General features: G+C 49.2%; 3 protein-coding genes and 1 non-coding gene across 12 annotated transcripts; 2 read left to right on the forward strand and 2 right to left on the reverse strand.

The window, feature by feature from the left end:
- Positions 1–1,430: 1,430 nt before the first annotated feature.
- On the reverse strand, positions 1,431–2,393 carry LOC108585433. The gene is made up of 2 exons (XR_004184270.1): positions 2,261–2,393; positions 1,431–2,141 (listed from the first exon to the last, which is right to left on the reverse strand). It is a non-coding gene; the product is annotated as an uncharacterized LOC108585433 (transcript).
- CMTR1 (cap methyltransferase 1) lies at positions 2,348–54,653 on the forward strand. Of its 7 annotated transcripts, none has more exons than XR_002521536.2 (25): positions 2,429–2,590; positions 4,826–4,964; positions 12,902–13,053; positions 15,171–15,329; positions 19,141–19,233; positions 20,697–20,768; positions 21,962–22,056; positions 22,155–22,227; positions 27,833–28,031; positions 28,784–28,902; positions 30,783–30,879; positions 31,193–31,325; positions 32,049–32,228; positions 39,902–39,958; positions 40,731–40,788; positions 41,296–41,364; positions 42,348–42,479; positions 43,426–43,548; positions 44,229–44,320; positions 45,027–45,095; positions 46,495–46,542; positions 47,307–47,419; positions 48,041–48,149; positions 53,738–53,817; positions 54,407–54,653. XR_002521536.2 is itself a non-coding variant. In XM_017957840.3 (24 exons), the coding sequence occupies exons 2-24, from the start codon at positions 4,832–4,834 to the stop codon at positions 49,041–49,043; spliced, it is 2,508 nt and encodes an 835-aa protein (XP_017813329.3). In that variant the 5' UTR covers positions 2,348–2,590; positions 4,826–4,831; the 3' UTR covers positions 49,044–50,408. The 7 variants fall into 7 exon arrangements, 3 of the variants coding, with proteins under 3 accessions (XP_017813329.3, XP_021792900.2, XP_021792899.2); XR_002521535.2 differs by having other exon boundaries at positions 54,477–54,653; XM_017957840.3 differs by lacking the exons at positions 53,738–53,817; positions 54,407–54,653 and adding an exon at positions 48,911–50,408 and having other exon boundaries at positions 2,348–2,590.
- On the reverse strand, positions 51,825–69,567 carry CCDC167 (coiled-coil domain containing 167). Of its 3 annotated transcripts, none has more exons than XM_021937209.2 (4): positions 69,426–69,549; positions 53,977–54,071; positions 53,692–53,834; positions 51,825–52,182 (listed from the first exon to the last, which is right to left on the reverse strand). In XM_021937209.2, the coding sequence occupies exons 1-4, from the start codon at positions 69,465–69,467 to the stop codon at positions 52,079–52,081; spliced, it is 384 nt and encodes a 127-aa protein (XP_021792901.1). In that variant the 5' UTR covers positions 69,468–69,549; the 3' UTR covers positions 51,825–52,078. The 3 variants fall into 3 exon arrangements, with proteins under 3 accessions (XP_021792901.1, XP_009203311.1, XP_021792902.1); XM_009205047.3 differs by having other exon boundaries at positions 53,692–53,744; positions 69,426–69,547; XM_021937210.2 differs by lacking the exon at positions 53,692–53,834 and adding an exon at positions 54,466–54,559 and having other exon boundaries at positions 52,073–52,182; positions 69,426–69,567.
- Positions 69,568–102,525: 32,958 nt separating this feature from the next.
- Positions 102,526–106,801, forward strand: LOC110743007 (putative uncharacterized protein FLJ45825). The gene is given in 4 exon segments (XM_021936917.2): positions 102,526–104,162; positions 104,749–104,773; positions 105,348–105,514; positions 105,517–106,801. Coding segments are annotated over 4 exon segments (675 nt in total). The 5' UTR covers positions 102,526–103,861; the 3' UTR covers positions 105,699–106,801.
- Positions 106,802–140,901: the final 34,100 nt, after the last annotated feature.

Below are 140,901 nucleotides of genomic sequence, written 5' to 3' on the forward strand. Positions count from 1 at the left end.
CTGAGGCGGGCAGATCATGAGGCCAGGAGATCGAGACCATCTTGGCTAACACGGTGAAACCCCGTCTCTACTAAAAATACAAAAAATTAGCCGGGCGTGGTGGCGGGCGCCTGTAGTCCCAGCTACTCCAGAGGCTGAGGCAGGAGAATGGCGTGAACCCGGGAGGCAGAGATTGCAGTAAGCCGAGATTGCGCCACTGCACTCCAGCCTGGGCGACAGAGCAAGACTGTGTCTCAAAAAAAAAAAAAAATCAAAGTTCATGTTTCTCTATATATTTATCTGGTTTTTCCAGCACTATTTATTTGGTATACTTATATATATTAAAAAATAAAATTTAAGTTTAACTTGACTATATTTTGAATGCATTCTCTCATTATTTAATGCTTTACATAAAAATTAAATCATTAAATTTGCTAAATATGTTAACTTTTTCAATATAACTCATTTCCTATACCTTATTTTATACCCTTCAAATTATTCTGAGAACAGGTCCATAAGCTCCACAAGATTACCAAAAGTGTTCATGTCATAGAGCATGTTAAGAAGCCTTGGTGAGGTGGAAAGAAGGACACTAAGCTTTAGAACATAGAGAACTAGGGAAATACCTGTTTGCTGCTTCCTAGCTCTGTAACCTTGAACATATCACTTAACCTTCATTCATATTCCACACTTCCACAGATTCAGTAAACATCTATTGAGCACTGACCACCAGCCTCTGTTAAGTCTTGTGAATTTAATACAGACAATCTTTCCTGCACAGAGTTTACAGCTGAGTTGGGGAGGCAGATGAGTCCGCAGGCCATTACACAACACTGTGGTAAGTGCTTTGATAGCGGAGGGACAGAATGCTTCAGGAGCTCACAGGTGGGGCTCCCAACCTAGACTTGTGACATCAGGAAATATTTCGAGATAAGGACACTAAAGTGAGTCCTGAGGGATAAATGGACATTAGCCCAGCAAAGAGGAGAAGCATGATCCAGGCAGCGGGCTGAACTCTTAAGAGACATGGCATGTTTTGTTTTGTTCTGTTCTGTTTTTGAGATGGAGTCTCGCCCTGCCGCCCAGGCTGGAGTGCAGTGGTGCAATCTCTGCTCACTGCAACCTCCGCTTCCCAGGTTCAAGCGAGTCTACCGACTCAGCCTACTGAGTAACTGAGACTATAGGCGCGCACCACCACACCCAGCTACTTTTTTTGTATCTTCAGTAGAGACAGGGTTTCATCATGTTGGCCAGGCTGGTCTCGAACTCCTGACCTCAGGTGATTCGTCCGCCTCAGCCTCCCAACGTGCTGGGATTACAGGCGTGAGCCACCGCGCCTGGCCGAGACATGGCATGTTTGATAAACTCAGGAGTCAGCATGGGGAGAACTAAGGGATAGCAGTACAAGGCATACCTGAAGAAGGCATCATGCTGGAGGGTCTCGGAGGCCATTTTAAAGACATTAGCTTTATTCTAAGAGAAATAGGACATCATTGATGGATTTTAATCATTGATGGGTTGTGACTGGATCAGGTTTAATTAATTAATTTTAAATTCCCTTCTTTTCCTAGGTGTTGAAAATTTAAAAAATCACTTTGGTTTTGTGAAGAACGCATTAGAGGGATCACAACTGGAGAGTCACGGGGGTTTGGAGATTACTGGAGAAATTCTGCTGAGTCGGGGTGAGTGCATGAATTGTGGCAATGGGGATGGGAGTGAATGGATGGATTTGAAAGACAATTAGGAGATAAACTCAATTAAGTGTATGAGAAGCTTTGGTGTATGAAGAAGAGGGAGACTCCTCAGATTTCTAGCTGGATCAACAGGATGGATGGCAGCGCCCTTCACCAGGAAAAAAGTGAGCTGATGGGAGAACGTAAGGTGAAATTTGAATTCATGGGGTTTGAGGTGACTGAGGGAGGATGTCCAACAGACGTTTGGCCATAATGGCCTGAAAATCAGAAGAGAGGTTTGGGATGGAGAGCCATCTGTGTCCATATGGTAAGATGCTATGGGCGGCATTCCTTCTTTCCTCCCGTCCTTCGTTCAAAATCTGTTGAGATGTCCCATAGGCTGGATGTTGGGGATACAGCAGGGAATAAGAACCCTGGGTTCTTGCCCTCAACCAGGTTACCATCTGCCTCTCGGAACTTGTTCTTAGTCTGTAAAATGAAGGTAATGATAAGATTAAGTAAGACGAGGTCGTGTGAGGGCACCTAGCACTTACAATTTTTGTATTGGTTTCTCTTCCTCAGAGCCGGAGGAGGAGCTACTCACTTACCTTTGCTTTCGCAGCCTTTTCCCGGCGACTTTTCCGCGCAGGCGCCCCTGGACCTCCCAGGTTAAGGGGTGGAGCGGGCCAGAACCCCAGCGGCCTTTCCCGGGGCCAGGACCCGGCCGGGGGAGGAGCGGGGCGCGGCGCTGTCCGTGACGTCATCAGGCTGCGCTGCCCGCAGTACTGGACCCGAGCGCGACGGCGCGGCTGGCGGACCTGGGCTGGCTTGTGGGGAAACGAAACTGAGGGAGGAGGCGGCGGCTCTGGCAGCGGCGGCGACAGTGTCGGCCTGACCACCCCCCTCCGCTCCCCGGCAGCTCGCTCTTTCCCCTCAGCGTGAGTGCCGACGCGCGGCCCGGGGGGAGCGAGCGGGCGGGCGCGCGGGCTCAGCATCCTTCTCCCCTCCACCGCCGCCTGGGCCCCCCACCCGCGGTCGTGACTCTCCTCGCCTTCTGGCCCCTTATGTCTTCCCTCCTCCTCCCACCCCCAACGCCGGCTCCCTGGAGCCCGAGCTGCCGCTGACACACGTCTTTGCGCACACATTCACACGCTCACGTTATCTTCAAATGAAGGGACTGGCCGGGGGACATGGGAGCTTATCTCTCTCTGGGTGATTAGGGGTGGCAGTGCCAAACCGAGGCCCAGGGAGAGAAGACTGCAGAGGGGATTTGAACCCCTTCTGTGCGGAAGCAGCAGGTAGAACCAGGCCACTTGCCTTCCGCTTAGAAGTTCCCTGCCAGAGCATTCTTCTGGCTTGTGTGGGTCACTTGAGCTTGGCACTGGTTAGCTGTGTGGCCTTCCCCTCTGCGGCTGCAGTCTTTTCCAGTGGAAGATGATAGGGTTTGATGAGATGATTTGGAAGGCCCAAATCTAAGGTGATGTGGTTTGGGGAGGAGCATCCGCCTCTTCTGCCTTTCACACAACTATGCAACACAATCCGCTTTGAGTTTGCTGTACTTCCAGTCTCCCCCCCGAGTTACTTAAGAATTAAAAGCTTTTGGTGCTTGCAATGGCTAGAAGCAAGTTCTGTGATGAGCCTTCCTTTAGCTCACCCTGGGGGCCTTTTGGGCGTATTTAAGACTACCGGCTTAAAGTGAAATGTGGCTTAGCTTGGTCTCGCTTTCTGTTTGCTCAGTGTCTCCGGTTCTTCCCTGGGACAGCCCCTGCCTGTGTCTAGTAAGAGGCTGCTTTCTCAGGAAGGTGGCGATTGTGCATTGGATTGATTGGCTCTTCCTTGAGTTGGAGAGAACTGAAACGTAATCCAGGGTTTTATGAGGTTGGGGGGATCAGTGACATTTTTGGGTTTCAATAGTTTCTTGCTGCACCTCGCCTTCCCTATGGATTGTTTCCCAGCTGGTTGCGCACCCTGTATTGAGTCCTCTTTTCTGAGTTCTCTACAGCCAATCAGTGGTGTGTAAGCCACACTGTATTCACTACTCTTGCTTGCTCTTTAACTTGATCATTCCTTAAGATTTCAGGGTTTCATAATCACTTCATTCCATCTCTTTTTTCTTGTGCTTATCTCTCATGTACCTAACCATGAGGATGGATGATTTATGGTGGCATGGTGCCTGTTTCTTTTCTTTTTTTTTTTTGAGACAGAGTCTTGCTCTGTTGCCCAGGCTGGAGTGCAGTGGTGTGATCTCGGCTTGCTGCAACCTCCGCCTCAGCAATTCAAGCCATTCTCCTGAGTAGCTGGGACTACAGGCATGTGCCACCACCTGGCTAATTTTTGTGTTTTTTTGGTAGAGATGGGATTTCACCATGTTGGCCAGGCTGGTCTTGAACTCCTTACCTCAGGTGATCAGCCCACTTCTTTCTCCCAAAGTGCTGGGATTATAGGCGTGAGCCACCACTCCCAACCGGTTTCCATCCTTTTTTGTGGAGGCAGATTTCTGTCCTTAAAATTGTTGTTTTTGTAACTCAGTTCTATGAGATAACTACCTCCAGTCCCAATAACTTTCCCACTCTTGTGTTTCCTCAGTCTTAAGCCATTCACTGCTTCCATTCCTTACTCTGCTTAAAAACTTTCCCAATTCTTTCATGTTTTCAAACGTTATGAAGTAAACCAAAACGAGTATTTTTATGATATGTAATTTCTTAATTGTTCTGGTAAAATAATGCTGATGAAACAGTCATTCTGGGATGGTCCCTTCACCTTGGAAATATTGGTTAATATTTATTAGGTTTTATAGTTCATTTTCAGTGTACATTGTCATGCATGGCCAATATTGCATCAAAAGTATAGAATAACTACAAGTACCAAGCCTTTTCCCCCAGTGGCTTGTGGAGTTGATCCATGACTTTCTGTTATGTGACACCAGTGGCCCAGGGCTGTCTCAGTCTGTGAGCACCACATTTTCCAGTAAAACAGCTATTATTGAAAACCAGCACCTGGCCAGCATCCTTCCTAGACCTCATTCTGAGGAAGAGGCTATTCAAGTGCTGGCACTGGAAGATGTGTAGAGTTGCCAAATCTCATCCCATTGATGATTTACACTTTGGAATCCCTGCTCTGATCCCAGTGGCTTTGACCCAAGGGCAGCTGACTTTCTGGATTTATGGTTACAGTTAACGATGAAGAGGAGAACTGACCCAGAATGCACTGCCCCCATCAAGAAACAGAAAAAAAGAGTTGCAGAGCTTGCCCTGAGCCTCAGCTCCACTTCTGACGATGAACCTCCCTCCTCTGTCAGTCATGGAGCAAAAGGTACGTGTGCTTGTGTGGTCTGAGGCCACTGGCCATCTTGTTGTTTGAACACAACAACAAGATGTGTCTGGTTGGAGCAGACTATAGTCCTCTGCCCCTTGGTCCCTTGAGGAAAATTAGGAATACTCTACAGAGAGATGTTGGCTATGGACTCTTTTCCCTTCTGCCATTCTCCTACTAAGAGTGAGGAAACTTGTTTTAAATAAGAAATGGTAATTTTTCCAGAAGTTGCTTTCTGTTGGTTGTCCTTCAGTAGGTGGCACTCTTGGTGCCTTAAACCAGTGAGAAGTAGTGGTGAGCATTGAGTGCTCTGTCCCTGAAGAGCTGTTAATGATCCTGGGGCTCTTTTGTAAGGGAGGGCCACTTGCTGCAGCCATCAAGCTAATTTTCACTTTTTTACATGCATGCTGTTTTCTCAATTCCTTCAGCAGTCGTGGTCAGAAACATCCAGCTGTACTGGAGCATTGCTGTGTTCACTGTTTGCATTAAGCGTGGAAGGATTTCACTAATCTGGTTGAAACTAACATTTTGCTTTGCCTGTCTTTTAGGGTTATTTACAGTTTCCATAGATGCTTTCTGAAAAATGGTAACATTTCTGGGAGCTTGCCTCAAATACCTCAAGATAAATTTGCGTGTACCTTGACTTGCCCCCTGTATTAGTTTCCTAGGGTTGCTGTAACAAATTACTACAAACTGGGTGACCTAAAACAACAGACATTTATTCTCTCTAGTCCAAAATCAAAGTGTTGGTGGGGCCACGTTCCCTCAGAGGCTCTTGGGAAGACCCTCCTTACCACTTATAGCTTCTGCTGGCTGCTGGCATTCCTTGGTGTTCCTTGGCTTGTGGTAGCATAACTCCAATCTCTGCCTCTACCTTTCCTCTGTGTGTGTCTATATCCAAATTTCCCTCTTCTTATAAGGACATCAGTCATTGGATAGGGCCCACTGTAATCTAGTATTACATTTGATGTAATCTGGAAAGATCCTATTTCCAAATTAGATCACATTTACAGGCTTTGGGGAGGATACCATATTCAACCCAGCACACCAGCAGGCTTGCATATTGGATCCTCTGTTGGATCACTGGAAAACTGGAATGAAATTCCATAACAGATTGGTGACTGAAAGGGTGTGAAGCACCCTTCGAAGGTAGTAGGAAATACAGTTTATTCACAAGTGATAAGCTTATTGAAGGGCAGTTACTCATCAGCTGCTACTGAGAAGCTGGTCCAGAGAGAAGAAGCTTGACAGGTGGTACAGTGAATGGAGCATTGGTGTGGCTGTAGTCCAGGCTGGATAAGAGACTTACTTACAACTTTGTGTGTGGAGGTATTCACACCTTTAAAGCAAGCTTGTCCAACCTGCGGCCCATGGGCTGATGTGGCCCCAGATGGCTTTGAATGGGACCCAACACAAATTTGTAAACTTTCTTAAAACATTATGATATTTTGGGGGGATTTTATTTATTTATTTATTTATTTATTTATTTATTTATTTTTAAGCTCATCAGCTGCTGTTAGTGTGTTTTATGTGTGGCCCAAGACAATTCTTCTTCCAGTGTGGCCCAGGGAAGCCAAAAGATTGGACACCTCTGCTTTAAAGTCACAGTAGATTCCAGGGTAGGTAGGAATTGAAGTTTCTGAGTAGGAAGAAAAGGACTTATTGGACGCGATAGTTCTGGAGATTCTTGAGGAAAGGGAATTTTACCTCTCACCTGGAATTTGAGCAACTTGGTGAAGATAGAATCTCCTTGGATAGGGGTATTGGGAGAAATGACCTGTAAGGGAAAAAGAGAGAGCATGTCTGGGGAACAAATGATATCTGGTTCTAAGTGGATCTTGGGAGACATTTGCTCTCAAATAACATCTCTTTGAAGTAAGGAAAGGACAACTCCCAGGTAAAAGAAGGTAAGTGTGTAAGGGTAAGGATCCTTCAAGGAAACCATTCTGATTTAAATTTCAAACTTTTGTGACTGAATTGAGATTACTCTTCCTCCTTCTCTGGAAGTGGTACTATATGACTTAGTCAGGATTGACTATTGCTGTTGTGTGTGTAGAATGGAAATCCAGGCTGGGCATGATGGCTCACGCCTGTAATTCTGATACTTTCGGGGATTGAGGTGGGTGGATTGCTTGAGCCCAGGAGTTTGAGACCAGCCTGGGGAACATGGTGAAAACCCATCTCTACAAAAAATGCAGATATTAGCTGGGCATGGTGGCATGTGCCTGTAGAGCCAGCTACTCGGGAGGCTGAGGTGGAAGGGATCACTTGAACCCAAGAGGCAGAGGTTGCACTGAGCCAAGATTGTACCACTACACTCCAGCCTGGGCATCAGAGCAAGATCCTGTTTCAAAAAGAAAAAAAAAATGGAAATCCAGGGGTGTCCAGTTCCTTGTATGTGCCACTTGGTCCTTTCATTTGCAGAAAATAAGACGGGAGGCAGAGGCAAACCAACATTTATAGATTTCCCTAGGTTAATTTATTTTAGGAAGGGGCAGCTCTGCATTGACACAGAAACTGAGGGCAGTATCTTTATCAGCAGGACTGCTCCCTGTGCCTTTTTTCCCACCATGCCTAGCCTGGAGCAAAAGCTCAGTAAATAGTTACTGAATAGAACTGATAAAAGGCAACAATAGTATCTTTTCCAAGAAGCTTAACTTGCATCACAGTTTTCATTTTGCCAGTCTCCTCCAGTCTGCAGAAGATCATTTCATTAAGTACTTAGCATTTATATCATCTATATTCTGTATCAAATTCTCTTAGGTGTCCCCTGGACAGTATACCCTGGTGATTTGCTGTCTACATATCCCCTGAAATGTATATGCAGCTTTCATATTCAAATCATTTTATTAAAGCAGGGGTGTTTCCATTTACTGCAGCCACTTCTACCTGAACATAATGTTCAAGTAGATGATTGAAAAATGCTCTTTAGGGAGGACAATTGGAAAAACAAAATAGTAGTTACTATTTCTGTCTATGTCTGCTAAATCAATGTGATGACTCATTATTAGATCTATTTAGTTTAATCAGTGTGTTTATTTTACATTATTCACATGGCAGCTACATTGCCAGGTCAAAGACTGACATCTGGCCAGAGTAAAGAGGAAAAGGGATGTTGTCAGGGCCACTGTTGCGTCATGTGATCTTTTTGAGTATTTTCAAAGGAGTTTGAAGGCATTTTCAAGTGTAAATACATTCTTGCAAATTTGCTGTCAAATAACTTTTTGAAGTAAGGAGAGGCAGATGAGGTCATTTTGTTCTTTTTGGTGGTTTTTCACAGGGAAACTATGGTCTAGACCCTAAGAAAATTCCTTCTCTCCTTAGCTGTGCATGTGGTGTGGGCTCCTGGCCCTGCTGCAGTGAGTTGCTTTGGAAGTTGCTGGGCTCCTTCACCAGTATCACATTAAAGGCGCTTTCCTCTCCACAAGGTTTAATTCTTTCCTAAATAGGCTATTTGCCCTGAAACACCATCGCTTTCCTGTCAGCCCAGATTCATGACCTTAATCAAAAGCTTCCTTTATCGGCATCTGTTTAAATTGCTTTAACAAGTTACCATTTGTCTGGCATGAAGGAGAAATTGAGTCTTTAAGCAGGAATGAGTTTATTTCACAACAGTTGTTAAGCAGCATGTGATGTTTATTAAAATTCATAATTTATTTTTCTATATCTGTGTGCTACTCACCTCGGCCGTTAGTGGTTGGAGCTGCCCCTCTTTGTTGTCACTGTCATTTTTTAAACATAGTATATGTATTCTTTTTCTGTTTTTAGAGACAGGGTTTCACTATGTTGCCCACACTGGCCATGAACTCTTGAGCTCAGGTGGTCTTCCTACCTCAGCCTCCCAAGTAGCTGGGACTACAGGCACACACCACTGTGCCCAGCTTGTCACTGCCATTTTAAATTTTGACATGTTTGTCCCATTGCTGTATTGCCATGTGAAAAATTTTGCCAACAGCCAGGAGACCTCTGTTCCCTCTGTAAAGTTGAATCTTTCTTCCTTGTAATGACTTAATAGTGATTTCTATCAGGTGGAGAAGAAATCTTAAAACCCTAAATACTGTTTTGGGCTCTCTGGTAGGTTTTAGGGGGGGAGTTCCCTGGGAGGTAAATGGGAATGCCGTCCAGCTTTGGCAAATTCTTAATGAAACTAATGAGTTTAATAGACTGACCTTATTACTCCTATTAATTTATGACCTCATTGCAAAATTATCTGCTCGTTGTTTGCTAAATTCTTTATCAGTCTTGAGAAGCTAAGTCTCCTCTTTAGTTCCTGCTGCAGCCGTGACAGTTGTCTCCCTTTCATGTGAAAAGAGTAGCCTCAAAGGCCCCTGAGTAAGAATGAGTAGTGGCTGTGGCAGTCTGTGGACATCAGGAATAATCTAGGGATCTTTGGCCTAAAACATGTCAAGATAAGAAGTGGCCTCCTATACCACGTGAATAAAATAAAAAAATAAGACTTATTTGTTTATCTAGCACACTTCTTGATCTTACAAGGAATTGCCTAGTAGGGTGATATTTTACTCACATTAACCTCACTCTTAGAACCTGGAAAGGACAGTGTACATTAGGTAACACCTTGGGAGGAAGAGTAGGAGGGAAAAATCTTTGTGCCAAAGTCTGGTACTGGAATTTTACACCAGAGTCACCACTGATTTGCTTCGTGAGCCTTCCACTCAAATTTGGTTCTCGCTGTCATTTTTGCCCAGAGATATGCTGAAGACAGAAGGAAACAAAGATCTCCCTTTGAGATCTTAGGGTGGCAGGAACCCTGCGTGCCCAGGAATGTTATTTGCACTATTTCTGTGCTCATAGTTGGGGCATCAGGCAAATCTAACAGCCTGGCAACTCTCTAGAGCTGGAGCAAGGCCACACTCTCCTTTGAGGAGGATACCAGGTTTTCAGACTTTTTCATAGGTAGACCTATGAATGTCCAGATTGCTGGTGAAAGGAATAGCAACTGATTTAGCATTGTAGCTTGTGATTAGTCAGGGCCCTGGATCCCTGGGTTGCCCAAGAGGAACTTTAGGGCCGTGCTTAGGGAGCTGCCCACATTCCTGGTACCACCTGTTTCTGTATTAAGCAGTACAGGTTGAAGGCATGAAAGCAATTGGTGAAGAGAATCTACACCTTTGGAAGTGCAGTTCTTTAGCATGTGGGCACTCTGTTGCAGAGTGCATCTCTCTCCTCTGCGTGGGAGAATAGACGAGAGGCCCTAGAACAGTCTTGAGCCATTTAGAAGGCCTTTCGCCTCAGATTTGCTGCTCTTGGAAGATTTCTCTGGAAAGGAACCAACCTCTTCCCAAGGCTTGGAATGGTAATGTATTTATTTATAGCTTTCTTTTACCCTAAATTTTTTTCTTTTTTTTTTTTGAGACAGAGTTTAGCCCTTGTTGCTCAGACTGGAGTGCAATGGCTCGGTCTCTGCTTACCACAATCTCCACCTCCTGTGTTCAAGTGAATCTCCTACCTCAGCCTCCCAAGTAGCTGGGATTACAGGCATGTGCCACCACGCCTGGCTAATTTTATATTTTAAGTAGAGATGGGGTTTCTCCGTTTTGGTCAGGCTGGTCTTGAACTCCTGACCTCAGATTACCCGCCCTCCTCGACCTCCCAAAGTGTTGGGATTACAGGCGTGAGCCGCCGTGCCTGGCCCCTAATTTTCAAACTAATACATTCTTGTGTCTCACAAATGCAGCAAATGCAGGAAAATGCAAAACAAAAGAAATATGAGTTCACCTCTCGGTTTCCATGGTTACTCATTCTTAATGGTCTGGGTTTTCTGAGTGGCACACTCTGGCACTCTGTGGCGTTTGCCAGATTGGCTCATGTAAGCAAGTCAACTCGATTAAGAGAATTAGACAGCCACCTTAAAGGGAAGGGCAGAATTTTGTGCCTCTCTTACAGGGACATTCTCAACCAAAATTTCTCCTTGCTAACTTATTAGGAGCCAGAATTTTGGTTTTAAGTTTATTATTTCACACATGTTCACCTATCTTTTCTTTCTTTTGTAAAATGTTATATCCTTGAAAATACATGTTTATCTTACCTATTAGATTTTTAAGCTCTCTGAGGATTGTTACTTTTGCACAGTACCCCATTATATGTAGCACGATCTTTTATAGAATAGGTGCTGAACCAGTATAGTAGTCTGATCTTTTAAACAGTATCAGTGTTCTGAACTATGACAGATGTCCTAATTCCCTACTGGTGGAGAAGCTAAATCATAACCCCAGGAGGGCTCCATTCTCTGTTAAGATATAGAGATCCCATTCTCATCCTTAAACTTTTGAGACCTGAACAGCTTGCACTATTTGTAAGAGAAAATGTCTTAAGGAGTCATATACTCTGTAGGTCCTTAGGAAAGTGACACTTGGCTGACGCATCTTTACATTTACTATGGTAATAATTTAATTAATTTCTATTAAATGGAAAACCTCAGTCCAGGTGTTGGGTACAGACTGTGACACAGTTCCTGCCCTCCAGGAGTGACCCTGTCCAGTGGGGACAGCAGGTGGCAAACAATAACTGGCTCTAACGCAATGTGATGAGTGCTGTGCCAATGGCACTGGTACTACTGGATGGAGCACAGTGGAGGGGATAATCATTAGGCCTAGAGTGCTGGGAAAAGCTTTGTTCTTCTTGAATGTCAACCCTTAACAGGTTTTGGTTCTGGTAGGGAAATGGATGGATCAGTGAAGATTGGCTTCAGAATTATAATGTATTCTTCAAGTTAGAAATACCTGAATAGTGACCATCTTGGGTCCATTAAAAAATGTTTTACACACTGCCTTCTGTGACTTTCCCTCACTACTTCTCACAAGTAGCCAAGTTTTGAATCAACACCCTTTCTGAGTGGTGTCCCTTTTTCAAAGGAATTATGCCACATTGCTAAGTTGGTATTTTCATGTTTATTTTAAATTTTAATAGATAATATGTTCACATGGTTGGTAAGTCAAAAAATATAAAAAGACAGCCAGTGTAAACTTTCGTGGTATAAAAATGTAAGTCAAGTTTCACTTTCGCTTTCACTAGTTCCAAGTAATTGTTTGGGTATTCTGTCTCCAAGTACTGAACCCTGAATGTGTGAATAATCACTTTTATTGGTCTTCTTGTATATCGTTCCTTCCAAAAGTTCTTTTTGCAATTATAAGAAATAAAAATGTTAGCCTTATAATGGAATTGTTGAAAATGGAATCAGGCATCAATGTTTGGATACTGATGTTCAAATAATAACCACCAGCAGCGGAAATAACAATCATATCTTCAGTAAATACACTTTATATTTGACAATGTACTTCTTTTTTTTTTTTTTTGAGATGGAGTCTCACTGTTTTTGCCCAGACTGGAGTACAGTGGCACAATTTCGGCTCACTGCAACCTCTGCCTCTTGGGTTCAAGCAATTCTCCTGCCTCAGCCTCCCAAGTAGCTTGGATTATAGGCACGCACTACCACACCCGGCTAATTTTTGTATTTTCAGTAGAGATAGTGTTTCACCATGTTAACCAGGCTGATCTTGAACTCTTGACCTCATGTGATCCACCCACCTCAGCCTCCTGGAGTGCTGGGATTATGCGTGAGCCACCATGCCTAGCCAACAACGTATTTTCAAATACATTATTTCATTTAATCTTTAAACAATCCTGTGAAGCAGGTATTACCATCCCAGTTTTGTAGTGGAGGAAATTGAAAGGGTAGGGAAGGAAAACTGTTATTTTTGAGCCCCCATTTTGTCAAGTCCATTAGGAACTTTCAGTAGTGACTTGCCCAAGATTACCTGGCTAGTAAGAGGTAGAGAATAGATTTGACCTTAGGTCATTTAATGAACTTTATATGTGCGTTGTGTATACTGAACAGTAGTTGAATAAATGAAACTTGGACTTCTGGAGGCTATTTTGTGCCATAAACCTACCTAAACATTTTCCTTTTTCTTTTTCAGCATCTACTACAAGCCTTAGTGGGTCTGATAGTGAGACCGAGGGGAAACAACACAGCTCTGACTCTTTCGATGATGCATTCAAAGCAGACTCCCTTGTGGAGGGAACTTCTTCTCGCTATTCCATGTATAATAGCGTCTCCCAGAAGCTTATGGTATGTCAGCACTTGGGTTGGGTTTCTCAAGCCCCACCAGCAGAGTGAAAGAAGGGCAGTTTGTATTGGTATGAAAAGAAGAAAAATTTGGCCATAGGTTTTTCCTTTGCTTATCAGCTACTGAAATTTGGCAGAAAGTGACCCACTTCTTGATAGAAGTATCTATCATGTTTGTATCATCTATGGGCAGTGACTGCTTAGGCCTGTTTCTGCTGTCCTGTCTGGACTGGATCACCTTTTCATATCCATAGTAATGAATTCTTATTATTAGCATGTGAATATACTTCCCTAAACATGGATATTTGTCAGTGGATAAAGAAGCTTCATGCTGTGAATTTTTGCTCTAGTGAGTGGTGTCAAAAGAAATGACTAAAATCCTGTTCACTCCCAGATGCCTAAAATAAATGGGAGTATTCCATTTATTCTTTTTCTGAAAGAAGGCCCAATTATTTTTCCCAACTTTCATACCTAATTGATATATCACAAGGAGAATGTGACTAGGAAGACCTGCTCATATTCCTTAGTGTATGTGCAAATGTTAGAGAAATCCAAGTTTACCTTCTGTCTAGCTTTAGAAATATTATAATTGGGCCAGGCGCAGTGGCTCACATCTATAATCCCAGCACTTTGGGAGGCTGAGGCAGACGGATCAACTTGAGGTCAGGAGTTCGAGACCAGCCTGGCCAACAGGTGAAACCCCGTCTCTACTAAAAATACAGAAAATTTAGCCGGGCATGGTGGCAGGTGCCTGTAATCCCAGCTCCTCAGGAGGCTGAGTCAGGAGAATCGCTTGAACCCGAGAGGTGGAGGTTGCAGTGAGCTGAGATCGCGCCACTGCAGTCCAGCCTGATTAACAAAGTGAGACTCCGTCTCAAAAAAAAAAAAAAAAAGAAAGAAATATTATAGTTGACCCCTCCATTTTCTCTTGGATTCATTTAAGAATGAGAATTGTCACTGCTAAAGCCATAGGTCAGGATTCTAGTTTGCAGGGCACAAGATTTGGGGAGGTTAAAGATGGAAAGGCTTGTGACTCAGTTAGCTTGTTTGACCTGAGAGAAATATTTGTGGCTACCATAGGAATTCCATTCAGCTCTTTAGCTGGTAATGCCGCTTTCAGAGGGAATACAGACCCTCCAGGGAAATTGAGATCTTCTTAGGATTGGAGTTTTTTTTATTAGGCAGGAGTCTGTGGGGTTTGGGATTCAAGTCTCTAATCTTTGGGTATATACCTGGGCCCAGTAACTCAAAAGTTTAGTAAGAACTTACAGATAGTTGTGGCATTTAAAAAACTGTTTCTGTCCCAGGGTATTTTAGCACTTCCCATACCTCACTTTTATATGAGGCAAGTTTTTAATCTCTTAAGTGGTCTCTTGCAAAGCCAGTTATCCTTGCCTAGTACGGCGGTTTGACTGGATAAGGGTAAGGTACAAGTTACTTGAAGCGGTTCCATTTTAAATTATGTTCTCTTTATCACCTCTACTCTAGATCTATTTCTCACTTAATCAGACAAATTAACAGATGTCCAATAAGATTCATTAACTACTCTGGGTGCTTTTAATTACGGCTATGAGGTCCCATCTCATTTATCCAGTTTCTGGTTGCCATAGACTTTAACCTCCAGAACAGCCAGCCACTGGGCCCACAGTTATACTGTAGTTATTTATTTATGCTTCTTTTCTTCATTAGGCTAAGACAAACTTTAGACCTTACTCGTCTTTATTTCTTAGGATTTAGCACACTGTCTGGCATGTGATGGGGTTAAATAAATGTCTGTTGGGGCTGGGCACGGTGGCTCACTCTGGTAATCCCAGCACTGTGGGAGGCTGAGGGGGGAGGTTCACGAGGTCAGGAGATCGAGACCATCCTGGCTAACACAGTGAAACCCCGTCTCTACTGAAAATACAAAAAAACTAGTCGGGCGTGGTTGCAGGCGCCTGTAGTCCCAACTACTCAGGAGGTTGAGGCAGGAGGATGGCATGAACCCAGGAGGTGGAGCTTGCAGTGAGCCGAGATCGCGCCACTGCATTCTAGCCTGGGGGACAGAGTGAGACTCCGTCTCAAAAAAAAAAAAAAAATGTCTGTTGGACTTAATTAATTGTGCTCCATTACTTTTTCAGGCCAAGATGGGCTTCAGGGAAGGTGAAGGATTGGGTAAATACAGCCAGGGTCGGAAGGACATCGTTGAGGCTTCCAGTCAGAAAGGTCGAAGAGGCTTGGGTCTGACACTCCGGGGCTTTGACCAGGAGCTGAACGTGGACTGGCGAGATGAGCCAGAGGTAAGTGTTAAAGGGAGGAGGAGATGGAAAAGCCACTTGTGTTTTTGGATGCATGACTTTAAGAAGCCATATAAACAAGCTAGAAATCTCCAGAGGCAGTACGAGCAAAGTGGAATTAGTTTTTTACGTGGAAAGTACTGGGGATATCCAGAATGGAAAACAGAAGGCTGGGGGAGATATGGTGGGATGTGGATTTCCTGTTGCATTATAGGACTGTCTAAGACCAATGGGTAGAAGATGCTTGAAAAGCAGAGTTTGGCTCCATAAAAACTTTAATAAATAGTTACAGCTCTCCACTAGTGGACTAGGATACCTTGTGAGGCAGTGTGTTCTCTCTGCTGAAAGTGTTCAAGCAGGCCGAGACAGCACCCACTCTCTCACTGTGTGAGTGACTGGAGTAGGTGCCTTCTAAGAAGATCCTTGTACCTCCACAGGTTTATGCCATCCAGGTTCCAAATGGGTGCTTTTTTTTATGCCACATTGCTTTTCTACTGTGGGTGTAGTCTGCTTACTTGGGTACCAGTTTGTTTTCACCCTGAAGATCCAAAGAAACTCTCATTATCCCTTTTCATGGCACAGATAATGTGAGATTTTATTTTATTCATTTATTTATGTCCTGTCTTACTCCACAAAGGATCTGTAGTGGGTACAGTAAAAACACCTAAAAATAACATTGAGATATTACCATTACAGAGTTGAAACTAGAGAAAATGGAACTCAAACATCTAGCTTTCTGCATAGTTGCTGTAGTTCAGCTTCAAATGTGGCTCTGAACTCTGGAAAATTGATATTTTATTTATCTCCCTAATGTTCCAGTTCAGGAAAGAAGTCACGTGAATCTGCACGTGATAAAAGCCTAATAAGTCCTCTGAGTAAGATTCTGACGAGTGAGGAGCTCTTGGGTTCTGGGGCCAGTCTCGCTGTTGCCTTGTAGTTGTGGGCATTGAGACCAGTAGACTGGCAATGCGGAATAGGGTAGATACCTGCTGCTGGTTGCTGATTGTGGGCTTTCATCTCAGAAGTACCTGGTGGTTTCTATGTCTTCATTCGTGTTAAAACAAGAATCCACATCCTTTCAGTGGGGCAGATGTTGAACTAACATTGCTAAACTCAAAATCTGAAATCACCTTATAGGCTGGGCGTGGTGGCTTATGCCTGTAATCCCAGCACTTTGGGAGGCCGAGGCGGGTGGATCACCTGAGGTCAGGAGTTCAAGACCAGCCTGACCAACATGACGAAACCCTGTCTCTGCTAAAAATACAAAAACTAGCTGGGTGTGGTGACTCACACCTGTAATCCCACCTACTCGGGAGGCTAAAGCAGGAGAACCATTTGAACCTGGGAAGCAGAGGTTGCAGTGAGCAGAGATTGCACCACTGCACTCTAGCCTTCCAGCCTGGGCAACAGAGCGAGACTTTGTCTCCAAAAAAAAAAAAGCCCCAAAGTAAGTAAAAGTTTGTAAGTAAAAGTAAAAGTTAGGTCAAGTGGGGCTGAGTACGGTGGCTCACGCCTGTAATCCCAGCACTTTGGGAGGCCGAGGCGGGCGGATCTCAAGGTCAGGAGATCGAGACCATCCTGGGTAACACGGTGAAACCCCGTCTCTACTAAAAATACAAAAAATTAGCTGGGCATGGTGGCGGGCACCTGTAGTCCCAGCTACTCTGGAGGCTGAGGCAGGAGAATGGCGTGAACCCAGGAGGTGGAGCTTGCAGTGAGCCAAGATTGCGCCACTGCACTCCAGCCTGGGCGACAGAGCGAGATTCCGTCTGAAAAAAAAGAAAAAGAGAGATAAGTGTCAGTTGGCAGCCACTTCTTTACAGCAGGTGAGTCTGGGTGTCCAGGGGTGGATATCCAATCCTGGAGTTACCACAGGATACGTGCTTAGTGGCTACTGCAGCCTAGGAATGTAGAGGACAGGGTATGACCCTCTGGACAAAGTCCACTCTGTAGGTAGTTATAATAGTCAGACTTCCATTGGGACATTGATTGAGTCTGCTTTTTCTTTCCAAGTTTATATGAGCTTCTTGTTCTCTAGAGTTTATAATTTATAACCAACTCTGTCACCTTTATGCTTAAATGTGATAGATTTGACCAGGAGAAGAAGCCATGATTCACTGCCAGATTCATGGACAAAAGGCTTCAGTAATTTTTCTTTTCAACTTTTTCTCTGTTGATGCTGGTTGGCTTGCCCTCAAGACCTTGCTTTGTGATACCATTTTATGCCTTTCAGAGCATGTAATATTACTTTTAATCACATTGCTTCAATTTGCAGTGGTGAATCTCTTCTCCACACTTGCTTGGGAGCCAATATGTGAAGCTGCCATGCAGGTTAGCCATCCGTTTAGGTTTTATATTTCATGTTTCTCTATCCTGGTGGCACTTAGCGCTGCCTGCGCAGTAGAATCATCTGGGGACTTCTGAAAACTTATCCCCAGGCCTCACCTCAGACCAGCAGAATCTTATACTCTGGAGGTGGGTCTCAGGCATCAGTACTTTTTTTTAGTTTTTATTTTATTTGAGACAAGGTCTTGGACTGTTGCCCAGGCTGGAATGTAGTGGCATAAACACAGTTAACTGCAACTTCGAAATCCTGGGCCCAGGATATCCTCCCACCTCAGCCTTCTGAGTATCTGCAACTACAGGCCTGTGCCACCATGCCTGGCTAATTTTTTGGACTTTTTTTGGTAGAGACAGGGTCTTGCTGTGTTGCCCAGACTGGTCTTAAACTCCTGGCCTCAAGCAGTCCTTCTACCTTGGCCTCCCAAAGCATTGGAATTACAGGCATGAGCTACTGTGCCCAGCCCCAGGCATCAGTACTATTTATTTTATTTATTTTATTTTATTATTTTATTTTGTTTTATTATGTTATGTTATGTTATGTTATTTTCAAGATGGAGTCTCGTTCTGTCATCCAGGCTGGAGTGCAGTGGTGCGATCTCGGCTCACTGCAACCTCCACCTTCTGGATTCAAGGGATTCTCCCACCTCAGCCTCCCAAGTAGCTGGGATTACAGATGTGCACCAGCATGCCCGGCTGATTTTTGTATTTTTAGTAGAGACGGGGTTTCACTGTGTTGGCCAGGCTCGTCTTGAACTCCTGACCTCAAGTGATCTGCCCACCTCAGCCTCCCAAAGTGCTGGGATTACAGGCATGAGCCACCACACCCAGCTGCATCAGCACTCTTTAGAAGCACTGCAGATGATCCTAATGCACAGTTTTGGCCTGATAGGAAAGTAATTGAAAAATTAAGAGGAAGCAGCCATTAGAGATGTCAGTTTTTGTTCTGTCTTAGAATGAATGGGCTAGGAATCCTATCTACCAGTTTCTGGATTGTTTTGTGAATAACACTTTGAAAGGAATCAGGAGATGAGACTCATTGTCATTAAGTCTGATATACTTATCTTGTCATAGACCTACATCATACGTGATAACTGCCTGTTTACTTCTCTGTGTCTTCACTGCTCTGATTGCAAACCCCTTTTGCCAAGTACCATGTCCTATTTAACTCTGCATTCTGAGTGCTTAACACATAGTAGGTATTCATTAAATAATGATGGAACAAATGAAAGAAACCTTAGGTTTGAGAAGTTTCTAAGGATTCTAAGCAGAATTGGAGCTGGCCTTTAGAAGTTAAACTTTAGAATTGTGGCTCTCACTTCTCATGTCTGACCACTGCATTTGGCTTCAGCAACCTGCACCCTTTTCGGTCTGTCTCAGTCCCTTTTGATTGTTTTGGGTAAGTCTTGATGAGTTGGGGTTTAGCTTTGAGGGTCTGTCATACTTGTCTTACTAGCCTCTCTTTTGTTTGTAGCCCAGTGCCTGTGAGCAGGTGTCATGGTTTCCAGAATGTACCACTGAAATTCCTGACACTCAGGAGATGAGCGATTGGATGGTCGTGGGAAAGGTAGGCTTTCAGGAAAATGTACCCTGACTTCTTGGCACCCTCTTGACTTCAATTGCTCGAGTCTGGTATGTACATACACTTGCAGTTTAAGAAAAATGTGAATCTGACCATTCACGTTGGTAGGAATAAAGCTGTGTCAGGAGGGAGTGTCATGAGCTTTACAAGTATGCCCCTTGGAGATATGGCAGGGCTTTTTCTTTTCTCCGAGTCATTTAAATTATAAGGCAGACAAAATGTATAACCTCTGTCTTCTTCATGGATGCCTTTTGAAGTGGCTTATCATACATATCTGTGTATATTCTGATCACTGCTAGATGAAAGGACATTGTCCTCAGAAAGTAATGATGGAATTGTTACAGAGAGAATTTGTTTAATCTTCTTCTGGAAAATTGTGAGAATAAAGTAGATGGCCACCAAATCAATAGGTCTAGAGGGCAGTTCTCAAAGTATATGTGCTCCCAGGGATCTCTAAGACCCTTTCGGGGAGTTCACAAGGGCAAAACTGTTTTCATAATGATATTGAAAAGTTATTTGCACTTTTCATCCTCATTCTCTTGCAAGTGTCCAGTGGAATTTTCCAGAGGCTATGATGTGATATTATAACAGATTGAATGAAAAAGCAGAGAGGAAGCTCTGTCCTTCTATGAAGCCAGATGCTGAAGAAATTTGCAAAAATGGAAAACAGTACCATTGTCCTCACTAATTTTTTTCTTTTTTGAAATATGATTATTTTTCTGAAAATATATTTCTGTAAAGTATTTATGTTAACATTAGTCTTTTAAACTGAATTTAAAAATATTTTTAAAATCTCAGTTTTAATTTCAAATATAATTATTTGAATTCTAGATAATAGATTATCTATCTATCATCTATCCCGCATAAACAAAAATTCTTTAGGATCCTCAATAATTTTTAAGAGTGTAAAACCTGAGACCAAAGAGATTGAGTTTCACTGGTTTAGAAGTGGCTTCACTCATGTGGGGGTTGCACTTGATATCCCCGTGAGACCCCTTAACGTCCCTGTTTTCTGAAATGCTACCAGGTCAGTGCCTAGTATCATGCATTTGTACTCATCACAGAGTGAGAGGCTTCCTGGTGGAAGGGCAAGCTTTTGTCATTTGAGGCATTCCCCATCCTTCTGCTCGGTGCTCCTGGGTTAGACAGCTTGAATATCTCCTTCCTGTTTGATGTTCCCAGCCTCAGCATTCATGAGTCTTGTGTCCATATAGTGCTCTACTCAGAGCTCCCGGGGTGGGGGTGAGGGGGTGCTTCATCTCACAGCCATCTGGAGAATAGCCAGAGGGGTTTAGGATTTTCTCTTTCCCACCCTTCAGGGATTGATGTTTCTTCGCAGAGAACCAAGTCCCTTCTTGCTTTACTTACTTAGAACCCTAATTTCTTCCTTCATCCCTGACAATTGCAGTCATATGTGGTCATTACTTACTGCTTTTTTCTCCCTGTAGAGAAAGATGATTATTGAAGATGAAACAGAGTTTTGTGGGGAAGAGCTGCTTCATAGTGTGTTGCAGTGTAAGGTAAGGTCTTGTGGCTAGAACCAGATATGAAAACCTTGTGGGAGGTGATTTGCTGGACTTTCCCATTTATCCTTTGAGTTGGTTGTGGGAAGGCTAAAGTTAAGATTTTTACTGGAGATCAGATGCATAGCTTGGTTCATATCTGCAAATTGTCCTTTTCTCAGGTGACCGTTCTGCCCTGTGGGTGTTGTGCTGTCCCTGTGGTCAGCAGCCAAGAATGGATCCACCTAACCTCAGTGGGTCTGTTCATTGTAATCCTGAGAGGGCCTGGTATAGCAAAAGGTTTGGAGTCATTCTTCAGCATCAGATAGACCGGGATTCAAATCCAAGATCTGCAACTTTCTGCTATGTGAACTTGGCCCAGTTGCTTTACCTTCTCTGAGTTTGAGTTTCCTCATCTATAAAATGAGGAGAAAATACTCATTTCTTGGGGTTGTTGTGAGAACTAAATGAAATAGTGGGTGTGAAGTACCTGGGTAAATGTTAGCCTCCCCTTGATACTTTTTGGCCTAATTGAGAATCACATTGTCTGTGGGCAGAATGAGTCAGGGAAACTGAGGAGGAAATGGGTTGGTGAAGAAGGCAGGCCTCAGACTAGCCTCACAGATTTTACTTTTTGGCAGGCATAGGGTTGGGAATATCCATAAGGTGACTGGAACTCAGGTAATGTGAGGATTTTTTTATCTAGAGAGGAAATTGGTCAGGGGAGTTTGAGAGAAGGGATCGCTACTGTGTGGTAGATGCCATCAGAAAACGCTGGTCTTGTTTGTTTGTTTCTCCTCTCTCTAAGTGAGCTCTAGTCAGGTAAGCCTTCATACCAGAACTTTGATCCCTTGGAGAGTAGCTGCTGGTATGGGATGGAGAAACAGATTTACTATGAAGATTAGCAATTCCCAGAGGTGGCTCTGTGTGTAGCAGCGGGTGCTGTTTTTTAACCATTTGCCATGTGCCAGGCACCTGCTTACATTGTTTTTGTTTTTGTTTTTGTTTGTTGTTGTTTTTTTTACCAATTTACCGGCAAGGTAGTTGAGCAAGTGATTAAGCAACCTGTCTAGGGTCACACAGTGAGACATTTCAGAGCTGAGATGCCACAGGAACCTTGTTCCTTGGAGGGCTGTGAGTTGGGCGCTGCAGGCTCTTAAGATCCCTTTCCTGTCCTGGAGCTCACCTTGAGGTTCTGATTCTCTGGGCAGAGTGTGTTTGATGTCCTGGATGGGGAAGAGATGCGGCGAGCTCGGACTCGGGCCAATCCCTACGAGATGATCCGAGGAGTCTTCTTTCTAAACAGGTTTGCTGACATTTCCCTCCCCTCCCCTGATGCTCCCTGCTCTACCTTTTCAGTTGAGCCTAGTACATCTAGTACTTTTCTGTCTTGCTTTATTGCAGGGCAGCAATGAAGATGGCTAACATGGATTTTGTGTTTGATCGCATGTTCACAAATCCGCGGGACTCTTATGGGGTGAGAACAAGATTCTGCTTTTGAATTCATGGTGCTAAGTGGGTTTAAGCTTCAGTGGCTCAGCCATTGCCATTTGTTCAATGCTAGGAGAGTATTCTGACTGTGTGATGGAGATATTTTGCTTTGAGCTCCTCAGATAGGGTCCCACAGTGCTTCTGTGGTCCCAGGAGTGAAGCAGTTGTCTCCAGGGCTTCAGTCCTGGAATCCAAGCCCCTAACCCTACAGAAGGTAGAGTGAAAGGGTGAATATCGTTTTTATATAGCAAGCTATTTTCCAGATTGAAACTTGGTGACATCACCTGATTAGGGTGCTGTTTCTGGTATGAGAGGGGGGTACTGGGAAATATGGTTTGAGTGTTGGATGAAATGTGGGCATTTCAGTGGGCCTTTTCACTGATCTATTTAAAATCAGTGTTGTATCTGAAAATCTAGCCTGTGTTGTTGGAATGTGGTGAGGAGGGACATAGCATTTATGAAGCAGGAGGGATTACTTAAGTTTACACCTTCTTTGGGCCTCAGCTGCCTCATTCTGAAATGAGCTGTACTAACCTGCCAGAGGGCTGGGGTAGAACCAAAAGGCTCTTAAGAGTTGTCCCAGCACTGAGACTGTAATTTTAGACTGAGCCACTTTCCTTCTCTGCCTCTCTGAACAAGCTTTGCGTGGGATCATAATTATAAGGCTTTGGCCCTTTTCAAGAAGTGGTAAAGCAAAATGATTTTCTACTCTGCTGCATCTCATTTCTCTGAACGTAGACTCTCCATAGTGATAGAGAAAGAAAAAAAAGGAAATTTCATTCTAGAATACTCTTCAGGGTTTCAAAGCATTTTTACCTGGTCCTAGAAAGTTACTTTTCTTTGACCGTGACAGGGCCAGGAGCCAGCTATCCCCAAACCTGTTTCTCCTTCACTCACCTTCATTCCACTAGACCCCCTGATTATCCACTGGCTAAAGAAACTTATTTTCCAAGTTCTTTAATGTTTCAGCTCCACCTACCTAACTGCTTCCTCCTTGCTGGCAAAACTGGCATGTAGCCCCTCCAGCCATTACTCATTTTTCGCTCCCAGGTCTCCCTCCTCTTTCCCCAGTACCAGCAGGCAGCACAAAAGGGCTCTTGGAATTAGCATCTTGAGAAAATTAGGTTGATATAATGTTGATTTAATTTTCTGAGCTCCAAATGATTTCCTTTAAACCCCTGCCTGGCAGAGGAGCTCTGTCAAGCTGATGGGAAGTCACAGTGTCTTTTTTGGCTTTTGAATGTAAATGCCTCCAGCAGCTGGTATCTGGTTATTGCCTTTTGTTGTCATGAAAATGAAGTAGGCATCAGGATCGTACCATTCAGGTCGAGGGTAGAGACGTTAGTTACATAGGAAAAGGCAGCCGTGTTTGTAATGCTTCAGGCAGCTTCTTGACCTGAATTGATTGTTAGTGGCCACGGAGAATTGCCCTTTCAGAAATGTTTCTCTACGTTCCACTATAAAAAAAGTGATTTCTCATGAGCCCCTAGTGTTTTATTCTCTCTTTTCATTTCCGTTTTCCCCTGAAGACCAGAGATACAGCCAAGCCCAACAGGCTTGGTGTGGTTTTCAGGCAAGCAGAGACACTAGAACAGTCCCCAGCAGAAGAGGGAGTGGCTGAAGGCCCAGGCACACACCCACATTTGGTAGGGTCGTAGTGGCTCTTGGATCAGGCAAATTATAGACTAAGAGCAGGAGAATTTGAAGCTTGGAATGTGGAGAGGTTAGGAGGTGATAACAAGTGATAGAGCAGACTCTGAAATTGTTTTTTTTTTTTTTTTTTGAGACGGAGTTTTGCTGTTGTTACCCAGGCTGGAGTGCAATGGCGCGATCTCGGCTCACTGCAACCTCTGCCTCCTGGGTTCAAGGGATTCTCCTGCCTCAGCCTCCCAAGTAGCTGGGATTACAGGCATGCGCCAGCACATCTGGCTAATTTTGTATTTTTAGTGGAGACGGGGTTTCTCCATGTTGGTCAGGCTGGCCTTAAACTCCCGACCTCAGGTGATCCACCTGTCTTGGCCTCCCAAAGTGTTGGGATTACAGGCGTGAACTCCCACGCCCAGCCAACTGTGAAGTTTTTAAGTAGGTCTGTGGTGCTGCAGGTTATGGTAAAGGAGAAAGGGGGTGAGGGGCAGAAAATAAAGAAGCTGTAAGCAAGAACTGGAAGAGACAAAGGAAGGAGGGAAATTTAGATCCTTGGAGTATATGGAAGCATATTATAAACTGTTACATTATATCAGGGGTTCATGTGCCTGGGGATGTTGTTGAGACAAGAATACATTATGTGTGAAACACTGCAGAAGACAACTGAATGTAGACATCATTTGTCTAATTTCCATTGAGTGCAGTGCTGCTGTACTCACCACTGGAAAGAGAAAAACATGGAAAGGGACAAGAGTTTTGACTCTGAGGAAGTTGATCTAATTGAGTACAATATCATCTTGCATTGATTTGTTTAATACTTCACAGTTTGTAAAGCTTTTCTTTTTTTTCTTTTTGAGACGGAGAGTCTCGGCTTCTGTTCCCTGGCTGAGTGCAGTGGCGCGTGATCTCGCTCTCACTGCAGCCCGGGCCTCCGGTTTCCCTTTCTGCCATTTCTCCTGCCTCATCCTCCTGGCGCATGGACTACAGTAGCCTCGCCCACTGGGCGCCTCTCGCTATTTTTTTTTTGTATTTTTAGTAGAGACGGGATTTCACCGTGGTCTCGAACTCCTGACCTTGTGATCCGCCCGCCTCGGCCTCCCAAAGTGCTGGGATTACAGGCGTGAGCCACCGCGCCCGGCCAAGCTTTTCAATATAGGATACTTTATTTAGTCCTACGACAGCCTGGAGAAATACCTGCATCAGTCCCAATTTATAACTGAGCAAGCTCAAGCTTAATGACTTATATTGTGTGCTTGTCCTTGACTGCACAGGCAGTAAGTAGCAGGGCTGAGAACCCCAGCTGTCCTTCCTGTGAAAAGACTTCCTGGCCATGACCTATAACGACCATACGTCTTGAAATCACAGAACGAGGTCATATTCATGCCCCCTTTTCAGGGGTGAGGTGCTCGCATCGATCATTCTGCATCCATCTCCCAGTCTTCCTTTGGACCAGTGGTTCACTCAGAGGGCACGGCCGGTGGCAAAGAACCTTGTTTTCCCTCTTTGCAGTATGTGTAGGGCTTAAACTTGTGACCCCTGCCTCATTACCACCAGGCTGACTCGAAGATGCTACATAATGTTCTTGGTAAATACCATTAGGTCTTTTTTGTGTGCAAATGAATATAATCCAAAAAGATGAATAATTGATGGCTCAGGAACCAAGAATGCTGGGGTGGCTTAGTAGGGAAGTGGGGAAAGAATGATTAAGACCCAGCATGCCTGGAGTGGGCTTATAACAGGATGATGACATTTATTTTTAGCTAAAGTCACTTTCTCCAGAGACTTTTTCACTGTTTTGATAAAGCTAGATAGCTATCATCAGAAGAAAGGCCCCTCTCACCAAGAAGTGATTGGGTTGTAAACGTTAGTATGTCTGTTTCTTTCTTGGGACTGTTTCCCCTAAAGCTTTCTGATCGTTATCTAGCAGCTGCAGAACTTCAGACCAGTACTCAGCCATGCCGAACCTGTAGAGAGGGAAGACTAAGGTCCCTGAGCCTCTTCTGGCTGAGTGTTCATCATGGTCTGAGGCCAACTCTAGTCTTTTGCAGTTACCCACTTGTATAACTCAACCTTTTGTTGTCAGCAGTGCAAATGGTTCATCCTCTCTGCTGTGGAGGGTGGGTAGAATTTCACTGTCTAGGGCTCAGGTGTGGGTAAGAGCATACCTAGCATTTGCGTAAAAGAGAAGTATAAACATACAATATGGGCCAGTACTGGGTTCAGCATAAATGTGAGGTTAAGAGATAAAGCTAGGCTGGGCATGGTGACTTACACTTGTAATTCCAACACTGTGGGAGGCTGAAGTGGGAGGATTGCTTGAGTCCAGGAGTTTGAGGCCAGCCTGGGCAATATACCAAGATCCTGTCTCTAAAAAAAAAAAAAAAATGTGCTGAATGTGTGATGTGTGCCTGCGGTTCCAGCTACTCAGGAGGCTGAAGAAAGAGGATTGCCTGAGCTCAGGAGTTCAAGGTTTCAGTGAGCTATTATTGCACCACTGCACTCCAGCATGGGCTGAGACCGCATTGCCACAAAAATAAAAAACAAAAAAAACAAAAAAAAGTGCTGGGGAGAGAGAGCGAAAGCTACTCAAGGGGCCACAAATGTAATTATGCCAAAATTCAAGTGATGATTAGTCAGTCTTGAGTTTGCTGGGTGCTCTGACGGTTGCCTGGAAGCTGCTGTTGCTGCACACCAGTATTTCCTTCCCTCTCTGTCTTGTCAGCTTCTGACTGTGCCCTGCCCCAACCCCACACCCAGCACTGGGCAGGAGAAGAAGAAAGGGAGTGCAAAAAAGGAGAAAGACCAAATGCAATGTGGTGTCTTGGATTGGATCCCAAACAGAAAAAGAACATTAGTGAAATCTAAATGAAGTCTGGAGTTTAGTTAATAGTAAGGTACCAATGTTCTTAGTTTTGCCGAACATACCATGGTGTAAGGTGTTAACAAAACTGGAGACTGGCTGAGGGGTACAGGAACTCTGTACTATCTTGGCACCTTTTCTGTAAATCTAAAATAATTCCAAAATAAAAAGTTATTTGGGATTTTTTAAAAGGTGGTTGGGAGAGCCAAGGAGGAAGGGGAGAAGGGAAGACAGAGGCTATGATGGGAAAAGGGAGGTTCCTGTGGCTGGGAGAGGGTGATGTTAGAGCCCCCAGGCTTTGGTTGGACAGGAAGACGTGAGTCTAGTGGTTAGGCCAACTGGACCCTAATTTAGTTTTGTTGCAGACTGGCTGTGAACAGATTACTTTGTGACTTTGTATCTTGATGCCTCTTTTTCCTTATCTGTAATGTGGGGCATATTCTGTTCAGTAGGACTCTTGAAAGGCAGTCTATGGTGAGGAAAACACTGTGAGAAATAAAAAATGTACAGTCAGATACCCATAAAGATGTTTTTTTGTTGTTGTTGTTGAGACAGGGTCTCGCTCTGTTGCCCAGGCTCAAGTGCAGTGGCACGATCTCAGCTCACTGCAACCTTTGCCTCCCGGGTTCAAGCAATTCTCGTGCCTCAACCTCCTGAGTAGCTGGGTTTACAGGTGTGCGCCACCACGCCTGGCTAATGTTTTGTATTTTTAGTAGAGACAGGGTTTTACCACGTTGGCCAGGCTGGTCTCAAACCCCTGACCTCAGACTGTCCGCCTCTCTGGCCTCCCAAAGTGCTGGGATTACAGGCGTGAGCCACCATGCCCGGCTCCATGAAGATGTTTTTATGAGGAGTCTGAGCTAGGCCTGGTAATGTGATAGGTGTTGTGGGTATTTTGAGAGTGGGTGAGGCAACACTAAAGGGTGTTGATCACCAGAAGATACATTTCCTGGGTGCTGTGGCCCTGGTGGGAGCTCTGGATTGTACTTGTTGAAAGGCTTATTTTACTCTCCCTGCATTCTCCGTCCTGTTCCCCATTGAGCTGTCTTGTTTTCCTTCCTCTCCCATCCTCCATTTCCCTTTGCAGAAGCCACTGGTGAAGGACCGGGAAGCTGAACTTCTGTACTTTGCCGACGTCTGTGCAGGCCCAGGTGGCTTCTCAGAGTATGTGCTGTGGAGGAAGAAGTGGCATGCAAAGGGCTTTGGAATGACTTTGAAGGGCCCTAATGACTTCAAGCTGGAGGACTTCTACTCTGCTTCCAGTGAACTCTTCGAGCCCTACTATGGTAGGGACACTGAGGAGGGTACTAGGAGATATGAGGGACAGCCCCTGTAGGGGGACTTCAGGTCAGAAGCAGTTGTTATCCACATAACATGTTTTCTTTCCTGTCTCTTACCCTGGGCTTCACAGATCTTGTCAGAATCTTGGTTTCCTCTGGACTATACCTTTTTACCCTGGGCCTGTAGAATACAGGTCAAACACTCCCTCAGCAGATTCTCATCAAGGCTCTATTAATTCCTCCTTTCAGGAGCGCTCTGCTTTTGTGGTGGCAGGAGATAATGAAGCTGCCTGATCTCTGGCTGAGAACTGGCAGGGTTATTAACAACTACAAACCCATGCCCATCTCTAGTCCTCTGTGCCAGGTGTGGAATGCACTGGGTTGCAGACAGCTCGGCAACCCACAGCAGTCCCTCTGCTCTATGTTGATTGTAATTTGGCAGCAAATCCTAAGTCCTTTCTAAACAGTCCTTATTAAAAAATTGATGCCTAGATGTTGGTGCCCTAACCACAATTTGGGTCTTGAAGAGAAAGTTCCAAGAGTTGATGACTTTTGGTTGGTCAACCCGTTTGGGACTGTGTTTCATTATAGCAGGGTACTATTCTTCCTCCTGGTCCATCACTGTAAGGGGGCCTTGCAGGATGGGCCCTAGTTCTCGAGACACCTGATGCCTGTGTTATCTGTCCCAGAGCACTCGTGTCCCAGCTCCTGACATGTATAGGGCAGATGAACTCACTACGACTCTTGTATTCTGACAGGTGAGGGTGGGATTGATGGAGATGGAGATATCACCCGCCCAGAGAACATCTCTGCTTTTCGGAATTTTGTCCTGGATAACACAGATCGCAAGGGTGTCCACTTTCTGATGGCTGATGGGGTAGGTTACCTTTTTTCCATAGACTGATGCATTAAGGATTTGTTATTTTAGAGGTTTGAGAATTGTTTGTTTTGTCTGGTTCTTTAGCTGCCCCCAAAGGTGATATTTCACAATTCAGATTGTAGGGGATGCAATTTTATTCTTTCTGTACATTTTTTAAATGATAATTTTGTAGAGACTGATGTTGTGGATACCTTTGCCTGGAGTAGGGTGATCTTGGTGTTGCTCCTGGTGGAGGCTGTCTGTACATGGTCACCTGTAAGCCTCTCACAGGCTGACAGATGGCCACCTCACCAAAGACGGCAGCACGGGAATCCATGGGAGGCTCTTATCAGGGCTGGGCTAAAGTGAAAGTTCAAGAGGCCTTGTCTACGGGCAGCTGCTTGAGGCACAGAGGGAAGCCCATTGCAGCTTTGTTCAGCAGAAGCTCTCACCCACTAATCTGACAATGTAGGCATTCCTTTCTGGAGTGAGCCACCACTTACTCTAGAGGAAGGACAGACAATGTGGCAGCTGCTCCAGGGTCATATAGCTGGAGTTGAGAAAAGCCTCTGGGGCTCTTTGGGTGGCCTCTCAAGCAGTAGCTGTGTGGCTACTGAAGGAAGGTGGGCAGGATGTCAGCATGATATCCAAAGATGCCCAGGCTCACTGAAGCACTGTGCACAGCAGGGAACAACAGATGACAGGCTTGGGGCTGGCTGTGAGGGGGGTGCTGCTCTGGCTGAGCAGATGTGGGAGTCTGATAGCACTTATGAGGCAGCTGTTGCAGTGCGGCAGCTATAGAGTTGCGAACTCAAGGGCTTTCTGCTTCAGCACTTCAGCAGTGTAGAGGGGTGACCCAGGCTTTTTTTTTTTTTTTAAATTGACTCCATAATCAGACATGTATTTTGAGAAGGATCTTTAAGTCTGGAAGACGCTGCTAAACATTTTTTATCCTGAGTCCTTTAGCTATCACTTTTGTAGAACTGAGTCAGAGAGACCTGGCCTGGTTGGGGCCTGTTTAATAGAGGTCAGTGTCCTTTTTATTTTTTTATTTTATTGTGAAAAACACAAATTTGGTCATCTTAATCATTTTTAAGTGTTAACAGCAGTGTTAAGTCTATTCACACTGTTGTAAAACAGATTTTCAGAAGTTTTCATTTTGCAAAACAGAAACTATACCCATTTAACAACACTCTGCCACCCAATGTCCTCTGGCCTCCTTTACTTTTATGTAAGCCTTACCCTCTGTCTCCTGCTGGGATCTCACAAGGAGGGAGACCACTCTAGAAATAGCATCACACATTCTTTCGGTAAATACCCTGGCCAGAGAGTCTGCCAGCTGGAGAGAAGAGGCACTGTGGTCTTAGGACAGAAAAGGGGGTATTGTAAGTAAAACCTGAGTCAACAGAGAAAGATTACTGTGACTAGGAAGGTTAACTTTTCTCCTGTCACCAGAGTGGGAAGCCGAAGCAGAGTTTTCTCACTGCACTCACTCCCTGGTCTTGTTAGGACTCACCAGAGCATTCTGTTTCTTATGTTGTGGTTGACCTCTGACTAGCCAATATTTTGCCTCTGTTCTGCCTTACTCTTCCCTGGATTCCCATGAGTTAAAACACTTTCTAGACCATCTCCTTGGAAAAGTAGGCTTGGTTCCATCCCCTGGGAATGATAGAACAGGAAAGTGGAGCTGGTCCAGTGGTAGGTCTGAGTCCTGTGCTTACTCCATCTAACAAGCCCAGTGACCTTCTAAAATAACTCAACACTGAGCTGCTGCTTCATCAGTCAGATGGTGATCAATGAAAACACTTCAAGAACTCTTGATGAAGATGAGGTAGTGATGTTATTCTCAGTCCTTCTCCTTTCTCTTTCCAACCCCATTCCTTGTGCTCTCATTTCAGGGTTTCTCGGTGGAGGGGCAGGAGAACCTGCAGGAGATCCTCAGCAAGCAGCTGCTTCTGTGTCAGTTCCTCATGGCGCTGTCCATTGTCCGGACAGGTGACACTTCCTCAGCTGTCTCCTCACCCCAGGACCCACTAGAGGCCCTGTTGGACAAGAGCATGTATAAGGGGTTGGAGGGGAAGTTAAAAAAATCTGCTTGTGTTAGCTGACAGGTAGCTAAATGAGTAATTTAGGGAGAAAGAACCCTCAAAGTCCCCTTCAAAACTGGTTCTCCCCCTTAAATTGTCTCTGACTTTTAACAGACCCAGGTGCTGGTTCCTTGACTTTGTCATATTTACTCCCAAGACTACTTCACCCATCTCTTGGAATAGACCCATTGGCTGCTTTTGGTGTTTTCTCTCTAATCTAGGAGGCCACTTCATCTGTAAAACCTTTGACCTGTTCACACCGTTTAGTGTGGGGCTTGTCTACCTGCTGTACTGCTGCTTTGAACGAGTTTGTCTCTTCAAGCCTATTACCAGCCGTCCTGCCAACTCAGAGAGGTGAAGCCTTTCTCTCTATATTAGCCAGATTAGTTGGCTAAATGTCAGAACAGCAAATCATGGTGCATCTCTCTGGCATGACCTCTTAAGCTACATTTAAAACCTTGACTTTAAAGAAGTGATGAGAGCCAACAGGATTCAGGATTCCTGGATCTTTTGGTCTTGTGATGTGCCAGTTCAGCTTCTGCCTCCTTCTCCCAAGCCTTATTCTCCATGCTTATGTGAGGGACTCTCAGCTTGGTCCAGGAGAAGGTGACCAATAGTAGGGACACTTCGGGGGGCATGGGCTGGGAAGGGGCAAGGAGCTGCTATCCAAAGGCACTACTGGGGTCCCAGTGTGACACTGCCCACACACAAGGTGAGAGAAAACGCAACTAATCAGAATTGCCGGGTGGCTTGTTACAAACACATATTTCTGGGCCTTCTCCTGGGAGAGTTTGATTCATTAGGTCTGTAATTTGACAGACTCCCCAGGTGATTGTGACACAGCCCGTCTGTCACAGGGAAGTTAGGAACTACTGCCATAGAGAGTAGAAATAGAGCTTAACAGGGAAGGATTTGAGGGGAACTTTAGTGTGCAAAGGGTCTGTGTTGTTCTTTGTGCATAGGCCTAAGGTTGAATAGGGAAGTTGTTAAGCTTTGTGATTCCACAAGGGGTTGGGGGAAAGGAATGTATGGGGAGGAAGCCCTTGCTCGGTGGAGTGACAGAGTATCTCCTGCCAGGTATGTGGTGTGCAAGGGCCTGAAGGTGGGCATAGATGACGTTCGGGATTACCTCTTCGCAGTGAATATTAAACTCAATCAGCTGCGGAACACTGATTCCGACGTCAACTTGGTGGTCCCCCTGGAGGTGATCAAGGGAGACCATGAATTTACTGACTACATGATACGGTCCAATGAGAGGTAAGCCAACGGGCTGGTTTTTGCTGGCACCACTGAGGTACTAAGGAAGACCAGAGAGTGAAAGACTGAATGGTTGGCTCTTGGTATCACTTTGTCAACCCCGACAAATTGGCAACTGAGTATGGTCTGCTGGTTCCAGGGCTGCCTGGGACTTTGGTTAGTTACCCTCAGGGACCCCCATCCTGCTGCCAGGCCCTATCCCAAGGGTGGCAGGTAGGTGCCTGGCTAGTATAGGCCTGCCCACAGGAGCCTGTGTATAGCTGACAGAGAGCAGCCTGTGTCCCTGGAGGCAGGAATAATTTCCCTTTAATTGCTGCTGTTTGTAGAAGGCCATCATGCTTGTTGCCTGGAGAAGTCCCTGTTTGGAGGCAGGAGATGGATGGAAAGCATGTGTATAACATGCTTTGGAAGTGCCCAAACTTTTGCCAGCTCATGAGTTTCCCAACTGGTGATCCAAATGCTGTTTTCTGTATCTTCTTTGTTTTCCCCACTCCGTTAGTGGTAATAATTTCAAGTTGTGACATTTGGCTTAGTTTTCTCAGTGGGCAGGCCTTAGAAAAAAGTGCTTGGAGATAGGTTGGGGGGTTGTATAGTAGCAGTGAATCAACAGAAAGTGCTCTCTTAGGGGGACAAACAGGTGTTGGAAAGGCCTTAGTTAAGGGTCCAACCTTAAGTCCCCCAGAGAAGTTTGAAGATATAGGTGGCCCTGGAGAATCACAGAAGGGGAAGAAGTCTTTGTCCTATTCTCTCCTATTTTTCCAGTATTGCCTTGTGTTTTAACTTTCCACAGTACTACCATATAAGCTCCCTCATTTTGATAGCAATGGTAGGCACCAAAGTGGAGCAGACAGTAAACTTCAGCATGTTATAGATGAGGAAACAAACAGGCCTAGGGATCCGCCTGGCTAGGGCTTTATAACACTTCTGGGTTATGAAACATGTCTTTTGGCTGAACAAGTGTGCATAGAAGCATGGCAGAACTGGACTTCTTTTCAGTGGTTCCAATAGCACAGAGTATTTAAGCAACTCTATAACCAACCACTTTTCTTTTTCTAAAAAAGTGGAGGTATAATTCTGTAAGTGAAATGCAAATCTTAAGTGTATACTTTAATCAGTTTTGACAAATGCATATAGCCTTGTAGCCTACCATCCCTATTACGATAAAAAACGTGACTGGGCGTAGTGACTCACGCCTGTAATCCCAGCACTTTGGGAGGCCGAGGCAGGCAGATCACGAGGTCAGGAGATTGAGACCATCCTGGCTAACACAGTGAAATCCTGTCTCTACTACAAATACAAAAAATTAGCCGGGCGTGGTGGCAGGTGCCTGTAGTCCCAGCTACTTGGGAGGCTGAGGCAGGAGAATGGCGTGAACCCAGGAGGCGGAGCTTGCAGTGAGCTGAGATTGCGCCACTGCACTCCAGCCTGGGCAACAGAGCAAGACTCATCTCAAAAAAAAAAAAAAAGATAAAAACCGTTTCCATCACCTGAGGAAATTTCCTTGTGCCCCTCCTCAGGCAACCCCAAGGTAACCCCTCTTCTGATTTTTATCACCACAGGTTAGTTTTGCTTGTTCTAGAACTTTGTATTTTGTGTCTGGGATTTTTTCCTCATCATGTTTTTGAGATTCATTCATATTGTGTTAGTTGGTTTGGTTTTCTTGCTGACTAGTATTCCATTCCATTGTATGGGGATTCTTTTGTCAATGGCCACTTGACAGTTTGGGGCTGTTACGAATAAAGCTGATAAAAACATTCTTATACAAAGCTTGGGTGGACAAATGTTGTAATTTCCCTTGGGTAAATACCTGAGTGGGAAATTCTGGATCATAGAGGAGATGTATGTTTATTTTAAAATACCACATAGTTTTCTAAAACACTGTGCGTGTGTATCATATATATATATATACACACACACAATAAAACAATGTATATGTATATAGTATACATATAATATGTATATTATGGCTGGGCGCCGTGGCTCATGCCTGTAATCCCAGCACTTTGGGAGGCCGAGGCGGGTGGATCACCTGAGGTCGGGAGTTCGAGACTAGCCTGGCCAACATGGTGAAACCCTATCTCTACTAAAAATATAAAATTAGCTGGGCGTGGTGGCACATGCCTGTAATCCCAGCTACTGGGGAGGCTGAGGCAGGAGAATCGCTTGAACCTGGGAGGTGGAGGTTGCAGTGAACTGAGATCACGCCATTGTACTCCAGCCTGGGCAATGAGCGAGACTCCGTCACAAAAAAAAAAATGTATATTATATATAAAAACAATAAAACAATTTATATACATTGTTTTATTCTCCTTCCGACAAAGTATGAAGTTCTGATTACATCTTTGTCAGCACTTGGTATTATCAGTCTTTTATTTTAACCATTTGGTGGGGTATAGTGTTATATCATTGTGGTTTCAATATGTATTTCTGTGACAACTGATTATATTGAACCCCTTTGTGTGTGCTTATTGGCTACTTGTATATCTTCTTTTATGAAGTGTTTCTTCAAGTCTTTTGAACATTTAAAAAAATTGATTTGCCTTTTTATTAAGTTGCAGGAATTATTTTACATTCTGGATACAAGTCCTGTGAGTAGCTGGGATTACAGGCACCTGCCACCATGCCCAGCTAATTTTTGTGTTTTTAGTAGAGACAGGTTACAACATGTTGGCCAGGCTGGTCTTGAACTGACCTCAGGTGATCCGCCCACCTAGGCCTCCCAGAGTGCTGGGATTTCAGGCATGAGCCACCATGTCTGGCTGACCTTTGGCTGTTTTTAATTGTTTTTGTTTGTTTGTTGTTGTTGTTGAATTGTAGGAGTTCTTTATATATTCTGGATATTAATCACTTGTCAGATATGTGATTTGAAAATATCTGGGATTCTGTAGGGTTTTTTTTTCCCACTGCATTGATTGTGTCCTCTGATGCACTTAAGTTTAAAATTTTGATGTAATCCAATTTACCTATTTTTTTCTTTTATTCCTTGTGCTTTTAGTGTTATATGCAGGAAATCATTGTTAAATTCAATGTCATTAATCTTTCCTCTATGTTTTTAAAGAGTTTTACAGTTTCTTTTTTTTTTTTGAGATGGAGTCTTGCTCAGTTGCCAGGCTGGAATACAGTGGTGCAATCTCAGCTCACTGCAACCTCTGCCTCCCAGGTTCAAGCAATTCTCTGGTCTCAACCTCCTAAGTAGCTGGGATTACAGGTGCATGCCACCACGCTCAGCTAATTTTTGTATTTTTAGTAGAGACAGAGTTTCACCATGTTGGCCAGGATGATCTCCATCTCTTGACCTCGTGATCCTCCCGCCTCGGCCTCCCAAAGTGCTGGAATTACAGGCATGAGCCACTGCGCCCGGCCAGGTTTTACAGTTTTATCTGTTACATTTAGATCTTTGATTCATTTTAAGTTAATTTTTGTATATAGTATTAGGTGAGGGTCGTTTTGCATGTGAATATCTAGTTTTCCCAGTACCATTAGTTGAAAACACTGCCCTTTCCCCATTGATTGGTCTTGGCATCTATCATTTGATCATATATATAAGAGTTTATTTCTGGGCTATCTCTTCCATTGGTTTATGTGTCTGTCTTTATGCCAATAGTAGACAGTTTTTATTACTGTAGCTTTGTAGGAAGTTTTAATATCAGGAAGTGTGAGTTCTCTAACTTTGCTCATCATTTTCAAGATTATTTTGGCTATTTGGTGTCCCTTGAGATTCCTTATAAATTTTAGGATGGGCTTTTCTATTTCTGCACATATATATGTGTATATATATAGTTTTTTTAATGTTATGAATTTCCCTTTAAGGATCCTTTAGGGCCAGGCACGGTGACTCACACCTGTAATCCCAGCACTTTGGGAGGCCAAGGCAGTTAATTACTTATGCTCAGGAGTTTGAAACTAGCCTGGGCAACATGGTGAAGCCCTATCTCTACAAAACGTATAAAAATTAGCTGGGCATGGTGGCTTATACCTGTGGTACCAGCTACTCAGGAGGCTGAGGCAAGAGGATTGCTTGAGCCCAGAAGGTGGAAGTTGCAGTGAGCCAAGATTGCACCACTGCCCTCCAGCCCGGATGACAGAATGAGACCCTGTCTCAAAAAAAAAAAAAAAGGATGCTTTAGCGGAATCTCTTACATTTTGATATGTGTCTTTTAATTATCCTATGGCTCATATATTTTAAATTTTTTCCTTATGATTGGTTCTTTGATTCATAGATTATGTGTATGTCGTATTTAATATTCAGATAATTCAGGATTTTTAAGATATCTATTAGATTTAGTCACACCATTCTCAGAGAATGTATTCTGTATGATTTTGATCCTTTGAAACTTAATGAGGCTTATTTTATGGCCCATCATATGCTCTATCTTGGTGTTGCTTGGTATAATGTTCTATAAATGTTAATTTGGTCAAGTTAGTTCATAGTGTTTTTCAGATCTTCTAAATCTTCACTGATATTTTGAGTACTTATTCTGTCAGTTGCTAAGAGGGTTGTTAAAGTCTTTAACTATGATTATTGAGCTGTCTGTGTCTCCTGTTAGTTTTGTCAATTCTTCAGTTATTTGGGATCTTTGTTATTAGGCACATGCACGTTTAAGACAGTTTTGTTTTCTTGATGAATTGACCTTTTATCGTTATGAAATACCCTATTTATTTCCAGTAACACTCCTTGTCTTGAAAGTCTGCTTTATCTGACATTAATATAGCCACTTAAGCTTTCTTTAGCTTAGTGTTTGTATGGTCTTTTTTTGTCCTTCTACCTTTGTCTTTATGATTAAATGTGTTTCTTATAGACAACATGTGGGTAAGTCTTACCTTTTTGTCCAGTCTGACCTGGATAAAAGTCTCAGCATTTTAATTGGGGTGATTGGTACATTTACATTGAGTGTAATTATTGATGTTTGGCTCTAAATCCCCTGTCTTGGTTGATTTCTGTTTATCCTGTCTGTTCTTTGTTCTTCTCTTCCTTTCTTCTCTCCGTTTTTGGCGGGACTAATTCAGTATTTTTTAATAACTAATTCAGTATTTTTTAAATACTTCAGTATTTTTTAGTATTCCTTTTATCTCCTTGAGGTTTTTTAGATGACTTTATTTTGTTATGTTTTAGTTGTTGCTCTAGAGATTACAGTATGTACCTTTTATTAATCAGTCTGCCTTCCAAAACTATTTTGTTGCTTTATGAACAGTGTAAGAACCTTACAACACAATACATGCTATTCTTTTGTCTTTGTGTTTTTGTTTTTATATAAACTCTAGTTTATATAGTTACTATTTTTACTTTAAACTGCTTATAGTCTTTTAAAGATGCACACGCATGCACATATATATCTAATTTTTTTTACAAAAGGTCTTTAGTATTTACTGACATACTTACCCTTTCTGGTGTTCTTCATTCCTTCCTGTAGGACCAGATTTCCATTTGGAATCAGCCTAAAGAATTTTAGACTAAAGAATTTCTTTTAGCCTGTCTTTGTAGTACAAGTCTGCTGGAGACTAATTCCCTGCTTTTGTCTATTTAAAAATATATTTAGGCCAGGTGTGGTGGCTCATGCCTGTAATCCCAGGCCTTTGGGAGGCTTAGGCAGGTGGATCACCTGAGGTCAGGAGTTCGAGACCAGCCTGACCAACATGGTGAAACCTCGTCTCTACAAAAGTGCAAAAATTAGCCCGGCATAATGGCGGGTACCTGTAATCCCAACTACTCGGGAGGCTGAGGCAGAAGAAGCACTTGAACCTGGGAGGCAGAGGTTGCATTGAGCTGGGATTATGCCATTGCACTCTAGCCTTTAGAGAGAGCGAGACTTTATCATAAATAAATAAATAAATAAATAAATAAATAAATAAATAAAATGTATTTAGACCAGGCATGGTGGCTCACGCCTGTAATCCCAGCACTTTGGGAGGCCGAGGCAGGTGGATCACTTCAGGCCAGGAGCTTGAGACTGGCCTGGCCAACATGGTGAAACTGTCTGACAAGAGAATTGCTTGAACCCAGGAGGTGGAGGTTGCAGTGAGCCAAGATCGTGCCACTGCACTCCAGCCTGGGTGATAGAGTGAGACTCTGTCTCAAAAAAATAAATAAATAAAAATTAAAAAAAATATATATATATATATGTATGTATGTATATTTCCCTTTCATTTTTGAAGGATATTTTCTTGGGTATGGAATTTGAGGTTGATGTTTTTTCTCTTAGCACTTTAAAGATATGATTCCATGGTTCTCTGCCTCCCTTGTTTCTGATTAAAAGTCAGCCATTATTCCTGTTGTTTTCCTGTATGTCATGTGTCTTTTTCCCCTCCGGCTGCTTTTAATATTTTATCTGTTATTTTTAGTATATCAACCTTGATACAATTATATGTGGTTTTCTTTGTATTTATTCTGCTTGGGGTTCACTGACCTTGGATCCCTGGATTGATTTCATTCAACACTTCAGGAAATTTCTTGGCCATTAGTTTGTCAATATGTTGTTTTATTCTTTTTTTTTTTTTTTCGAGATGGAGTCTCGCTCTGTTGCCCAGGCTGGAGTGCAGTGGTGCAGTCTCGGCTCACTGCAGCCTCCTCCTCTGGGGTTCAAGTGATTCACTGTTTCAGCCTCCCGAGTAGTTGGGATTACAGGCGCCCACCACCATGCCTGGCTAGGTTTTGTGTTTTTAGTAGAGACAGAATTTCGCCATGTTGGTCAGGCTGGTCTGAAACTCCTGACTTCAGATGATCCGCCAGCCTTAGCCTCCCAGAGTGCTGGGATTACAGGCGTGAGCCACCACACCCGGCCTAATGTATTGTTTTATTCTTTCCTCTGCTTCTGGAACTCCAATTATGTTTATGTTAAGCAGTTTGCTATTGTCCCCAATACCTAGATGATCCTTTTTTTTTTTTTTTTTCACTTTTTTTCCTCTTTTATGTTTCAGTTTGGGTTTCTGTTGACATGTCTATCCTCAAGTTCACTGGTTCTTTCCTCTACTATGTTCAGTCTGCCAATCCCAGCAAAATAATTACTCATCTCGAACATATTTTCATTTCTAGAATTTCTATTTGCCTTTAAAAAATACAGTTCCTATATCTTTGCTGAAAATCTTCACCTTTTTATATATGTCATTCACCCTTTCCAATAGATCTTTTAACATGTTTATCACAGTTATCTTAAAGGCCCCATCTGAGAATTCCAACATTTGGGCCATCTCTGGGTCTTATTCTGTTGGCCTATTTTCCCTCTTGTCAATGGGTAGCATTTTCTTGCTTCATCATATGCCTCATAATTTTTTATTAAATGCCAGACATTGTATGTAAAGAACAGTGAAGACTAAAGTAGAAAGGGTGGCTGTTACTATACATGGGTCAAGTAAGCTTAGTCTATAGTTGAACCGAGCCTGGGCTTTGAGTGAGCTCACCTCTACTCTCAGATGATTTAAGGGTGGGATTAGAAGCTTCCTTTTAGTAGGACTTGGGATCTAAGAACTGAGTGACTCGGTTTTCCTGTTCTACCCTCATCCTTCAGTAAGCCCCACATAACTGCACTGTGGGGTAGGGGTGTGGGTTTCTTTCTCAACTCTCCAGCTCCTTCACCAAACGTAGATGGCCACTGCTCCAGTTTAACCCCTCTGTCCTGATGTCAGTTACCTGTCTTTTTTGGTAATCCTGAGATCAAACAATTTTTTTTTTCTTCTAGCCACTGTGGTCTGCAGATCAAAGCTCTGGCAAAAATCCATGCCTTTGTTCAAGACACGTGAGTGTTGCCCACTTTTCAGAAACCACCTGTTTCAAGGGAAGATCTTGCTTTGCTCCTCCCCCCAAGCTGGTTGTTTTTCTCATTTCAACAAACATTTTAAAACACCTACTGTTATCTCATACTCTGCTATGGTCTCTGAAGGATGCCAGAGAAGCATATGACATGAACCTTGTCCCCAAATACTTTACACTGTCTTTGGGCAGATAAGAGTAACCCAGGAAAAGGATACAGGAAAGTTTATTAACAGTGCATCAGAGGGTGTACAGTGGCATAGCACAAATAGAATACATAATGTTCAGGGGACACAGAGTAAAGAGTGATCAAGAGAGGAGAAGTAGGACTGATCAGAGAAACCTCTGGTAGGGGGTGAACATAAGCTAATTCAGCCTTGTAGGGCATGGTGACATCCGCTGGGACGGGTTTAGTATGGCCTGTGTCAGCAGAAGAGGAGCTAGAACATGTTGACGGGTGACTGAAAAGGGGTGTCAGAGAGGACCCTGGCATCCAGGTGGTCTGGAGGGCACTTTCTCCTTTCCCACTGTGATGAGAAGGGCAGGTAATCCCATTTCATGTATGTTTGAGCTCCTGTCTTCAAAAGGAGAGCCTTGTATGTGTTGTAATCACGCTGGGCCAGTGGCAGCATAGTGTCTGTGTGTACACTCACATGTTCATTCATTCAGGCCTCCTCTCTGTGGGATGTGAGGGGTGCACAGGGGGCACTTCTGTGCCTCTTAGAGATTTTAATCACTAACTGGCTTCATATTCCCAGGACACTGAGTGAGCCTCGACAGGCAGAGATCCGGAAGGAGTGCCTCCGACTCTGGGGGGTGAGTGTCTCCCCCAGCCCATTGCTGCTTCGGGGCAGGGAAGCCGTAGAGAAGAATGGGGTTAACTCCCAATCCTGTCACCTTAGGGTGTCTCCGCATCCAAAAATACATGCTACCCTCACAGTATCCCAGAGGTTGACATCTCAGCATTGCTGGTAGTTACCTCCTTGGCCCTTTCACTGCAGGTTTGACCCTGCAGCTGGGTCAGAAAGGACTAAGGGGTGGGGTGTGGGGAGGTGGACTGGCATCAGTTTTGCAACTGGTGGCCCCATGTAGCAGCACTGACCACAGAGAGCCCCAGAGAAAGGGCAGTAGCCTTTGGGGGTGCATTGCCACAGGGTCTGAAAGGGAGCAGTGAGTCCACCTCCATCCCTGTCAGCCTAGCCTCCTTTGTTGTGTGCCATTCCTCCTCCCCAGTCTGACCCTATCCTCCACCTGCGTACACTCATACACAGCCTCGGTCAAACAGGCATTTGAAAGTCAAGGCTCTTTGCTGTCTTATTTCAGATCCCAGACCAGGCTCGTGTGGCTCCTTCTTCCTCTGACCCCAAGTCAAAGTTCTTTGAGCTAATCCAGGTAAGACTGGTATCTGTGGTGGAAATAAAAAGTTAGAGATCTGTCTCTAGATGTGGATAGTATCACTGAGGCCCCAAATGCATGGCCTCCAGAGGGTTTGTGCAAATGCCCCTCATGGATTCTAAGGGGCAGAGCTAAGGCTGCCACAGTGGGGAACCTTTGGTATAGGGTGTTGAATTCCCCAAGAGCAGAGTCAGGCCAATGGAAGATTCTCATCTTCAGTGCCTGTGCTCAGCATTCCTGCTACCCAAAGGGTGGTTCTGGCTGTGTCACCCTGGCAAGTTCAGGGTCCTGTGGGATTTGCCTACAAAAGAGACATAGAGTGTAGGATGATCTTAGACAAGGGAGCTGGGCATAGGGTGAAGGGAGCTGCCAGGGAAGCCCACAGCAGGGTTGGCCTAACCCCAGCTTCTTAGTCTTATTTCTGGTGACCTGGTCCTCAGAGTTCTTTTGCCCTGTTTCTTCCTACCACTCAACCTCCAGCTTTTACCTGGGCCTCATTTAAATCTGGCCCAGATCATGGGCAATTGTGCTGGTTTTGTGGGGGTCAGGGAGTAGAGACCGAGGTTCAAGATGCCCTCAAAAGAATAGTATGTGTACAATTTTCTAAATGGGGTAAAGAGATCACTAAACTGTTCTCAAACCAACTGCTGGAGAATCCTTGCTTTTAGTTTTATTGAAGGGGCAGCTTTTATATTCTGGTGACATTTTCTTATAGGTCTGGTAAATTGATCTGTACCTGGGGACTCAGTGTTCTTTACTTTTCCAGCCTCTCCTAATAGGTCCTACAGGAACATTCCAAGCAGATGGAAATAGATCCCATTTAGTGCATAGTTAGGTAGAGAAGGGGGTACAGGGGAGCATATTTCAGAGAGCCAATGCTTCCTGTCCCTTGCCTTGTCGAGCCTGCCCCCAGCCCATATAGGCACCCATACTGTCCCTTCCCCCAACCTGACAGTGTTTTCTCTGACTCGTGGCTGCAGGGCACTGAGATTGACATCTTCAGCTACAAGCCCACACTGCTCACCTCTAAAACCCTGGAGAAGATCCGCCCTGTGTTTGACTACCGCTGCATGGTGTCTGGCAGTGAGCAGAAGTTCCTCATTGGCCTGGGGGTAAGTCTGCAGCTGGCTTCCTGCCCAGCTTGGGATGGTGGATTTGCCCTTTGTGGGAATCTGGACTGCTGCCTGCCACACTTGGTACATGTTCTCTTGGCACTAAGTAGCTGTTGCTTTAACTCTAGTGAAGGTATTTCTTGAAACTTTATTTCCTTTCTTCCTCTGAGTTTGCCAAGTGTCATTCATTCATTCTTTCATTTGTTTCTTCAACTCTGTGCATTGCTAAAGGGAACACTGCCGCTTTTCTTGTGATACAGAGCTTCCTAGGCTAGCAGCGTGGTCAGCAGGCTAATCTGGCTTGAGTCCATGCAGCCATTCCTTTGCAACACCACCATCACCCCATGCCATCCCCCGTCTTGCAAAGATACTCCCTGTCCCTACCCTGGGCCCCCTGGAGTCTAAAATGAGGTGAGGGAGAGCCTTGGCAAGCTCTTTATCTTACTTAACTGTTGGCAAGCTCTTTATCTTACTTAACTGGGTAAAGTCATTGCTTTTTCCTTCAACTCTTGACTTGTGTTTCTATATAATTTGATCCTGTCTTCCTCAGTTACTTCTTTTGTGTCCTCTCACACTTTGTCTTTTTCTCATTTTACTTACTCTCTCCTTCTCTGCTCTCTGGACTCTTCACCAGACCCACCTTAGACATACACGAAATTGGATCTTTTTTGAGGGCCACTAATTATGGACTTAGGTCTTTTGAGTGGTGCCCTGCGCCTGTTCCAAGGCTGAGCCAGATCTCTGCTTCTCTTCTGCAGAGGCACTGGAGAACACTACTATCATTATCACTAAAGTATAATGGATTTTATTTCTCATAGACATTTTCTTCTGACATTTCCCAGTCCCATCAGTTTATAGCTGCCAACTAAAAGCTCTTTTGAGAAGTAAGCCTTTTATCCTTCGATGTCCATTCCTTCCTTACCTGACTGTTTCTCTCTGCCTATAGAAATCCCAGATCTACACGTGGGATGGCCGCCAGTCAGACCGCTGGATCAAGCTAGACCTGAAGACAGAGCTGCCCCGGGACACTCTGCTATCTGTGGAAATTGTGCATGAGCTGAAAGGGGAGGTCAGAGATGGTTCTGCTCAAGTGTTGGCCCTGCAGCTAGGGGACTAGGGAGCTGCTGAACCTGGCCTTTTGCCCTGAGTTAACTTGGTTACATTGTGTGGTGGCTGACAGGGCCGAAGGCTGGGCTAAGGGTTTATAATGACTCTTCTCCCGGAGCAGTTGCTCTAAGCCACAGTGGTTCAGGTAAGGAGGAGCGCAGTCTCTGTGCATCAGAGGAGACCTCGATTGTCTCTGTGCATTGAGGGCCCTACTGAGTCTACGGGGTATTTTTTAGCAGCTGATTTAGTTTTTGACCAGAGATCCCTTGGGAAAGAAGAGACTTGTTATTTCTCAGGAGCCATGAGTATGAAATCTATATGGTAACATTCAGCACAGTCAGTAGGAACAGTTGGCAAGGGGTGTAAGCCAGATCCTGGCTGGAGTGCCATGGCAGCAACATCACTGGGTTTGAGGTTCAAGGGGCCTCATCACCCAATGCCTTGGATCTTACCCTGCTCAGAAGTCCAGGCCAGTTGTTCTGAGAAGCAGCTGGGAGGAAGACAAGAGAAATATCCCGCATTTAGAGCCCTACCTTTCCCCTGGCTATAGGCGGAATGGAGCCAGCATGCCATGGTGGGGGTTAGTGGGGCCTGAAGGCTGACGCCTGGCAGATTGGGCAGTGTACTTACTTATCCTTCTAGGGGAAGGCCCAGCGGAAGATCAGTGCCATCCACATCCTCGATGTCCTTGTGCTGAATGGCACCGATGTTCGGGAGCAGCACTTTAACCAGCGGTCTGACCTGGGCCCCAGGGTAGGGAGGGTGGGGGTAGGCCAGGGCAGCTTGGGAGGACAGCAGCCTCCTGTGGTGTGGCCCCTCACCCAGGCCTTCTCTGCTTGTCCACATCCTGAGTTTCCCTCTCCCACCCACTGGGTGGTCCCAAAGTCAGGGTGAGAATTGGTGTTGCCACTTCAGAGTTGGCTAGGGCTTGGGCCCTGGTTATCAGAGATACCAGCACACTCCATTTTGCCACAGCTGCTCAGGTTGAGGTATTTAAGGTTGAGCAAGAGGGTGACCTTGTGGGAAGATGGGTACTCCTTGGAAGAAATATCCTGTGCTTGAGTGGTCCCATTTAAGTTGCTTCATCTGAGTGGGTGCACTGTGGTGTCCATGCTTTGGGGTGACAGGGCAGACACATACAATAAAGATGATACTTGAAGTTCTAGTGGAGGTGACTGAGCACAGCTGAAGGCATACTTCAGGAAAACCAACCGACATAGTGAAATTAGAGGTCAGAATCCACAGGGGTGGGGCACGAATAAAGACGTCGGTGGAGAAGGGCAGGGCGGGCATCCTGGGGGACATGGGTGCTGCCTCTTGGAGCAGTCTTGCCACAGATACAGAAAGTTCTCTGACTGGAGCTGTGAAAATGCCCTGGGGGTAGGGGTGCTGGTGGAGGCATCCTTGGCTTGCCTCTGAGAGAGACTGTTTGGATTGTAGAATTCAGCTTGCCGAGAAATTTGTGAAAGCCGTTTCCAAGCCCAGTCGGCCTGACATGAATCCCATCAGGTGAGCGTGTGGTCCCTCCCCTCCATGCTTCTTTCTGGCTAGTACCTGCTGCTCCTGTCCAGTGAGGGATGGGAGGGCTGAGTGGAGGGCACTAGGCAAGTTGGTGTTAGAGACAAGACCATTCTTGCTGAGAAGTTTGTTTGAGGGCGCTAAGTAGGTGACTTGCCCCAGAGCATCTCCCCATCCTGCCTGGCAGTGGGTGAACTTCATTCCGAGAGGTTAAGGCATCCTTGTTGTTAAGATGCACATGCTTCTGAAAGTGCCAGCCCACCTCATGAATCACCCGTTCCCACTTGAGCATTGTTAGCACGTCACCTGGCCTTTTTATTTTTTTTTTTCAGGTAAGAAATGGGTGCTGAGGGAATGGGAATTTTGAACATGAAAAAGAGAAGAATGGTTTGAGGGAATGGGACCCCCAGTGCTGAGGGAGAAGGCCAGGGTTGTTGTAATGTTAGATAGTGGGAAAGTTCCAGGACCCTGAGAGGGAAAGGAGGAAGAGAACAGTCAGGAGGAGACAGATGGGGGACACACTTTTCCAGGGTAGGCTGAGGTCTGAGGTTATTGCCAAAGGGTACTGCTTAGCCCTGCTCTTGCGGGCTTCATGTGGCTGGAGACTGAGGTATCTTGTTTACACTTTATCCACATTATTTTTGTTCTTTTTAACATAAATTTACTTAGTTAAAATTAAATTCAGTATTGAGAATGCACTTTATAGGTGGCATGTGAAAGTCTCAAAGGAATTTCTGTCTGCACTTTAAAATGTCCTGTCTGCTAGGTCCTGAAAGACAGCTCCCAGGGGGAACCTTGCCTTCATTGCTTGTGGTTTGATTGCTGGATTTCTGGGAACCTTCCCCACTAGCAGTTCCAAAGACATGTTCAGGGCCCCCAAGAGCTGAGCGTGGGCGTCAAACAGGAGCCCTGCATCCTTGTTAGGGTTTCCCCACCCGCTGTGGATAATAGGACTATTAGGACTGTTTAGCAGTAACTTGTTACGGAAGGCCTAAAATCCATGTGGACAGACCTGGGCAAGAGCCTACTCCTTGGTTTTCTCCCCTCTGGTGATGGTGAAGATGACTTGGGGGTGAGAATGCTGACAGAGACATCTTTGTCTGCCAGACTTTTCTTCCTCTTTCTCCCTCCTGTCTTCCAGTATCCGTAGTTTCACTCCCGAGTTGCCCTGACACAGGCCTGAGGAGCTGCTTGGCAGCTCTGAAACCCAGGGCTTGTCTGTGTAGAATAGCCACAGGGCAGGCTCGGTGTCCTTGCTGCCGGTGGGCTGGGTGGTTTCAGGGAGGGCCTGGGGCAGAAGCCAAGGTCAGGTGCAGTCTCCTGCCTCCCAGCTGCCTCCTGGACGAGAATGTCCCCCAGGAGGCCTTTGTCTCTGTCCCTCTACCCGCAGGGTGAAGGAGGTGTACAGACTGGAAGAGATGGAGAAGATTTTTGTCAGGTGAGTGACTTGACCGGTGAAGCTCAGATTCAAGAGGAGGTGGGGGTGCGGCCATGTCCTGGAGTCATCCTCCGTTTCGTAGAGATGGGTCAGGGGTGGGGTGGTGAGCTGGCTCCAGTGGTCCCCTCACCTCACCTGCCTCTCTGCAGCACCGCTGCAGTCAAGAGCCCCCCGGCTGAGAGCTGCTTCAGCATCCTATCAGGAGGGAGCCGGGTGGGCTGTGTCAGGCAGAAATACGGGCTCATTGATGCTGTCACAGTTACGATGGGCCCTGCGAGGGGCAGAGCAGCAAGCTGCTGGAAATACCATAAATCCCAGCTCCCGGTGCTGAGAGAAATTGAGCCTGGAGGGGTAGAAGGGGCATAAATGCGTCCTCATATTCTTAGTGGTGTGCGGGTGCTCACCGATCTCAGTCTCCTGGGTGTGCTTATGTGGAGGTTACATTAACGCTTTAGTGGCCACAGTATTGCCATGGGCACCCATGGTATCGGATCTCACCCTTACTGGTGTTACCCTGAAATCCTCCAAGCAGCAGTGACACAGCAGGGTCATTTGTTACTCCCCTGCCTCCACTGCCTGAGTAGGAATTCAGGACCTGAATTCTAAACTCAGCATGGCCACCCACTCACTCGGCTCTGTGCCTCAGTTTCGTCTTAAGTCAAACCAGGATCAGATACTACAGTTGGGGTGATTGTATTAGAGACTAATTTTATCAGCCAGGGCCTTTTCTCTCTCTCATGTACATACCTTCTTGGGGAAGTCAGGTTGGAGATGAAGATCATCAAGGGCTCCAGTGGCACCCCAAAGCTCAGCTACACAGGGCGTGATGACCGGCACTTTGTACCCATGGGCCTCTACATCGTCAGGACAGTGAATGGTGGGTGAGGAGGGACTGTTCCCGCCATCCCCTCCCCTCTCCCCTCTCCCCACCAGGTGATGGGCCCAGACCCTACCTGAGCCAGAGCGAAGGGCTCCCAGCTAAGGTGGGTAGCAGCTAGGCTGGCATTTCTCTGAGGTGCATGTTAGGGGACAGTGTTCCCTGAGCCTCTTCTGTTCTTCCATGGGCCCTGGGAGTTGGTTAGGGAATAGGGAGAGGAGCTCAACTTGTACACAGCACGTGTTGTTCTCACGGCAGGAAAAGGGCCTTCTCAGTAGACAGCACAGATCCAGAAAGTCAAGCTTGGCTTCTTCCATTTTGCATCCCCCTTTCTTCACAGCCCTCTGGCTAACAGAGTCCTATATCTGTCAGAGTCCTAGAGATGTTACCCTGATGGCAGGTTGGCAAGACTGGGGTGGGGTCGTTGAGAAGTCATTGCTTAGTCATTCTCCTGGAGCCCCTTTGGGCTGGTGATGAAGGCTGCTGCCTCATGGGCTGTTCCCTGCTTGCTTTTGCGGGGAGGCAGGAATAAGACCACCAGGAGTGGAGGAAGGCACGCACCTGTCCTCCACAAGTGCTTTGTGTCCCCTTCTGGGCTTCATCCCCTCTTCCTCCCGTCAGAGCCCTGGACTATGGGATTCAGCAAAAGCTTCAAGAAGAAGTTCTTCTACAACAAGAAAACCAAGGACTCTACTTTTGACCTCCCTGCAGACTCCATTGCCCCATTTCAGTAAGTAGCTCTCCTCCAAGCCTGCCCTCCTTAGCAGCCTCAAGTACTCCTGCAGGATGTCAGCCAGCTGTCCTGGGGCACACCCTGGTTCCTGAGACTGTTGCCCATGTAGGGGTTCCCCTGAGCACAGGCCTGAGAACACCTTTGTGGGGATGGCAGCCCCCTGCAGGTGTGGCTGGGCCTGGGTAGAGCTGGTGAGGGAAGCATGATGCCTGGACCTGCTGTGATGGTTACGGGCCTGGCTGTGAAGGCCCATCTGGGCACCGTATCCACCCCATGGAGCAGCCACGTTTCGGTGACATTCCAACACTGGCCTGATGGTGGGAACATGCTGAGGGCCCACAGCCCTGCCCCTTGGCACTCAGGGTCCCAGCTGTCCCTCTTTAGGACCCGGTGTCCATTAGACTGTTGGTCATAGGCTTCCCCAGCAGCCCTAATGTGCCTGTAATTAGCCACTGACATTTTCTGTCACCACACTACTAATACTGTTCTGTTAGAGAAGCACAGACAGATAAGCCAGGAATATCAGTCATTGTAGGAATCCAGTTGGATGCAATTAGCAGCAACAGCTGTTTGTTGGGAAAAGTTGGTTCTGGGAGGCAGGGCAGAGCTAGGGCCTACTGGGTACCTTTTGCCTGCCAGGGGGAAGACCCTCAACTAAAGTCATTGACAGATCCCTGCGCCTGACACCCTTAAGAACACTTGACTCTGTGCCATCTGGGTGCAGTCCCCTAACCTCTTTCCCCTCCCTCTCCTCTCAGCATCTGCTACTATGGCCGGCTCTTCTGGGAGTGGGGGGATGGCATTCGTGTGCATGACTCCCAGAAGCCCCAGGACCAGGACAAGCTGTCCAAGGAGGATGTCCTCTCCTTCATCCAGATGCACAGGGCCTAAGAGCCTCAGGATGCGCCACCCCTGCAGAATGCCCTGTCATTCCTGAGACGGGGCCACCTGGGGCCCATAGTGCTGGCTTCTTCCCCCTCTTGAAAAGGGACTGGGGAGCACTGCACCTGGCATGAGGAGTGGGTGGCCTCCTCCCCATCCCCCTGAAGAGCTCAGGCAGGGCCCTGCAGAGAACACTCCCACGTTCCTTCTGGGACACCTGCCTGGGAACTTTCCCCTGCCAGGACTCAGCCTGAAGGAAGCTGCTCCTGAGGCAGGTATGAGGTCAGTGCCTAGGGCACGTGGGGTCGATGGAGGACATGTCAGAGTGGCAGAGCTGTGGGCTCTGCTGTTCTCTCCTGCATCCTGTAGACTCACTTTTCTGAGTTCCACGCACTGCCCTGAGGGTAGCCATGCCCTTGCTTTGCCCAACTTTTTATTGGGCCATCCCTGAGGGGGTGGAGACTTGCTGTCGTGAGCTGGCCAGGAGAACCTGCTATAAAAAATCACGGTTTTGTTTCTTTGAACTTACTGTTTGGATGCCAAGTTGGAGACGATTTTCTTGTCTCCTTCCCCCATTCATCCTGGCCTTCCCTGAAGTTCTTCCTAGCTCAGAGGTCTGACAGTCCAGCAGGGTGGGAAGGAGGGAGTGTGGGCCATCCGTCCCTGATACCACATTGAGATCCTGGGAGCCCTCTCTTTCATACTGAGTATGGAGTTGTAGAGCCATCCTAGGTCCCATCCCCTCTTGGTCCAAACATTGGGCAGCGCTAGATGGCAGGAAGCAGCCTTGAAGACCCGTCTTTCTCTCCCCCACAGCAGCAGTGGCCCCACCAGTAACCAAGGGTACCTCCAGGGGTTTGGGTAGCGCTGCCCTCTGGCAGTCATGCACCACTGTCTGCCATAGCTGCTCTAGGGTCTTGACAGAATTCTGAGCTGGAAGTGCAGCTCCCTTGCTACCCTTTCCCTTCCTTTTTCTTCCCTAATAGGAGGTACAATCTGCTTTTGTTTGTCATTATGTGGTCACTCCCATTTCCTTTATCTTGTCCGACAACGCAGAGAGGAGGGGGAGCTGGGCCGTAGCTTGGGGTGGGGGAGGGCACCTGTGGTTGTTTTTAATGGGAAGTACCTCTCAGAGATGTTCATGCAGGCTCCCTAGGGCCCCATCCCAGTGCCAGGCTGGTTTCCATGGAGATAGGGCACTGAGGCTCCCGTGAGGTTGGAATCGACTTCACCATGGGGGTCCTTCAGCCAGCATCCAGCTCCCCACCCCCAGGCTGGCAGCAGCACAGCTGAGATGCTGTATTTCCACCCAATTCTGGGTATATCAGTGTGTCTTGCAGAATCTTGGATCATTAAAGATAAACATATTTTTAATGCCTGTGTGGCTCTGTGTTGGGGCTGCTGCTGTTTGTCCTCAGTGCTTTGTGGTCTGAGACTGGCTTGGATGAAACAGCTTGGGTCAGAAGTGAAGGGGAGGCAGCGCTACTCAAAGCAGAGGAGAGAAAAGAGGGTTTGTTTAATCGGAGCCTGTCCAAGCTCTTGGGCCCCTGCAGGGCTCCCAGGGCTGCTGCTTGCTGCTCAAGAGGGGGCCCAAAGAAGAGTTGGGGGAAATTATGCAGCTCCTGTTAGAAGCAGGGACTGCAGATGAATGAACCCACAGCCCCGGGAGGGCAGAGAGGCACCTTCCCCCCTTACATAAATCACACATCTCACTCCGTGGTGGCACTGTGACAATCCAAGATCAGTCTGTGTGACTAAAATAACAGAGGTGTCAGACCAATTAGTGTCACTAGACTTGGGGGAAAGAGGGAGGGAGAGATGGTTTCACTGACCCTAGCCTGCCTTCCCTCCAAGGAGAGCTGGTTCTGCCTGCAGGGGGCTGTGCCTGGGGGCGGGGGATGCAGATGCTGCAGGCACCTTCCTCTCTGTTCCCAGCTGATTTATCTACCAGTTAGTCATCGCCCTGGTGCTGGTTCCTCCCAAAGTCCTCCTTCACTTTGTTGGACTTCCTCACTTTAGCCCCAAGAGTCCTTCGTGGATGACCTTAGCTCCCTGGGCAACTCCGTCCCTTGTTTTTCCTACTTAATTGGTTTCATCTCAGCCATCCACGCCCTTCCTCTGTTCTGCCTTGCTGCAGCCTCCTACCTGCTCCCCTCCTTATTCCTAAGCTAGGAGTTAGAGTTGGGGGGTGGAAGGGTAAGGGGGATGTCTGAGTTTGCTGCTCCTGCCACAGCTCCTCCTCTGATCAGCCCCACCCCTCCTTCTCACTACAAACCCTACCTGATTTACTAGCCACTGTCACCGTAAGTCTGTCTGGTCATTACCATGACTCTTGCTGCCCGCTCGCAGCCTCTCCAGCCTTGCCTGCCTGTCGAAGATGGATTAACTCCGCACTCCCCCAGGATTGCCACATGACCACTTCAAGTCCCCAAGCCGCCCTTCACTGCACAGACTGCACTTTTTCTGCCATAATTACAAGCAGTGGCACTGACTGGATGGCATGACAGTATGTGGTGGGGGGATGGACAGGTGGCACAATGTCTGCTGCTCAGCCCCAGCAGTGCCCGAGCCCTGGAAGTAACTCCCACTATTTGGCTTGGGAAGTGCTTCCCACTGTCTCCTTACTTCCCACTCGAGCTAGGGGCCTTCTCCTCTATTCTGAATTGTAAGCCAGAGCTTTCCCTTGAACATCTCTTCTTCCTTGATTCCTGAGTGCCGCCCCTGCTGCTGCCCCTTCCTGCCCCCGGCCCCCACCCTCCGCTAGTCAGACCATGACATGTACTCAGCAGATAGGAATAGCTTTGTGTTCTTTATTGCTTCTCCCTTGGGCTAAGGGAGGAGCCAGCACCATGTCCTTCTGGAGACCTGGAACCCCCCCAGCAGGCCAGGGAGGCAAGGCCTGGGCCGCCAGGAAGCCATGCTTGAACACTAGGTTGGGAGGGGAACACCCCAGCACCTTGGTCCTATTGAGGCTTGAAGTGCCTGCTTGGTCCTGATCAAGGGGCCAAGTGGAAGCCTGTGCTGGTTGTGGGGAAGTGCCAGGCTCACATAGTCCAGTAGGCATAGACGAGGGTCAGGAGGATGAAGATGGCCACAGAGAGCAGCATGTTCTTCCGGTTCTCTTGCCGAAGAAACTTCAGTTCCTTCTCTGGGAGGAAAGAGGGTGATAGGGATGGGACAGGCAGTTTAGGCCCACCTGTTGTTCTGCTCTGCCTCTCCAATGAGTGGGTACACACTGCTGAGGGCAGAGACGCACCCAGCCACCTCCTTACCCATAAAAATGACCCTGCCCTTCTTAATCTGCCCAAATCCTGACACCCTTTTGGCTACAGACCCAGCCTAATAAAGTCCCAATGCCCAGTGCTGCTCAACTATTGCTCCTTAAATGTGGTTGAGGTCGAGGATGAGGTGGGTGAGGAGTCACCAAAAATGCCACACCTGAAAGCCCGGCTAGGAGGTGGTGTGACATCGCCAGGTGAGTCCGCTAGCCTGTCATGGGGTTGGCTGTGTGGTGCTCAGCCTTCCAGGTATCTCCTCCACCTCAGAAACTGAGGGCGCCTGGGGCCTCCTTGGGCCCGACAGTGAAGGAGGTGCCAGGTGGGCCGCGTGTTTCCTGAGTCCCTGCCCTCTGCCGGGTGCCTGGTGCAGCAGAATCTAGGGATGCTAAGATGCAGTTTGTGTCCGTGAGGCAGCTGGTCTTGACTCTAGAGGAAATCAGTCCTGCTGCTCTATGGCCACACTTGTATCTAAGTATCCCCTCCAGGTGACACACAAGTAGAGGGTACTCTGTGAGGGCTAAATTGAGTGGTGGTGTGGTTTTGTGTGAAAACCGCTAAACTTGAAGGGAAACGGATGTCCCATCCCTGTCTGTGCTGGGCAGCGGAAGGAGACACCTGCAGAGCTATTCTGGGCAGGCCAGACTGAGTCCAGGGCCCAGGCTGCCCCGGCCCAGACATGCTGAACTCCAGGCAGGGCCAGTAGGTGTGTACTGTGCCTACGGCATTCTTCAGACCAGCGCTTCTGGGGGGCTCCCTGCCATTAGCGCCTTCCTGGGGCTGATTCTTGGCCAGGCCTGGTCCCCCAGGGGAGAACAGAACAGACAAGTCTGAGGAGCACCTGTAGACCGTGGTCCTCCCCAGCCTTCAGCAGGGAGCCCACCAGCCTGCCAGCCGCCCTCTAGTGCCCCGCCGGGCCTGGCCTCTACCTGCCTCTGCCCCCAGCGCCCAGAAGGTGGCGGCATCGCTCCACCCACAGGAGCCCTTGCCGTACCCAAGTGGGAAGTTCGGCATCCTTTACCCCTCACTTCCACTGCACGGTTTTCCTGGGAGGCTGTGGTGGGGTGGGCTGGGCTGGGGGGAGAGCAGACTTCCGATGTCTGGGTGAATGAGTGTCTTCTAGACCTGGCCACGGCCACATCCCTTCATCCCAAAGAGCAGACAGACCCACAGGCCGTCTCATCCTCCCTTAGAACAAAGCAACAAACCCGCTCTCCCACAGGCTGCTGGGCCTAGCAGGGGTGTCTGCAGCCTCTGGGGGCGGGCTCCCTCCCAAAGAACCCCCTTGCTCCCTGCTGCCTTGTCAGGCCCCTTGGGCTTCTGACCCTTCCTGGCTCTGGGGACTGGAGGCTGGGGCTGGTAACTGAAAGGAACTTTCTTACCGTAGTTGGAGGCTTTGCTCATTAGGCTGTTTTTCTCCTTCTCCAGGGACCTCCTGTGAGGGGGAAGGAGTTTCATGGCCCAAATCCTTTTCCTCTTCCCCACTTGAGGGGCAGCTGGCATGCCAGGTTGGCAGGGCTTGGGTCTTGTTCGGGGGAGGAGGGTACATTGAAGCTAAGATGTCAGATCTAAACCCTCTGCCTCAGGTCTACTTTGGGGGACCCAGGATAGATACAAGGGGTGGGGGCCTGATGGGGAAGGGTGGGGTAGCTGGGCAGGAGCATTACCTGGCCTCTGGGCTCAGCTCCTGGCTGTGGAGCCTGGAGTTCACGGCCTCCAGGTCTTTCCGACACTGGGACAGCTTCTCCTCTAGTCCATCGATCTGAAACAAAGGCCACAGAGAGGTGGGCTGCTGAGGCTTCTAGCTCTCAAAACACTGGGACCGGGAAGCAGGGCCTCCGGGAGTCTTCTTGGACAGGTGTTGCCTCCATTCGTTTTGGCAGGGCAGGGCACCCAGGCCTATCTTCCCTGGAGTATCTTTGTTTTGCTGTCCTCTGCCTCCACGTGGTTCAGCTCTGAGCTGCATAGGACAGTGGCCTGAGCCACGCTGGAAATAGCAGTGGGTGTTGCCCAGGGTCTCACAGCTGGCCCAGCCCTCTGGGCCAAGCACAGGTTGGGGGCGGAGAGAAGCAGCCCCTTGATCTGTTGTCTCCCCAGCATGATGCCCCAGTTGGGCCCACAACAGGAGCAACCAGAACCCTGAACACGGCACGCACCTTCCCCACAGGTGTATCCTAGAGTGGCGGAGACGCTGTGAAGAAACTCTGGCTTCCAGACACTCCACACATGTGGGGCCAGGTGATTAGATATCTAGGGGCAACGCAAAGGTGTTTTTCTCATTGACATATTTCATCTTAATAACTTAGTAGTTCAAGTTGTAAAAATAAACATTTTTCTGTGAGAATCAAGAAAAATCACTGAGAAAAATCCTCAAAAACACCTTTCTTCCTTTCTGACTTGGTTCCTAAGCAACAACTTTACCTACCATCAAGGTAGCAAAATAGTTAAGGTATCTGTTTTTTCCATTTGTTTGATTAGAGTTTCAGAGAAGTGTTCTTGGGGAAATATTTGAGTTGTGGAGAAATGTTTAATAACATACTGGACTGGGTTGTCCAAACCTGGGTCCTGGCACCATGCATTTGGCATTGAAAGTCCATCTTCCTGTGTCTGACTCAGTCTCCAGGTGTTTAGCTGGCCATCTCTCTGGCTGGCGCAAGCCTGGGTGTCAGTGGGTAGAAGGGTTCGGGGGGCTCTGTGACCCTCCCAGCAGCTGACTGAATAGTGCCTCGGAGCCCCATAATGCTCCATTTCCCATCTCTGACTTCACTCATTCTCGTCACCTCCCTAGGAGACATGGCAAATAAGACCTCTATTTCATGAATGGAAGAATGGGGGTCCCCCAAAATGGAATGACTTTCTGAGGAGTCAGGGTGGGACACTCCTCTCCTTATCAGTCTCAGCCATTTCTCTGCCCCATTCGCTTCTGGAGTTAGCCCCTGCAGGGTTAGTAATAAATGACTGCAGGTAAGATCCCTGCCTCCCAGGATGGCTGGTCAGAGGGTGGCAGGCATTCTGGGGCTGGGTGTCAGGGGAGTCACATTCCAAGTCTCTGGACCTTCTGCCTCTCTCTCTGGAGAACACCCATCTCAGCCACTTCCATGTCAGCCACTTTTCCTTCTTCCTGAGGAAGGCCTGGCAATGACACACCATCCACCCCTGCCCTGCAGCCCCACCACTGCCACCCCCAGCCCCATAAGCAGGGCCCTGTGAGAGGGAGCAACCGCAGAGCCTTGAGTTAATTGCCTGGTTAATTGTGTCATTTATCTGCTAATGGGCACCCAAAAGGAGGGCAGTCCTGGGAAACAGACCCAGCCAGGAGATGGGGCTGTCCCTGGGGAGGCCAAAGGCCTACCTGGAACCTGCGCAGCAGGGAAATGAACACTGGGAAGCCAGGCTCAGGGAAGAGTGGCAGCCCCATGCCAGTGCCTCAGGCCACCATGCGGCCTCCCCTTTACAGCAGCACCCCCAGCACACAGCCCAGCCCCACAGTACCCTGAGACTCAGTTTCCTATGGTGTGGAAACCACAATCAGGGAACCAGATTCCACTCGAGCACAAATAAAGCTTAATTCTTGATGCCCTACCTCCTCCACCAGGCTTCCCTGCTGCCCTTGGCTGTGGCAGGGGAGGGGGTGCATTCCACCCTCCTCCTCCTGGCAAATTAACCAGTCCTTCCTTCATGAGGCTGAGTGTATTCTTTGTTGCCCTCCTGTTTGTGTCCAAACCCTATCTTCCCAAACTCTAGGGGTCTCTAGATGGTGCCAACTGGCAGCCCGTAGGTCAGGTCTAGCCCACAGATTGGCCCATTCCACTTATATATGTGACCTGCCTGGTCCTGGCAGAGGCCTGAGTCTAAAGCTTCTGTCCTAGAAGGAACAGTGACCATCTGTCTCCTCTTTGTGCCCACCACAAGGCCTAGCCTGCTGCAGTCTTTGTATTTTTAGCCACAATGAGTGGAGTTGAGCTTGGGTGGAACTGAGGGGCTAGGACAGACGGTTTAGGTCTCATGTAGCAAGAGTCTGAAACCCTCCCTCCTCATGTCCACAGAAGCTAGAAAAAACTAGGAGAAGGAGAAACAACTAGACATGCACATAAATTATGCGCTTTGCAGATTGCCCAGTGCAAGTCTTAGTCCTAGGTGAGATTTCTCCTTAGAGCCTTTGAGCCAGGCCTTGGTTTGCATGTCATTCCGGGGAGGGAGCAGGTTGGGGACTTCCATCCCTCATCACCTCTGGAAGGCTACCAAGTGCCCAAACAAGTGGTAATTGCCCCCAGAGCAAGGCCAGGAACTCATGCTAAGCAAAATCTTAAAATTGAGGTTGGCAGACCACAAGTGGCCAAGCCAATCTGCTATCATGCTCTGGGCAGAGCCTGCAGAGCTGGCAGTCGGGGGCCTTTATCTGAACAAGCCCAATTTATCTGCAGTTCCACTGAATATTCCACTTTCATTTGCCACTTTTTAATGAGGCTTAAACGGTCGAACACAAATCAAGGTTTTAGGGACTCAAGTTCTAACCTCCCTCTATGAATATTTATGTCCTGCTGACAGCTCTCTCTGATTCCCTTCTAAATAGCAAGTTCCCCTTCTTTATAACCCAGCTGCTTGATGTGGGCTGAGTGAGGGGAGGCTAAAACTGTCAAGAGGCTCTTCAGAGGCCACAAACCCATCCTCAGAAGGTGACCCTGCTGGGTCCCCAGCACTGGGCCTGGTTCGGGAAGCTGACAATCAAACACCCTGCAGCATTTGCTGAAGCAGGAGCCAGCTGTCAACATGGGTGGAGAGACTCCGGGGGACCTGGCTACAGAGGCAGGGAGGGAAGGTAAGTCCAGATGCCTCTTTTAGTTGTGGCTGGGGTCAGGAGTGGTGGCTACAGAGCAGAGCTGACACAGCAGGATGGGCCTGAAAGGTGGGAGAGGACCCAGAAAGGGGGTCTTAAAGGAAGTCCTGACTTGGATTTTCAGCCAACTCTCAACTGCATGCACACGATTATGTACTTTGCAGACGACCTGAGGCAAATATGCAGTCTTTGGTTAGCTCTCTCCCTGCCACCACCAGGCTGAAGGCAACAGAGGACAAGACAGCCAGGACCAGGAGAGAAGACGTGGGGATTAGGACCAGATAAGGAGACAAATGTTGAGAAGATTCTAGAAGTGCCAGAACTGGGCAAGCAGTTGGGAGTTCAAGTGCCCAGAAGCCTGGAATGGTGGTTCCGGGTGAGCGAGTGGTAAGGAGCATGGACTATGATCAGTGCCCTTGGCTCTGTCACACTTGTGGTACGACCGGGCGAGTCCCTTAATTCCGTGCTCAGTTGACTCGTGTAAAACAAAGATAACCACGTTTCGTATTTCAAAGAGTTATGTGAGGATGACATGGAGCCATACAGGTAAGATGCCCAGAACATGCTTTACACGGTCAGAGTTCAGTAAGTGTTTGCCATCTTTATTACCAGAGAGTGGTTTGCACTGGATCTTTGGAGAAAAAAAGAAAACCTAATTAGTCCATGGCAAGAGTAAGAGAAGGTGATAGAAGCAGAGGTGTGGCTGGGCACAGTGGCTCATGCCTGTAATCCCAGCACTTTGGGAAGCCAAGGTGGGCGGATCATGAGGTCAGATCGAGACCATCCTGGCCAGCATGGTGAAACTCTGTCTCTACTAAAAATACAAAAATTAGCCAGGCATGGTGGTGCATGCCTGTAGTCCCAGCAACTCGGGAGGCTGAGGCAGAAGAATTGCTTGAACCCAGGAGGTGGAGGCTTGCAGTGAGCTAAGATCACACCACTGCACTCCAGCCTGGGTGACAGAGCAAGACTCTGTCTCAAAACAAAACAAAAACAACAGCAGGGGTATGAGGTGGAGAGGAATCTCCATGGGTTGCTGACTGGCAGCGCAGGGAGGAGGGCCCCTCTAGCTTGGATGTGGCCATTCCCAGTCCATGAAAGGGTTCAGCAGGGAGGGCCCCCAGGGTAGATGTCAGAACAGCAACAGGCCACAAGCCACCTCGCTTCACTTGCTCTAAACGTGGCATGGTGGGAACCTTGCGATCCTGCCCGGGGAAAAAGCTAGGGTGGGCCTCTGGAGCCAGGGCCAGGTTGCAGACATGGTGCCTGGTAGAATCCTAGCGTGAGAGGCCTGGAGCCATGTCCAAGGTGGAACAGCCTCGGGGCAGTCTGGGCATCAGTGGGCATCTGAGAAAATGTGGAACAGCAGGTGAGGCCCAGCAGCCACAGCCAGGGCTTACCCACACCATGGTTCTAGGCAGCCTGAAGAGGCCCCATGGAAGGGATCCAACCAAGCCCAATAGGAAGGGAAAGTTATATTCTGAAGGCCATGGGGGCTCCCAGGACTCCTGCCCGACAGGCTGCATAGTAGGGCCACCTGGCAGGAAGAGGCATGGCTGGCTCAGGTGCCAGGACTTGCTTGGAGCTATCAGGGGGCAGCATTTCTGGCTGTGACTGTGACCAGCAAAGTGGAGACAGCCAAGACAGAGACCTAGACGGCACTCAGGCACAGTGTGGGGGCAGAGAGCAGGTGCCCCCTGCTGTACAATAACATTAAGAAGCACCCATGCATTATATTTATACTCAGAAAACCAAGGTCAATTTTTACACAGGGGAAAAGAGCACTGTGTCCCAGTCACTGAGATGAGTCAGCAGGGGGCGCAGGGCTGCGATCTGCAGGGGCTCAGGGGACCCCAGGAGGTAAGAGAGGCGGTGGTATGAACCCACTGTAAGCCAGCACACTGTGCTTCCTGGCATCTGGCCCAGCCTGAGCCCTTGGAGGTGCTGTGTGAAGACCTGTGTGAAGCCCTGTGCAAGTGGTCCAGGGGGCCAAGGAACAGGTTGACGAATGTGAAGGGTGTCCTGGGAGAAAGTCTGTTCTTCACCCAGAGACCAGCAGTGGCTAAAAACTGCCTGGGGTGATGGCGGAGGGGGGCGGTCTGCCTAGGCAGGGGAGACACAAAGCACGAAGAGGGGAGGAGGAAGGAAAAAGAGGCATATGAGGCAGGGAATGGAGAAGGAGCCTCCCTCAGGTAGAAAGGTGGGAAGCGCCCCAGGGGAAGCCTTGGGGACTGGGACCCAGCAAGTGTCTTCTTTAAACAGAAAAGCCCCGTAGTGATACTGCCTAAGTCAGTATGAGAACTGCTGCTTCTCAGTATCAGAGCCTGGGGCAGGGAATTGAGGCCTGCTGGGTGGAGGAGTGAGCTCAGCGAGGAGACCCATGAGACCAAAGGCCCTCCACAGAGGGGGTGCTCTGTGCAGAAGAATGAGAAGATCTAAAGTCAGCCCGGCAGTCAAGGCCGCAGAGGCTATGTTGTAGGCCTGAGGGGTGCTGGGGACAAGACCCTAGCCAAGTAGGGCCGTCAGTCCTGCTGGCAAGTGCCAAGAGCAGAAATGGCTTCTTCATGCCCAGCAGCAGGGGGAGGGACTCTTCCTGCAAGCACCTGGGCCTGGAGTTCAGCAGCCCCCAGGCAGAAAAGCAAACTCCCCTCTGCTGCCTGACTTGGGGAATATCACCTTATTCTGGGAGCTTTAAGGAAGTCTCCCTGGGGTCCTATATGCCGTAAAACTACTGTGTTAAGAGAAACTGTAAGATTCGTCTGAAATCCCCGTGAGGCATCTTTTCAGGAGTGTAGGCCCTCTCAGAATCAGAGCCCCACAGAGGCCTCACTGGGGGCAGGGAACTTCCTGCCAGCTCATGCACAGGTAACCGCCCAGCATCTGGCCAGGTCAGCTAAGGGGTGCCAGCTCCAGGGCTGGCTGCTGTTGGGGGCCTCATATGCAGCTTTTCTTCTGCCAATAAGCATGAGACAGTTGGAGCCACAGGCTACCGTTCACTCCATTCTCCTACTGAATGGTGCTCCCACAGAGCATCTAGATGGCCGGGGAGGTGGCTCTCTGCCCACTCCCTAATGAGCCACTGTCTAGGGCCAGACCTTTTTCTGGGAAAGGGCAGAAGGCACCCCCAGGGCCTGGCGCTGGGCCACACAGGCCACTCTGCTTTCTGGTTTAGGAAGTTGTTTGCTGTCTCTCCGGCCTTACTCTTATGAGCTTCTGGCCAGCGAGTGACAGGTTTGCCATAGGGTCAGGCAGTGGCATGGGGCATACCTTGCACCTGGCTGGCCAGGTCCTTACTGGGCACTGAGACCTTCCAACAAAGAGCGTGGTGCCAGGGTAGCTGAGCCAAGCTCAAGTCACGGAGTCTCCAGTGTCTGCGTGACAGCATGAGTGTAAGCAGCCTCTGGAAACCAAAAGTCCAGACAAAATGGAACCACAACAGTGACAGCAGCAGCAACACTTCTGTAGTCTGTGCTGTGTGCCAGGCACTGACCTACACGCTTTACACTGATTAACTCACGTAATGCTTGCAAGAACCCTGTGAGGTGGGCGGTATTAGCATCCACATTTGACAGATGGAGGGAACTCAGACATGGGTAACTGTCCAGGGTCACACAGGTATTAAGTCTGGGAGCTGGGCAGCCAGGTCTGTGCCCTTAACCACCATGCCACATGGAGAAGGCAGCGCTCACCAGCTCTGAGGGACCCCTAGCTCCTGGATACAACCTCCACACCTTACCCCCCCGGAGCTGGGCAGATTGTGGGCAGCTTCCTGTGTCTGCAACCACTGTGCAAGGGCCCATCTGCATCTTACAGAGGTGCAAGCTCCCGTGCAGAGGTCTTCAGCACCTTGCCCAAGGTCGTGTAACTGGGAAGGGGCAGAATTGAAGCCTGAATCTGGGTTTTTCTGCTTCAGGGCTTATGCTCTTTCCACCACTTCAAGCTCTTTCTCCAAAATCCCTCATGAAACCATTCATGACAAAGAAGGGTTCTGCAGAACAGTCATTCCACATCCCAGCTGAAGCCCATCTAAGCTCACTGATCTGGCTTCAGCAGATTCTCTACTCGGAATAATCTTGTACGAGGCTGTGCTCAGTTTCTGTCTACATAACAGATACTCTCTGTTGAGGGAAAGCCCTGACTGAAATGTGTTTGCTGAGACAGAGGAGACAGGAGCCCAGCGTCTGCCCTTACACTGAGCCAACTCAGTAAGCTTCACAAACATCCCAGGCATCCTGCCGCAGATCACCTAGACTGTCAGAGCACCCTCCAAGATTCACTCAAAACAGATCCAGTTTGGAGAAGGAAAAAGGTGGGCTACTCGGGCCTGAGAAACCCTTCTCTCCCCAGCAGTACTGAAGCCTTCCCTTTCACTTGCTAATTCACAGCCAGGAGAGTGGTGTCAGCTGTTTCATCTCCAGCCCCAGCAGCCTGGGAACTGGATTTTTGAAAATCCACTCATTTTCACACGTCAGGAGACCCCAGGACATTTATTATAATGGGTAAAGCAGCCAAGTGCCTGCCCAGATGGTCTCTGGCAAGAGTGCAGGGGCTTTCCATCTGGGGCCTTCAGGCTCCACAGCAAGTCACACGGGGGTCTTGGGCCTCAATTTTCCAGGTGACCAGCCTCAAACCCCAAAGGGCCCATTATCCCCACATCGTTTAAGGGATGTTTTTCTGTGGAGGCAGCTCACAGAGCTCTGTGGGGGCAGAAAACAAACCTCCGCCCATGGCTCCCCACATCAACAGGCCCTGTGAGGATTTCTCTCGCAGAGTGTGCAGCTGAAGACGGCTGACCTTCCCAGTTTTTAATCAATGAACAATTTTCAGGAAGAGCAGGGAGAGCCTAGGGGCTTGTCACTTGCCTGGACACGCACCCCCATGCCAGGTCGGAAAGACGAGGGAGCCGCTGCAGCCCACGCGAGTCCCGACGCCTTCCCGTGCGGAGACGGAGGCCGAGCCAGCCCCACAAGTAACGCCCGAGTCAGTCCGCGCCCGAAGACCCCTGCTGTCCCTGGGCTGGAGGGTGGTGTGGGGTTTGTTTTCTCTTCTTTCCCCCTGATATCTATTTTTTGATAAATTAGCAAAAGCTTCTTCATCGCTGAAAGGCTCAAAGCACTTTTCAAGAACTGGCATCCACCCCGAGCCTTATGAATTCATTAATTAAGATGCTGGCAGACAGCCACTCCACACACGCCGCCATCCAGCCGCGCTAGGTAATGAGGTTTTAGTCTCCTGACCCCCGTCAAGTGGCGCAGAGCCAGACGCAGGCTGCCGCGAGAAATCACCTGCCCAATGGCGACCTGTCGCTCCCGCCTGGCAGCAGGTGAGGCTCATTTAATGGTCAGCGGCCCCTGAACAGTCCTCTGCGTGCTGCGAGCCTTTCTCCCAGCCCCTGGCTTGGGGCTCTGGGCTCCCAGCAAGGTGGCGTCTAACCACCTGCTCTACTGTGGCCTCCTCACCTCTGACCACCCAGTCACTCGGCTGGGCCCAGACGTCAGGGTGGAAGGTTCAATGCTTCCTCCTGCCACTCGAGCCACTTCAGCAAATATTTATTGACAGTCCACTCACCTGCTCCTAGCCCTTGTCTCAGGAAACTGGGAGGTTCCCCTGAGCCCTGTATACAGCCTGCTCCAGAGCACTGCTCCACACTTGGTGCTTCTGCCCGCCCTGCCCCACCGAGGCTACTGCAGTGGCTGGCACCATATAAATAACCACAAGTGTCAAGCCTTCCGGTGCTCTTCCTGGCCTAGGCCATTCTCTCCCCTCAGCCTACCATTTCTCCCACATGGTCAGTGATCCTGCCCTATTTTTTTTTTTTTTTTTGAGACGGAGTTTCGCTCTTGTTGCCCAGGCTAGAGTGCAATGGCGTGATCTCGGCTCACTGCAACCTCCATCTCCCAGGTTCAAGCGATTCGCCTGCCTCAGCCTCCCGAGTAGCCGGGATTACAGGCATGTGCCCCCATGCCCGGCTAATTTTGTATTTTTAGTAGAGACAGGGTTTCTCTATGTTGGTCAGGTTGGTCTCAAACTCCCGACCTTAGGTGATCTGCCCGCCTCGGCCTCCCAAAGTGCTGGGATTACAGGCGTGAGCCACTGCGCCTGGCCGATCCTGCCCTCTTTTTCTGGTAAGGATTCCAGTGAATTTTCAATGACTCGCATTAGCTTTTATTCCTTACAGCAGATACTGTCAACTGGCCAACACAACACCAACTCCCCACCCCAGCTCCTTTGCCCACCTCTACTCCAGAAGGTGGAAAACCTCAGCAGATGCTCTCCCAGCCTCACTGCAGCTAGGCTTACTCATGACCCAGTTCTGGTCAATGAGACGTTCCAGAAGTCAGCTAGGAGATTCCTGGGGAAGCTTATGCTTTGTTGATAAAAGGGACAGTGTTGTTCCTTCCTCCTCCTTCCTGACTTAAAGTTGAATATTATGACTGGAGCTGTGGCTGCTATCTTATGACCACGAGGAAACAGCTAAGATAATGCAGAAATATCAACCCTGACATAGGTGAGCTTTTGAACCAATGCCAGTAGCCACCTTTCTACAAATTTCTTTCTTTTTTTTTTTTTTTTTTTGAGATGGGGTCTCTGTCGCCCAGGCTGGAGTGCAGTGGCACGATCTCAGCTCACTGCAACCTCCACCTCCTGGGTTCAAGCTCCTTCCTCAGCCTCCTGAATAGCTGGGATTACAGGTGTGTACCACCACTCCCAGCTAATTTTTGTATTTTTAGTAGAGATGGTGTTTCACCATTTTGGTCAGGTTGGTCTCAGACTCCTGACCTCAAATGATCCACCCACCTCGGCCTCCCAAAGTGCTGGGATTACAGGCGTGAGCCGATGTGCCTGGCCCCTACAAATTTCTATAGGGGGAAAAGTCTACTCCCATTTGCTTAAATCATTGAGGTCAGTTTTCTTTAACTTGTAGCCAAAAGCTTTCCAAATTGATAGACTTTCTGTACTAGGGGTCAGATCCAACCAAGTTATCTGCTTTAAGATATTGGCTAAGACACCACACATCTGTTAACTCAAGACCAAACATCTAAAGACACCAGTTTGAACAGCCCAGCTACAAAAGAAAAGTGCTATGACCAAGGAACAGCTCATTACTATCAGAGACCTGAAAACACAAACAGGTTTCACATCAGTCAAAATTCTCCTATCAGTTTAGACTGGAATTCAACATATCCTTCCTCCCACACAACATTAAAATCAGTACTGGGTGGGTGATTTCTCATTTGAACTCTAATTTTCTTTTCTTATTAAGAATAAATTATCAGAAGCTAAAACACAGTTTTTTCCAACTCTGAGATCTCATATGGTGGCAAATGAATTGGATAAAAGGAACCACTCTGAGGGGGAGGCTAGAGGGTGCCCTGGTCGTCCTAAGAGGTGACTGCTAATACAGCTGGCCTGAGCCAGCCCCACGGGTGAGTGCTGCCTGCTTGGTAATTGCTTCATTACAAGTGGAGACTGTTTGCAGGTGCTGAGATCACTCACTTGTGGGGGTTTTATTGCACTCGTCAGATTAACAAACATTTTTGATTAAATCACCACTTCATTGGCTCTGAGCACAAGACTTTTAATAAGAGGACAATATCTACTGCTACTGAGCATCAGTGCACATTCAATACTTAGACCCGCTGGGGGCAACTGAGAAGCAAGATGGGGAGACAGCCAGCCAGATGTCAGGCTTTTGCCAAGGCACACGGTTACAGATGTCAAATCTTCTAATATCCAAGCAAAAAGTAAACTTAGGGACCAAGATAGCAAATGTAAATATCTACAGTGGTATGGAGAGGGTAAAACAATGGAATCTGCCCCAGTATAAGGCACTTGGAGAATACATGCTCCACCAAGTTTAAAAACTTAAAAATCCAGCTGGGTGTGGTGGCTCACGCCTGTAATCCCAGCACTTTGGGAGGCTAAGGCAGGCGGATCACTTGAGGTCATGAGTTCGAGACCAGCCTGGCCAATACGGTGAAACTCCATCTCTACTAAAAATACAAAACTTAGCTGGGCGTGGTGATGCACGCCTGTAGTCTCAGCTTCTCGGGAGGCTAAGGCACGAGAATTGCTTGAACCCGGGAGGCGGAGGCTGCAGTGAGCTGAGATCACGCCACTGCACTCCAGCTGGGTGACAGAGCGAGACCCTGTCTCAAAAAAATAAATAAAAACTTAAAAATCTGTGTCAGCCAAACAGAAGACATCTGTGATCTGTATTTGGTCCATAGTCAAGGAGTTTGTAACCCCTGGTGAAATTCAAATCCTTCATGTTATAGACAAGGGAACAAATCCCCAAGAATGAGTTTGACTTAGTCATGGTGGAAGGATGCAAAAGAAATACAAAGGCTGGAGCTACCGTGTATTGATTACCAATCCCGTGCCAGGCACGTGCTGGGCACTTAACACAATGTCTCATTTAATCTTCACAACCACACTGTGAGGTGAGGTGCCATCTGCAGTGAGATTACAGGCTGTCTGTGAAAACACACTGGTCTCTTCTTCCATAGTAAGCAAACAGTAGCTGGCTATGTGGCCTCCTGACTGGTGAACGCGTTTCCCTGGTCCCCATGCACTCAGGTGGGGTCTTAGTTCTTTCCAATGGAAAGTGGGCAGTTTGGGCCCATGACGGTGGGTGTGCTTCCTCCATTCTCCTCTTTCTCTGCCAGTGGACACATCAGTGGGGTACGCCCTGGTTCCACTGATAAGGTGACAAGATCCTGAGAGATGGTGGAGCCACAGAGGAAGGGAATCTGGCAGAACCACCACAGACCGGTACTCTAGACCAGGAGTTGGCAACTAAGCCCTGTGGCCAAATGGTCTAATGCCTGTTCTTGCAGATAAAGCTTTAGTGGAACACTGACACACCCACTCATTTACATATTGCTTCATTTACATACTCCTTAGCCTGAATACAGTTGGTTCTTGTTATTCCTGGTAGCTATGTCCTATAAAGTTGCCTCCAATATTGAATTAGCAAATACTGAACCAGGCTGGGTTCCTGCAAGCCTACGGACACGTTTTTGCCATCTTGTTTTATGTGTGATTCTGCTTAAAGTGATCTTATTCAATATATAGTTGATTCATTAACACTGGACTCACAACCAACATGAGTTATATCATGCCTGAACAGTTGATCTAAGAAACCTGTTTTCTTTCTTTTTTTTTTTTTTTTTTGATACGGAGTCTGGCTCGGTTGCCCAGGCTGGAGTGTAGTGGCAGGATCTCGGCTCACTGCAAGCTCCGCCTCCCGGGTTCACGCCATTCTCCTGCCTCAGCCTCCTGAGTAGCTGGGACTACAGGCGCCCGCCACCTCGCCCGGCTAGTTTTTTTTTGTATTTTTTTAGTAGAGACGGGGTTTCACCATGTTAGCCAGGTTGGTCTCGATCTCCTGACCTTATGATCCGCCCATCTCGGCCTCCCAAAGTGCTGGGATTACAGGCTTGAGCCAGCGCGCCCGGCCAAGAAACCTGTTTTCTTCTGCCACACATCACAGCCTTCTTGGACTTAGGAACACCACCAGACAGCACTTCAGCCCTATGCTTGGGGCGGGGGGTCGGGGGTCGGGGGTCGGGGGGTGGGCGGGGCACTTTAAACCACGAAATCGGGCAGTGGCTCACACCTGTAATCCCAGCACTTTGGGAGGCTGAGGTGGGCGCATCACCTAAGGTCAGGAGTTCGAGACCAGCATGGCCGACATGGCAAGACCTCGTCTTTACCAAAACTACAAAAATTAACCGGATGTGGTGGTGGGCTAATCCCAGCTACTAGGGAGGCTGCAGCAGGGGAAGGGGGGAACACCTGAACAGGAGGTGGAGGTTGCAGTGAGCCAAGAGTGCACCACTACACTCTAGCCTGGGCGAGAGCGAGATTCCGTCTCAAAAGCAAAACACAGCAAAATCACCAATAAAAAACACGAGAATGAAAAAAAACAAAAAACAAAAAACAGGGCACTAAATAGAACACAATAAGGACCCTTGTTTACAGCAGGACAGCTGAAACAAGGCAGGGCATCACCTGTTTGACTTTAGCTGAGAACATGGACCTCGAGCAACTCAAATTTTTTCCCACTGCTCTGCATTTGCCACAAAAGCACTGAGAGTACTGATTTTGGGGTTACAAATGCATTTTAGCTATTAGGGAAATTCACAAATGTGGAATCCGTGAATAATGAGGATCAACTGTAGTTGCAACTGAGACCATTTGGCTCTTTAGAAGACATGGTCTCTTCTAAAATAGTTACTGACCCTGTGCAGACATCTGCTGCCCCTTGCTCTAGCCTGTTAGAAAAAAACTCACTTTCTTGTTCTTGAAACCACTGAGTTTTGGAGTTTCTCTGTTACTGCAGCTTATTGTACCCTAATACAGGTTATAAAGTCTATGTTCTTCCCGCCACGCAGTGCCATCTCATTTCACCATTCATAAACCATCCTCTTGACATTTCCATCAACCTTTTTCCTACCAAGTATAGGCCAATATTTCTCAAGGGATGCTACTAAAACTACCTGCATCACCACGGGGGTGTGCATGGCTTGTAAAAAAAAAAAAAAAAATGCTGATTCTGGCCGGGTATGGTGGCTCATGCCTATAATCCCAGCACTTTGGGAGGCTAAGGCGGGCAGATCACTTGAGGTTAGGTGTTCAAGACCAGCCTGGCCAACATGGTGAAACCCCATCTCTACAAAAATACAAAAATTAGCCAGGCATGGTGGCACATGCCTGTAATCCCAGCTACTTGGGAGGCTGAGGCACAAGAATCGCTTGAACCCAGAAGGCAGAGGTTACAGTGAGCCAAGATCATGCCACTGCACTCCAGCTTGGGCAACAGAGTGAGACTCTGTCTTAAAAAAAAAAAAAAAAAGCAGATTCCTTATTAAGAATGCACATCAAAGTCCTACTGAATTACTCGGGGTGTGGGAAGAGTTCAACTCTCCATTTTTAACAAGCTCTGTGACTCTATGCATGCTAAAGTTTGAGAATCACTGAACTCACTAGTAAGCCTGAAGAAGACTATGACCCGGTACCTCTCCTGCAACCTCCAGGAGGATGCCCTAAGGGAAGGGAAACGGGAAGCAAGATGAATTTCCAGGAAGACCACCTGTGCTGATTCCCAGGCTCCAGCACTTCTACCATCTCAGCCTGGGTTCCACCTGAAACCTCAATTTCCTCATCTGTACAAACCTCACAGGCTTGCAGTGAGGATTAACTGATAATGCAATGAAAGTAGCACACGGTGGTTGCTCAATATGCATGTTTTCTTTCCCTTCAATATGCAGCAAATTATTTTTAAGCCATTCCGTCACATCACCAATTCCAGAATTTGTCAGACAGGCCTCTGAGCCCAAGCTAAGCCATCATATCCCCTGTGACAGGCATGTATAAATCCAGATGGCCTGAAACAACTGAAGATCCACAAAAGAAGTGAAAATAGCCTTAACTGATAACTTTCCACCATTGTGATTTATTTCTGCCCCAACCTAACTGATCAATGTACTTTGTAATCTTCCCCACCCTTAAGAAGGTTCTTTGTAATTCTCCCCGCCTTCGAGAATGTACTTTGTGAGATCCACCCCCTGCCCCCAAAACATTGCTCTTAACTCCACCGCCTATCCCAGAACCTATAGGAACTAATGATAATCCACCACACTTTGCTGACTCTTTTTTCGGAGTCAGCCCGCCTGCACCCAGGTGAAATAAACAGTCATGTTGCTCACACAAAGCCTGTTTGGTGGTCTCTTCACACGGACGCATGAGACCGAATTATCTTTACATATTCCCAAAGTAATTCTGAAGGTACAAGCTTCCACACTCTGGAGGAAAAATTTCCCCTTTTAGAGGATATTTAAACCATTAGTAATATACACCAGAATGGGCTCCCTCATCTTTGCGTCCTAGTCCTTTGGGAGTTCCCCTCATCTACAGGTCCCTATTTCTCTGGGGTCTCCCTCACCTTTGTACCCATCCCTTTTGTTCTCTGTCCCTCGCTTTGAGTTCCCTCACTTCTATGCCAGGCCGTCTTTGGGGCTCCCCTTCACTTCCATGTCTCTTCCTCTCTGGAGATGCCCTCTAGTCTGGTTCGCCCATCGGGTACCCTCTCCTGCTAACTTGCCTCCGGGAACCCCGTGGGCCTTCTCACCCCTCCCTTCCCTCTCCCCAAGCCTCGTCGCCCTCTCTTCCTCCGCTTGGCTCCTCCTCCCACCTACAGCCCAGCCCATCCCTTATCCCGCGGCCAGGAGAAGGCAACTAACGAGGTGGCCCAACCCCCACTTTTCCCCTCACCTCTAGAGCGACGCCCAGATTCTCCCGCTTCTTTTTAGTCATGTTAGTTGCCCGTATCCCCAAGTCATCACTGGACGCGCCCACCAAGTCGCTATGCGCATGCTCAAGTCTTCATGCTTCTCCCTCATTGGCCACCAAGGCAGCGGGAGGTGGGGCTGCTGGCGTCGCCATCTTGTTGAGGGGCGCGGCCGGCTTGGTGCGGACATGTTTATGAGGGGCAACCTCTAGCTTGAGGTCTCAGCCTACGTGGGTGGAGGAAGGAAAAGTCGGTACAGGGAGGTACAATGGACAGTCCGGGAGTGGACCTGCCCTTTTCTTCCCCAGTTTTAAGTCACTTTGCATCACTTAGATCCTTTTTTAACCCCATGTTCTCTTTCAGTGTGTTTTGTGTTTCAGCAAAAACCCTGTCCCTGTTTAGGCCACGCCCCTGATTCAAATTCTGTCCATCCTTCAAGGCCGGTGCAGGAGCCCTGAGCTCCTCCGCCAGTGGAATCTGATAATGACCTTCTGTTGTTATTTCTCCTTTGTGTCTTGACTTCTTTTCTTTTTGTTTTGTTTTATTGTAAGAACAGCCTACAAACATCACAGAATACATATAACTGAGAAGCAGCATCCTTTATTCTACCAACCTTATCAGTTACTCTTTGCTTCTGTTTATTCCTCCCAGGCTTGGCCTCACACACAGTATTTTATATTGTTGTAATCCTACTATACTGTACACCATAGACCTACGGCCTTTGAAATGTTTTGACTGTGATCCCATGATAAAAAGTATACTTTATACCATGGCCCAATTATCCATGAAACCAAAAGCAAAGTTTCACAGTAAGTACCTTTACCACCTGTGATGCACTCTGTTATTTTCTATTCTTGCCTATTTAATTAAAAAAACAAGGCCGGGCATGGTGGCTCAGGCCTGTAATCCTGTGTCCAGAGTTGGTTCCTTCTTGTGGGTTCTTGGTCTTGCTGACTTCACAGTGAGTGTTACAGTTCTTAAAGGTAGCACGGACCTAAAGAGTGAGCAGCAGCAAGATTTATTGTGAAGAGCCAAAGAACAAAGCTCCCACGATCATGGAAGGGGACCTGAGTGGGTTGCCACTGCTGACTGGGAGGTGGCCAGCTTTTATTCCCTTATTTGTCCCCACTTACAGAGTGCTAATTGGTCCATTGTGCAGAGTGCTGATTGGTCCATTTATAGAGTGTTGATTGGTGTGTTTACAATCCTTTAGACACAGAGTGCTGATTGATGTATTTTTACAGAGTGCTGATTGATGCATTTACAATCCTTTAGCTAGACACGGAGTGCTGATTGGAGTGTTTACAATCCTTCAGCTAGGCACAGAGCACTGATTGGTGCGTTTTTACAGAGTGCTGGTTGGTGCATTTACAATCCCTTAGCTAGACACAGAGTGCTGATTGGTGTATTATAATCCTTTAGCTAGACATAGCACTGATTGGTGCATTTTTACAGAGTGCTGATTGGTGCATTTACAAGTCTTTAGCTAGACATAGAGTGCTGATTGGTGCATTTTTACAGAGTGCTGATTGGTGCATTTACAATCCTTTAGCTAGACACAGAATGCTGATTGGTGCATTTACAATCCTCTAGCTAGACAGAAAAGTTCTCTAAGTTCCCACTTGACCCAGGAAGTCCAGCTGGCTTCACCTCTCAATCCCAGAACTTTGGGTCAGGAGTTTGAGAGCAGTGGCAATGTGGCAAAAGCCCGTCTCTACTAAAAATACAAAAATTAGCTGGGTGTGGTGGTGGGCACCTGCAATTCCAACTACTCGGGAGGCTGAGGCAGGAGAATCACTTGAAACTTGAAGGCGGAGGTTGCAGTAAGCCGAGATCATGCCACCGCACTCCAGCCTGGGCAAAAGAGAGAAACTCCATCTCAAAAAATAAAAATAAAAACAAGTTGGTGGCAGGAAACCTCTTAGGTTTATTTCATGACCCCTTAATGGAGGGTGAATTGCAATTTGAAAACCACTGCCAAGGATGTTTTCCTGTGTCGTTGAAATTATCATTTGCGGTGGCCTCATGTGCCACCAAGTGAGTCTCTCCCATTGTTGCATTGGACATCATTTTATTAATGGTAACTCCAAATATTGTGAAAGCAAACATTTTTGTGCACACAGCTCTGTCCTCTGGATTCTTTCTTTAAGATAAATTCACAGAAGTAGAATTACTAGGTCAAAGAGTATGAGACCAGAATCAAAGCTCCTTATTTCCTGACCAGTTATCTCTGTTGGTGCCTGTGTTTGTGTGTGTGAATAATAACCCCAACTCCGTGTTTGGGGGAAAAAATATTTTCAGATCTGTGTTCTCTTCTTGATGGAGACATTGAGTGATGGAGCTGGAAGGGGCCTGAGATACCATCTCGCCTGGCTGAGGCCCACAGAAAGAGAGTGTAGTAAATTCTATCTGAACAGGAAGCAGGCTGTTGAGCAGTTGCTTAGTGCAGTTCTCAGCTTAACACCCAGCACAGGAAAAACTGATTCAAGAACATTGTCCATCAACTGTCAATCAACATTTATTGTCAGAACTCTCTTCACAGCATTGGTTCCAATCCCAGAAAAACCAGACTCTGTGCTTCCCAATTATCACAGGCACCGGCCCAGGGGAGGTGAGAAGAGGAAGAAAAACACTGTGTTCTTTGAGAAGTGGCTCCTTCTGCATTTGTTTGGCACCAGGAAAAAGCCACAGAGATCTGGGTGCGCCTCATGTCGGTCCCTTGTCCATGAAATGATGGGCAATCTGTTGTCTGTCTTTCTGAAGAGCCTCATGTTTTCCCAACCAAACCTTGTCCCACAGGTCTGATAATGGGAAGAAATGCTTGAAGTGGGGTTGGAATGACAGTCTATGTGGGTTGTAGTGAAAGGGGAAGCTTTTAGAGGGAGATCAACCTGGATGTCAGTCCCAGCTCTGCCTCTTAGCAGCCTGTGATGTGAGGCAAGATACTTCAGCCCCCTAAGCCTCAGCTTCCACATCTATAAACAAGCACATCATACCAAACTCATAGGGTGTTTGCAAGAAGTACGAAGTGCCGGGTGCTGTGGCTTGTGAGTGCCCAGGAGAGTCTCAGCAGGACTGATGAGGCTGCTGCCAGCTTGTCATTATAGAGTTTTGCTTACCAATTGTTGCCATGGGTATTTTTTGTTATTATTTTGTTTTCAGTTTCTATCAACTTTGACACTATTGTATCTGTTATTATAAATTTGGGGCAAATACTTGGGTGGTTTCCTGCTATCAAGGGTGCATAGTTCACTGCAAAAGGCAGCCCCTAGCAAACACAAGCGTCTCTCTGTAAACAGGAGATGCCCTCTCCACCTGTCTACGTGTCCTTCCTGCTGAGACCATCAATTACGGGTTTCCTCTGTCCCAGACATCGCAAACAATAGTGACCTGTGTGGTGTCAGGGAGGATGCAAGTGCTCCAGGTACCCCACTGAGGTCCTTTCATCCCCCTGGCACATACAGAGACCCAGCTTAGATTCCCATGGAGGCTGTTTGCTGAGCCTTAGAGCAGCTTGACTTGCCTCCGTGTTGGAAATTCTGCCCATGAGCAGACGGATTACTGTGGGCCAGCTGTCTGTCTGTCTGTCTTTATTACCCCAGGGAGCTGTGGTTCTGAACCTCCTATTTGGGGGTTTTAGAACTAAGTGTTTCAGGGAAGTAGAACACTGCCTTGACAGACAGGAGAACTGGAGTCGTTCCTGGCTAGCCCAAGTTCTCACTGCATGACCTTGGGCAGGTCAAGCCTCCTCTTTGGCTCTCAATTTTGTCTGCTCAATGGGTACAGCGGGGAGAACGAGACAGTCACCCTAGGCTCCTGTTTTTCATGACCTTGTTATTTGTAAGGTATGCAGACATAAAGCTTCCTCGTTAGCTGTAAGGGAGACAAATAAAGTAAGAACTAACGATTACCTCAAGATCTCTTTAATCTAGTTAGAGCGACAGACTGACAACATGAAATAGTGCATGCCAGACATCATATAATTAAATGCCAGCTGTCTGGTACTGGCTATTGTTGCATTTGGAGTGCAGAGAAAAGAGAATGGGATGGGTATTTGGGGGTGGCTTTGTGGAGGTTATGGGTCCAGGAGGACAGACGAGATTGCGTCAGGCAAAGATGCAGGAGAGGGCATCCCAGGGGGGAACCCACAGGGCTTCCTGTGCCAAGAAGGGGCGCCCTTTCCAACTTTGCACGAAAGCATTTTATACTCTAGCCACATCCCTGGCTTATTTGTCCTAGAGACCCTGGGAGATCATTTCCTCTATCCCATGCCTCCTGGGCTTGCCTGAGCTGTGGGGCCCAGTGTTGGGTCCCCATCACTGCCCGAAGGGAACCTTTTCAGAGCAAGAATGAGGGAGAGTGGCATTGCTCACTGTCAGAAGCATTTCAGGCAGGAAATGAAGAATTTTGTAGGTGGTTAAAAATACTGTGAAAGCTGATTTATGTGTGCGTTTTGTTCCAGGACAGCACATTATAGCCCAAGTTCTGAGGCAAAGGCAGCAGCGCCTTTATGGCCTGCTTGGAACAGTTTTATGTCTTAGTGAGTTTTATACATTTCGGCTAAGCCAAGATGCTAGAACTTTTTTGTCCACATACTTCACTGGGGAAAACGCACGTACCACTCCTTGCACCCAACCTCATGTTACCCTGCAAAAAGAAAGAAAAGGAAGGAAGGAAGGAAGGAAGGAAGGAAGGAAGGAAGGAAGGAAGGGGAAAAGAATGTGCTTGCTATTTAGTTGGTATCCAGTTTTCAGTTAACATGAATCAAATGGTAGACAGTGAATCCACATGAAACAGAGTTAGGCATCCAGTGACATGAAAACCAAAGGATCTCTGTATATTGTTGAATATGCAGACCACTCCACCCTGCAGCATCTTTTTTTTTTTTTTTTTTTTTGTCTCACTCTGTCACCCAGGCTGGAGTGCATTGGTGCAATCTCGGCTCACTGCAACCTCCGCCTCCTGGGTTCAAGTGATTCTCCTGCTTCAGTCTCTCAAGTAGCTGGTATTACAGGCACCCGCCACCATGCCTGGCTAATTTTTGTATTTTTAGTAGAGACGGGGTTTCACCATTGTGGCCAGGCTGGTCTTGAACTCCAGACCTCAGGTGATCCGCCTGCCTCAGTCTCCCAAAGTGCTGGGATTACAGGCATGAGCCACCGCGCCCGGCCCTCCCTGCAGCATCCTCCTGATGAGAAGAAATTTCTACTAGACATTGGTGCTGAGCTAAGCTCTGTGGCCTTTCCTGGCATGCTGATATTCTCTTATCCTGTGACTAGGCTATTTTTTGTAGCTGATCATGTTTCCCACTTTGTTCATGAGGAAGCTCAGAACCAAACTTGTTCAGGGACTTTGAGCATAAGTTTCCAGGTACAAGAATTTTCCCTGGCTTTATTTGATTTTTCTACCCATGTTTTCCCTCTGCTCTATCCCCTTACTATTTTTATCCCACTATATTTTGTGCATTTTGGTAAGCTATCTCAAATCCTTTTTTGAAACACAAAGGAGCATAAATAAATCAATAAATAGATCCTGTGTTTGTAAATATGGCACTTTGTTCGTTCTACAGCAGTGTTTGCATCCATTAACTCTGTAGGTCCTCACATACCTCTGCGAGGAAAGTAAGGCAGGCTCCATTGCCCCAAATTTCCAGACATGAAAGTTGAGGTACATCCGTGAATGAACTAGTTTGCAGAAGAGGATACTCACCCACTCTTTCTATATAAAAGACTATACAAGCCTCTCTGAAGAAAACAAGAATATGAAACTAACAGCCTATTAGGTGACTTCTTAGTAGATATAGATTGAGGAAGGAGAAAACCAAGGTTGCTGTTGCCAGTTGGAAAGGATACAAATTGGGGTGACCCAGGCTTCAGAGAATACCCCAGATTTCACATCGGTGTGGCCATCTCCCCCCCACACCCCATCTTCTTATAACAGACCCACTCCCACTATTCATGTGGGTGGCATATGATCTAAGCTGGGCAGCCAATCATAGAACCACATGTCCCTAGCCATAGTGATTGGTTCAGAAGGGAGGACTCGTGATCTGAGCTGGGCCAATGAGAATCCTTCCCTGAGATTTGTTTCACCTGTAGCCGGGAAAGGAAATCCCACCTTAGGTTTGGTTGCAGAGCAGCTGACATGTGATGCTGGAACTGCTGGCAGCAGTGTTCTCTTCCGGAGAAGAAGCTCATGGAGTATGAAAGGGCAGGCAGCCAGCACAGGGCAGCTGCAGTGAGAGACAATGAGGAAGATTGCCCTGGGGGTGCTTGTTTGAAACTTGAATTCCAGGTGCCCTAGCTCACTTTTACCCCTCAGAGAGTGGAGGCCAACACATTCCCTTTTTTGAGTGAGCTAATTTGAGCTGAGTTACTTCATTTACAGCCCACAGATTTTTTGATGCATGTAGTTTTTAGACTGAAGGAATAAACCCAGAAGTTTGCTTCTCTGGTGTCCAAGTGTTGTTTTCCCAGCTCCGTGGGTCTCAACGTTCAGCTTATCTGAGAGGTCTTAGGCCCTGGGAAGTAATCATAATGTTGTGTCTGTCTACAACTGGACCACAAACAAAGGTACTAGAGCCTAATGGTTCATAGCACGGCATCTGACCGTTGTTCATCAACTGTGTGACCTTGGGCAAGTTATTTAACCTCTGAGCCTCAGTTTCTTCATCTGTGAAACAGAGATCATAGTAGCAGCTACCTCATAAGGCTCTTGTGAGGATTATACATAATAATCCTTTTCAGCACATGATGCTATGCCTGGCATCTAGTTAGCACACCACAAATATAGTTCAATTATTATGGATAATTTTATACACAATATCCCTCAAACAGTTCTATGAATAAGGCAGAACAAAGATTCCCATATCTGTCTGGGCAGCGAAGACTGTGATGCTCAGAGGGCTGTGACCCACTAGGTCACCTAATAAGTGGAAGAGTCTGGATTCTGGACACCGGAATCAAATCCGGAGTCCCCCCACTTCGGACTATGCTTCTCAAATGGCATTGTGTTGGCAACTGTCAGGTGGCCAATTTAATAGCTTATAAAGGGCACTGTCCCTCCAGGGACAGTGTTTATTAGAGAAGCCAAATTCTGGCCAGAATGCTGCTTGGTGGGGACAGAGGATTGGCCCTGGAAAGATGCCCAGAGAAAAGACTGCTTAAGCTGAAGCCCCCAGGCACCCCAGCCAGTTTCAGCACACCCTCCTTCTCCCCTGCTTCTCCCTCACTGCAAGCTCCGTGTACCCACACACTTTACTTATGAAAATTCTAAAAGACAGATGGTCAGAACCAGAAGCCAATACAGAGATCATTGTAGTCCATTCAACATTTATTAAACAGGCATAGTAGATGTAATGATGAACCAGACACAGATCAAATCTCTCATTTACAGATGAGAACCGTGAGTCTGGGAGGGAAGATATCTTCCCTAAGGTCTACTGATAGTAACTGCATTAGGCACCTTCTACAGAATATCTGCCTAGCTCACAATAGGCCCCCTTTCCTGAGGTTTGTGTGATCCCACCTACCCAGTCACAGCTGATTGGATCAGAGGAACACACCTGACCGAAGCCGGGCCAATCAGATTTTAAATCCCGGGAATCTGACCCTAGGACGAGATGCCGATCATAGTTAGCTCAGGGAGGAAGGGGCAGAATGACAGTATGGTTATATCAATGGTCCAGTTCTTGGTTCCAACCCTTGATTGTCCTGCGAGCACTACCCATTCCTTACAGCACATCTCTCCTCTTCATTTTGGGGGTTTTGAAGTTATTAAAGTTATTGATTTCTTTTCCTTACAACCAAAACAATCTAAATTAAGATTGTGGCCAAGCTTGGATTAAAACCCGCCTCCTGGCTCCAAGACTCATGTTTTTCCATCATGCTGACTGTCAGCAAAGGCGTCTACCATGGATTTGTCAAAACTCTGCTCTTTAAATGCTTGTTGGACACACCAGGCATGCATCCCGGTCGAAAAATAAATCAAATGAAATCGAAATCATAAAAATCAAAATCTAATCATCATCAAATCATCATCAAAGCTCATCGTATGGTAATCATCATCAATCATCATCGAAATCAATCATCTCAATCTCAAAATGTCAATCAAATATCAATCCAAAATAGTCTCATCTCATCATCATCATCCGAAACAAAATCATCATCATCGAAATCTCAAAGTAATCGAAATCGAAATCGAAAATCATCATCATCAAAATCATCCGAAAATCAAAAAATCATCATCATCTCATCTCTCATCGTATCAGATCGAAATGTCATCTCGTCATCATCCGGAAATCAATCGGAAATCATCGAAATATCATCAGGGTCAAAATGATCATCATCCGAAACAACATCAAAATAATCGAAATCAAAATCATCATCCATCATCGTCAGAAATCAATCATCGAAATCTGCATCGAAATCATCAATCATCTAAAATAAATATCGAAAATCAATCATCATCCAAAATCATGAAATCAATCATCATCAAAATATCAATCATCGTATCGAAATCAATCGTAGTAAAAAATCATCGAAATCATCCGTCAAAATCAATCATCATCAAAGTCGAAATCTCTCGTCATCTCGTCGAAATATCGAAATCAATCAAAATCGAAAATAAAATCAATCAAAATCAAAATCAATCATCAAAAATCATCAATCGTATCAATCATCTCAGCAATCTCATCAAAATCAAATAATCATCATCAAAATAGAGGTGGTGGTGGGAGTAGGTGGTGGTGGGGGTAGGTGGTGGGGGAGTGAGGTAGGTGGTGGGTGGTGTAGGTGGGGGTAGGTGGTGGTGGGGGTTGGGGTAGTTGGTGGTGGGGCGTGGGGGTAGGTGGTGGGGGGGTGGGGGTAGTTCTGGCAGGTGTCCAGTTGTTTGATCTCTAAAGCAATTACCTTGGGGTGAGGGAGTCACAGTGGCTACAGTGAGGCCTTCACCAGCTGTGCACCCAGGGCAAGTTACTTTTCTCAGTTTCCTCCTCTGATATTTATCTCGTACATGTAAAGTGCTTAGAGCAGTATGCAGCAATGCAAGCTATTTGTTATGCGACTAACCTGCTTTTTAAAGATGGCATTTGCCCACAAAACCTTCGTAGACCCTTAGGGTTTAGCTTTCACTCACATCTCTCTAGCTACTGCAATTCCTCTGAGATCCAGCCTGGAATGATTACATTTTTAGCATAAAAACAAGTCACATTCAAAGCCCAAGTGTGATAACCACAGGAAAAGCAATCGGTCTCTGTCCTTTGACACACCTTGATATGAGGGCTGTACCTCTCATGAGGTAGTTGTCTCAGTTATACATTGCCTAGGACAGGAGCTGACCAGCTTGACTGAAGTGTCTCATGAAACTTTCATTCAACAATTATTTGCTAAGTGCCTGGGTTGGGGGACAGGGTCTGTCTGTATGGTGACAGATTAATAGATAAATACAATACCAGGACTGTGAAAGAGGTAAGTGTAAGGAGCTATGGATGCAATGAGTATATGGACCCAGTTCAGATGGGGGCATTAGGGAAGGAGGCCCAGAGGAAGAGAAAGATGAGTAAGAGTTAGATGGGCAATGGAATTTTACAGCCACAGATCAGCAGACACCTGACAAAACCAATGTCGACATGGATGTAGAACCAAGAAAACTCTGACATTGCTGGCAGAGTGTAAATGGGTACAAAACTCTGGAAAGCAAATCAGCATTAACTAGCAAAGTTGAAGATGCATTTGTGTACCAATTGAGGTATATAAGTGTGAATTTTGTTGCAACAGCAAAAAATAAAAAATGTAAATGTCCATTGTATTCATTAGCGACTGCTGCAATAAAGCTGTGTAACAAACAATCCTAAGAATATCATTGGCTTATAAGGACAAACATTTATTTCTTGCACACAGGAGTGCAGGTGAGCTGGGGTGAACTCAAGTTCACACTGGCTACAAGTAGCGCTCATCTGGGGACTCAGGCTGAAAAGACAACAGCTTACTGGGAACATGCTCTTCTATGGCAAATGACAGGACCTCAAGAGGCCAAACTAAACCACAAAAGCACATTAAAAACCTCCATTTGCGGCCGGGCGCATTGGCTCACGCCTGTAATCCCAGCACTTTGGGAGGCTGAAGCAGGCAGATCACGAGGTCAGGAGTTCAAGACCAGCCTGGCCAATACAGTGAAACCCCATCTCTACTAAAAATACAAAAATTAGCCAGGTGTGGTGGCATACCTCTGTGGTCCCAGCTACTGAGGAGTCTGAGGCAGGAGAATCGCGTGAACCCAGGAGGCAGAGGTTGCAGTGAGCCGAGACCACACCATTGCACTCCAGCCTGGGTGACAGAATGAGACTCCGTCTCAAAACAACAAGAACAACAACAAAAAACCCCCTTTTGTATCACATTCTTTAGCATTTGCTTGGTTAAATTCCATTAGGCCAAAGCCCGAGTCAACGGGATGGGGATATATTCTCCATCTACTCTGTACATCTACTCTATACAGTCCTAGAGTAAAGAATTGGGAGTGATAATTCAACCAGACCATGAATAGAAGAATGGATCAATAAACTGTGGTACAGTCATACAATGAAGTATTATACAGCAATGAAAACAAATGGCCTCGATCAGTAAACTATGACCCATGGGCCAAATCCAGCTTGCTGCCTATTTTTGTAAACAGGGTTGTATTGGAACATGGCCACGTTCATTCATTTACATATTGTCTGTATCTGCTTTCACACTATAATGACAGAGTTGAGCAGCTGCAACAGACTGTTGGGCCCACAAAGCTTAAAATATGAACAATCTGTCCCTTTCCAGAAAACTTTACCGAGCTCTGATCTAGATCTACGCATATCAACATGGATAAATCTCACAAACATAATGTTACATGAAAGGACAAGTTGCAGAGGAATGTAAACCAGAGGCTCCCATTCACTTAAAGTTTGAAAATATTCAAAATATTCAAAACAGGGCTACATACTGCTCGTCTTAGTCCCTTTGTGCTGCAATAACAGAATACCACAGACTGGGGAATTTAAGAAAAGAAATTTATTGGCTTGCAGTTCTGGAGGCTGGGAAATCCAATATGAAGATGCCAGCAGATTTGGTGATTCTGATTTCAAGATGGGGCCTTGAATGCTGTGACCTCCAGAGGGGAGGAAGGCTTAGTCTTTGCATGGTGAAAAGTGGAAGGGCAAACGAGAGCCAGAGGGGGTTGAATGTGTCCTTTTATAATGGCATGAACCCACACATGAAGGTGGAGCCCTCATGGCCCAATCACCCCTTAAAGATCCCACCTCCTAATATGGTTACAATGGTAATTAATTTTTCAACGTGAGTTTTGGAGGGGACAAATCTTCAAACCACAGCACGTCTAACTTTCAAACCTGTGCTGTACTAATGGTAAATATAAAAAGCAAGGTAGTGACAGCCCCAGTCATTGGATAGACAGATGTGCTTGGGACAGGTGCCCAGGGGGCCTCTATTGCATGGGTAATGTTTTCTTCCTTTAGCTGGGTGGAGGTGGTAGTGCATGGGGATTAATTTTATTGTTATTTATACCTTTTATGTAGGTCCTAAATATTTACAATATTAATAGAAAAAAACAGTTAGAAGAGGTAGGAGAACACAGAGGTGGGGGAAGGTGTTCCAGGCCCAGGCTCCAGGTTGCAAGGGTGGAGGCATGAGAAAGACGAGGCATGGCGTACACGGGGAGGAGGGAATGGAGAGAGGAGACTGGGAGGACAGCTGGGTCTTTGGGCCATTCCCAGGAGTCTGATTCTATACCAAGGCCAAGGCAAGCCCCCGGGCAGCTCTGAGCTTTTGTGCCACTGTGATCAGATTTGTGTTTGAGAACAGTCAGCCTGGTTGCAATAGGGAGGGTGGTGGGGAGCAGGGCTGCAACACGACCCCAGAGGGAACACCTCCTCAGCATTTGTCCCTGAGGTGCCTCACTCTCTCACCCTACTCCTGGCCCTGGCATGCCTTCTCTCCTGAAGCCTACATGGCTCCCTCCGTCCCCTCCTTCCAGTCTTCACTCAAAAGGTGCCTTCTCCGCGAGGCCCTCCCTGGCTACTGTCTTTAAATTGAACCCCCTCTGAATTTCCCTTATTCCCCTTGCTTTTTCTCCATAGCATTTCCTGTATATTTTGCTTATTTGTTTTGCTTATTGTCTTCCTCTACTAGAATGTAGCTCCATCTCCTCACTGATGGATCCCCAGGGCCTAGCGTAGTGGAGGATAATAGGAAATGTTCACTAAATATTTGCTGAATGAATGAATTTATAGGAACTTCAGGACTGACAGGAAGCTGTCACTTTCTCTTGCTGATTTCAGCCGCCTGGAGGATGAAAGCAGCTGTTTGGCCTGATTCAGGGATGGGGCTTGGCTCAGAGGAGGTGAAAGAAAGTCAGCAGGACGGGTGAGGTCTCCACATCTTTGGTTATCAGGACACAAGGTGTGGTGTGGAAGAGCATGGACCCCAGGACCTGTATCCAGCCCTTCCCGGCCAGCTCTCGCTGGTGGAGAGAGGGCTGCCCCCTGCCCGCCTCTCTCCTCGGTGATGTTTCTGCTCCCAGCACCTGCCTTTACCTGGGCGACTCCTGTCATGGAATTCTGACTTCTCCAAGTCCTGCTTAGCTAAACTCCCTGCCTCCTCCGACCAATTTCCCCCTTTTTGGGATTCCTATACACTGAAACCTGTACTGTTCCACTCAGCCCAACGAGGAATGCAGCCTCGTAGAGTTCTCACATTGTTTTTTGCGTGTGTTTTGTCTGCAGCCCCACTTGCGGCCTGCCAGAGCAGACGCCCATCTCCTGTGCGCCAAGAAGCCCACAGGGCGAGGGCCCCCACTGGTGCTCGGTAAACCCTCATGGGGAGAAGGAAAGGTGCTGTCATTTCCATCAGACATGTGTAGCCACTAGCGTTTCTTTTGGGCTTCCCATCAAGTGGCACTTGCCTACCCCCCAACCCCCGCATTTCTTCTGATGGGAAACACACACTGTCACCTGTGCTGTCGCATTCCACCCTCCAAGAACCCCAGCAAGTGGGTGCTTTATTGCCGCTTTCCAGATGAGTGCACTGCCACCCCGAGAAACGCAGCACAGTCCGTCAGAGGCACAGTGCGTCAGAGCTGGCTCTGAGTTCCTTGGGGCTGAGGGAGAGAGAGCTCCCTCGTCCCCTTCTCTGCCAGCTGCATCTTCCCAGCTAGTTCAGAGCCTTCAACACCAGAAGACTGCGCTCTGGAGGGGAAGTCAGAGCCTGAACTGAGCTGTGTATATGGCAGTGAACAAAGGCTCGGGGGCTCTTCCTAAATGTCTGGCTGGAGGCACCAGCGTTTGTATCAGTGGCCTCCTGTCTCCTTGCCTCCTGTCTTTGAGCTGAGTAAGGAATCAGAGAGCTCTCCTTCCACCTCCTGCCTGCATCCCCTCCACGAGGGCACCTGCTCAGGCCTGGCTTTAGCCAGATCACTGCACGGCTGCTTGAGACGGCTCTGCCTATGGGGAAAGTTCAGGTTTCTTCATCTGATATTCCAAGCACGCCTTGATCTGCCCAAGCTCACTCCTCCAGCCTCCGCCCACCCGCCTTTCCTCACCGCTCAGTCCCTCTGCTCTCACTCCTGTAGGGAAGTTGTGTGGAGGTGGGATATGGTTATCCATGAGCGCCTGAGGGGTAAGGAGCAGCCCTGTGGGTAGGGGCCAGGCCTCTGTGAAAGAGAGGTCATTTGCAGTGCATCCAGGAAACCTTCCCTTTGTCCCTCCTGACGCATACACCCCTTTCCACACCCGGCTTCCCCTCCTTCTTGGCCTGGAATGCTGACTTCTCTGCATCCAAGGGCTCCCTTGCCCTCTGGCTTGCAGCTGGGTTTGGAGGAAGGGAGGAGAGTGAGGACAGGGAATTTATTACCCCAGGTCCCTCCCGCAAGGTCACCACAGGGTGGCCGTGTCCCTCTGACCCCGTTTGCAGCTGCTATTAGGCAGCTACTCTCAGAGGGGGCTCCCCACTCTTGCTAGCCCTAGGGTTCTGAGGCTCCCCATGTTGGTTTCCCTAAACCCTGCCTCCATCTTTGTAGAGGCCCTTTATTCAAGTCTCCTCACGTTGCGCAGGGTGAGGCTGTGATCACGGTGCTACCAGCACCCTGCACGAATCTAATGCTGGCCCCTTGAGGGAGAGCCGAATCCCCAGACAGGAAACAGGGACTGAGACAGCAGGCTCTGTAGGCAGGAGGGCACAGCCGCCACTTCCTGGGCATCCTTCTCCTGGAATGGAGGCACCCCTTGGCGAGGCACAGGCAGGAGCTCAGTAAACTCCACTGACTATCTTAGTGCTTGCTGCTTCCAACATGGAGCTGAGTGCAAATGCCGAAGGTGGCTCCTTCCACTCCTCCTCTGGGAAGGGGAAGCCGCCCTGAACCACCAATGGAGACCATCCAGAGCACTAACAGTCATCTCCAAACACTTGGCTCACACACCCCAGTGGGCAGAATATTTTTGAGGATGTGCCGCTTATCAGGTCAGGGTCCCAGCAGGAGACAGATGCCACTTTTCAATTAGGGTAATATGAGCAGATTTCTTCACAAAGGACTCTTTATAAAGGTGCAAGTGCAGGGACGCCTGGAGGGACAGTGCAGTAAGCAGGGGCTGGCTGCGCCGCAGGGCTGTGACCGCCACACCACAAGGGGAGGGGGTGCTGAGCCAAATTTGGAAGGAGACAATCAACTTGTAAGCAGCTTCCAGGAAAGAGTTGCCTGCGGTGCCCTGCGGGGATGGAGCGGTGGAATCAATTCCCCAACTGCACTTTGCCAGTGTCCTCTGATCTCCCCGAGCCTCCCCTTAGCCAAATCCTACCTGACACCTGAGGGCAGGGAGCCCGGGTGATGGAGACCATGCAGGGCAGCCTCAGAGCAGGGAGGTGGAGGAGGTGAGGAACCCAGGGGTAAGCAGGAGATACTCAGCGTGTATCCCTAGCAAATGTACACTTATTTATTAGTAAATTCTAAATGTGCAATTGTGCTAATATGTGCATTATAAAGTATACAGAAAAAGGGGAGTTGAAAAGCATGTGGTAAAACAGATAGAAGTGGAAGTTCTATTCCATTTCCTCTGCCCCCAATAGATTCTTTCACGCCCCGTGGGGGTGTGTTTTTCCTGCTTTGAGGAACACCGAGTTCAAAGGCCAGTGCCCTGAAGGAACACTCTGGGGTGACGGGAACATTAAATTGATCTTCATGGTGGTTGTATGAGTGCATACACATGTGCCTGTGTCACACTGCACACCAATCTGGGTCAGCGGGTTCCCTGTTCTTCCATTGTTCATCCGGGAGGTGGGGCTGCCTGTAGCGCCAGGGCTACCTCCCTCACTGTCTTTTCTTCTCACTCCTCTTAGCCCATCCGTACAAGGCTGACGTGGTCCAGCCCAGAATGCCTGCCTCCCTGGGGAGGTCCAGCCACCTTATTCGCTGAGAGTAATCATGAGTCACATGTATATAGCTCTTTCTATGTGCTGGGAGTAGCTCTAAGCACTGAATATGCATTCACTCATTTAATCCCCGCAACAGCCCTGTGAACACTGGTACTGTCTTTACTTTCATTTTACAAACAAGGACACTGAAGCACAGAGAGGTCAAGTGACTCACCCAAAGCCACACAGCTTGTAGAGTAGAGCCGGGACTTGCTCCAGGGCCTGCGCTCCAATCCACATCATGCAGCTTCTCATCTTCCTCAGGGCCAGAAAGAAAGTTACACTCGGGGCCTGTTCCCTTGAAGCCGATCTCTTTTTTCTCTGTCATTTTTCCCAAATTCCAGTTCTTTTCCTCTCACGTGGCAATTGGTGTGGGACGGAGTCCAGGCCAGGGCTATCTTGGCAGCACTGTGGTAATGAATGAGCAGCGCCCTAGGGCAGGCAGCCTGGGAGGCAGAGTCAGGGCCTGGGGCTTCGCCTTTCTCCTGGTCAGCCTGGAGGTGGGAGAGGTTTCTGTTTGCCCAGACAACCCCCAGCAGGCTGGCTTCCTTCTCGCCCTCCCTCCCCACCACCTGCAATGAGTTGCTGCTGCCCCAGCCTGTGAGATGCTCCACGGCCTTCCAGGCCCAGTGAACCCACACCCCGCCTTGTGAATCTGAGAGCCCAGATTCCCTCACTGCGACTCCCGGAAGGCAGGAACCATATCTGTCTTCCTCACTGTCACCACCCGACACCTTCCTCAAAGGTGCTTTGGGACACAGCAGGTACCGATAACTGCTAGACTCTGCAAAGGAATGTTAGAATGTTCTCAAAGGTCTTGACAATGTTCTGTGGGCCTGGTGGGTCACCAGGGTTTTCCAGCAGGTGAGTTTCATGGCCAGAATTCTCCAAGTGTCCTGAGGTGTTTGGGGCTGGCTGGTATCTTCCTTTTTTTTTTTTTTTTTTGAGATACAGTCTCACTCTGTTGCCCAGGCTAGAGTGCCGTGGCACGATCTCAGCTCACTGCAACCTCTGCCTCCCAGTTTCAAGTGATTCTCCTGCCTCAGCCTCCCCAGTAGCTGGGACTATAGTGCGCACCAAAAAGCCCGGCTAATTTTTGTATTTTTAGTAGAGACGAGGTTTTGCCACATTGACCAGACTGGTCTTGAACTCCTAGGCTCAAGTGATCCGCCTGCCTTGGCCTCCCACAATGTTGGGATTACAGGCGTGAGCCACCGCGCCTGGCAGCATCCTCCCTTCTTTCTGAAGTGTTTACTGAGAGCTCTGGTAGCCTGATGAGCCCCTCCCCATGGGCTGCAAAAGAGAGGGTGGACCCCGCTCATCAGCAGCACGAGGTGTGGGAAGCAGCAGGGCGACGCTTGCGAGGCCTGCTTCCGCAGCTGCTGGGCACCATTCGTGCCCACCCGGTGGGGGAGAGCCTGCGGGGCATGGGCCTCGCAACAGCCTCGCGTCAGAAGGCCCTGAGCAGACTGATCTCTGTTGCCTCACAAGGCAGGTCACTTCCCTCCTGAGCTTCCAAGCCTTTACCGGAGCTGTTTTCTTGTCCCTTAAGTCTGTCGGTATTGAAGTCTGGGCGGCCTGACAGCCCTGGCAGGCAGCCCAGAGGCCAGCGCCCCAGGCAGACACTCTGCCTTATTTACGCAGCTTCGAGGCCGCTGTGATTGGGTGGCATTTGTGAGCACAAAAGAGAAGACTCGGGCATTCGGAAGGCCCTTTCAGCAAAGGGCGCCACAGGCCTGCTGGCTGAAAATTCTCCTGAGCTCGGCTGGAGTCTGTTTGCAGGTGTGCAGGCGTTTCTGTTTGCTTCCTGACCCTGGCCTCCTGGGCACTGCAGGGGACAGGCCTCTGCATGTGGGGACAGGAGGGGGTTGGCACAGAGGTTTCTGCCACGGCCTCTCTGCCTGGAGGACCTGGCCTTGTGGTCTTCCCCAGGCCCATGTGCCCTGCTTGCCTGCTCTCTCACCAACAGGGTGATGAGATGGCATCCACAGGGATCAGTCCTGTACCGCCTGGCCTCCCTCTCCCTGCCTCTGCAACCCTCTGAGAAGTGAACAGAAGCTGCTGCGGTGTGGCCGGGAGTCAGCTAGGAAGGGCCAATTGGCTTAACTGGTGCCCCACGTGACTGGGGCTCCTTGGTCACATCATCATCTGTGGTACCTAGATCAAAGGTCCTGCCAGGGGTGCACCAAGTCCTCCTCTTGGCAGGAAGCAACAGACTAGAGCAAGTGAGAGAGAGTAGAAGCTGGTGGGGAGTTTTCCCAGACAACAGCCTGTCCCATGCTGCTCCCTGCCGGCCCCAAATCAGGAGTCCCCCCTACCTCACGCCTCACCGTGTTTCTAGTCCTGAGAGCGATGGGCTGGGGAATGGAGGCTCTGAAAATTCCACCCAGGAATGGTGCCCGGTTCCGGCATGCCCTGTGGCCGTCTGTTGTTGATTTTAAATCTGTTCGCCCAGGAGTCCCAGTTCAGCTCAGCAGACAGCAGTATTTGCTTATTAATTTGTTTATTGATTTACTGGGCTGTACTTGGGGCTTCTCCCGGGAAGGACTCCAGACGCGCGTGTGCCGCTCCGCATGCAGCCATCCATCAGACTCAAGTTTGGGCTTAAGATGCCACAAGGCCTGGAGTGGGCAGGCCTGGAGCCAGCGCAAAGCTCCCGGAGGATGGACTGGACCACGGGGCACTGGAGGACTGAGGACAGTCGGGGAGCTGGGAGGCCGCCTGCAGCAGCTGCTGGACGCAGGCATGCTGTACTCTGTGGGAATGGGGCCCCTGGAGCTGTGCAGCTGGGCACTCCTGGTTTGGGCCTCTCCTTACAGGGCAAGGGGAACACATGTCTTCTCAGAAAGGCCCTTCTCTGTCTCAGATCGTATTTAAGAGGCCTCCTTCCAGAGGCAGGGCATGGAGGAGAAAGCCAGTCCAAGGTCTTGGGTGCCCAGAGGCTCAGATTCCTGTCTTCGGATGGTTTTCCAACGTGCCAGGCTTAAGTAAGGCGAGGGGTGTTTCTAGCAACGATTCTCTCAGCTCTTGCATAATAAACTACTTTTTTTTAAAAAAAAAAACCTCTGAGGACACGTCTGTGGCTTTGTCGCCTTTTTGAGACATATGCTGACTACAGATTGTGGCAGCAGGATGGAGGGGAGGGGAGGAGAAGCGGGAGGAGGCCACGGTGTCTGAACAGAATTCTGTCACGGATGTAGAAAGAACCTTCCTGAGGACTTGTAAGAGCGAGGTGGCTGTGATTGTGGACTTGGCATCAGGCAGACCTGGGGTGAATCCTGGCTCCCTCATTTATGAGCTGGGCAACCTTAGGCAAGTTATTCACCCTCTCTGTGCTTCATCTCATCCATAAAGTCAGAGTCAGCTTGTCAGCCTCACAGGACTGATGTGAGGGTTATAAACGAGACAATGTCGGAAACACATTAGTATATAATTAGCTGCTACCTCCTTAGCACATGTGTAAGGTGGGAGACAGGATGCTTCCTGATGGAACTCTCACCCCTGAAATGAAAAGAGGGCCGTGTCTGAGTAAACCCGAGAGTTCCCTTTTCAGATCTGCCTTTCTCTTTGGCTGCTCTGGACTTCCCTGGGCCTTCCTGGTGCTGTTACGTTTCCCTTTCCCTCCACGTCCAATATCAAAACCTCCTGATGTGTCTATAAGCCAGCATGGACGAACAGGAAGCCTCGGAGGATGCTGGGTATGGACACGGGTGCTCAGGTCAGGAGAGGGAAGGGGCGGTGGGTACCCTCAAACCCCGCTGCCTTGTGAGAGTGGAGCATGCGGGCTGAGGAGTCCCACTGCCCAGGCTCCACTCCCAGCCCTGCTGGGCACTGCTGTGCATCCTTGAGCAAGCGGCCTGATCCCCTGAGCCTGATTTCTGCATCTGTGCAGAAATAGACTATGATAGGACTGCACTTAGCCTGGAGGGTTGTGAGGGTAAGCGAGCTAACGCATGTTACACACTTAAAATACGAAGCATCCGGTACATAGTTCCAAGTCCTCCCCAACATCTGCCGTCATTCCTATCCCCTCCCTGAGCACACCACACTTAAGCCATGTCCAGTCGTGGCCTCTTTGCCTTTGCATTTGCTGTTCCTTAGCCAGGACTGTTCTTCCTCCCAACCTGTCTAAGTCTTTCTCATCTTTCAGAGCCTTGTTCCATTCACTTCGGAAAAATCTTTCTCAGTCCCTTGGGATAAAATTTACCTCTCTCTCTCTCTCTTTCTCTCTCTTGCTCGCTCCTGAACTCCCCAACTCTCTGCATGTATCTGTCTCAGTTATATCACTTTCTTCCCTCTCCCTCCACCGCCCACCAAAGGCCTCCTCATTCTTCAGGACTTGACGTAGATGTCACTCCCTCCAGGAAGTCTTCCTAGATCCCCTCCCACCCCTGCATTTCCTCCCACAATACTCTGTGTCTACACATCCTCACCACACTCTGAGGGATGGGTTGCTCTGTTTCTTTGTGTGCCTCCCCCAGCTGATTGTGGGCTTCTAGTGAGGCATCCGTATCAGTTAGCCTTAGCATGGGCTGTAGGTCATGAATAGTACAACCCCAAATATTGGCCCATGCAGTTTAGCAGTGTTATTTCTTCCTCTCTTGAAAGTCTGCAGTATGGGGCTGGTTGGTGGCTCTGTTTGATATGGTCCTCTGAGGCCCAGGCTCCTATTATCTTGTTGTGCTGTGAGGGGTGACCTCCGTCTCCTCACAGTCCAATGCGGCTTCTTCAATTCCAGCCATTTCATCCACTTTTCAGTCACCTGGGGGAAGAGTGAGTGCCAGCCATCCCTTAAGGAGTTTCAGAAGCTATCACTTGACACTTTGCACTGTATTGGTCTGAATTTAGTGAGCGGACTATGTCTAGCTGCAAGAGAGGCTGAGAAATCTGGTCTTTATTCTGTATGGCTATGTGCCTGGCCAAGAATTCCAGGACTAGGGAAGAAGGGGAGAGTGGAATGGGGACGACCAGCAGTCTCTGCCATAGGGCCCCTGCCTCATTCATCCCTATGCTGTGCCCCAGCCACACCACAGCACATTGCCTGGCACATAGTAGACATTCCACGTTTGCAGAAAGAAAGGCCTGTATTGACAGTTACAGCATGTGCGTTTGCCTCCTTGACTGGAGTACATGTGTGGCGGCTGCTGATTGATCCATGTGTTCCCCTCCCCAGTTCACTCATTCAACAAACATTTGTGCTTCCTATGCACTGGATGTTGTTCTAGATACAGGGATGAAGCCATGAATAAAAGAGGCAGAAGTCTGTACCCTCTGGGGCTCACATCCCAGTGGCTTCTATAGTGATAGGAAGCACTGTTCGGCCAGGTGAGGTGGCTCACGCCTGTAATCACAGCACTTTGGGAGGCTGAAGCAGGCGGATCACCAGAGGTCAGGAGTCCAAGACCAGGCTGGCCAACATGGTGAAACCCTGTCTCTACTAAAAATACAAAAATTAGCTGGGTGTGGTGGTGGGCACTTGTAATCCCAGCTACTCAGGAGGCTGAGGCAGGAGAATCACTTGAACCCGGGAGGTGGAGGTTGCAGTGAGTCGAGATGGTGCCATTGCACTCCAGCCTAGGCAACAGAGTGAGACTCGGTCTCAAAACAAAAAAAAAAAAAGAAAAAAAAAAAAAAAGGCAAGCACTGTTCGCAGTACTTTCTTTCTTCATTAAAAAAAAAAAAAAAGAAAAGAAAAGAAACAGGGTCTTTCTCTGTTGCCCAGGCTGGAGTGCAGTGGTGCAATCATAGCTCACTGCAGCCTTAACCTTCAAGGCTCAAGCGATCCTCCTGCCTCAAGATGTCCGCCACCACACCCGGCTAATTTTTTGATTTTTTTTTTTTTTTTTTTGAGACGGAGTCTCGCTCTGTCGCCCAGGCTGGAGTGCAATGGCGTGATCTCGGCTCACTGTAAGCTCCGCCTCCCGGGTTCACGCCATTCTTCTGCCTCAGCCTCCCAAGTAGCTGGGACTACAGGCGCCCACCACCACGCCCAGATAATTTTTTGTATTTTTAGTAGAGACGGGGTTTCACTGTGTTAGCCAGGATGGTATCGATCTCTCGATCTCGTGATCCACCTTCCTTGGCCTCCCAAAGTGCTGGGATTACAGGTGTGAGCCACCATGCCCGATCCAAATTGTTTCTGAGGACTAACTCGTGCAAGTTGGGTCCCCACATTAGTCACCTCTGTCTTACAGGTGAGGAAACTGAGGTACAGAAAGGTCAAATGACTCACTACGGTCGCACGGCTTATGTGAGGCAGAGTTGGGTTTTGACCTGGATGGTCTGCTGGAGAGCCCACTATTGCCTCTAGCGCCCTTGCACTCCAGTGCCCTTGCTGCACGCCCTGCCCTGTGCCCTGCTTTCCTCAGTTAACGGAGCCACAGATATTTCCCGTAGTTTCTGTCATCACCATCTGTGGTGGCTCCAGGGGGAAGGGCGGAGCAGAGCAGCTGTGGTCTGCAGTAAATAGGGGGAGAGGAGGGGCTTGTGGTTCCCGTGTGGGGTCAAGAAGCATTTGTGGGCACTTGCCTGGCTGGGGCCTGTGGTGAATGGAGCCGGAGCCCTCCTGGCCTGGCTGACATGTTCTCTCTGCCCCTCTTTGATTCTCCCCGGGGCCTGCCTGCCTTCTCAGGCCCTCTCTGAAGTCCAAAGGGAGGCTGCAGGGCCTCGAGCCTTCCCCACCTGCCTTGTCTTGTCCTGTGACTGACTTCCAGACCTCAGAGGCGTCTTTGCAGCTCAGCCAGGGGAGGCGAGAGGGTCCCCTACCCACACCCTGTGGAGCACATCTGTCTTCCCAAACCTTTTCCTAGCCCCAGGGAAAGGGAGAAAAAAGAGAAGGGGGAGAAAGAGAGCTCTGGGGAAAGGAAAGCCCACCAAAAATGAGACACTGGGGCTCACGTCTCTGCAACCTCCCCACGCCTCACCTTTCCCCAGCGGCCTGCTGTTGTCCTTCAGGGGAGCGGGGCTTCCCCGCACACCTGCTCCATTACTGGGAACATTACACTGCACAGGGGAGGGCCCTGGGGCTTGAGGAGGGCGGGTCCCTGGCTCCGCTGGTTAGTCAGTGGAAGGGTAGAGATTAAAATTCTGCCGCTGGTGTGGTGGGCGGGGAGGGAGCGGAACACGGCTGCCCATTTTGCAGACGGGCACATCGAGGGCTAGACATTTAGTTAAGTGGCCCTGCCCATAAGCCACAGGTTGCACAATGAGTCAGGAATGGAACTTGTGTGTGGGGGACTCTCAGTCCAGGGTTGGCCTTTCTGATTTCACCTCTGGCCCCACAAATTTGGTTTCTGAGACCCCAAGGATCTTAAAGCACCTAGGTAAACCTGTGGACATCAGTAAGTGCTTGTGGCCAGGCTGGTTCCTGGCAAGCATCGTGTGAAATGCTGTGGAGGATAAAAAAGAAAGGGCTGGGTGCGGTGGCTCACGCCTATAATCCCAGCACTTTGGGAGGCTGAGGTAGGCGGATCACAAGTTCAGGAGTTCGAGACTAGCCTGGCCAACATGGTGAAACCCTGTCTCTACTAAAAATACAAAAATTAGCCAGGCACGGTGGCAGGCACCTGTAATCCCAGCTACTCGGGAGGCTGAGGCAGAATAATTGCTTGAACCTGGAAGGAAGAAGTTGTAGTGAGCCGAGATTGCACCACTGTACTCCAGCTTGGGTGACAGAGCAAGATTCTGTCTTGGAAAAAAAAAAAAAAAAAGACCCAGATGTGATTCTCATTGGTGGTGGTGATGGTGTGTTTCCAAACACGTTGGTGAGATGAGTACTTGGAAATAGGAAACTCTGCGAACACTGACTATTTCAATATGTGGTAATGCTCCTGAGTGCCGTGAGAGCTGGAATGGATCGGAGCAGTTAAGAAAGCTTCCTGGAGGAGGAGGATTTGAGCTGGACCTTAAGAAATGCTAGGAACTAAACTCGTACTGGAAGGATGGAGATGGGGCAGGAGCGTGGGAATGGCAGCTTGAGTCAAGGCACAGAGGTTGGTCTGAGTGGTGTGTGCCAAGTACAATGCAAAGCTTGGCGTGACAGGGTGGTTTTGCTGGAGAGGAGTGGGCGACGACGCTGGAGAGGAAATGAGGGGTCAGATGGTGGAGGAGTTTGGTAGAGCAGCAGAGGCATTTAGACTTAGTTCTGTAGTCCAGGGAAGACTGATATTCAGTGTGGGTGGCTGCAATCTCCCCTCCTTCATTCATGGCAGACATGAATCACTGATCACCGCAGTCTCCCTGCTGAACCCATACAAGGCCTCAGAGATCTGTTCCACCCAGAGCTCCAGGCAGTCCCCACCTGTGGTCTGCCATTGAGAGGGAGCGTCAGTGTTGTGGGTAATTGGGAGCCAGTGCATGTTCTTGAGCAGCAGAATGGGTGTCAGAACAGTTTTGTGTTCCTGGATCCTGGGTGAACTGCTTGTCATGATCCCATCAACTTTGACTCAATTGCAGTGGGGGATAGGCCCTCTGAAGACCCCAGGGCAGTGGGGTCTCTGCCTTCACCCTGTAAACTCACCTAGTCCAGACCTGTCCCCTGGGGAGATGGCCCAGCTTTCTCATCGCAGAAACCAGGCAGAGGCCAGGGGTGGTGACTCAAGCCTGTACTCCCAGCACTTTGGGAGGCCAAGGTCAGGAGTTCGAGACCAGCCTGGCCAACAAGGCAAAACCCTGTCTCTACTAAAAATACAAAAATTGGCTGGGCGTGATTGTGCATGCCTGTAATTCCAGCTACTCAGGAGGCTGAGGCAGGAGAACCACCTGAACCCGGGAGGTGGAGGTTACAGTGAGCCGAGATCACGCCACTGCCCCCTAACCTGGGCAACACAGTGAGACTCCGTCTCAACAAAAATAATTTTAAAAAAAAGAGAAACTGGGCAGAGACAGAAGTGGTCACGCCACTCAGGCGAGATTAAATTCTGAATGAGAACCTGGTTGGCTGCCTTCCTGCTGAGGGGAAGAGGAGGCCAGGGTTGGGTGGGCACCGCCACCGATCCAGATTCTAATTTAGTGAGTTTAAATGCACCTTTAAGGTGCATAAAGGCCCAAAGAAAACTCATCTGTCATGGTTTTCAGGGTGAGAAAAATCCATCTAACCACCACCGATATGTATCTGAGTGTGTGTGCATACACACACACACACACATATATATATAATTTTTTTAATGTATATTTTTTTCTTCCCCCAAAGTAAGTATCGATTCTCAGTGACTGTAAACAGCCCATATGAACACTCTCAGGCATCCCACCCTCTGATTTCTACCATGCAGACAGGACTCTGAAATGACATTTCATTGTGGTTTGGGGCTTGTTAGTCATTGCTGATGTGCGCGTGTGTGTATGTGTGTGTGTGTGTGTTCTTGTGTGTGTGTTGGAATGGGTCAGTAAGAGGCACAGGTACTGGAAAGGTGGAAATAAAAATGGAGTCTTTCCACCTTTTGGGAGCTGCTGTGGACACCGAGCGGATGTGTGCATCAGTGTGGGTCTTGGCGGCTGACCAGGGGAGAGGGAGCTTCGACTTGCCTGGAGTGGGGAGCTGCAGGGTCCCCGCTTTGCAGGCTCCTGGACCCCACCCCCCTCCAGACTGCAACTTTGTCCCCACCTGGGGAGGCTTGTTGATAACCCAGCTCCCTGGTGAGCGGCTGAGAGATATGTTTATTTCCTTTTAATATTGTTCAGGGTTCAATTTACCCAGTGGCATGCGAATAAATAAATAAGAAAACCAAACCTTTGACAGGGGGAAATATGGAGTTTTCCTCCTATATTTCTGAGTAATATCTCAAAACTTTTGTGACTCATGAAGGCCTGCAGTGTTTGGCTAAGGAAAAGAAAAAAAAAACATGGAAAAGAAAAACATCTCATTTCCTATATTTGTCAACAGTTTTATAGCAAGTGGAGAATATTCCACATAATGTGGCCCCATGCACCATCTGTGCTGACACCAGGTTCCCCGAGGTCTGTGGCTGTGTCTGAACTCGGGGAAGTATAACCTGTATAATTGTATCTCTGTAAAGGGGGCTGTTTTCTACTGCCCAGAACCCATTACCCACCAAATCTCCTGACACTAATCTCCTAGGCCTCGAAGATCTGGGCGTGGGGGTGGGGAGTTATTGCACAAACATCGTTCAAATGCTCTGGCTCAGAACATAGCAGCAGTTAAGAAAAGAAAAAAAGGCAAATGAAGGAGAAGCTGTTACAGGCGAATGGGGTAGTAGGAGGCAAGAGCAGCGAGGTGAGGATGACAACTATGCATTTGTCATCTGTGTACCTGTAAGACTTTGCTGAGACCCTACTGTGTGCAAGGCACTGGGCAAGGCATGAGGACAGCAGAGCAGATAGCAATAACAACAGCCACAATGCCATCATGGTAATAGTAATAATGAAGTGGCCACCTCCTAGGTACTTACTAGGAGCTGGGCGCTGTGTTAGGCTGAGTGGCTCAGAGTTGAGTGGCTGAGCTTCTTGTTCTCAGGGAGTTTACAATCTGGTGGAGGGGTAGGGATTGGGCTCAACTGCCTGCTGAAAAATACAAGGAGAGTTTTGGTCCTGAAGAATAGTTGAGACAACCTCAAATTAGGGAATTTTTAGAAATTTTGAAATTCAGCTTCTGATGAATGCTTGCAATTTCAACACTGCCTTTCTAAAGGACTAAGGGCCAAAGTGACCAGGAACACTGATAATTTAGGCTTTCACAGGATAATCTGCCAAATTTATCACAGATGGGATGGGCAAAGGAGTAAGGAGAGGTGGGGGCTGGGGAAATATGACTGGGTAAAAAGGGGACATTCAGAGCTCAGAGAAAGATGGGGGCAGGGAGAGGAGAAGGGGAGGAGGAGACATCTGACCACGTAGCTGTGAAATGAATCAGGCCTGTGGCATGCAGGTGACAGAGGTGGGAGGGGTGGGGGGTCCCCCAGCCCAGGGCACAGTTTTGGGAAAGGAACAGATGGGGGCAGTTGGCTGGCCAGGGGGTGGGTGCAGGGTTAACTGAGGTCTTCTGCATCCTGAAAGGAATCAGTGAAGGTGGCTGAGAGTGAAATTGCTCCTTTGGTTGTAGGACAGAGTTTGAGGATGTGCTTCCTAGGGAGGGAGCAAGGAGAGGCAGGGGTTTCTGGTTTCTGAGAGGAAACCAAGCGGTGGGTGGTGGGTGGAGGGAGATGGTGGGGAAATGCTGTCCTCAGCAGGCTTCCTGTCTCAAGCCTGAGTGGTGGAGCCAGTTGGGGAGCTGTCCACACCTCGGGTGCTGAGATAAATTCCTGGAAATAGCTCTTTCTGGTCCATAGAAGTTGAGATCCTCCTACACAGTGGTTTTCAAAGTGTAGTCCCTGGGCCAGCAGTATCACAACCAGCTAGAAACTTGCTAAAAATGCAAATTATCAGGCCCACCCCAGGTTTACTGAATCAGAATCTGTATGGCGGTTGGAGGGAGGTTGTGCACAACAATCTTTTGTTTGTTTTTTGTTTTTTTGAGACAGAGTTTCTCTCTGTCACAGGCTGGAGTACAGTGACATGATCTCTGCTCACTGCAACCTCTGCCTTCCAGGTTCAAGCAATTCTCCTGTCTCAGCCTCCCGAGTAGCTGGGACTACAGGTGTGCACCACCACACCCAGCTAATTTTTGTATTTTTAGTAGAGACGGGGTTTCACCATATTGGTCAGACTGGTCTTGAACTCCTGACCTCAGATGATCTGCCTGCCTTGGCCTCCCAAAGTGCTGGGATTACAGATATAAGCCACCGTGCCCGGCCAACAATCTGTTTTTAACAAACCCTTCAGGGGATTCTGATGCCACTCACTTTGGAGAACCACTGCTCTCAATAGCTCTTCCTGTCCCCAGTCCCAGGGCCCCAGTCCTTTCCTCCATAGTGCACACCCTGCACACAGCTCTGCCATGCACTCAACCCCTGCTTCTGAAAGCACCAGAAGATCGTTTTCTCATCCATGCTGAGCTCCACGAGGGAGGGCAATATCCTACTCAATTCTAAACTGCAAGTGCCAGGCACAGACCCTAGCACACAGTAGGTATGCAGGAAATCTTATTAATAAGCAGGTGGAAGGATGGATGGATGAATGCTAGAGCAGCAGCCAACGTGATCTTTTAAAAACATAAATGAAATCAGGTCACTTTCTGGCTTAAAATTCTCCAAAGGCTCCCAGCACCTTTAGAATGAAATCCAGCTCCTTATTATGGCTGATAGCCCTTGGCCTGGACCTTGTGGCTTCGTCACTGTAATTTATCCTGCTGTCCCCATCAGCTGCTGTTCTTTGTCTCCCAAATACCCCTAAGCTCATTCCTGCCTCAAGCCTTTGCACACTGTATGCTCTTCCTGGAGTGCTCTTTACTCATATTGTCACACAATGGGCTTTTCTCCCTTTTCTCAGGGCTTGACACCTCCTCAGAGAGGCCTTCCCTGACTACCCACCTACAGCATCACTTCCCACCCTGTTCCATTGCCCCGTTGGTTGGGTCAGTTGTTTTCCTCTTCATGGCATGAGTACAGGTGCCAAAAGTGTACTGGGAGGGATGTCCCCCATTTCCGTGTGTCCCTCCCAATGTCCCTCCATAGAAAAGAAAAATAACCCTTCATATACATAATTGACATTGCCTCAATTTTTGAAAACCTTCCTGTATTTGGATTTTAAGTAAAATTAATGTGTATACTTAGCAGACTCAGCTTTAAGATGAGCTCCCTTCTAATCATCTTGTTGCCTCCAAGTCCCTTTGGATAGGACTACTGGAACACTCATGGACCAAGCCCCCTTAATCCTACCATGGTGGGAGTTACGGACCTGGGGTGAGAGATATTGGCCACTTGGAGAGGAAACCAGTTATGGGCCAAGACTAACACATTCAGAGAAATGAGGGAAGGATGTGTGCTTTGAGACTGGAGTGCAAGGTGCGTTCTGGCTAACCAGAGAAGGAATTTATAATGCACTGGGAAGATTTTGAAGGGATGAAGACAACTAAGATAACCATAATAATAGTTATCTTGTATAGTGCTTGACTCCATGCCAAGCACTGCTCTAAAAGCTTTGCTCATATTCATTTAATCTGATATGAACCCTCTGAGATGGGTGCTATTTTCATCCTTATTTTATAGGCATGGAAACTGAGGCACAGAGAGGTGAAGTAACCTCTGCAAAGTTTCCCACTAGTAAGAGGTTGAGGCAGGATTCAAACCCAGGAAATCTGGTTTGAGTCTTCCCCATCACCTTCTACGGCTTCTCCAGTAAAGACATTAGCAGTACCCTAAGGTCCTTCCAGTTTCCCAAGCCTGTCCCCATACTCCAGCTGGCTCTGAATGCCTCTGAGGTGGCCAGGGTAGGCGTTTCATCTCCGTTTCCTTTTTTGTTTGTTTGTTTTTTGTTGTTCTGAGATAGAGTCTCGCTCTGTTGCCCAGGCTGGAGTGCAGTGGCGTGATATTGGCTCACGGCAACCTCCGCCTCCTGGGTTTAAGTGATCTTCTGCCTCAGCCTCCCTAGTAACTGGGATTACAGGCACCTGCCACCACGCCTGGCTAATTTGTGTATTTTCAGTAGAGACGGGGTTTCACCCTCTTGGCCAGGTTGGTCTTGAACTCCTGACCTTGTGATCCACCCACCTCAGCCTCCCAAAGTGCTAGGATTACAGGCGTGAGCCACCGCGCCTGGCTCATCTCCGTTTTCTAGGTGAGGGTGCTGAAGCTGGTTAAGCAAACCACCCGAGGCTCCACAAAGAGGAAGAGGCAGAGTAGGGCTCAAAGCCCTGCCACCAAGCCCGCCTGCCTGTAAGAAAGCCTTCGGGGTCCCTGTGCCCCAACCACAGACCCCACGCCCTGGCCGCAGGCAAACAGAGGGCATTTGGGGAATGACAGTGAAAAGCTGACAGGCAGGCAGTGTCCTGCTGCTCTCCCCCAGCCCACTCTCTCCCAGCCGTAAGATATATATAGCGCCAATGGAGAAATGACATGAATCCGGTGTTTGTCTGTAGCCTCTTCTGCAGATCCATCACAGAGCAGCGCTCGGTGCAAGATTTTGCAAACAGCTTGAGATTACTGAATTAATTAGAATAAAATTAATCAAAACACCCACCACAAAGGAACCTGAGCGTGTGGAGTGTGACTTGGGTGAGGGAGGAGGCGCAGCAGAGAGAGGGCACAGCAGGCTGGACTGGCTTCCTGCCTGGAGCCTGCTGGGGCAGGCCAAGAGCCTGAGGAGTGGGACCCAGATTCCTGCCTGCGCTCCCACATGTCCCCCACCCCCATGTCTGCACACTGAGTCTCTGTCCAGGCAGCACATTCTGTGGAGACTGAGCTTGGATCCTGGTGGGTGTTGGGCTGAGCCTTTAAGGAGGTGATGAATGGGAGGGGGTCACCTGGCAGACAGTGCAACAGATGAGAGATCAGAAGACCCAGAACTCTGAGCATCATTATCCAGTTTTCCAGGATGGATGGTTTTGACTTTACTACCTGCTTGTCCTTGTAAGTTGTACAGAACAGACCAGAAGTTAAGAGCATGAATCCTGGGTTAGCCTGCCTGGGTTCAAAGCTTGGCTCTACCACCTGCGAGTTATATGACCTCAAGCACCAACTAGCTGTGTACTCTCTTCGAGTCTTAGTTTCCTCATTTGTCAAATGCAGGTGCTAATAGTGCCTCCCTTATAAAAACTGGTATACAACAGTTGCTATAAAAGGTACAAGCTGTTATCATCACATCTAACCGGTCAAGGGGCCCTGTCCGTCTTCCTTTCCCTTGTTCTCACATTTCCCTTTGCTTCCCGCTGCCACTGTCTCCGTCAGGCCTTCATCACTCCATTCCTTCATCCCGTAAACATTTATGAAGCTCCCATGATGTGCCTCACACTAGACCAGAGCTTGGGGATGAAAAGCTAAAACCCAGCCCCTGCCTTCGGGGGGATCAGGGTTCAGGGGATGCTCCACAGAGAGCTTCGGGCTGCAGTTCTTGGGTCACACAAGTCTGGGAAGGGCATTCCAAGCAGGGGGAATGGCATGTGCAAAGCACTGCCACCAGAGTGAGTGTCCTAAAGCACGAATTTGATCAAGTCATGTAAGTTATGTCCTGGTTCAAGAACCTGTTTCTAGAGCCCTGTTAACTCACTGTACTCAATATCGCAGTCAACATAAAGCCCTTTGCTTGGGTTTCAGGCCTCCCAAAATCTGCCTTCCGACACCCTCCTTCAGCTGGGGGACTTAGTGCCAATCTTCTCTTCTGTAAAGGGATAGAGCTATCATGGAACTTAAATGATTATGTGTATCCAGCAGGTGCTTGGTAAGTGAGCCCTCCTCCCACATGAAGGCTGCTTGGTCTGGTTCACTTTATTTCAAGTTGTGCAGGAGGCAGCCCCACGCAGAGTTCAGAGTGCTGGTCCTGGAGGGGTGGGACCCAGATTCTCGGCAGAGCGATTTCTCGTCCTGGCTTTGCCTCCAATGCAGGACTCTTGTGCCTTTTCCAAGGGGATCCTTCCTTTATTTCTGCATCTGCAAAATGAAATGCGGAATTTCTCAATAGGGGGCACTATGGACATGTCGGGGGAAGGAATATCCCAGGCAGGGTACAACAATCTAGCATCCCAGCAGCCCCACCTCTCCCAAACATCGAGGCAACCACCCCTCGTATTTCCGGTCCCACCCTCCCTGCCCCTTTCATGATCCTTTCCAGCTCTTACCTTCTAGCAATCACTGACTCCTCGATTCTCTGATGCTTCCAGGGGACTCTGCTTTGTGCAGAGTCCCTCAAACTAGAGGAGTTTGAGGCACACATAAGGCAGGAAGCAGGAAGCCAGTGATAGACTCCTGGTGGGAGCAGGGAGAGCCCAGCCTCACATTTGGTTCTGCCACTTACCACTGGCTGTGTGATGCTAGGAAAGCTACATAATCTCTCTGAGCTCCAATACTAGACTCACTTGGAAAATGAGCGGTGATGGTAAAAGTACCTACCTCATAGTGCTATTATGAAGGTTAAATAAGATAATAAATGTAAAGCACAGACCCTAGCATGTAATGAAATAATAAAAGGTTTATTGGGTCTTCTTGGGCAAAATTGAACTCTCTCAATTTTGTCATCAAATAAGGATAATAGTGCCACCCCCCAGGAATGTAGTGAGACCAAAGTCGATAATGCACACCCATGCCTGGCATGCAGCTGGGCCTCAGCGCAGCACATAACTGGTGGGAGTGTAAATGGCTCAGCACCTTTGGAGGTCCGTTGGTCACATCTTTTAAAATTACAAATGTGCATTCCTCTTGTACCAGTAATTCTATCTCTAGCTGTTTTTCATACAGTTATATTTCCAAGTGTGTAAAATAACTTATGAACAAGATTTACATTAGTAAGTGATTGGAAATAACTCAAATTTCCATTCACTGAGAACTAGTTAAATAAATTATGGGACATAAATACACTGGAATACTATATAGCTTTAAAAAGAAATTAGGAAGTTCTTTCTGTACTCACACAGAAAGATCTCCAAGACATTTTGTTCTAGAGAAAAAGAATGTTCTGGAAGGACTGCATTTATGTGCTTGTCTGTGCATAGACTATCTCTGGAAGGACTCATAGCAGATCAGTGACAGTGGCTGTTGTCTTCAGAGAGGAAAGCTGGGGCACAGGAAAAGAGGAAGGCTTTTGTGGATTTGGAACCATGTGCCTATAAAAGCTATTGATATGTACAAAGCCAGAAACTATAATAAGGCCAGGTCTGAAGTGAGCTCTCTATGCTGAGGGGATGATGTGAGGCTTGGCTCCCCAAGTCTCAGGCATATGGCCTGTTGCTCTTGCCATCAGCACACACTTGCAGGGGCTGAGACGGGGGCTCAGCTGGGGACCAGGAAGTGCTGCACCACCTTGGGGCAGGCAGCAGGTCGGTCCAACCCTGGCACTTTGGGAGGCCACTTTCCCTCAAGGGTTTCCACGTGTCTGCATGTAAACTGGGACTGTGGTACCAAGTGCCTGATTGCTCTGCCTGGGACTGTGCCACCCAAGGGTTCTATGAGTGTGACTGGCAAGGGAGAAAATACCACAGATGGCCCTAGTCCTGTGCCTCTGCTCTCTGCCTGGAGCAAAGGAGCTGCTGCTGTACCTCTGAAGGCATGAGGTTTCCATCTCTGAAGCAAGGTCCAGCCCCTCAGAGGGAAAAGAGGGAGACGGATGGAGATGTAGAGTCTGTGGAGTCAGACAGACATGGCTTCAAATCCCAGCTGGGCCACTCACCTGCTGTGTGGTCTGGGGCAAGGCATTTAGCCTCCATTGGCCTCAGTTTCCACATCTGTAACACAGGCACAATCACACTCACTTCTCAGGTGCTTTGAAGAGCGAAGGTAGGCTAGGCGCAGTGGCTCATCCCTGTAATCTCAGCACTTTGGAGGCCGAGGCAGGAGGATTACTTGAGGCCAGGAGTTTGAGACCAACCTGGGCAACATAGCAACACGCCACCTCTACCAAAAATTTAAAAATTAGCCAAACGTGGTGGCTCATGTCTTTAGTTCTAGCTACTTGAGAGGCTGAGGTGGAAGGATCTCTTGAGTCCAGGAATTGAAGGTTGTGGTGGGCTATGATTGCATCACTGCACTCCAGTGTGGGTGACAAAGTGAGATGCTGTCTCAAAAAAAAAAAAAAAAGAAAAAAAAAAGAAAAAAAGAACAAAGGTACATTTGTAAAGTGCATTAGCACAGAGTAATAACTGAGGGAAGGATTTGGGTGCAAGTAGTTTATTGGAGAGTGATCCTGGGGAGCACTGAGTAGGGAAGCCGGGGCAGGAAGGAAGACAGTAAAAGGTGTGGGAATGAGCAGTTAGCCTCCTGGGCACAGGGCTCAATCCTGCTGTACCTCTGTGGGGCTGTGCAGAACAAGCCTCAGAGCTATCTCAGAGGGACTGCTGGGGTATTTATATGCCAACTCCCTACAGTTATCAGGTTGAGGGCTACTCTGAGTCATTTAAACTCCTTGTACTTCCAGCCTGCCTGGAGCTCAGGGCAAGGACACTGGCGTGACAGGGTAGGAGTATGGGAATCAAAGAAACGTATCAGGCAGGGCAGAGAACCACAGGTGCTTGGAGTTCAAGAGCCAGGCATGGGACTAGTGAGTGCCAGGGGTATAAAGACAGAGCACCAATGTCCCTGCCACAAGTGCTTTGGCATGTGCCAGGCACCGTTTTAAGCACTTTTAAAATGTTAACTCACTTAATTCTTACTACAACACAATGAGGTGGATGAAGACAGAGGCATAGGAAAGTGAAGAAACTTGCCCAAGTTTACCCACCTAGAAGGAGAAGTCAGGATTTTAACCAAGGAAGTCTGGTTTATTGAGTCTAAAGGGTCTTAGAGACCATGTAGGTCAATATCTTCATTTCACGGTGAGGAAATCAAAGACCAGAGAGGGCAAGCAATTTATCTAAAGTCACACAGCTAGCTAGCGACAGGACTAGGACTTGAACTTAGATCTCTGTTCCTTCCTTGACACGCCCCCTGCTTAGCCTTAGCCTCTTCTCCTCTGGGTTGCCAGACTCAGGTGGGGCTGGGGTGTGGGAGGTGGCTTTCTGCTGAGCACTGGGTGCTGCAGTGCGGAAGCCAGGAGGCCATTAATCGGCCGGGAAGGCGGGCATAGCACAATCAGATTATGATCTTTAAGATGCATGCTTTGAATCTCAAAATCAGCCAAGGAATCAGGCCCCAGAGGAGGTGTGTGTCGTCTGTCCCTGCTTTTTAACCCCAGGCTGGCATCAAAGAGGAAAAGATGAGCCTGGCTCACTAGGGTGTGAAATTTCCTTTTTGTCTCCTGGGGTGGGGAGGGAGAGATGAGAAATTGCGCCGCATCCCATGTGTAATTATAGGCTCTACAATTTCTTGAGGATTATGTTGCTCAAAGAGACTCAGTGGGCTCTGGGTGGTATCTCTGGGCCCCGGTGGACATGCCTCTCAGTAGACTAAGGGAGACTAGGAGTGGTGTGTGTGTGTGTGTGTGTGTGTGTGTGCATGTGTGTGGACGAATGCAAGGAGAAAGCACAACTGACAAAATGTAAATTAACTCTTGCAGCTTCATATTTTTCAGAAAAGTCAGAGCAGGGGCTGGCTCTCTCCGCCCAGAGACAACCTTCTAGAATCTTTGCCCTTGAGTTACCCAGAGGTGTCCTTGCCAGGCTCTTAGCAGGTTGCTGCGGACATGTCTGGCAAGACAAAGGTGACCAGCTTGTTCCTGTTTTCTCGGGATTGCCCAGTTTTAGCAATGAAAGTCCCATGTCACAGGAAACCGCTCAGTCCTGGACAAATCGAGATGGTAGGTCACCCTAGGCATGAACCTTCAGTCCCTACCCCGGCCAACCCTGGACCAAGAGAAGCCAGCTGTGTCAGAAGACTGGGCTGGTGGTGGCTAGATAAGGTCACGGGCAAGTGCAGGCCGTCCAGCCAGGTTCCAAATCCGTCTCTAATTCTCGTCTTAGGATCCCCTGCCTTTATCTGACTGCTCCCTCAAGTAAGGTCGCACCCCAGTCAGGGGCCCTTCCTGCTCTGGGAAGGGGGGGTTCATGATTCCCTCATGGGTCTGGTGGGTCTGGCTGGCAGAGCTGTGTGCCTGGGGTGAGGAGAGGGCAGGACCAGGGCTGAGGCCAAGCTATAAGTGCTGTGCAACTTGGGAAAGTCCTTTTCCTTCTCTGGGCCTCAGTTTCATAAGAAGGGGTTGCGCTGAGAGATTGCTGTTTTTTTGTGGGGGGGAGGGGAAAGATTTATGTTTAAATTATGAAAGTAATACAATTGTTAAAAAAATTTAACAGTACATAACAGTAAGATGAGAGGTTAAAGTCCCTTTCTGCTTCTCCTTATCCCGTGGGACAACCATTGCTAACAGTCTCTTTTTATCTTTCCAGACATTTTCTATGCATATGCAAGCATGTGAGTATATATAGCCTTTATTTAAAATGTAACACAAATGAGACTGTACTTTACATGCTATTCTGCAACTTGCTTTTTCTGTTTAACAGTATATCCTGGACATCTTTCCAGGTCCCCATACACATAAATCTCCCTCATTCTTGCTGCAGAATGTTCTGCGGGAAGGATGCACTCTGGCTTGTTTAACCAGAACTGCTGGTTTCCAAGGTCCCTGCTAGCTCAGAGCCCACCACCTAGGCAAAAGGAAAAGCTGGAGGTGGGTGTGGAACAGGGCTGGGGAATATCAGCAGATTCTCAGACTAGGAAGCCTGGGTGTCTGCCCCAGCTCTTCAATGAGGGACATAAAATGATTTAGAGATGGGTGAGGAGGAACCAGTAACTCCTGGATCCGGGGAATTAGGCATGGGGTGGGGGCGGGGGCTTCTAAAGATACTCAGAACACCCTGCCTGGCACCGAGGTGGGGCCGCAGACACAAGGCTCTCTGCTGATGCAATGTGAGGGGGCTGCCGCCCCTAGTAAGTTTCTCCGTTTCTTTGTCTTTCCTGAGACAGGCTCATGATTATTGCCTTCTAGGTCACCAGGAGCGGAGCACAGAGGAACAACACAGCTTTTGCGCTTCCAGCTGGCTCCCATCAAGAAGTTAGAAGGGAGCCTGCAAACACGTTTCCTGCTATCATCTCTCCACCCCAGAATGACTTTCCCTGGCAGAACTGGGGGAGGGGAGACGAGCAGCAGGCCCCCAGGAGGCCCTGGGCAGGAATATTAATACCCCAACTTCCCTGCACAACAGGAGGGAGGAGGAGCGGCCATGGCACAGTCAGGTCCTGGGGACCCCGGAAGGTGGTTGCTGAGCAGCTCGTGGGAGGCACGGATCCTCCAGCTCACGGCGGCAGGGGCCGCCCAAGTCCTAATGAACACATCTAGCTCCTGGCAGGGCGCAGCCGACACATCGCCCGGCCTTCTCGGCCACCTGGGAGAGGATGGGCGCCGCACGTGGATACCCAACCTGCAGGGCTGTGCGCGCAATGACATCGCTTTTCTCCCGGCAGGTGCATCCATCTCGCTGGGTCTGGATAGATAATACAATCTCTCTGCCCACACCCCATTTGCTGGGAGACAGCCTGGGCTTCTCCATTTTTTATGGGCTCACTTAGCTTGGAGGAAATCCAGAGGTCAAAGCCGGCGCAGACGCTCAAGTCACCTTGCCCGTCCGGGCGCGCAGCCCTTCCGAAACGGGCTCACCCACGGGGCCCTAAATTACCGCGATTACACTGCAATTCGCAGCGCGATATTACTTTGATACACTACCTGCTGCAGCCTGGCCCGGGAGGCGTGCATTATTTACCAGGGAGGCTGTCCGTGCTGCGCACCAGAGCCAACAGCGCTCCACGGGGTCCCTCCTGTCCCTACAGACCCGCCCGCGGTGCGGGGTCTGGAGGCGCCGGGGCGCGGGGAGGAGCATTGGAGCAGCCCCGCTCTCTCGGAGTGACCCTTTCCTGACCGCAATATAGCCCGGAGAGGACTCAGTGGCGGAAGCGGCAGCTGGCGATGAGGTTGGGGGTTGGTAGGTGGGAACAAGTGCTGAGCCCGCAGCTCCTCCTGGCTCTTAAGGACACCCAGACCCTCCTTAGCCGGCCTGTAAGGGCCTTTGTTGGGCGCGCGCTGGGAACCACACAGAGGGCCTGCCCAGGGGTGCAAGACTGGTCCCCGGCCCCTGGCCGACTGTTAATACGGCTAGCAGCCGGCTAACCCCATCGGCAGGCTCGAGGATTTAGCCTGTGGCAGCTGGTGGTGGAGATGGAGGGAACTCAGGCTCTTTTCCTCGGGCCCTGGAAGCTGAGTCCGCTTCAGCTGAGGCCTGATTTCGTCCTAGCTGGGGGCTGGGGCCGAGGCCGAGTTGGGCCCGGCTTCTCTTCGGCTTCCCCATTATGGCTTGGCATCAGCATCTAGATTGCAGGTTACTTCTGCTTTTATCCAAAGCGGTCCTTAAGGGAGATGGATTTCTGATTGAAATCCAGTCAATTGGCGCCGTGGCTCAGAGGGCCCAGCGTGAGCACACTTGTAGGGAAATTGCCCTGGGTCTGAGAGGAGGGGCGGGGTGGGGGAGGGGACAGGACCCTCAGGCCCTGTTCTGGAGCCTGTGATCGCGCTGCTGCGAGGACTTTAGCTGATGTGCTCAGGTCGGTATCCGCGGGAGTCCTGGAGGGAAATCCGCTCTCCTTCTCCAGCTCCCTGGGATTGATGGAACCAGAAACCTCAGGCAAGGGATCCCCAGAGGTCACTGCCTCCAGTCTCCAGCCTCAGACAGTGTCTGGGGAGTGGAGGAGGGGCCCAGTCTGTGGGACGGAGCTGTCTGCTTTGGTGGGTGAAGGAGGGTGGACTTCAGGGGTCTGGGTTCAGATGTGGATTAGTTCCAGAACTAGTTCCTGTTCCTCGCAGGCGGGGAGAGGTCATGGTCTGTGCTGAACACATCTGGCTGTGTTCAGTCCTGAACTGCCCTGGTCTCCTCAGCAGTGTGCATAGAGGTCTGGCCTCCAAGTTTCTTGTTAACAGCCCATCAGGAACTGGAGGAGCTGGCCTGGCCTTCACGGTGTGGAGGGGCTCCTGGAAGGAAGCAGATGGGCACAGGGAGGAGAAGAATGACAAATCCATGCTTCCGCAGTTCTCGGGAGAGAATATGGTAGTGGGAAGGAAGCATGGGGACCATGCATCCCAGGAATGCTTCTGGTATCCCAGAAATGTCAAGAGCTCATTCTGCCAGCTCTTCCTGGGCCAGCAAAGAACATATATATCATTTCTCCATCCACTTTGGGACCTGCCTGAGATGAACATATGTTTTAAAAGGAATCCCAATTGCTGTAGGAGCAGATGGTGACACAGGGGCAGGCAAGGGCAGGAGAAAGAATACTGGCTGGCAGTAGGGTAGGAGTCCTGGGCTCTGCCTAACCCCTTCCTCTTACCAGCCGTGTGAGCTGTGTGGCTGTGGGCAAGTCACACCCTGGCTCTGTGCTGTTCCATTTTCCTTGTGAAGAATGAGTGGGTCCCCTGTAGCACGCAGGATGAGCTGAGGCCTCGCTCCCCTGCAGTGGAGAGGAGAGAACACTCTCTCCATTGGCAGGGAAGACTGATTTTCCTGCTTACTAGCCTGTTCAACTGGCAGACACGGGGACTGTCCTCTAGGCCATGGGGTGGGGAAGAGGAGGACAGATCCCCACACCAGCCACCGCTGTGTCCATCCTCTGTCTGTGGCTGTTTGCCTGATTGATTTGTTTGGTGGCCTCCCTGGCTGGGATTGGGTTCCTGTGTCCTCCTGCACATTTGCCTCTGGTCCCTCTCTGTGTGGTCAGGAGGGGGAGCTCTAGGTGTAGGGGCGGAAGAGACCAGAACATCTATCCATCATGGACTGACTCTTGGGCTTGGTAAGGATCTTAACAGCCGCCTGGTCTGACCACCACCTTGTGCTCCAGACCCCTCCCAAGAAGCACCCCCGCCCCCGCAGTGGGAGGCTCACTGCCTCTTACTGAGCCACTCCCAGAAAGTTCACCCTTTTCTGGATCCCAAGTCGAGTCCCTTGTGTCATCTCTCATTCATCCTAGCTCTTCTTGTTGGCCTAGGTGTGAACTCCATGCCTACAGGACCGCCCTTCAGATGTTTCAGGGCAGTGATCTTGTCCACCCTCCACTCCACCTTCTTGGGGCAAAACCTGCCTAGTATCCTCCCTGCTGCTCCCCAGTCCCCTCACGCTCTAGCTCTGACAAGAACTGATTGAGCTTCCAGTCAGATGTCAGAGGCCCTGGTCTCCAGGAAGCTTCTAGTCTGGGAGATAGTCTTCCTAGGACCCAAAGAATGAATAACAAAATCACACAGGCATTTGGGACTGTTGGATTTCCAACTGGCATGGCGGCTGGTCTGGAAACCTCCTCAGAGGTGAGTGGGTTCAGTCGTCTTCCAGGGAGAGAAGTCTCCCTGTTTTCTCTGAAACAGCCATGCCCCCCTCCTCAGAGACCGTGGGACTACGGGTGCCCTGATGGGGCTGGTGTCTGCTCCGGGGAGAAGTGGAAGAGAATACTCTCCAGTTCTTCCCACCTCCATCCCCATCCATCCTGGTGTGGGCACCCACAGGCGTGGGTACCACAGAAACCTGAGGTCCAGGGGGAAGCCTGCCACAGTGGGGAAGCCACCTCAGCATCTTCGGTCCCCAGGGCACCTACTTTTCCTGCTGACTTCCAGAAGGTGTTCCCAGAGGGGCTGGTCTATGCTGCAAGAGCGGGTCTGCCACATCTAGGCTTCCACCCCGCCCCCAGCTCTTAATTTATTATTAACTCTGGAACTGACTTTGAAATTATGGAAGGCCATGTTGTTTCTTTCCTCTGCATCACTTATGGTCCCCAAGGGGAGGTGAGCTGAGAGTGCCAGATACACAAATATGCAGCAAAAACCCTGTGGATTTTTGGTTCTAGCAAAGGGAAGGAAATTAGCTATAATAAGCCGTTGTCACCTCACTGGAAAGCCTCCAGGACAGACCCTCAGAGAGGCTCCTGGTCCCCCTTCTTCTGCTCTCCCCACTTCCCAGCTGCATGGCTGGAGATCGCTGTCTTCAGGTTCCCCTGCAGGGCAGCTGCCTCCTCCCCACCCAGTCCTGTGACCTCACTGATGGAGATGATCAATATCCTGGGCCTGTGAGGAGGAGGAGGCTGCAGACACACAGAGAAGCGGTCCCTGGCCTTTCCCCGAGCCATTAGCTTGAATGGTGGTAGGAGAGGCAGGTGGGAGTCAATTTCCATTCTCCTAGAATTATTGGAAGGCAGAGGGTTATTTGGAAGTTTCTGAAAGGTGTGAGGTATTCATTGGCCCTCGCATAAAAGGATCAGTAGGCGTCTGGTCTTTCCTCTTTCCTCTCCTGAGGAGAGCCAAGGGCTAAAACTCTTAAGTGACTACCCCACAGCAGCAGCTACACTTAGGCAGAAAATAGCCCTGGGCTGTGACTGGAGCCCTGGAAGGAATTGGTTCTAGCCCTTTGCGGGTTAACTTGGCCCATCCTGATCTGGCATTGGGCTTCTCTCTGGCTTCTAATGCAAAGAACATAACTCAATCAAATGGTAGATGTGACATTAAGCATTCATTGAATTGAGTGGTTAGGTTTCCCCATAATTTGCTGGGTGACCTCTGGTGAGTCACCTAACCTCTCTGGGCTTCACATACTTTATATGTAAAATGACAGCGGAGGTGAGATGAGTGTACCATTTCTGAGACCCAGGAGTAATCATGCTGGGACACATGTTTTATAACCGTGGGCCAAATGCTCTTTCCATCATGTCCACCAGCCAAAATATTGGGCCATCTTCTGTAGCCTCACTTGCCGATAATGCTATTACATGGAAGGTTTTACAGCCAACAGGACAGTCATGCACTTTCACTACTAATAATTATCTTTGTGATTTAAAATTTTAGCAATAAGATGGATTCTTACTACATTGCTATGTATTAGTCTGTTCTCATATTGCTATAGAGAACTACCTGACACTAGGTAGTTAATAAAGAAAAGAGGTTTCATTGACTCACAGTTCTGCAGGCTGTACAGGAAGCATGGCTGGGAGGCCTCAGGAAGGTGAAGGGGAAGCAAGCACCTCTTCACATGGTGGCAGAAGAGAAAGGGCAAAGGGGGAAGTGCCACACACTTTTAAACAACCAGATCTCGTAAGACAGTACTAGGGGGATGGTGCTTAATCATTAAAAACCACCCCCATGATCCAATCACCTCCCACCGGGCCCCACCTCCAACACTCAGGATCACATTTCAACATGAGATTTGGGTGGGGACACACAGCCAAACCATACCATACTGTATATTTTTACTTTTTAAAAAATTTCCTAAGATTTTTCCCTTGGAGAGACAACAGGCTGTAAGAGTGAAGAGTGTGAGCCCAAGAGCCTGTCTGCCTGGATGTGAATCCTGGCTCTGCCACCTACCAGCTTTGTTAATTTGAGGGTGCCCCTTCACTTCTCTGCGCCTCCGTGTCCTCATTTTAAAGTGGGACAAATGGCCAGGAGTAGCGGCTCATGCCTGTAATCCCAGCACTTTGGGAGACTGAGATGGGTGGATCACCTGAAGTCAGGAGTTTGAGACCAGCTTGGGCAACATAGTGAAACTGTCTCTACTAAAAATACTGTAGTCCCAGCTACGTCGGGAGGCTGAGGCAGGAGAATTGCTTAAGCCCAGGAAGTGGAGGTTGCAAGGAGCTGAGATTGCGCCACTGCACTCCAGCCTGGGCGACAGACTCCATCTCAAAAAAAAAAAAAAAAAAAAAAAAAAGTGGGGAAAATAATACAACACAAAGTTGCTGTGGTCTGAAGGGCTTAAAACAGTACCTGGTGCATAGTTAGTGCAAACTTATTAAGTGTTGAGTGTTATTACTGTGAATGATAATAACAGAATGCCTTTGAAGCCTTCTCAGGAGAAGTGGCCTTTTTATTTTACCATGTTGTCTCCTGCATCTTTGCTAGAGGGATCAATTAGAGACATATACTTTCTGAAATTCTGAGGGCAGCCCATGGGATGACCTTTAAGGTATACTTCCAGCCAGACTGTTGGGGTCGGGGTGTGTGTGTGTGTGTGTGTTTCTGGCTAATAGTATACACTGGTTAACTGAGAATAGCCCATTCCTTTTAGTTTCATTCTCCTACAGCTGAACACTTATTTGAAATGCACAAATCCTGTCCCTTGCCTTAGCGGGATTATTAATACTCCTTTCTGAGGAGGCCATGAGGTATTATCAGCAGGGGCTGTGGGTAGGCTGTCAGAAGGGCGAGTCAGTTCTGCCTCTTCCCCCGGCTTCCACATCTGTAAAAGGGGGGCAACACCACCGAGAGGGCGTGGGGTTTTCCGTTCTCACAAGGAGATCTCAGGTGAGATGATGGCTCCAAGATAACTTTTAAAACTGTAACATGCCGGTCACCCAAAATGGCATATCCACCACACAGCCTATGCACCCTGGGAACCCTTTTTCAGGACAAGATGTCACCTTATCCAAGGCCTGGGGGGGAGGCCCAGGAGATAAAGGGATTAGGATATTGTTTTGTTCCTTGCATTCTTTTCTGATCTTGTTTTATAAATCCACTTAATGGATAGTTCCAAGAATCCAGACTTCAGAGGTCAGGGGTGCCTGTGTGTACTGTGGCTTCCACATGGGCCCGATTTTCACCAGTGCCCTTGTAACAAGCATCTTCGTTCCCAGAGCTCATGTCTGCGCAACACCACACACTTTGCGGATATAGACGTTCATCCATTTGACAAACATTTATGGAGAAACCGCCAAATGCTGTTCTAGGCACTGGGGAGACAGCCATGAGTAACACAATGTCCCTGCCCTCATGGAGCCCATGGTGAGAGGGAGAGAGACTGACAACAAATAGGAAGATATGTAAAAAGGGTTTTTTTCATGATGACGAGTGCCTTGAAAAAAAGAAACCAGGGGAGTGTGATAGAAAGTGACTTGAAGGGCAAGCATCCTTCCTTGGGTGTGGTCAGGACAGGACAGATTCGCTGAATGGGCCACTTTATGTAACACAGATAGTCCCAAGTCCTTTCTCTTTAATGGAAGTACTACTGTTACCGTGCATACGGGCAATGACAGTAATTAACAGTTACTGACTATTTGCTGATGCCATACCTGTTCTGAATGGTTAGAAGAATCGAATCCCTGCCAGGTGCAGTGCCTCATGCCTGGAATCCCAGCACTTTGGGAGACTGAGGCGGGAAGATCTCTTGAGGCCAGGAGTTTGAGACCAGCCTGGGCAACTTAGTGAGACCCCATTTCTAAAAATAAACTTTAAAAAATTTAGTCAGAAGTGGTGGTGGTGCGTACCTGTAGCCCCAGCTACTTGGGAAGCTGAGGTGGGAGGATCCCCTGAGCCCAGGAGTTTGAGGCTGCAGTGAGCCGTAATCGCACCACTGCACTCCAGCCTAGGTGACAGGGAAAGACTCTGCCTCAAAATAAACCACAAAAAGGAATCAAATGCCCCCGACAACCCAGGTGGAGGGTATCATTACAATCCCCACTTTACCAGTGAGGAAACTGAGGCACAGAGAGGTTAAGCAACACTGCACAGCTAATAATGAATGAAACTGGAATTGGAGGGTCCTGCCCAGTTTGAGAATATTGGTGCTTTGGGGTCTATCGCATGAGTGTTTAACTGCCACTTGAATAGTTATGCTCCATTAAGTATTCTCCATTCAATTTGACCCATTTTCAAAATGAATTTGGTAATTTGTAAGTTTTATCTCATTTAAGTGGAGAGGGCTTCCTTTGGGAGTTCGGAGGCGGGTGGTTCAGGAAGTTTGCAGCTTCCAGGATGGTAAAGGTAGAGAAATCTTGAAGTCGTGGAAGAGGAGAGCTGCAAAGGCTCTATTTGGGCCTGGTCACTTACTGTGTAGATTGAAAAAGAGGGCCCAGAGAGGGACTAGAGTAGCCCAAAGTCACACGCCACACACACGGTGGCCCCCTTCCCTCCAGCCTTCCGCACATTTTGAAGAGTGTGTCAGATTCTTTTTTTTTTTTTTTTTTTTTTTTTGAGACGGAGTCTCGCTGTGTCACCCAGGCTGGAGTGCAGTGGCGCGATCTCGGCTCACTGCAAGCTCCGCCTCCCGGGTTTACGCCATTCTCCTGCCTCAGCCTCCGAGTAGCTGGGACTACAGGCGCCCGCCACCGGGCCCGGCTAGTTTTTTATTGTATTTTTAGTAGAGACGGGGTTTCACGGTGTTAGCCAGGATGGTCTCGATCTCCTGACCTCGTGATCCACCCGCCTCGGCCTCCCAAAGTGCTGGGATTACAGGCTTGAGCCACCGCGCCCGGCCGAGTGTGTCAGATTCTATTAAGAGTAACCAAGCGCAGTGCTCCAACACGGTTTCGGTCTATTTATCCAGGGACACTACAGCTTTGGAGACAGCGAACATGCCCATTTGTTACTATTTGCAAAGATGGTGTACACCAAACATGGGCTTTCTGTAAACAAATTAAAAAGTAATAAAGTGGCCCCATCTGCATACTAGAGCAATGTGCTTCCATTTTAATGAAGCTTGCTATTGAAAAGCCATTTGATGGCTTGTCAAAAGCGTGAACGCCTGTGGCTGAACGTGGAAGTGTGCTGTGGTGCAAAGACGTAGTCTTTTCTTCCTCCAGTGTGCTCGGGGCACCTGCTGCACCTGCTGCGAGGGCCTGGTCCCGCCCTTAGGCCGTCTGCTATGCCAGCGAGACCCCGTGTGTACATACAATACAGTTAAATATCAAGTTAAATATCAAGGTCAGACATCACAAGAGGGTTCACGGGCCAAATGAACAGTAATAATAGCAATACTATTTAATCAGCGCTGGCCGATGTCAGTGCTGGAGACCTTCCGTTTGCTCCTCCAAATCCCCTCTCCACCCTCTTCTGCCCTGCACTGTGCCCCGGGAGGCTGACTCTGTGGATCGCATCCTGGGATCTTCTCTGGGTGGTGTTACCCAATGGTTGGAGACTGGAGGGAGGAAGGTGAGTGAGGTTGGGGTAGATATTTTGGGATGGCAGTGGCTGCCTCCTCAGTGTCCATGGTACCTGTCATGGCCCCTCTCCTACAGCATAGCTTTCTTTTTTTTTTTGAGACCGAGTCTCACTGTTTCGCCCAGGCTGAAGTGCAATGGCACGATCTCGACTCACAGTAACCTCCAGCTCCCAGGTTCAAGTGATTCTCCCACCTCAGCCTCCAGAGTAGCTGGGATTACAGGCACCTGCCACCATGCTCAGCTGACTTTTGTATTTTCAGTAGTGACAGGGTTTCACCAGTTTGGCCAGGCTGGTCTTGAACTCCTGACCTCAAGTGATCCACCCGCCTCGGCCTCCCAAAGTGCTGGGATTACAGGCGTGAGCCACCGCGCCTGGCCTACAGCATAGTTTTGTCTCTGGGTGCCTTTGACCGCTCCCTCCCGTCTCCTCTCTAGGCCTATGGATGGCCAGCTCCCTAGCGTTCTGCATTGTTCCTTGTTGCTTTCCTCCACCCAGTCCACACCTGTGCAAACAACCCCTCTGGTGAACTCCTGAACAGTTCGAATGACCCATCTGTTTCCTGCCAGGACCCAGGTTAACACAGACTGCCTGAGCTAAGCCTTCACAGAAGTGTTCTCCAGCCTCAAAACAACTATCCGAGGGAGGGGCTGTTATCAGCCCCAATGGTGGATGAGGAAACTGAGGTTTGACTTACCGAAGGTCGAGGAAGTGGCAGAATTTGAACCCAGCTCTGTCTGGCAACAGAGATTAACAGAGGTAATCACTGGCTTGCCTGCTGGAGAGGAAGAGTGACTCCAGTCCCGGGAACCTTCAGGCAGCTCCAGGAAGGGGATGGCCCATCTGTTAGGCAATCATTGATTAAGAAACATTTATTGAGCACCATTATGAGCCAGGCACAGTGCTAGACACTAGGATTTAGAGATTAAAGGGAGCTCCCCTTCCTCTGGAGGAGCCCATGGCTTAGACTCCCAGCTTTGCTAGCATGCGTGTTAGCATGACCTGGGGAATGAAAAGGAATCAATGTCCTGCTGCCCCACCACCAGCCAATTAAACCAGGGTCTCTGGTGGTGGAGCCTGGGCATTCCTGAATGAGTGACAAGGTTGAGGGCTGGAGTGGAGGCCGGGCTTCAGTGCAATGAGGGGACAGAGAGGTTGAGACAATGTGTGGCTGGGCCGACTGGGGAACACGGGCTGGCCCTGCGGATTTGGGAAGACAGAGCCTGGCAGAGGTGAGTGGTCTAGGCTAGGGGAGGAACTGGCCTGCGAGTTTGCAATTATTTATTCAACAGACACGAAGTGGGCAGCCCCTGAAGCTCAATAAATCCCTATGTTTTTCTGTGTGGAGATGGTCTTTCAGACCCCTACACCACGGGAGGCTTCCTTCCTAAGAAGGCTGGGCATTGGGGAGCCATCCACACTCCTTCCTGTCCCCTGAAACTGGTGCAAGCTTGAGAAAGCTGCTGGCTGTGGCCAAGGCCAGGACCAGGGAAGAGAGTGTGTCCCCAACATAACCTCCATCAGCCCTCACCACCGAGCATGGACTCCATGGCCCTTACCTGGTCTTTCCAGTTTCTACCAGGCCCTTTAATGCTCTATTCTGTGGCCCACCTATTGGCAAGAAGAAAGGAATTTTTGAGTATATGGAACATCCTTTCCCTCCCTAGAACACCCAAGAGGTCAGTCTTGTTCCAGGAGATAAATGAGGTGACTCCTAGGGAGGAGACTCAGCCCTGTCCTCAGGGAGCCCCAGTCTGAGGGGACACAGTCCTGCCTCAGGGAGCCCCAGTCTGAGGGAGACACAGCCCTGCCTCAGGGAGCCCCAGTCTGAGGGGAGACACAGCCCCGTCCTCAGGGAGCCCCAGTCTGAGGGGAGACACAGCCCCGTCCTCAGGGAGCCCCAGTCTGAGGGGACACAGCCCTGCCTCAGGGAGCCCCAGTCTGAGGGGGACACAGCCCTGCCTTCTACAGCAATGGCCACACTGTCCCAGTGGAGTCGTAGGCCAGCCTGTCTAGAGGGCTGGAGGCCCTAAAAGAACGGTTGGTGGCCTGAGGCCTGCCCAGGGAGCAGGGTGAAGCCTGACAACGGTTCTCTCCATGTCTGTCTCTCCCTCAGGAGTGGGGCAGAAAGGGAAGAAAGAATAAAAGGAGGAATAGCGGGAGCCAGGCAGAACAGCGTCAGTGCAAACTTTCTTTTCCTTCCCCCCAGAGGACAGTCCTGACTTCGGCTGTTCCTCTGGGTACCCTCAGCCCTTCCCCTCACCACCCATGGCCCTTCTCCCCTCGTGACCAGTTAGTTACACACCAGATCCCTCCTCCTCCCCCCGCTGAGGCCTGCAGGCCTTGAGTCAATCCCTTTCCCTGACACCTTGACCCCTCCCCCACACCCATCACGTTGCAGGGGTTCCAGCAGCTGAGAATGATCACTGAGCGGGTAGCCTGTGCCTGGGGCTGCTTGAAACCTTTGTCCATGGGATGGTTTAATCCTAACAACAGCATTAGGAAGTGGCTGCTATATATATTTTTTAACAACTAGTAATCAATTTATTACAATAGTTGACCTAAGCATCTGCAATGGTGACTTCAGCCTTCACTCCTGGGCACATCACTAATGGAAGTAATGAGCTGATAACCTCGGAAGACGTGCAAGTCAATGAGTCACTTGTGGGTTCTTATCTGGAATACATCCTGCGTCTCAGAACCTTCACCACAAGTTGTTGTTGTTGTTGTTGTTTTGTTTTGTTTGTTTTGAGACAAGGTCTTGCTCTGTCGCCCAGACTGGAGTGCAGTGACACAATCTCGGCTCACTGCAACCTCTGCCTCCTGGGTTCAAGCGATTCTCCCACCTCAGCCTCCTGAGTAGCTGGGACTACAGATGTGTGACACCACGCCTGGTTAATTTTTGTATTTTTTTGTAGAGACGGGGTGTCACCATGTTGGCCAGGCTGGTCTTGAGCTCCTGGGCTCAAGTAATCCACCCGCCTCGGCCTCCAAAGTGCTAGGATTACAGGTGTGAGTCACCGCGCCCACCCCACCACAAGTTTTTCTTAGGGTGATTCTCAAAGTCCTGAGAGGCATCAGAACTGGTCCTGTCACTCTCGAGAGTCCTTTCCTTGGTGCCTCTGATCAAGTCAGCACACACCTCAGGGATTTTTCCTTGTGGCTGGTTAGGGTAATTCTCATTCCATGATTTGTCACCTCTGGCTCCATGAGTGTTTCTCTGGTGTCCTTAAAAGCCACAGCTGGGCCAGGCGCGGTGGCTTGAGGCTGTAATCCCAGCACTTTGGGAGGCTGAGGTGGGTGGATCATTTGAGGTCAGGAGTTCAAGACCAGCCTGGCCAACATGGCGAAACCCTGTCTCTACTAAAAATACAAAAATTAGCCTGGCATGTTGGCAGGCGCCTGTAACCCCAACTACTCGGGAGGCTGAGGCAGGTGAATCACTTGAAACTGGGAGGTAGAGGTTGCAGTGAGCCGAGATTATGCCATTGCACTCCAGCCTGGGAGACAAAGCAAGACTCCGTCTCAAAAACAACAACAACAAAAAACAAAAACAAAACAAGACAAAACAACACCACAGCTGCAGTGCAGCTTCCTGACCAACTTGTTTCTTGGTGAGCGAACAGCGGTGACTCGCAGCGGGAACTGGCGGAACAGAGCTCCGCAACACCCATAACCACATCATCCTGAAAAAGAGGCTTCTAGTATTATCTTCATCGTATAGCTGAGGAAACAGAGGCACAGGGAGGCTAAGCGACTTACCCAAGGTTGCAGAGCTGGTAAGCTCTGGAGGTTGAACCCAGGCAGCCTGGGCAGAGCGCCTGCTCACTGTCCTGCCTCTCCTCGGAAGTTTGCCAGTTGGATGAGGTGCTGGGGGAGGCCAAAGCTTGGAGGGATGGAGTTGACAGAAGCAGGAAGGAAGGAACTCGAGCTGGAACTTGTTCCCAGAGTGCTCGCATATTCTTCTGCTGGGAGACTGAGGGGTTGGGGGTTGAGGCCGCTCTGGCCCAGTATGGACAAGGAGCAGCACGGGTTGTAAATTAACCGCCCTCTGAGGCTGGCGGGTCCATCCAGATGGCAGCCCACGATCAGGGCAGAAGAATCTGGCTGGGCTGCATCTGGAGCCAGGGTTAGCCTCCCTTCTGTCCCTCTCCTGGAGGGGAAGATGAATCATACTGGCTTCAAGTTGCCCCAGGATGGGCCAAGAGGAATAGACCAATCCTCCTCAGACAGCTCTCTGGCCATGCACCTAGCCCCTACCCCACAGCTGAGTCTGTAGGAGACTAAACTGCCACCTACCCAGATGCCACTTCTAGATGCTAATTTTCATGTATTAGTTCATTTAATCCTCACAACAGCCCCCTGTGGTGGGAACTGTTGTTATCCTAGTTCTACTACAGGTTTAGAGAGGTTGAATCACTTGTCCAAGGTCACACAGCTCCAGCTAACTCTGGAACCAGTGTTCCTGACCACTAGGCACTTGCCTCTGCATTCCGCAGCCTTGTCGAGCCAGTTCACGCAGCTGGGGTTGGACCTCAGGTTTTTCTCTGAGTCTCCTGACCCACATGGGAACAGAGCTCTGAGATCGGGGTCCTGGACCTTTGTGTCCAGCTCTGCACCCTGCTCCCCATCTTGCTCCCCTCAGCAAGTGGTTGTGGTGTGTCCTCAGATGTCTGCACCTGGGTCTGCAGGTGCCTGAAACAGCCTGGCATGGTGGTTCAGAGCTTGGGCACTAGAGTGCCCATATACCAGCCCTGCTGTGTGGTCCTGGGCAAGTTACCTAACCTCTCTGGGTTTCAGTTTCCATTCCTGCCAGGTGGGGATAATAATCTCTGATGGGGCGGCCCAGGCGTCTGAATTTTTAAATCAGCACCCTAGGTGGATCTGATATCCATGAAAGTCTGAAACCTCTAGGGAGGGGAGGGTCATATAATTGTCTGGATGCTGGTCAGCGGGGAACAGATCTACTAACCCTAAGATTCTCTGATCTCTCACCCTCTATCCTCAACAGGACACTAGGAACCCCCCCTCTCCCCACTGCAGTACTGGCCTGTGAATTGAACTTTCCACAGTTGCCCAAATCTCTCTTATATGACAAGGAGGCCCCAGGCATTCTGGTCACAGCACCCAGTCTCTCTCCTTAGGAAGCAGGTACAATCCGTCTAACACAGCCTTGCAGGAGGATGAGTGTGCATGGGTGTGCATGTGCACCTCTGTGTGTGGGGGTCTGTTTCTGCATGTGTATCTCTGTGTCTCTGTACCTGTGAGTGTCCCTGTATCTCTGCACATGCCCTCTCAGCAGCAGCGTCTGGTGATGAAGCAGTTGGGGCTGGTGCTTCTGCCGGGAGTGGCGGCAGCTCCCTCCCACAGCTCAGAGCCTTCTTGTCCCCCTGGCTCCCCACATCCCAGGGGCCTCCACACCTGGTTTCTGGCTTCTGAGCCCTCCTAAACTGAGGCTGCTTTCCGTTAATTATTTCCTGCCTGAGTCCTGGAGCAGCATCTTTAACTGTTTACTGCACAGAGCGCAAGCTGAGGCCACAGAGCTGGGAGCCGCAAAGGCCACTCGACCAGGCTGAGGTCCTGCAGCAGAGTGGAAGGACCACAGAGTCCACGTTTGGGACCTGCCTCCTGTCTGGTACAAGCTGTGTGACTTTGGGGCCCTCCTAGAGCTTCAGTGTCATCATCTTTAAAATGGGGACATTAATAACTATGTCATGGGTTGTTATGAGGAAATGAGAGTTTAGAGCCCATGGTCTCATCGGGGACATCAAATCATCAGATTATAACACAACGTGCGGTGAGGGCCGAACTGTTCATAATCATCATAAGCGACTTTTCCTGAGGGTTTCCTCAGCGTCACACACTGGGCCAAGCGCATCACAAGCCCTCACTTGATCCCCACATCGACCCCACGAATTGGCCTCTGTTATTTCTCTGTTTTACAGATGATGCCGCTGAGACCCCGATATGTGAGATGACTTGCCCAAGGTCCCACAGCCAGTAATTTCAGGGCAGGCAGTCAAGCCAAGCATTGAGGGAGACGGAAGAAGCGGGGAGCAACTGTGCCTGGATGGGTGAGGGTGGAGGATTGCACAGGTTAGGGGGCTCATTCTGGGTCCCGCCAGGGGAGTCAGTTGAGAGCAAAGGTCCAGAGACTGTGGGGTGAGGGTGGCCTCGCATCCCAGTGGGGTGGGCTGTGGCTCCTCATCAGGAGGGGCTGGCTGTGGTCCTGAGCATCCCTCGTTGTTGAAGGTAATAAACCTGCCTCTTTATCCCCCTCCGAAGAGGCCATTTTGTTACTCTTCGGTTCTCCCGGCACCATAGCGCCAATAAGCCCCGTCTTTATGGCCAACAGCAGACACATTGAGCTGGTTAGGGACGCTCCCTCGCCCGGTGTTTGCCCAGCATCTAAGAGGAGGCCTGGGCCCTATTTCCTCACTCCTCTGTAGCAGAGCTGAGCGCCTTCTTTCTTTTTTAATAGTTCCACTCCAGGAGCCGAGTCCCCTAATCTCTTTCCCAATCTTTGGTTACAACACTTGATTCATCCACAGCCATGCAGTGTGTGTGAAAGGTCTCCTGGTTCCTGGGAGTGCTGGCTGTGATGACATCATCCTAGAAGTCACTGACCGGATTGGGGATGGGGCTGATGCTCACTGAGTGCCTGGCACACTATGTGCCGGGCCCTGGGCTACACAACGGACATTGAACACTTCCCAGAGTCAACCCTACAAGGTACATGACCTTGGGCAAGTTACTTGACCTCTGTGGGCCTCAGTTGCCTTATCAGTAAATTGGGGGTAATGATAGGACTCACTTCCCCGGAATAAATGACTTTCTCCAAGTAAAGCAACTTAGAGTAGTGGTATCTCCACAGACCAAGCCCTATAGAGGTGATGGGGATAAGGCTTGGGGGCTAGAGATCCTGCCCAGGTTTCAGCTGGGATTTAAATCCAGGCCTCTCTGGCTGCTAAACTCATCCTTATTTCACCACATTCTGTTGGCATCCAATCCAAGCTCTTCCTTCTATGGGAAAGGCAAAACCCAGCCTGGCGGGGTGCAAAGCAAAGGCAAAACCCAGCCTGGAGCCACTTCCCCAAGAGCACACAGCAGCAAGCGAGGAGGCCACGTGGGACAGCGCCCTGCACGAGGAACAGCCACTTCCCCTCTCTGGGTCTCAGTTTCCTCACCTGTAAAATGGGTGAAGGGGTTGGTTGGACTTGAAGGGCCCTAAGGCACTGCTGGTTCCATATTTGAGTGGTAGAGCCTGAACTTGAATAACAGAGATTTGTCATGGTAGAAGGGACCATAAAGCTCAACCCATTGAAACTGCTGGTCCCAGAGCTCTGCACACTCCACAGTGTGCTTGCAGAGCGTTTTTAGAATTTACATTTGAATTTGTTTAGACAGGCTGCTGTCTCCGGGCCCCACAGCTGGCTCCGCTCCCTAAAGCCTCACACCAGGTCTCCTTATATCCTTCGCACCCTTATCTCCTTGGTCCCTGATCTGCTTCAAACTCCTCATTGCTCAGAAAATAATAATTGATATTGTTAATGAGCTCTTTCTATGGGTCAGACGCTGTTCTAAGCCCATTCATAGGCTCTAACTCATCTAACCCTCATAGCATGCCTCTATGCAGGTATCCTGACGAGCCCATTTTACAGATGAGGAACACAAGGCTCAGGGCAGTTAAGTAATTTGCCTAACACCCTTGGGCAGGACCAAGGCCAAAGAAGGAGCATAATTTACCAAATTGGCAAAATAGATTATCCGGATTCACTGTGCAGTGCTCTGTGCATGAAACAGCCTCAGCCAGGGCAGGCATTTTTGGGGGGCTCCCTCTGTCCCTGCCCTTTGGGGTATGGTAGAAAGAAGGAGAAGAAGAGGTGTGTCCCCCAGCTCCACACTCTTTCCACCAGACAATGACCACCCTCTACCCCGCCCAGTCTCTCTGGGGGTCCTATATCCTAGCGGCTGCAGAGGATCAAAACAGCGAGTTAAAAGCGAAAACCTGCAGCATTTTCTTCACAATTCCCTCTGCCTCTTGAGGAAGAAGGCACAAGTGTTCGCAGGAGCTTTCAAGTTCTTGGGAACAGAAATGAGATGCTCTCATGGCTCTTCCTCTGCGTTTGAGGCCCTCGGTGCAAAGTGCTATTATTAGCATTGCCTTCACTGTCTTCCAAACAGGCTTCCCCTGGAAGAAGTAATTAAATGCATTATTCTATGCAAAATAAAAGCACATATCCACATTTGCAGCCTCTGACACTATCCCACTCATTTTGTGATTTTTACAGTTGGGAAGCTTTTTGTTGCATCCCATCCAAAGAGGGCAATTCGCCCTGGCACAGGGCCCATGGAGGGTAGAGGGCAGGCCCTGGTGAGAGCCTAGCAGTTGGATGAGGTGGTTTGTTTGTGGATTTTGAGGCTGGAAATTGGGGCCATGTGAGAAATGGAAGCACTGAAGTATCTGGGCCAGGCAGGGCTGAGCCAAATCCCTTCAGACCAGATGGAGAATGAGGATTAGAGGGGTTGGCCACCAGCCCCAGGTGACCCAGCCTTGGGGGATGCCCTGCCTCCTCTGAGCTGGGCAATTCCTAGCAAGAAGACTCCTGTCTGAATCTTGCCTACTGGAGCCGGAGACTGAGCTTTCTTTCTTTCCTTTCTTTCCTTTCTTCCTTTCTTCCTTCCTTCCTTTCTTCCTTCCTTCCTTTCTTTCCTTCCTTCCTTCCCTCCCTCTCTCCCTCCCTCCCTCCCTCCCTCCCTCCCTCCCTCCTTCCTTCCTTCCTTCCTTCCTTCTCTTCTCTTCTTCTTCTTCTTTTCCTTCTCCTCCTTTTCTTTCTTTCTTTCTCTCTCTTTCTTTCTTTCTTCTTTTTTTTCTTCTTTCTTTCTTTCTTTTCTTTTTTTTTTTTTTTTTGAGACAGAGTTTCCCTCTCGTTGCCCCGGCTGGAGTGCAGTGGCATGATCTCGGCTCACTGCAACCTCCACCTCCCAGGTTCAAGTGATTCTCCTGCCTCAGCCTCCCGAGTAGCTGAGACTACAGGCACCCGCCACCACGCCCGGCTAATTTTTGTATTTTTAGTAGAGAAGCGGTTTCTCCATGTTGGTCAGGGTGGTCTCAAACTCCTGACTTCAGGTGATCCTCCCGCCTTGGCCTCCCGAAGTGCTGGGATTACAGGTGTGAGCCACCATGCCCGGCCTGAGCTCCTTTCTTAATTCCTCCCTCTCCTTTAGCCTCCATGGCAAATCTGTTTCCTGGCGTTGCTTGTTTGATTTACTCAACAGTTTCAAATGCATCTGCTTTTCTCCCTGGAGGCCAGGGCCTTAGTGTGGTCCCACTGTAACAGGAGAGCAGTGGCTAAAGGCACAGGACTGTGGGGTAGGAGCCGGGGTCTGAATCTTGGGCTTTACTGTGACTTGCACTGTAACCTTGGACTAGGGTTGCTCGATTCAGGAAGTCAAAAATACAGGCTGCCCATTTGAATTGAATATGCAATGTTTGGGATATATTTATGCTTTAAAAAATTCCTTGCTTATCTGAAATTCAAATGTAACTGCTCATTCTGTATTTTATCTGGCAACCCTACCTTGGACAAATTCTTTAACTTCTCAGTTCCCATGTCTATAAAATAGGGGTAATAATGGCACCTACTTCAAAGGTTCTGAGGGTGAAATGAGTTAAAAACACAAAATGCTTAGAACAGGACAATAATGACCATCTCACTTAATTAGTGTATTAAGAAGTGCTTCATACATTGAAAAATGCCTTGCAAATGCTGTTGATGTGTTATTTTTGCTGTATCTTCCCTCTCCCCCGACTTCATCAGAGGCAGCAAACCGGCAAAGTGCGGGTGAGGTTAGACCTAAGAGGAATTTCCTGGCAGGAAGGATCAGTCACATCCGTCCTGCACAGGAGCCTCAAAACTTGAAGATGCTGCAGCTGGTGACATGTGGGCTGGGGAGATGGGTGGTGGGGCTGTAGCATGCAGACAGTGACAAGCTCTCTAGGACTATGAGAATGAATGAACCGTGACTCCCCCAGTCACAGAGATGAGTCACACAAACACTGCCAGGCTGGCTGAAAGAAACCAGATACAAAAGAATGCATAACATGGGACTCTGTTTCTTTTTTGAAACGGAGTCTCGCTCTGTCTCCCAGGCTGGAGTACAATGGCGTAATCTCGGCTCACTGCAACCTCCGCCTCCTGGGTTCAAGTGATTCTCCTGCCTCAGCCTCCCGAGTAGCTGGGATTACAGTCGCGCACCACCAAGCCCGGCTAATTTTTGTAATTTTAGTAGAGACAGGGTTTCACCATGTTGGTGAGGCTGGTCTCAAACTCCTGACCTTGTGATCCACCCACCTCAGCCCCCTAAAGTGTTGGGATTACAGGCGTGAGTCACTGCACCTGGCAGGACTCTATTTATATAAAGTTCAGAAGCAGGGAAAACTGAACCACATTGTTGAGGGAACACACAAACAGAGAAAGGTAGGAAGCGACTGCCTGGGACCCCTGGGGAAGAGAAGGTCATTGGGAAGGGATCCACAAGTTGCTGGGTGCTGGCGAGGTTCTGGTCCGTGACTGAGGTGGTGGCTACCCTGCTTTGAAAGAATTTGTTAATGGAACATTTGTTTCATGCCCTTTTCTGGACGTGAGATTTATTCTACAATGCTAAAAGGTTACGGGAGAGGGAAGAGGGTCACGCTTGGAAAGCACCTGAAGCTCACCTTCTTCCTGGAAGGCGCCTGAAGTTCTACCTTCTTCTGGAGAAGGGCCTCCAGGGAAGAGGTGGAAGCTGACCTTTCCGTGCCCCCAAAGTTAAAAAGTAAAGCTAGAAAGCGTGGCAGCCTGCGTGTTGCTGGCCTGAGTCAGACTCATTAAGATTCCTTCTCAATCTGCCCTGGGGTCCACAGGGCAAAGAGAAACCTGTGAACCGTGCAGGCAACTGGGGTGAGAGAGAAAGATTGGCAGGGAGCAGGGAGAGAGGTGGAGGTGAGGAGGAAGATAGGTGGGGTTGGGGGGGATGGAGTGGGGAAGAGAGATGGGGAGAGAGGCTGAGGACCCTAGGCCAGCACGCCAGGTCTGAATTCTTTAGCCAATCCATTCTAATGACAGCTCTTCAGTGTGCTCCCCCCTGCTTCCCACAGGAGCAGGGATAATCACTGGAGATAATGATCACTTAGGGGGCAGGGGGCACTTTTCATTAACCCCAGACCTGGAATCCAACTGCCCTTCCCGAAGAGGAGTCTGCCCCTCACCCCATCCTGCAGGGCCCACTCCTGCCAGCCCCTACCTTGAGTCACGCCACTGGCAAGTCCCTGTGCCTGTCTTCACCTTAATTCCTGGGTGAGTGACATTTAAGGGCGAGCTCTTCATTGGGCCATAACAATTTACAAGCCAGGCAGTGGTGGGTCGTTCTGAGGCCCGCGGGGAGCGGTGGCCCTTTATCATCTGCCGGGGTGAGGGGCCAAGTGATGCATGGCTCCTCATTAAAGCCTCGCCAACACCACCAGGGAAGTAAAACATTTTAGCAACCCGTTCACTTTTCATGTCCCAAGCCACCCTCCGCGTCAGGAAAGCCACTCCTGACTTAGGGCAGCTGGGAAGCACAGAGGCCTTTAAATGTCTTATTTATATCTTCCCGTCCCTCCCTCGGGGCGCCGTCCAAGGCAGGAAGCCAGCAGGGCTTCGTGCGGCCGTCCCAGTCCCCGAGCTGCTCCCCCTCTCAGCCCTGAGAACAGGCACCCCAGAACCATCTCTTGCTGTCGTTTACAAAGTGGTTTCATTCACCCACCACATCTTCACTGAGCCCCTCAACCGCTCAAGGTCTGTCGGTAGTAAGTGCAGAGGCTGGATTTGAACTTGGGTATCTGGGGCACATTTAAAGCCAGACCTTCCCACAAAGAGGTGAGACCAAGCAGGGGGAGCTCAGGGGAGGTGACCTAGGGTTGGCCCTGAAGCCGGCAGAGGTTTGGAATGGGGATGCCCAGAGGCCATCCCTGGGAGACAACTCATTTTTGCAGGAGAAGGTGGGGTGGGTGGGGAGACGGAGTGGCCTTTCTTTCTCATCTCAAGCTTCACTACTGTGAGGCTCTGAGATTTTCTCTTTCCATTTGTGCCTCTCTCTGGCTTGTCCTCTCTCCCCTGTCTTTTCTTTTTCCCGCTCACCACGCCCCTACTTCCTCCTTTTCGTCTGTCTCCATCTCTCGGGCATTCTCTGGCTTGTCCTCTCTCCCCTGTCTTTTCTTTTTCCCCCTCACCACGCCCCTACTTCCTCCTTTTTGTCTGTCTCCATCTCTCGGGCATTTTCTAGCGAAACAACCTGGTGAGCTGGGAAGAGGAAGTGACGTGGCCTCGGCCTGCGAGCACCCGGCTTCACAGCCAGCTTTGCCGCCGCCGGCTGAGTCTGGACAGCTCTGAGCTGCTTCCATTTCTCATGTGCAAAATGGGTCTCGGCCTGGCGTGGCGGCTCACGCCTATAATCTCAGCACTCTCAAATGAGTGTGAGACCCTGGAAAGTCCTGGAAATCTCCTCATCTCCTCTTGAGAACTTTTAACATCAAGAAAAGCCCTGACCAGGTGTGGTGAATCCCAGCACTTTGGGAGGCGGAGGTGGGTGGATCACGAGGTCAAGATATCGTGACCATCCTGGCCAACATGGTGAACCCCCGTCTCTACTAACAATACAAAAATTAGCTGGGTGTGGTGGCAGGCACCTGTAATCCCAGCTACTCGGGAGGCTGAGGCAGGAGAATCACTTGAACCTGGGAGGCAGAGGTTGCAGTAAACTGAGATTGCACCACTGCACTCCAGCCTGGGCAACAAGAGGGAAACTCTGTCCCCCAAAAAACATAAAAAATAAAATGGGTCCAGCTGTCTTTCATTTTCAACAGTGGCTGCAAAGATGAGGAGCCCAGCCCAGAAGAGGTATCCAGTGGATGCTCTGGATTTGTAATGGACCAGCCCATAGTCCATTACAAATCTAGGCTCCCCCTTCCTCAGTGTGGAGTGTCTGGCTGAGAAGTAGCTGCCCAGCCGGGAACCCCATTTTTCAGACCCCTTTGTATATAGGTGGGGCTGAATTTCTAGTTCTTCCCCATGGACTGTGTGCAGGGCGTGGTGTGCTGCTTTCAGATGGAAGGATCAAGAATTGGTCTTTCCCTGCCTGGCGGCTGCACAAGGAGAAATCGGAGTTCTTCAAGGGGGCAGAGCCAGAAGAGGGAGGGAGCAGGGGGAGGCCGCCCTGACAGCAGAGCTGGCGCTGGGCTGTGACTGAGCAGGAAACGAACTTTCACAGGCTGAGCCACTGACATGGGGCTAGCCCGTTACAGCAGAGGCATTACCGCTTCTTTTTTCCATCCCTCCCTGGCAGCTGTCTTGATCCCTGTCCAGGCCTCGTGATCTGGAGGGAGTGCGTCCCATTCCTTCTGACCTAGGCCCTTGCCCTGACTCAGGCCTGGCTGCCCTGGTGTCCACGGTGGGCCAGATGTGGCCATCTTGGCCATCAGACTCAGGGCAGACTGGGGCCTTCTGCCCAGGTGCCAAGTGCAGTCCCCACCTCAGTGGATGCTGACAGGTCGGTCTGGTGGCCCAGGAGGTCTCACTTAGTCATACGGTCCTCTGCGGATTGGTGTATGGGGACCCAAGCCACACTCTACTTTAGAAATCCTGCTCTGCCGCAGGAGCGCCCAGAGAAAGAGAAGCCACCATCTCTTTTAAGTGCACTTAGCCTTGGCCCCACGTCCTCTCTGGCCCTGGCTTACATCTTCTGGGGGCTTTGTGGGCCTCCTTGTGCCGCCTCCCCATGATGCTGGGCTGGGGCCTCCCGCATTTCCATGGTTTTTATGATCCTGTCTTCTCCCAAGGCCTCCCTTAACCTCTGCCTTGCTTCCCCTGACCTTTCCCCACCTGTCTTGACTTCTCACCTCTGTTCCCTGCCGCCTGCTCCAGGTCTTCCCCAGTGGATGCTGCGGTGCAGATGCCTAGGTCTTTCTCGGAATAGAAGCACAGCCAGAGACTCAAAGAGGTCACCTCCAGGGGTGAGCTTTCTCTTTGCCTCTGTCTTAGCAGAGCATGAAGTCCCTGGAGGGAGACAATGGCAAATTGGATACAAATCTCTCCGTGGCAGATTCACTTTCCTGGGATTAGGCCGACTCTCACGCTGGCCCTCCCCAGACAGACTCTGCCCTGAGTCATTGGTACCTGATGGCAGAATGGGCAGCAGCTTTCCTCCCCTGACCTTCTCTCCCGGTCCCTGCCTCATCACCCTGAGTCCTTGGCACACCCTCTACCCCTGAGCCCACCCTCTCCCAGCTTGAAGCCCCTGATCCTCTGCCAGCAAACCACGACCCTGCCCTTACTTCTGAACTCTGAGTGGCATTAATTGCCTCGAAACATGTCTTAGGCTCATCTCCCAGACTCTGGTCCCTGTACTCTTCTTTGGACAAGGCGAGGGCTCAGTTCCAATCATCCTGAGGCGGTGTTGAGGGGTTGGACATTGGAACAACCCCTCTGCCTCTGATCAGCGACCTGAGCAGCACAGGTGAGCGGTTCACCTGCAGATTCTGAGCCAACAGCATAGCCTCTGCTCTAAGACAGACAGACAGACAAGGGCGGTGAAGTATTCTGGTACATGTGGTATGGAGAGGCCCAAAGGAGAATGGCCAGTTTCACTGGGGAGGGGCCGGGCTCAGCAAAAACCTCACTAAGAGGAGGGAGCGTGGAGCTAAGTCTTGGAGGATGGCTAGGTGTCCAGGAGGTGGAGGAGACAGCGGCGGGGAGGGTGTTTCAGACAGAGGGCACAGCCACTGCAAGGCCCTGGAGGGAGCATTGAGTCCCACACACAGAATGGCCAGAGGGAGAAGATGGGGAACAGACAGGGTGGAAGGGCCTTGCCTCCCTCCTGAGGAGTCTGGATTTTATCCTGAGCGTGGTGGGAGCTGCTGAGGGAGTTAACCCAAGGAGTGACCTGATCAGATTCTTTGGTTTCCTCTGCCCGGAAGTCTTCTTACTTCTATCCCAACAACTGAGCTAGGCTCCCGCCCCCAGCTCGGGCTGGCACACTGTAGGTGCCCAGCATGAGTGCGTGGACACTGCTCATGTCTCTCACCATTGTCCCTAAAATCAAATGCACAGTCCATGGAGGCTTGCCCTGCCGGCTCCTGAACAGCTGGCTGACCCACTCCGACGCCGCGGGCTCCCCCTGGAGGAGTGCCCACGCTGGGTGTCGCTTTATGAATTGGGCTGTTTTTGCCACCTGGGCTGGTGTCCCTACTCCCCACCCCATGCCACCCCCCACTTTTCCTCTTACTTGGCTCCCTCTCATCTGGAAGGTCTTGGCCACAATATCACCTACTTGGAGAGACTTTCCAGAGTGTAAAGAAGTCCCCACTGCCAAGATTTTCTCATGGATGATGCCCTTTTACTTTGTAGCACCGAACCTGGTTTGTTGTTATATAATTGCGGTTTGTTTGTGGTCTGTCTCCTCCATTAGGCTAAAACCTACAGGGCACGTGGCTTTTGTCTTCCACTGCATCTTGGGGCCTGGCACAGGGTACAGGGTAGGGAACCAGGACTATGTGTTGAAGGAATGAATGAGGCTCAAACCTCTGCTCAGACTCAGGGCTCCTTAAAGACAGGAATCTGCCTCCCTCTTCAGCCTGGGCCCCCGTCAGCCCCTGCACAGGGCAGGAACTGCTTCCACCCCTCTCCCTTCTCTCCTAGGGTCTCCTTGCTGCAGTCAGAGCTGGAGCTGGAGCAGAAGTGCGGCTGAGGCCACTGAGGAGGCATTCACAGCTCAGACCTGCAGCCTCCTCCGACCACAGAGCCAATGCTGTGGAACGGCCACTCGGCACTAGGGATCTCCAGGGAAACCCTGCCAGCGCCCTGAGCTTATGGCCTGGCCTTAAACCTGCACCACTGGCTTGAAAAGTGCCACAACCTCTCCCTATCTTTAAAGATAGCACAGCACCTGCCTTCGTGAATCCATTTCAGTGAAAATGTGGCTTAAAAACCAGAGCTGTACAGCAACATACATACACGCCCCAAACACATCCTCACTTCCACCTTCCATCTTTTCTCTTTGCTCTTTCTGCATTCACCCCTCTGGCCCAGTCTCTGTGTCTCTGTTCCACCTATTTCTGTCTCTGTCAATCTGTGTCTCTTTCCATCTGCCTCTGTCCCTTGCTGTGTCTCTGCTTCTCTCTGCCACATTTTGTGTTTCTTTTCTGTCCCTGTCCACTTGTAAGTGTTATTCTGCATCTCACGCCCTCTCTGAGTTTTTGTTCATGTCTGCCTGCTTCGCTCATCCCCAAGGGCCCTGAGGTCCCCGCCACCCCTCGTTCCTCCGTTCCTCTGTAGCAGCCGCCTCTCTGGGTGCCACTAGCTCACACTTAGCTCTCAAGGCAATCGTAGAAAGAAGAAAGGGAGGAGGATGCTAGCGGGGAGCTTGAAGCAAGTGGTGGGGCAGCAGTGAGAAGTAGAAGTAGCGCTGAATAAATACGCAGCTGTCTCTTTTATCTCTTCTTGGCAGGAGGCAGAAGCTGGGGCAGGGGCGGCTCAGAAGAATGGGCGTGGAGGCAGACGGATGATGGGGCCCAGAGTGACACGGGGAGACTCAGGGCAGCAGACAGGGCTGAAATGAAAGGGGACGCAAGTTTCCATGACCTCTGGCTCCTGGCAGGAGACTTTCCACCCTGATGATTGGGGACAGGGAATTGTTTAGGAGTCCAAGACAAAAGGATAAAATAAGGAGACCATGGGAAGGGCAGTAAGTGTGTGTGTGTGCACACACACACACCTATGTTGCGTGTGATAGTCACTAGTGCTATTTGCTAAATATTTCTGGGTCTTGGCTTCCAAATTGCACTCCCTGGCCCCCTTGTGGTTGGATGCGGCCATATGACCAGTTCTGGCCAATGGGCAGAAGATAAAGTGTCACTTCCCAGCAGAAGAATGCAATTGCCAATGCAACGCCTTCCAGAGGTCTTTCTTTCCCTCTGGCACCATGACCAGCAAGCTTTGAGCTGGTGGCTTCTCCATCAGCCTTGGCCTCGGGGTGATATGATGTGCAGAAGCTGTGACTGGCATGTCGTGTGAGCAAGAAGTAAGCCCTGTGGTTTTAAGCGGGAGAGATTTTGGAGTTGTTTGTTAATGAAGCGGAGCCTTGCCTATCCTGACTGATACAGTATACAGGCCTGTGATTGTAGAGGTGTCTGTATGGAGTGTAAAGTGTCCAGGGATTGTGTGTTTAAGCATGTGTATGTGCCAATATTTATTCAACACATAAATAAGCATGAGTGTTTAGAAGTGAGTATGTGTGAATACAAGCCTTGGTATTTTTGCTACACACCCAGCAAGTGGCGAAGAAGGAAAGTTTCCCTCTGCTGCTGTCTCACCTCCTCTTTGAGGTAGAAACACAAAGGGCCAGATCTTGGGTCCCCCTTGCCTCCTAACCACACGCCCAGCTTTAACCTCTAAGTCTTCTCTTCCCAGCAGCTGCTACCCTCTTCCCTGAGTGTTCCTGGGGTGGCTACTGCTTTTGGCTGCCTGGCACAATTTCCCTCTCTCCGAGCCCCAGGCAGAGTGACTGGTTCTGGGATGGGCATGTGGCCTGGGCCAGATCATTCAGACACCTTCCCCAGGATTTTGCTGCTGGAGCAAGCAGGGAAGTGGAGCGCCCCTTCCCTTTGGGGTGATAGACACAGGAAGGGGCGAGATGTACAGCTGTCCCTGCCATGGAGGGACGAGTGGCCAGGCCGAAAGATGCTGAGCTGAGAGAAAGGAACAAGATATTTTGAATCCAGTGCCGCCTGGTACCAATAATGACATGGACCGGTGTGTTTATTTGCTTGCTCTCCCAGGCTGTGGTGGACTCTGGAGCCCAGCGGCCTGGGCTGCAATCTTGCTAAGCGATATGAGCACCTTATTTAATCCCTGTGCCTCTGTCTCCTCTGTGACGATAATAGTGTAAATTTCACAGCATACTTCTGAGAATTAAATGAGTGGATTCACATTAGTGCTCAGAACAGTGCCTAGTACACGGTGAGCAGCTGACATCGGCTATTATGATTTCCTAAACCAATGAGAATTGGGTTTTTGTTACTGGCAACTGAAATGGTTCTGGTTATTAATAATTCTGTCTTCCCAGGCTGATCAGCCAAGAAGCACCTGGTTTCACTACTTCTTTTTCTTCTGGTTCAGAAACAGAAGCAGAAATCTCCTTTAGATTTTCACCAAGTCCTTTATCCTTCAATGGTAACTTTTACAGAGGGCGGCAAAACAACACAATGGGAATTCCACTCAAGCAGAAACAACTGCAGAAAGCCCGGGTTGGGGCTTTCTGGGCCTTCTGTTAGGTGAGAATGTCCCAGACCAGCTCTCCCCTACCCCTCCCAACCTGGGGTGGTTCTAGGAGGGTGCTGGGGGTCAGGTAGGCCTGGGTGGGAATCCTGGCACTTCTGACAGGCTGTGGGACCCCATGTAAACATACAATCTTGTAGAGCCTCAGTTTTCTAATCTATAAAATGGGACTAATAATAATAAGAGCTGCTCCATGAGATTTTCATGACATTTAAGTTAATGCATATACTGAAGTTCTCCATAGATGTTGTGGTTGCTAACTCATCCTGGTAAGAGACTCCTCTAATACGTGCTTTAGAAAGCAGCTCTTCTGGCCGGGCATGGTGGCTCACACCTGTAATCCCAGCACTTTGGGAGTTCGAAGCAGGCAGATCACTTGAGCTCAGGAGTTCGAGACTAGCCTGGCCAACATGGTGAAACCCCGTCTACTAAAAATACAAAAAGTTTAGCCAGGCATGGTGGCGTGTGCCTGTAATCCCAGCTACTCAAGAGGCTGAGGCAGGAGAATCACTTGAACCCAGGAGGTGGAGGTTGCAGTGAGCCAAGATCCTGCCACTGTACTCCAGCCTGGGCGACAGAGCGAGACTCCTTCTAAAAAAAAAAGCGGTGGGGGGGAGCGAGGGAAGAGCAGTTTTTCTAATCGCTACCTGGGCCGAATGTGAGCTTCGGTTCCTCAAACTTTGGCTAAGGGAGATTTGGGACGGCCCCATTGGTGGGATTCCAGTCCTTTCCAGAAACTGCTTCTGAATCTTCTGACTATGGGGGTCTCTTCTCACACTCCCATACCCTCCAGCCACCACTCAGGCCTGGGCTGGGCTGTGTGTCTCTGTTTTGGACCCTTGCCCAGGTCCTTGGCAGAGAGACACTCCCCTTTCTGGCCCCGAAAGACCCACCCCCTGGCTTTAGGCTGTTCTGCAGCCTTTTCAGGAGGAAGCAGAGGATGGGCCTCTGTCCCCCTGATTAAGTCCCTTCTGTCCCTCCTCCCAGAGAGCCCTCCACTGCCCCCCCCCCCCCCACCCACCTCCTCCTGAGTGGGCCTCCAACTCTCACCTCCCTTTCTTCCAGTGTGTCTGCATTCCTTTTCCTGTGTCAAAACCTACTCAAATACTTCCTATCCTAAAAAAGTTCTCCCTCGCCAGGCACAGTGGCTTGCACCTACGATCTCAGCTACTTGGGAGGCTGAGGCAGGAGGCTTGGTTGGGCCCAGGAGTTTGAGGCTGCAGTGAGCTATGATTATGATTGTGCCACTGCACTCCAGCCTGTGCAACATAGTGAGACCCTGTCTGTAACAAAACAAACAAAACAAAACACCCTCCATGGGTCCCAAGCATCCAAGTCTTCATGTCCTCTCCTCTCTGTCCTTTCCTGAGCTCTCAACAGCAAAGCTTCTGTGACTTCCAAGCCCTGAATATGCTCTTGATAAGCTGCCAATGACTAGGCAGACTTCTCGGTCTTGGAATCCTCCTCCACCAGCAGTGGGCTCCCAGGCCGACCTCCGTGACCAGCATGGCCCAGGCTCCCTGCACCAAGGAGGGCCCACCAAGGGAGAGGCCCACAGAAGATCAGAGGGAGAAGAGTGAAGCCAAGATCTTTATTTTCCTGATGTGTTCCCTGCAGGGCTTCAGGGGACTGACTTTTTGCTGTGTCTCTCCACACTAGGCTACAGCTCCCTTCCAGCAGGCCCTCCCCATGGCTCTGTCCATGTCCCTTTGGGCCCAGCTCCCCTGTTCCAAGCCCTGGGGCTTCAGCATCTCCTGTTGATGTCCCTGCACCTTGCCCACACCTTTGCACCTGGCCTGAACCTTCATTAAACTCTGTTTGAATCACTCAGTTTGAATATACCTTGAGTTTACTGCCAGACTGGAATTGTTAATAGAAGGTCCAGCCCCAAATCCATGGGAAACACCTGTGTTTTTCTCATTGGTGCTTTCTGCTGTATCTGATTGGCCTCCCTCCTTCAAAAGCCCCTCTATCCTGACCCCACCGCGACACAGTGCTCCACCAGCTTCCTTTTCTCTCTGACAGTTCCTTCTTGGTCTCTCTCTGACTTAGGCCCTTGCTCTATTCTCTCTCCTGGGTAGTTGCCTCTACAGCCCTTGGGATTTCAGCCACCATGTACATTGCTAGTCCAGCCTTTGCCCATGGAGCTCAGGACAGAATATTCAGTTACCTCCTGGAAGTCGATATGGACACCCTCAGGTACCTTAAACTCAGTGTGTTCCAAACTGGACTTCTTCCCCTCAGCCTGCTCCTCCTCCCATGTAACCGTTCAGAGGGTGGCACTGCGGTTCACCCACACCCAGGCCACGTACCCAGAAGTCGGCCTTGATTGTGATTTTGCTCACTCTGTCTTCATCCTTTTGGGTGCTGATGCTTGGATGTCCAAAATATTTATTGACTCTCCCTTTCCCTCAACTCAATCCTTCTTACTCTGACATGGTTCCCCATCATCCCATCCCGTTTTCCCCTCCCTGGACTGTGGCAAAAGCTTCCTAACTGACATCCCAGTCTCCGACACCCACTCCAATACATCTCCACATTACAAATCTGAACTGGTGACTCCCCTGCTCAAAATCCTTCAATGGCTCCCTATTGCAAGCTTGTTGGATGGCGAACAAGACTCTACGATCTGAGCCCTGCCTCTTTCTCTTGCACCTTTGTCCTGGGACTATAGAGCTGTCTCCACTCCCCTCACACTCTATGCCTTTGCTACACTGTCCCTTCTGCTTGCAATTCTCTCTCTGCCCCCTCCAACCACTGGCCACTCCTGGACAACCTTCACTGCTTCTTAAAGTGGTGTCACTTCTTCCAGACAGAGCCACAGTAGCCAGGTTTTATTTTTTGTTTGTTTGTTTTTAATCTCAAGGGGAATCTGGTATGTGAAGCAGAGGACGGGACTTGGCCATTGTTTGGAGGGGAAACCAGTACCTAAAAAACACCCCCTCCCGCCAGGAACCTTCTCGGCATGCCTTGCGTTCCTCCTGCCTTGCTGTTTTCCCCAACTCTTCAGGACTGAGAATCCCCTGGGTCTGACGCTTTGCAGCTGCCAGACTGTGGTGTGCTGAGCTGGTCACTTCACCTCTCTGTGCCTCTCTGGCTGGGCTCTCTGGATAAGGTTCTACAAGGTTTTCTGTTTCCAGAGGCCCTGGGGTAGGGTAATAAGTGGTTACTAAAAAGAACTGTGAAGGCAAATCTCTGAGGCAGCAGCGCCTGTCTCCTCTGGAGGGCTTGAGTGTGCATCTGGCTTCCAGTGGACACAATGCAACCTTGGGCTTAGGCAAGAAGTCTTTTGTTCCTGTCGTGACAGCTCCACCTCCAGACCCCAGCCCTCCCTGAGGCTGCTGCTGCTGCCAGGGCTTCTGCGCCTACTGTCTCCTCTGCAGCTGTGCGCCACCTGCCTGGGAGATGGAGCTGAGTTGGAGCTGAGGCAGGAGTGCATCTGCCCATGGCAGGGGGCTGGGGAGGGGCTGCCGAGCTGTGTCAGGCTGTGACAGGCCCCTCACCCCAGCTGGGCTGGGCAGGTCCCTTGGAGGGCTGCTGGAAGCAGCAGCAGCTTCCTCTGTGAGAGGGTCTTATCTGCTCCAGCACCCCCCATCCCGCCCAGCCCCTGTGCTTCCAGGAGTTAGCTTTGCCCTTTCCAGAACAATAGCTTCCCTCCCCGTCTCTCCGCTCCATACCAGCTGGCTCTGGAGAAGAGCTGGCGTCAGGAAGACCCTGAGGACTGGGGGCGGTGGGTGGTGAGAAGCAAACGATTTAAAACAGGGCAAGAGGGACAAGCAGAGGGAGTGACAGAGAAGGCGCACACTGGCTCCGGCAGCTCTGGGAGGCGGCTGGGCTTCAAAGACTTACTCCGATGCTAGGCAAAGCAGCCCAGCAAGAAGCCTTTATTCTGCCCTTCCTTGGGGAGCAGTTTTCAACCAGGGAGTTTAGGAAGGGAAAGAGAGAAGGGGAGTGGGGAGGGGTCACGTGGGCTCCGCTGTCATGGAAACAAACTCTAGGTGGGTGCCGGACAGGCGGCAGCGCGCACCCCCTCCTCGCCCCTCTGCGCCGTGCCCCGGCCGTGGGCGCCCCCGTGCGGCCACCATCGGAGCAGCCCGCCACCGCCCCGGCAGCACCCAGGAAGCCCAGCCCCGGGCAGAGAGAGGTCAGGGAAGGGAGGACCCCGATGAGGAATAGGCCCAGCCATTCCTCATCTCTCCACACATCCATCACCCATCTACGCACCGGGGCTCCTTCAGCTCACCCCCTCCATCCTGGCACCTACCAGGGACACTGTTAGTGGTCAGTGGAAGGCTCTGGATGTCCATCCATTGATGGTTACCTTTCCTCTAGCCCCTTGTGCCTAGGAACCCCTCTTGGTGTACATCCCACTGTCTTATCTCATTAGGTGCCTGTCCTGCCTCTCCTCTCCTTGCCTATTTAGCAGCGACGCATCTATCAGAACTCTGGAATGAGTCCTTCCAGCTGCCCCTGTGTTTGTTGTCTCTGAAACTGTCTCCCTCCATCAATCTATATGTATCTGCCCATCTATTACTCTGGCAGCCGCCTATATATCATGCAGGTCCCATTATCCATCATTTATCTGCATATGTATCATTCATGCTTCCACCTATCTATTATCCATCACCTCTCTTGCAGCCTCTTTGATGTCCTGCACTCTGCCATCGGGGTTAACGCTGTCAGGCCTGCTTTCCCCAGCCCCAGAGAACAAAGAGACCAAAGGGACATGGAGGGAACAGAGAGGCCACTGGGGGATGGTTAAGAGAGCTGGGGGCTCAGAGCTGAAAAGAGAGTGGAAAGACCCAGAGATGTGTCAGATGAGGCTGTTTTGCTGAGAATTCCATTCATTATCTCATTGTCCCTCTTCCCCCACCTCCCAAAAGATCAAGAGGACCTGAGTTTGATTTGCAGCAGGAGAGACACAAGTGGAACTTGTTGACCGAAAAGGTGGTGCTCTCTGGAGGAAAGGCTGCCTGTGGCTGCAGGGACTGTGTGGAGATGGTCCAGGCTTAGCGAGTGGTGGGGCCAGGTAAAGATGGAGATGGAGCTGTAGACTGAGGCCAAGAGGGCCCCCACCACCCTGTGCGCATGCACACACACACACACACACTTGTGCGCACGCTCATGCACGCATGCACTTCTGGGATCACAGAAATTTGCAGTCAGAAATGCTTTCCTTTGACTGAGGAATTCTTACTTAGCCATGGCAGCAAAATCCCTTGTGGGGTTGGTGTCTCGCGTTGCTTTTATAAGCATCACTCCTCATGTTGTTGGTGATATTGTATCGTTTCCCCTAAGCACGGTTTCCTGGAGGAACTGTTAGACTCTGGCTCCTTTGTGCCTCTGGTTTTCCCACATCCCGTTTCCTGAGTGGAAACCTCTCTCCACGGCCCCCTTGTCTCCCCATACCCTGCTCATGCTTGCACAACAGCAGAAGGGCCTTGGGACACACTGGGCATGGCTCTGTCGTGTCCATTTCTGTATCCCAGTTGTTAGCACAACAGCCAGCAGGACAGAGGCCTTGTATGAGGCCAGATACAGGGCGGAAACTTCACTCATAGTTCTGCCCTGTCCAAAAGAGACCCGGCAGAGGTCAGATAGCTGCAGCAGTGCCACCTTATCCTCAGGGCACTGCCCTTAGCTCCAGACTCTGGAATGGGCCTGAGAAAGATGCTGTCACTTTTGCAACTTTCCTCGAAGGTTCTGGGCAAAGGGACACCTCAGGGCTGTGTTTCCAGGGGAGGCTGAGTGAGGGCCAGGTATTCTGGGGATGGTTTCTCAGCCCACTAACTTCAGACAAGGAGAAGAACACCCCTGTTCTTCCTACTGGACAGGAAACCAAACAACTCCGCTTCCTAAGTTACCTTGGTTTCTGGGGTTATTGGCATCTGAGTTTGCCAGGAGTGAAAGGCCTGGGACAGGAGAGGCAGGGGCTGGCAGGCCTCCCTCTTCACAGCTCCAAGGGTTAAAAAGCACTTAGCAGCAGCATATAATAAAAGCAAATGTAAGAGAAAGAATATCCTAAGGATTTAATAAACTGCAAACAAAATTATCACGATTCTTTTCCTAGCCAGTTGAGTTTTCAGTGATTAAGAAAATACAATTTCCTGTAATTAAATCTTAACAAGAAATGTTATTAAAAACACTCTGTCCCAGCTCCTGTAATAATTGCATGCTCCCCTAGAACAGTAAACAGAATTAGACTTTGCAGCGTACATGCTAATCCATGTGTCATTTTGATCAAATTTGTACTAATAACCTGTCTTCTTATTCTGAGATGAGGAAGGCAGGGAAGAGGGAGCCAGGCCCAGAGGGCAAAACTGAGCCCTGGCTGGGGAGTGGGAGCTGGGAGTGCTGGGTTTGGCCCCCAGGATGATAAGCGTTGAACTTACTGAGCACATATGCACACTGGGCTCTGTGCTAAACAGCTTACACATATAACTTCACATATTCCTCACACAGCCTGGAACCATCGTTATGCTCATTTTACGGACAAGAAGACTGAGGCTCAGAGAGGTTTGGTAACTTGCCCAAGGTCACTCAGAGTCACCTAGATCTAAGGCCCCAGAGTGTGGCTATGGGGCTGTTCTGGGGCCCGTGCTGTCAGGTGAGAACATTCTGTGTCCTGGAGAACTGGACTGGCCTGATGGTAGCTGGCAGGAAGGACTTCCCTCTGCTGGAATGTGCTGGCCACAGAAGCAAGGGAGACTGTGGCATCCACTTTGAGAAGTTTCTTTTCCTTTGAAAAAAGCCACAGGGTGGGAGAGGATATTGTGGAGGGGCTGAGGGTGAGAGCAGAGGGCTGGGGTTTGTATGGTGCAGGGGGCAAGGCTCTGTTCATGGCCCTGCAGTAGAGCTAAGACGAGCATTCTAGGACAGTTAAGAAGGATTGGCGTGGGTGTGGAGCCCTGCAGTTCAAAACGGCTGCCCCCGCACACGCTTGCATATGTCAGTGTGTGTGTGAACATATGTGAGTGTGTGAGTATATGTGTGAGCATGTAGTCAAGTGTGTGAGTTCGCCACTGACCCTGTGTATGAGTGTGTAAGTGTATGGATGTGAGTCATTGTGAGCGTGTGTGTGAATGCAGGCATAGGAGCGTGTGAATGTGTCTGTGACTGTGGGTGTGTATGTGAGCGCGTAACTGGGTGATGTGGTTGTATGTGGATATCTGTGTGAGTGTGTGACTATGTGTAAAGGTGTGAGAGTGGAAGTGTATGAATTGGGTACGCGTATAAATGTGTGCATGTGCGTGTGTGACTGTGAGGGTGAGCGTGCGAGCATGGATGTCAGTGTGGGTGTGCCCCTGGGGGCCCAGTCTGCTGGCACTGGTGGAGGGGCAGAGCCAGCCCAGCGTGGGGGCCCTGGCTGTTGTCCTACTCACCGCAGCCCCTCCCCACAGCTTCATTCCCTGTGGAAAGTGAGCCTGAAATTATCCTCAGCTCGCACGCTCCTGCACACAGGCGCCAGTGCCTCCATCTCCTGCTCCCGGTCCACTAATTAGCTCTCCTAATTAAATCCCTGCTGGGATGGAGAGGGAGGGCCTGCTCTTTTCCAGATCCTCTGGGGACCAGGTCATGCTGACCTAGAAGGCTCTACCCACTACCCCATTCCCATTCCACAGCCCCTGCTCCTGCTCAGAGGAGCCTGGATCCAGGGAAGAGACGGAGGAGAAGGGGGCCCCTATGGGTAGGAGTCCTGTTCAGCAAACATAAAACACCTACTATGTGCCCAGCACTGTGCAAGGCTTTCTGGGGGAAGGAAGTGGAGATGACAAATGGACAAGACCCAGGGGCTCCCCGTTCTGAGCTTCCTTCTCCCAATCACTCTGGCTCCGAACCTTGATCTCATCCTCCACTCTTGTCCCTCCTGGTACCCCCAGGCAGCAACCTGCCGCCTCCACCTTATCTCCCTCACTTCTCTACAGAGAGTTCCTCTTTGACCAGATGGCCCATGCATCGGGCCAGCCAAGCTCTCGATCATTCCTCCTTTGTCAAAGTTTTAATCCTCTCTGAGGTCCTGTGCACTCAACTCGCAGCTCTCCTGGGAGCCCTTCCTGACTGCTGCGTTTCCTCCCGCCTGCTTGGGCCAGCTCTGGGCCTTCGTGTATGCTGCTTGCTTCCCTTTTTATAGGCTCCACCTGCCTCACTAAACATCTTTAAGCCTCCGAAATCAGAGGCCGTGTCTTGTGCCTCTTAACTCTTTACTGAGCCCAGCACATTGTGAGTGCTCTAAGAAT

Source organism: Papio anubis, chromosome 6, assembly GCF_008728515.1.
Source record: "Papio anubis isolate 15944 chromosome 6, Panubis1.0, whole genome shotgun sequence".
In the NCBI taxonomy this organism is placed as follows: domain Eukaryota; kingdom Metazoa; phylum Chordata; class Mammalia; order Primates; family Cercopithecidae; genus Papio; species Papio anubis.

Coding starts and splice junctions, on each gene's coding strand:
- CMTR1 (XM_017957840.3), top strand. CDS start 4,832: ATGAAGAGGAGAACTGACCCAGAATGCACTGCCCCCATCAAGAAACAG. Junction 42,480..43,425: donor AGTTCCTCATTGGCCTGGGG/GTAAGTCTGCAG, acceptor CTCTGCCTATAG/AAATCCCAGATCTACACGTG. Junction 46,543..47,306: donor ATGGAGAAGATTTTTGTCAG/GTGAGTGACTTG, acceptor TGGGGAAGTCAG/GTTGGAGATGAAGATCATCA.
- CCDC167 (XM_021937209.2), bottom strand. CDS start 69,467: ATGACTAAAAAGAAGCGGGAGAATCTGGGCGTCGCTCTAGAG. Junction 54,072..69,425: donor ATCTGGGCGTCGCTCTAGAG/GTGAGGGGAAAA, acceptor CCTTTGTTTCAG/ATCGATGGACTAGAGGAGAA. Junction 52,183..53,691: donor GAGCAAAGCCTCCAACTACG/GTAAGAAAGTTC, acceptor CTTTCCTCCCAG/AGAAGGAACTGAAGTTTCTT.